Source organism: Apis mellifera, linkage group LG13 (genome assembly GCF_003254395.2).
Source record: "Apis mellifera strain DH4 linkage group LG13, Amel_HAv3.1, whole genome shotgun sequence".
Classification (NCBI taxonomy): Eukaryota; Metazoa; Arthropoda; class Insecta; order Hymenoptera; family Apidae; genus Apis; species Apis mellifera.
The window spans coordinates 11,069,096-11,213,274 of record NC_037650.1 but is presented as its reverse complement, the minus strand read 5'-3'; the positions used below and the strand labels follow the sequence as shown (position 1 = coordinate 11,213,274).

Here is a 144,179-nt window from a genome sequence, read left to right as displayed (position 1 = left end):
AACATTATTGTTATAATAACAGGACTCGATAAAATGTATATTATAAAACATTGTTTTTCATAATCATTAATAAAAATATCAGTGCGTGCGTGGATTTTTTTCGTGGATAAAATCAACCTATTGTTTTTGACGATGTAGGCGGTCTGCAAATCTGTTACTTGCTTCTCTTTTCTTGTTCTTACTTTGCAATTACTTTCATCATATCATATCGCGTCGATCTTTTCTTTAACCATCATAGGGATTGAGAGAAGAAATAATTTTGCATAGACGTATAATTTATACGTTAAATTTAGATAAAGATAAAATGATGCGGTTTCTTTTATTTTAGTGGGAAAATGTGTATTTAATTATACATTTCTGTATTCGAAATGATTCGATCGCATCGAATAAATTCGAAAATTTCGATAATTTTTAACGTCTTTTTCCATTTGAAGCGATTTGTCCAATTTGAAAAGAATCTTTACGAGCGTGTTGACAATTGTGTTAATTTATTTTAATTTCGTTCCTGAAATTTTTACATTCAATTCAGTTTAATGTCTGGAACGCGAAGAAATGGTAAAAAATTGATCAAAGTTAAGGACATTTCGTGTGCACGGAAATCATGAAATATTCATAGCTCGATGTGCGTCAAACGAACGAGGAGAATGTTGCGGAGTTAAACATAGTCATGTTCATTTTAAGGTACGCTTTAAGGTACGTGGAATCAACCTCGTTCGTTTACGATATTGTGTATCAAAAACTATAGTTATTAATTTTGCAGATATTTACATATCGATTATTTTATCGTGTGAAAACTACTGTTTAATTAGATTATTTGATGAGAATGAAAGAAAATTGTATTCTCTAAATTGTATTCTATTTCCCCTGTTTATTTATATTTAAATTAAAGGAAAGTAATTGAAAGTTTTTAAAGAAATAATGGATATGATGTATTTTGATTTTTAAATCGATATATATCGGCATGCATCTCGCGATATAATTGTAACACTTGATTTGAAATTTATTAATTGTCGTCGAAAATTCTTCGATATTTCAATTCAAAAAATAAAGACTAAAAAAGTACGTGATATTTTATAATGCTTTATAAGCTATTCAAACGAAATAATAATATTTTTCTCTTATATTTTTATTATATAAAGTAGAGAGAGAGCAGAAAAAAGAAAGAAAAAAGAAAAAAAATCAACGGCAAACTGTATGTAACGACTAAAGTGAAATATAAAATGATACGACACGAAGAATAAACGTAACTAAAGTGAGTAAATAAAGTACGTATTTGTATACTTTCATTTACGAAGAATTTTTAAAGAAATTAAAATTAACCAGTGATCATCGATGAACAAGTGTGGAAATTGATTACGAAAGAAAGAGAGAAAAGAAAAATACGAAAGATATTCGAATCACGACGAACGAACGGAAGATATAATGTAAGAACGTTAGTTGGAAATGACCGGTTAACATTTTAAATTCGATTTTTCGCCGGCTGTGAAATTCATACGTTAGATTTAGCGCGGTGTAATCCTCGACACGGTAGCTATGTGCAGGGACCATAAGTCAGAAAATCTTTTTTCGTATGCGCAAAGCGTGTCACGAAGCCCTACGGGCACACAACTTGGCTGGCTACCCCTCTTTCCCTGCCATCCTCTCTCTTTCTATCTATCAGGATGACAGTGTCAGTTGTTATTCCAACCGCATCCCTTCCTAAGAACCGGGAGGATTCAGTCCGACAACTTTGAAATTCCCTCTGCGGTTTAAACGGACACGTTGCCATTAGCCGCCCGCTGTCCTCTTCCACGGAGAATTGTTTTCGGTGGATTCCGGTAAATTGCGTCGAGAAATTTCCCTCTACTCAGCTCAACTTTGCGCTGAGAAATGTGCGTTTTGTTTCGCGCGAGAGAATATTCGTAAGGCAAAGATGGTTCGAGTAAGTTACTCGGAGAAAAACTCCGACAGGAAATAAATTGATAATTTATTCATCGATTAGTAAATTTCGCAATTTTTTTCACCACTTTGCATATCACGTAACATTATAATATATTGGAAAGTATATTTTTGGAAAGGATGGCAATTTTCTCAAGTTAATAGGATGAAAATTTAATCGATAATTATATTTCAATTTGTAATTTTATACATAATCTCTGTTATTCATTGAGAAAATTTTCCATTGCCATAAATGGCAATAAATAAGAATAATTGGTATAAATGTCACGACAATCTTGTTGAAACAAGTAATTTTCTAAGCATATTCTTACAAAATTCTCAAAAAGAAAAGAAAAAAAAATCAAAAGTGGAACAATTTAACAATTTAAATCCCATATTTTCTTTTGCTGCGTGTTATACGTAAAATATCTCCATTAATTAAGAGTGGATTAATTGCTCGTACGTGTCTCTTCGCAAAAGTTTCAGAAACTTGTTTTCCAATTATTTTATATCCAGCGCATTCACAAAAATAAACTTTTCGGATCCGAAATCCGATCAAATAGAACTGAGGAAGAGGAATAAAAGTAACTTCATCCACTTAGATTTCGGTTTATCGGTGTCGGAAACATTTCAATTAGAGAATTATGTAAAATAACGCGAGAGGAAATACGAAATACGAACGGACGAGAGAAGGTAGATTGGATCGAGTGAAGGGTGGAACACGTTGAAAGGACGATGTAAACGATTTTTCAGGGAACTCAGATGCAAGAAGTGAGACAAGAGGGCCAAGCGAGGAGTTATCAAGCAGCGGAATCTTACGCGTAAATATCCTCCTTGTATCGCACCGCACGGTGAATCCGAGAATTGATTTTCCCCGATAAAATGGCAATTTCTCCGAAGGTCGACGTCGGTTGGATCGGCGCCAAGGACGAGCAAGATCGATGAAGAGAAAAGCAAATCGATCTCGAGGACTTATCACACGATTAAGGACATGATATCGAGCCGTTTCGGGCAGGGTCGCAAGGATGTTGAGCCGGAACCGGAAGCGAGTTTGAACAACGTTACGGAAGAATTGAGAAAATCGAGTAGGAGCATCGATGAGGAGGAGGCCAAAAAGAAGGATGGGATTTATGGGAAACCGCGGGCTCAAGATCCTCCTCTTAATATGCAACAATATCCGAAGAATGCTTGTGGTAAGTATTACTTTGCCAATCAATTAAGATTTAGAGGATTTAGCGAAAGAGAAAAGTTAAATTTTTCTTTGACTTAATTAATTTCTTAAATTTATATTAGTTGGCGAGATTATATGGAAGGAAGGAAAAATTTAACTCGTAAAACTGCAAGGAAACAACGAAAAATTAACAAATACGATAAGGTTGATATTTTATATCGAAAAATGGTTTTTAAAGCTAGTTAAACTAGGTCACTTGGATAGTTGGTTGGAAACCAATCGACCATTCGGTTGGAAATTCGGGATCCTTTACTTTGCAGCTAATAGGGTTGTAGAAGGTTTCTTTATCAGTAACGAAATCGGTTCGCGACGTCACACTTTCACGATTCACTTTTTAATGGACTCTACATTTAGCTAGGCTCTAATTTTGTTCCATACGATCTATCTTTCGTCCAAAAATCGACATTTGTCTATCCTGTTAATTATTAATTTTAAAAATTAATTAGAAGGGGAAGGATGAAGAATGAAATAAAATGTATCAGAGGAAGAGAAAAAATTTTCTCCGAAATGGAATAAAAAATTTACAGAATTATAACATCGTGAATTTATAGTGGTTTTTAGAAATTCAACTTTCGATTCAAATATATTATAATGCTTTCCGTCTATTCGTGGAACGGGTAATGCAAGCACTGAATAAAATTCAACGTGAAACGTGTTTTCGTGCGAAGAATTTTCGATAATAGAATTTGATAAAATATTTATATCGTAATAATACGTGTAAACCGAATATATTTTCACGAGAATTATTTTCGTTTAAAATCATTTTTTTAATAGATATTTGATTATCGAATTCATTATTTTTAACAATTATTCTTCTTTAAAATTTTTTTCTAATCATTTTCTAAAAAAGAAAAAATAACTATTACATAACGATATATAAAAATTTTGTTGGAAAATTTATTCGTAGATGCAAATATTGTAAAAGAAAAAAAAATTTATAAACAAATATAAGCAGCATGCACGTTGAAGCAAAAATAATATTCTATTTACTTAATCTAAGTTGGTAATAGCATATTAAAGTACTTTTGTCAAATGGAAATAAAAAAAACAATGCAATGATTCATGTTCGATCAGAATCATTGATTAAATTCTTATTTATCTTAATTAATCGAACGAGAGACAACGTGAAACGTAACAAAAGTAAATAAGTTGTATACAGAATGTTACGAAATAAAATTGTCTGTATATTTTATTTATTCTGCTGTAAATTCTACTGTAAATATTGGAAAAATTTAATCATTAATAAAGCGGAAAAAATAAGTTAAAAATTAGAAATAAATTTTGAAGTGAAAAATAATGTATACGATTAAAAATAATCTAACATCGAAAGAAAGGATATAAAAAATATTAATTTAATTTAATTTATGAAATTTATGAAATTTATGAATTTTTATTATCAGCATTGTAAACATATTTTTATTACAAAAAATTTATCTGCGGAAGATCGTATTTTAGAATAAAATTATCGTATTCGAAATATATTTATATCAATTAGATATTTTATTGTTTATTTTGCTATAAATGCTCAAATTATTTTTTCGTAAAATCTTTTATTATGCGGATATATCGTTTCGACTTTATTATTTTATAGATAATTATTTTCTAAATAATTAAGCGTTTTAAACTTTCCACATAAAGATTACAGTTTAGGAAAACAAATTTATTTATCTCGCAAATTATCGTATCGTACGATGAACTTTCGTAAATGTATATTTAGAAAGAAACATTATATATATAAAACGTGTCGATATTATGCTTATTTAAGCCACCTGTCATCATCTACCATCTACGATGTAAAGACGATAACGTTTACGTAACATTTGAAAATGGTTTAGGTCAGTACGGACACTCGTATAGTTATCTGAACAATCAGCAGAACGTACCGCTTCCTGGACAACTTCAACCAACGTCGCAAATTCAACCCAATTTACCGGGTCAAAGTGCTCAGCTTCACGTGACGCATCACACTCCACCAGGAGGGGTTCAAACGGTTCATCAAACTCAAGTTGCTGGTTTCGGGCAATCGGCGACAGGTGGACAGCAGGTGCAAAACGTTGCTAGGGAATACGTCGTACAGGGACCATCTGGATTGCCGAGTCAGCAATTGCATCAAGCACTTCATCAGAATCCTCAGAACCAGGTAATCTTTGATTTCCTTATAATCCAGTCTTTCGAGTGGTTGTTTTATTTCGCTTACGAATTGAAATTCTTTCTCTATTGATGAATAAGTAGGGCAAATAAGCGTGAAAGTTATTACGATGAAAATTACTTTGACAACCAGCAATTTTCTTCCAATAGACAAGATGTTTATTTCCTTTAAATATGAATCGACGTTGTTACGTGAATATATATATTTTGAAGTTTTATTAAAAAATTATTATAAAAAAATGCGAAATATAAAATAATTTATGATATTACGTTAGAATAGTACAAGAGATACATTTCTGAAAAATCAATCTAGACTTTGAGAAAAAATGAGATGTCTTTATTTTAATATTATAACTCGTGTACTCATTTAGAATAAATTAAAAAATATTATATTTTCCGATGGTCTATTATTTTATTTCAACGATTACTTTTTGTCGGGCAACAGGAACAGCGAATGAGAATTTATTTTATTACTTTGAAATAAAATAAAATAATGCTATAAAAAATATAAAGATATGAAAAAATTGCGTATTTTTAATTAAAAAATTGGAATATGAGAGGAATTTATTGGAAAAATTTTCAACTTTCCTATAACGAATATTTAAAAAGTTTTATCATTCGTTAATTCCTGCATCTAAACAATAAATAAAATGTTTAACATTTTAAGATTTAAATAAATGTTTAACATTGAAAGAAAAACGTTAACTTTCTGATCAAGATTATCGATAATTATTACAATCTTAATGATTAAATTTACATACGATATCGATAATTTTTAATGTATACTATAAATTAAACTCATGAGATAAAATATATATATTACGAATAAATTTTATTTAATAAAACTTCGCTTTAATTGAAATATACTTGGAAACATTTACCAATGATTAAAAACATTAGAAATGAATACGTTTATTGTTATCGTATATACGTTAATTTTTACATTAAAAAATCCAACTTGTCTTTTTATCCGATAAATAATTACACTTTTAAATTTTGAATTTCATTGAAATATTTAAATCCATGAACGACGATAAATTGAACAAAACAACTTATTTTCTCGCTATTATTATCGATCGTTTTTAAATATTTAACGAGATAATAGTTCCTCGTAATAGATTTCGATTTGAATTATTCGCAGAAGCATTTTTAGACGTTCCACCGTCTCGCCGTTTCAAACAAAAATTTCGCGTGAAAAATCTACATCTTTCAGCAAACAAGAGAAATGTTTCCGATAGACACGTCGGATGAATTGGCTGATGACTATTTCCGGCTTGAGCAGCGGAAAAGTTATTTTTTATGTAAAAAAAAAAAAAAAAAAGAGAAAGAAATCTTTTCCTCATATAAATTCCTCGTAAAAAAAGACATATAACGCGACATATACATCCTATTCAAATAGCCAGTGCACGCGATACGTATTCCATATTTATGCCATCTTAAACCGACCACACGCAACACGATGCACCATGCGTATCTTCGAAATTTATTCGCATCTCGAAATAACGCGTCATTTGGTTAAATTTTGCTTTAGAGTATCGACAAATTTTTGATCGGTTTCTTTATTCCCTAACAGTATTCGATACGTACTTATTACCGAGGAAAAAGTTTCTAACTAAATTCTTGACCTTTGCGATACTCGTTGTTGATTCTTACTTCATCCAAATCTAATCGAACAAAATTTTCATTATCTTTTTTTTCTCGCAACTCATCCATAAGTTATCATAACGGTACGTTATTAAGGACAATTAATTAACGTAATTGCAGAAAATCGGCGAATCGCTGCGAATGGCGTTTTTAATTAATATGTAATATAATGAATGGGAATGCAAATTAGAAGCAGCGAATAGTAAAAAAATAAGAATGCAAATATATTGGCGTCTTGCTTCCGTGCTCGAGACGCAAGTAAACTGACAACTAAATTAGTAATGCGCGGATAATAGGTAAAGTTGTTATGGTACGTCGTCGTTACATTCTGAAAGATGTTGTTAGCTTATTACGAGAAATTCTTCGATATAATTATTTATTTGAAAGGTATTGTAATTAGATATCTCGTGGATATTTTTTGATTCAAGATATGCGAACATATACGTGATTATCTATATTTTAAATTAAGATAGATACATTTAAACGCGATAATATATTACATATGTATTATGACGAAGATAATATAAAATTGGTAAAAAGTATATATTCGAAAACGTGTTAATTTCGTAAAAAATTGAAAAAATCGAAAAAACGAGAGCTTTCTTCCAAAAAAAAAAGTTTGATTGATTAATCGACGAATCGTTTCCCGATGTCAGGGTCAGAGCACGCAGATGCAAAAATCTCACGGTCTACCGATTCAACCTCATCAAGTGGGGAATTCGATGCAGCCATCGAATCAAAACTTTCAAAGCGCTCAACAATTGATGCATCAGAATCAGAATCATCATCAGAGCCCTAGATTCGCCCAACAACATGCGCAGAACATGCACCAACGTCAACTGATTCAACAGATGCATCAACAACAATTGGCCGGGCAGCAGAACGCCAACCAGCCAGGAGTCAGGAACGTGCAACAGAGTTATTTCTCGAACAACGTGTCTTATCAGCAGTACCAGCAAGCCCGACAGGCTATGTCAAGATCTCAGATCGATCTACCCAGCACTTCGAGACAAGCTCAAGAACTGAGGCTGCCCGGCCAAGAGGTATACTATCACTACGCTCAAGGTCGGCCTAGGTACGGTGTACCACAAGTATACATGAAGACCGAAAGTAACCAAGAGGCCGAGTTCCAAAGACGAAACTCGACCAAAGGTATCGAGAAAGCTGCTTCCCAACCGCAACTCTGCTACGAGGACGAGAGGGTTAACGATCCCCAATCGAGGAATCCGATAATAGATCCTATCAAGAGTCTGGCGGTTGATCCGTTGGACAAGGAACGGTACGAGATCACGGTGGAGGATCACGGTGGTACAACCGAGTTTGGAAGAAGCGATTCTCAAAGAAAGGACGAGTATCGACCGGAGACAAGCTTCGGTATACGCAGAGACGACGTTGTCAGGTGTTCGAAAAGGGAACAAGAGCAAATAGGAGTGGGTGGGCAAGATGGACAGGAGTCGGAAGGAAGTTCGGTGCAGAAGAGAATCGAGGAGTTGCAGAAACGAGCCGAGGAGAATCATTATAACGGGAAAGTGTCGTCGAAGGAGGGTATGGAAGGGGCGGAAGTGGGCAAAAGTTCGTCCACGACGAAAATTGGAAACGGCGATGGACCAAAGAGAATGGAGAATCAATACGCAAAGGATCTTGTTCCGGCGAAATCCGAGGTAAGAAAAGACGAGCTGGAACATGGAATCGGTCGATTGAAAATCCAAAATCAGGGATCAGGATCGGATTACGATAAAGCCGGCCAGAGTTCCTCGAATGTTGATTCGGGGAGAGGATCGGCCGTTTATTCCAGCGGAAGGCGGCCACCACCGGAAGATCAAACTCATCAACCAGGTTTGTTGTTTGCCAATTTCTTTGCTCGCCGCGATAAATACTTCCGCAATTTCTCTAAACATTCGTTGTCCAAACATTCTCTAAACTTGAAACGACAGTAATATATTTATAGCCACTTTTAGAGAATCGAATCTAAAATCGAATTAAAACAAGTATGAATTTTTATTAAAATAAAAATTTTTCTAGTAAACGAAAAGAAACAATTTGACAATTTTCTATATAAAAATTTTTTATTTTTTTTTATTTTTTAATTTTTTTATTTTTCTTTTTTTTTTTGCGTTTGTTTCGATCTCTAGAAAGATATATTCTCACGAATATATTAATATTGTATACGATTATTCGAAAAATATTTTAATTTACGACAACTTTTCTGTAATATGATAGGTAAAAAATTGGTAATAAAAGATAAATGATCGATTTTTATTCGTATCTCCAGTACAAGACTCAGAATGGGTGGACATTGTGGAATCCGAATTGAGAAGTATTTTAGAGCCGAGAGATGTGCCCGCTATGGCGCATTCCACTCTATCTGAAAGCGTATCATCGGTAACTCCACCCCTGCCGCCGCTTTCACCCCATGAAAGTCCCAGAACACCGAGAAATCGATACTCGGCGAGGTAACGTTACTTCGAACAGATCTCTTCTCGTAACCGATGTCACTTCCGGTCACTGCTCTCTCAGCTTGCTTCCCCTTCTTTACTTCCCCTCTCCGTAGATCGAAACACCAATATCGAATCGATCAAAATGTTGAGCATACACTGTAGATTGTAGATCAAGCTTTTTTTAAAAAGTGTAACAGAGATCGAAACTAGAGCCAATTTTTTTTCCTTCATTTTCTTTAATTAAAAAAAATTTTAGCGATATCTTAGCGATTTAACTCCTTAACGCTTTAAGTAATAAATATATCTATTTAATCGTTTATTTATTCTCATTGTTGAGTTGTCTACATTTATAGTTCATAGAGTTATTCTTTTTCCATTTAATTTTCTCTAAGAATTATGACGATACGAAAATATAATTATTCATCTTTATCATCCTTTTCATTTACAATAAATATTGACGAATATCGAGAAATAATAATGTAACAAAACGTTTTAAAATAACAATTTCTCGAAAAATATTTTTCAAAATAAAAAAAAAAACTTAATATAAGGAGCAATGAATCGTTTTTAATGAAAACCACATTAGATTTAACACATTTCTACTAGCACATTTATTTCTTTCGAACATTTCCATTCTATAAAACGTATACGAAAAAACGTTATACATAAAAATTGTATACTTAAAAATATATTTGAGGAAAAAAATTTGAAACATCGATGTATTGCATGTATCCGTTTTTCATTGAATTCTTTATTTATTATATTTAGTATACGTCATAGAACTTGTTTCGGATAAAATTTAACCATCTTTTTGCGGCTTTCTTCGCGATGCTAACAGTTGCATGTTTGTGGGTCTTTTAGCTTACCATACGGATCGAAACCTAATTACAGCGATTACAGCAAGGCCATGGAGAAGAGAGGATTCTCGAGTAGTTCGAAGCATCGTGGTGCCTCGACTTCCAAGAAAGACGCTGCTAAGAAATTCTCTCATCGTGAGTGATCTCTTCCTTTTTTTTTTGTACACGCGTTGATGATTATTTGTTCCTTGAGATTATAACTTATGTTTATTCAGTTTTCGGTGTCGAAGCTGGCGATTTAACTTCGACCACGACTGGACTTGATTTAGATTCGATGTTGGATAGAAGTGATTCTGATTTAAGCACGAATGACGCGAGAACGATTAGGAAACAATTGGAGGGTTTGGAAAATATGTATAGCGAGGTGAGACGTATTTTTATAAAAAAATTTTGAAATATTGATTTTTTTAACATTTTTCTTTTCATATTGGAATAATATTATATCGTGTGATGCGATATGCAAAAAGAGAAATGTTGATAAAAAAAATATTTTTTTGCATCCAAAGAAAAAAGATTTCATTTTTCATTTATAACGACAATAAATCGATAACTTCTGTTTCTTTTTTATATACATATTACATGTATATCGATTATATTGGATCGATATGTTTATTTTAGATTTTTGAATAACGAATTTATTATTAAACTCGTATCAATATTTTAGCAGTTTCGATCGATGTAATTTTAAATTTAGCTCGTCAATCTTCGTACAAGGCTAAATATAAGAGAAATAATAATTTCATGTACATAGAGATGGTCTTTTCGATCATTTTCGAGAAAACATATCGTTGCAAAATTTTTTCTTAATTTTTAGTTTAATAATTCGATAAATCTTTTTAAATTTTCAATAATATTTAATGGTTATTACGTTAAATAGTCGTTTGATTTTTTTTATTATATCTTTTCGTATCGTTATTTAATATTTTCTTCTTTAATTACATTTTTATCTCTATGATGAATTTTCTAATTTATTTTTTATTTTTTTAAATTATGCGACATTTATCATAAATTTCGTTATCTTTATCGCACGAAATACACATTAGTTGTACCTGATCATTCATATCCTCACGATTAACGTAATATTTTTTCGTTTTGATATTTTTAATATCTGGAGACTCGAATATTGATTTTTATCTCCAAGTCACATTTTTAAATTTGATAGAAACGATGGATAAAAAAAATAAATTGAAATATATCCATCTATATCGTGACATAAAAAGTTATAATATAGTTGGATTATGGATATATCACAGGTACTGAAATTGCTCGGTGGAAGTGTGAAAAAAAGACGTAAAGCCAGAGGCTTAGCCAGTTATGGTTCCGTCTCATCGTTGCCGACATCATCCGTCTCGTCCAGACCACCTGTAACGAGGCACCATGATAAACGTAGATCCCACGCAATTGACGACAGAATGAAGAAAGCCAAAGATATCAAGGTCAGTTAGAGAGATTATTCCATTTCACATCGCTAAAAATTAAATAAAACTGTCCATTTTATAAATTTATTGAATAAAAAAATTATGAGCTGAATTTTTAAACTCTTATGAATATATTAACGTCTTGTATTATTTCAATATTTTTAGAATTTATCCCACATATTATATTATATAACGTGGAATTGATTAAAGATTATATTGGATTGTTACAGAGCATTAACAAACGCTTTCAACGACTAGAATCTCACGTGGTTACACTTGCCAGATCGGTAGCACACCTGAGTTCGGAGATGAGAACGCAACATTTAATGATACAGGTGAGAGAGAGTCTCGTTAATATTTAGGATCAAACGAATAGTTCGATAGTTAGAATAGCTTGGAAATAATGTTAAAAGATCTTTTTTTATTTTTGTAGAGAAAAAGTTTTCTTTCATATTTTATCCAATTTTTTATCAATATTAAATCTATATTTAAACTCGTCCAATTTTTTTCGATTTACGAATCGATATCAAATTATCTTCGAATCAGATCCAGCAACAAAAGAGCGTAAGGAATAGGAAAGAGAGTAAAAATAAGCGGAAAAACGAGTTGGAATATCCGAAACTCACTACTATCAGGTATTCGCAGGAAATGGAGAACATAAGGGGAGAGATTGCTGCACTGAGGACTCAAACGAGTATGGCAATGGTGAGATCGCAGTCTCAACCATTGATCAAGGATTCGGAACTACCAGCTCTCTCCAATCCTTCCAGAGTGAAAAAACTCACCAAGTTCTTCGGCACGGAACCACCGCTCATCAGACTATTCCTCAGGGAACTTGGGTATGAGGTAAGTAATTCAAATCATCGCTTTCTTTTTTCTTTTAATAATTTCCCGATTAGAAAGATTATCGTCGATGTATGCATCATTTCTCTCTCTCTCTCTCTCTCTCTCTCTCTCTCTCTCTCTCTCTCTCTCTCTCTCTCTCTCTTTTTCTCTCTCTCTCTCTTTCTCTAAACTTTTATTTTAAAACAAATATTATACAGATATCAATTGCCATAATCCGTAATTTTTATTTTTATACATATTAAAACATTTATTTATTTATTTAACATTTTTAATTTAATTTTAATATTAATTTTAATATTTTTACATTTATTAAAACATTTATTTTATTTATATAATAACAAAAATAAATTTTATTTTTATTTTACAATATAAAACGATATTTTTAAAAATTTTTTAAACAATGAACATTGTTTGATTTTTATTATTGTCATTTATTTAATTAATTTTTTAATTGTAATCATTTAACAAAATTAAAATAATATCCGATCAATCAGATTATTGTAAACGTAAGGAAAATATTCGATTTTTATATTTATTTCATAGAACGAAAGAAATATTTAAATATATATGTTACGTTTATTCATTTATATACTAAATAAATAATTTTTACTTAAAACTAGAAATATGCGAATGCTTTCGAGAAAGAAAAAGTCGGAATGGTGGAGCTTCCTTATCTAAGCGAGGAAAGATTGCAAAAAATGGGAGTTCCTCTGGGACCGAGACTGAGGATTTTACAAGAAGCGAGGATATCGGTGTGCAAAGATCCAATTTATGTTGTGTAAGTCTTGTGGAATCCCTTGTTCACCTGAAAAGCTACAGAACGAAGAGATATTAAGAAAAAAAAACAAAAAAACAAAAAAAAATCGTTTTCATTTCATTCTTTTAAGGGATTTTAAATAGTCAAAAGTGTATCGTTCTTTCAATTCACCTCAATGAAAGATGATTATCTCGGATGAAGTCCTAGACAATGAACAGATATTAAAAAAATTAGTATTTTTTACAAAATAATAGAAAGATAATACTGATAATAAGGATTAAAGAGCTAATTGCGTTCTATTTCGTGTGTATTAATGCGATTAATTATTACTTTGAGATAGAGATTATGGTTTTGCACGTTAAAATGCGTATAAGTGTGTCATCTATAAAACTATCTATATTTTTAATCATACAACTGAAAATTAAGAATTTTTAGTTACATGTATCATTGATCTCGAAAATATTTAATTCTGACGATACACAATTTACTTGTTACTTAATTTTTTTTAACAACAATTTGATTTATATTTTAATTATATATTATAACAATAACAATTTATTACATCGATAAAAATTTAGGAAGTAAAATAAAGGAATAAAAATTTCTTCGTTACATTTACTTTACGTTTATTAATTATACTAAAAATAATTAATTTTTTTAAGAATACAAATCTTTTATTTCTCTACATGTTCAAAACCATAACCTCTAATATATCACAAAAGATATAACTGATCTTGTGTTTAATGCGTTTAATTTGTTTAATTCGTTGAAAAAAACGTTCGTGAGAAATGCGTTAATCCTCAAATAGTATTGTTAGATCTATAAATATCTTACGATCTAAATATAATATTTGATTATATTATATATTCAAAGTTTAAACGATAAAATTTATTTTTGTCGAGATGTAATTAAATACTTTATAATTAAATTATGGATATTGTACCTATATGTACATTTATGATTTATTTAATGGTGCAAAATTGTACAAAATACAAATAATATACAAAAATATAGAAAAATACTCGTTACAATAATTAAATTTCTGTTTAAGTATCATTTATTTAGTTGTGCGTTCATCGAAGTATAATTCGCATAAACAGTTTATCTATTATCGATACTACAATACTAATTGAAGGTTAGCGTTTTAGATAATATGTAGATAAAATAAGGGATAGGACAATTATATACAACAATTAAATAATAACAATTATTTAATTCTTATAGATTCGTTTAACTTTGCTTCTATAATTTATTATCATAAATTATTAGTAAACCGAATACTCATCATCGGTATACATATAAAACGTATTTTACATATATACATACAAATGATAACTGCCTCATTTAATTAATTTTAAATTTTATACATATATATACATATATTTTTTAAGATCTATTATGAATATTATAACAAAATAGAAGAAATGATACATCGAATAACATTAATCAAAATATAAATATCTTTTACGGTATTGTTGTTGATTTTAAGAAACCGTTTATATATTTATACAAAGGAAGTAATCGTTGATTTTGATTGTTTATGCGATTAAACGAACGACCAATTATAACGAGTATAATTTCTTATCTTGTACAATTACAATTAATCGATCATTTTGGAATATTATAAATAATACGTATTTTGTACACGTTTTAATCAAAAGAGAAACATTTTATGAATGTTTTAAAAATATCTTATCAAAAAAATTATTGTATAAAAAATGTTTTAATTGTATATGTATTTTTACTTACTGGTTCATAGAAATATTTGAACACTTGGTATAGAAAAATTATATGAATATAATATGTGTTATATAAAAATATTTAAAATAAAATAAGTATACATATATTGGGATTATTTAAAATCAATATGTATACTGAAAAAATCCAAAAGTATATGTAAAAGTTATAAAATTTATTATAAGTGAATATTTCTCAATTGATTTCAATGTAATTCAATATCCAATTTATGTAAAAATTGTAAATTTATTAATTTGTAAACTTGTGTACTTTTTGTTATAAACAATGTATGTTTATTGTTTTAGAAAAGAAGAATTTTATCATTTTTAATATTGGTGAGACAAAAGTTATAGGAAATTTTACATCTGATTTAAAAATAATATATTCAAATAAATCATTATCAAAATTAATCAAAATCTTTATCAAAATTTTCTAGAGAATTTTTAATTAGAAAAATATTTTCGTTTACGCAACTTGTCTATAAATTTGTTATTTTAAATTTTTATTTTTAAATTTTTAAATTTATATTTTAAATATTTATTTCTTATCTAATCTTTTTTCATTCTTATATTGCTTCTTTATACAGAAAAGAATACGCACATTCATATCATGGAAATGATTAGTATGATTGAAATTTATGGAAAAATCAACGAAAATTGATACGAAGCAAGAAAAATTTACGTAGAGTATTTTCCATCATTAAATACCAAATGTAAAAATACTTCAATAGATGGTAAAAAGATCATTTTCGTTCCTTTTCATTCTCTTTCATATCTTTTATTAAACTTTATTTCATCAAAATCATTCATATAAATTCAATCGTTAATATTCTATTGTATCAAATTTGATTCCTTGATCTATTCGTCCAGTAAATTATTAATGAATTTGCGTATAAAGAAACGAAATAAAAATGAAAAAAAATCAGAAAGAATATTTTTGATGATGGGAACGTGATTTTTATGTATTTCTTTTTAAAATATTTTATTAAATTTTATTTTTTCCTAAATGAAGTTTATAAATGAATTTAAGTTTAAACGCATTAACATTATAATTAAAATGATTCATTAATTTATATAGTATTCGAAATAAAATTGTTATTAATTGCCGTAAATTTAATCAAGCAAATACAAATTTAATAACTCGTTAATGAAATCATTTTGAATATATGTACATATAAATTATGATGTGTTATTTAACAACTTTTAATATACATATTGTATTTATAAAAACTTTCCGAGTGTTCTAAGTGTTCGAATTTTTCGATTCAATCATAGATTCTTTTTGATATAATTACAAACAAATGATATACAATAATAATGTATAACGAATATTTTCTTAATGAGAATCTAAATTTTATTATTAAAAATTAAATCATCCAGTATTATATTATATTATAATATTCTATTTTTGGACAAAGGCAACGATGAATTTTCAAATTTCATTATAATAATATAATTAATGACAATAATATTAAAAAAGTAATTATACGCATAAGACATATTTTTATGTTAAAATTTGTAGCATTTTTTCGAATATCTCATACGAAACAATTTTAAATTGTCCATAAAAACTCGATATATAAAATGGACAAATATACTTCAAATGTATCGAGACATTATATTCTATCTGAATAGATTGTTAGGTTTTTTCTCCGGTTCCAATCGATGGAACAGATCGATTCTATCGTCTCGATCGAGAATAAGCTCAAGCAGTTAACGCGAATGCGCAGATTGAGAATTGGAAGCAAAAATGAATTTTTGCCAAAGAGACGTGGAAACGTCGTCGACCGAGTGGCGTGTCGAATATTGTCATTTCGAGGAAGCGGAAGAAATTTTCTGCCAAGTGTGCTGTTGTTTTCGTTTAAGACAATTCAACGAATATTATTTTCGTTCTAACAATTTAAGACGCGAGAGAATTTACATAAACACGAATTACAAGCAAATTTTGGTAAATTAATAATATGAAATCAGCTTTAGTTTGTTTAAATCAACTTTTTTATTTCACGAAGAAAGTTTAAAAAAAAACGGAAAGAAAAATGAAATAGAATTGTAACGAATTGCCGTTTGACTTTGAATGGAAAATCACCGACACGAATGCCTGTGTCCCACTTCGATAATATCGATTCGTTGAATAGAAAACAGAGTTTGCCCAAAAAGCGGGTCTCTCGTTCGCGAGTCTTTGCCAATTTTACAAAAGACACGGCTCCTTGTCTCCACTTATGAGCAATCTTTCTTCTTTATGCTTTGTTAAAAAATTTAAAAAAAAAAGAGAAAGAAATAATTCGTTCATTCAAAATAATTACAATTTCAAATGTTATTAGAACGAAATTAAAATTCAAATTCTATAATAATCTATCGAAAGGAAAGAAAAGAGGTAAATTTTTGGAATTTTCGTTTTCATTGTTTATTTATCAGTTTATTAAACTGGATTTATCGCGTGAAATAATTGGGAAAACAAACAGTTTCGATTACAGTCGAACAAGCACACGTAACGTTGATACCAAAGAATCGATACCCGCTCCTTTGCAATGACGATTGCTACAACGATTTCAATTATTACCAATGATGTGTTGATTACGTAAAAGAACGACACACCGCTTCGGTTCTCAATTAATATCGATTCTTGTTATCGAATTCACGTGAGACATAATCCAATGTTAACTGTAAATTCGACGTTAATTTAATTAATATGCCAATATTCGATGATTCTCGATAAATATTTGTTATTAAGCATCATTATATATCGCACTTCTTTTACAAATTTTTATCATGTCCTAATAATATCGTCCAGACGTGATTCCAGTTATATTTCGTAGCTGGTTTTAACATTATTTGTATTTTTGGTTTCATTATTATCTATATTAAATCTTGTACAGTTAATTATTTGTAGGAATGTTTCGATAATAATATCATTGATATCATTATTTTAATATTCGTATTATTATAAGTATATTATTATCTTGTTAAATCTTGTATTTAATAAATAAGTGAAAAGAAATAAGTGGAGATTTGATGGATATCAATTTTTCGTAACGAATACTTTAAATATTGAATAAAATGGTTTGGTGAAAGATTTGTGATGATTATGAAAATTTAAAATGACAATTTAAAATTCACTATTAAAAATCAAAAGAATTATAAAAATTGTAGGAATTACAAATATTTTGAATTTTATTAATATTAGTTTTATTACCATTATATATTTCATGTTATTTTTTTTATTTTAATTTAAGATTTAAATCTAATTTTTACATTATTTTTTATTGCTAATCATTTTCTAAACATACTTTATTACCTATATCGACATTTGATCGTACGAATAGATAAAATTTTTTTAATCTATTTTGTTCGTAATATTTGTAATTTGTTTCGCAATACTTTTATTTCTTTTAATTATTATTATTTCTTTATTTTTGGAAAAGTTGTAATAGTATAATTATTTGCGCAAAGATAAATAAAGAGAAAATAAGTAAATAAAATATTATTAAAATTCTAAAAAAAACAAATATAATGTAATTCTTAAGATCAGAAATTTATTTTATCGTTTTGTCAGAAATCAATGATATATTTAAAAATTTTAATATATTTGAAAAATTTTGCAATTGTCATGGTTCTTCCAAATCGGTGACATTCGATTAAAATTTGGAACAAATCCACTTCTTGCGTTAGTGTATAAATAATAATATAGAAAAAATAAATAAAAATAATGAAAAATAATTAAATTTATTAAAAGTAAGTAAAAATTAAATTCTTAATTCTTTGGTTTAAAACTTTATCTCGATTCGATCGAAGAAATAACACGAAAAGCTGTTGCGATTTACGAAAAGATTTTCTAAACTACACGCCGTCTAGTTCCTCGTGAATCAACCGTTTCTTTCAATTGAATAATCGCGTGTTAACTGTTATAACTCACAGTGTACAGACCATCACTAAGTGATCTGCTATTATGGACCCAGACCATAGACTGGCCTCTAATCGACGCTGTGAATAATAATTATTTCGCTTCCGATCATCCATCGCCTAATTTAATTATGATCTTAACTATTCTGTTTCTTTTTTAATTACGGTTGATTACTCGTTAAAATTAAACGACGATCTTGCGATTATAATAATAATAATAATTCATTTCATTCGTTCGATGATAATTTTCAAATATTTTTTCATATTATTTTATTAACTAATGAGATTAATTAAATGAGAAGAAATTTGTATTTAATTTACGTGAAAAATATGAAAAATAAGATAATCAATTGCGGTAATGTGTTTTAAAATTGGTAGACAGTAAGATTTTATAGCAAAAAAAAAAAAAAAAAGAAAATGGAAAAAAAGCGATAACGTTAGAAGAAAGAAAACTTATTACAAATTTGTACGATAAATGGAAAAAATGTTAAAAAACTTTAAAAAAATAATCCATAAAGTGAATGTCTACGAAAGATAAATGAAAATGTGTGTAACAAATTGATAATTTATATAAAATAGAGCAGAATCCGAAGATAAGCGACGATCGATTTGAAAAATGATCGTTAATGATTGTTTGTTTTTAAGTTTGCTCAAGATTAGACATATCCTACGTACATTTGGACAAAAATATTCATCTTGAAACTACAATCTCAAGATTTTACTAATTTGGTGAAAGTAAAATTTTTTTTTATTTTAACGATGTTAAAATTAGATGCTTAAAAGTTTAAATTATTAATTATATCGATTTCTTTCTACGTAGAAGCATAATATAATGTTAAATAATATCGATGAACTATTATGCAACATTATGCAAAGTTGAAAAGCGATTATAATAGAGCATAGATCGTAGTTTAAGAAACACTGGCCTGATTCTGTATAAATCGTTACAAAGTTGCGTCATATTTTTGGCACGAGAAAATTAAAATGATGAAATTAGGTGAAACTTTGTTCAAAGTAAGTAACCAAAGCGAAACTTGAGAAGAACTTTTAATGGACAGAGAGTTAAATAGCTTTATGATCTTCGCGTCATTCATTGTATTGATAGAAAGATATTTTTAAACAAATTTGTTACATTTCTATGTAATAAAACTTTAAGTTTGTATTTAATATATTACGTATACATAAAGTATTTGATTTGAGAATATAAAGACAAAATAAAATTTCCTTGTTAAATAATATTTTATAAATTAAAATATATTGTAAAAGAAAAAAAAATGAAAACGTTAATTTTATTTTAAGCGATCGTATTGTTCCATTCTTTCTATCTCTTGATCAAATTCAATAAGAATCATAAGTACACGTGGTCTCTAACAAGCGAAATTAAATCGAAAGGATCGACTGAACGAGACATATTTGAAATTTCGGCAGAATCGACAATGTCCAGACTGTGTTCCGGCATGGCCAGCCCACTTTTATCAGGAAATGCACAATTTAACAATTGTGTCCAATTATTTTTCCCGAGGCCTCGGTCTTTGATTGGCCATCTTGGAGATCGCATAGCGGCAGCCCTTTGCCCATCCACCTAGTGATCCGTTCATTTTTTGTTTCTATCTGATGATTCAAACGTGTCTCTTCTCGTTATCGTGCTATATTCTGCCCTTCTTACTGTTTAAAATACTCTTTTTTTTAATCCTTTATCGTATATCACACATATGATCACGATAAAGGTAATTATGCAGAGTATAATCTTCGAAACTAATTCCTTGAGACGTTCTGACGCAATTGACTCGATGATCCAACTTGGAAAGAGGTCAAGTATCAAGAAAATGAAAAATTTTAAGTTTTATAATCAAACTCGATGATTTCATATAATTTTAATCTTTGTAAATTTATAATGAATATTGATCGCGTTTTTAAGAATTTTTTTTTTTTTCGTAATTCTATAACTAAATCATTTCTCACATATCTTTACTTCGAGAGTTAAACATGTTTTCTTCGTGAATGATAACTATTTAAAAAAATAAAATAGTTTCGTTGCTTTCTAATCAATTTCATTAGCTTTGACTATATAATGAGATACAAAAATAATCATTAATTTCTAAGTAAGATAAACATATCTGTGTATCTTTTTATTACGTATTATCAAAAAAAAAAAATTAAAAAAATCAAGTGTAAAACAATGGTTTAAACAAGACCATGATAAAAATAATAGTTTTATTATTTTTAGTTATCGGTACATATATGTATGTATTTCTTATTGATAAGAGTATTCGATATGGTTTGCGAAAAATAAACAAGAAGAAGAAACAAACGATTTGGCATCCAATGAAAACAAGAAATCAATTTTTGATCGACCGAGATATGATTTTCTGTTCGAACGATCGTATCATCTTAAATATTTTCCAAATTGTGAATAAAAGTGATCTTGAAAATAGCTCGATATTTATAAGTGTCTTCCATTGTAGGTGTTGAAATATTTTGGTGCGTTTTACCGATTGCGGAAATAGCGATAGCCAGTGTGAATCAACGGAAGAAGAGTGTAGCGTGATAACAACGTGGAGCTGCCCTCCGTACAGTTTACTCGTGGCTCAAGACACAATTTCAATTGACCTATGGCCCCACTCTCAGTCCTCTCCCCTCGTCCATCGTACGCGTTCTGTTCATAGGCCAACATAAGCGTCTTTTCCTTCACTTCGCAACGACAGTCCATCGAAGATGAATCGAAACGGTATGTTCCTCTTCGCCTTCTTTCTCTTCGTTCTGTCCACCGTCTACGCTGAATTAGTACCTTGGAGGCAGTGCCCTTATCCTGATCGTGAGTATTGGATTTTTCCATTTATTTGATTGACGTTTAAGTGGCAATGATCGATGAGTTCGATGAATGAAAAATCAATCGATAATGAAAAGAAAAATTTTTTACTTGTGTGTAGTGTAAGACATTAGGTGTGTCGATTTATCTCAAATTTATGTTCGTTATATCGTGCAATAAACTGTTCATTAGTGTTTTGAATTTGGCTATTTCTTGCATTTAATGAAAAAGGATAAATAATAAAACATCAAACAAATCGATATTTCGTTTTATTATTTATCGTTAACGAAAAGTAATTATTTTTACTTTTGATATTTTTGTGAAAATCGAAGCTTCAAAACTCCAAAAAAATTACCAAAAATTGAAATAAAAATTTATTAATTCGATAATTATTAATTATTATGTGATAAAATATATTTTTTTGATTTGTTTCTTTAATGATAATTTTATTAGTAATTTTTTTTATTTTCCTATAGTTGTTACAAGTGAATCTCTTCCTCTCTTATTGCTACAAGTTCTATCATGGCAACAGTACTATCATACTGAAAAAAAAAAATGTGATGATACAAATGTTTTTAAGATACAATTTGTTTTTAATCTTAAGACATATATCATCGAAATAATTTCGATCCAATTTTGATTCTCTCTTTTTTTTTATATATATTTAAAATTAATGTCACATGTTAGAGACTTGGTTATTTTTTTCAATTAATTCGATTAATTTCTTTGATAAATTTAAACAAATCGTAAATCGTTTCTCATTATGGATAATCTTTAAAAAAAAAATGTAAAAATGTCAACTGATGCTTATCTTTCAAATTATAAGTAATTTAATTCAAATAAGGTAAGACAAGATGGAGAGATAATGAAATGAATCAGCTGATCGGCCAACAGTATCGTTGTCGCGATTGGTATTTATCTACTCTTTCAATGAAAAATTCAAAGAGATATATTCATATCATTTTATGCATATGATTTACTCTATTAAATATGAACGCAATATAATACGTGGTATGTAAAGAAAAAACAAATTTTAGCTATAGTTTATTTTACATTAATATATTTATACATATATTTACATAACTATTAATACAAATTATTATATCAGCAAATACTTCCACTCAAAATAACAGTTGTAACAGTTGTCTAAAAATGATTTTTTTTGAATATATATTAAATGAAAATTTAATAAAAAATATTAAAAGAAAATTTAAGAAAATTCTAAATAAATTTTTTAAATTATTCTTCGTATTTTTTTAAAAAAAACTATTTCTTATTTTGAAGAAATAAAAAAACATATGTTTTGCGAAAAAAATAGCAAAAAAATTTCACTATTTAATAGAGCGCAAATCAATTTAATGCCATTAATGACTATGATCTAGATAATAGTAATGTTTATATAAATTGTATATATCAGATAAAAATTCGTATCATTTTGTTCCGAAAGAAAATTTGTAATTTTTTTTTTTCTGAAACAATATGAATAATACATTGTAATTTTCTATCCTGTTTTTTTAATAATTTAAGAATAGTCTTAATATTATTAATTTAAAAAAATTAGTTAAATATATTAGTTACGTGTTGACGAACTTATTTTCAATCTTAATAAATTAAGGTAAAAAAAAGGAGATTGAGAACCTTAATTGTATAAGTTCAATAAATGGAAAATGAAATTATACTATAGTTTTATTTAAATAATTTGTACATGTATAATATATTAAATATGTATAATTTAAAATCAATGGTCTTATTGAAATCAAAAAATATAAAAACATACGAAAAAAAATTGTTCTTTTTTTTAAAATATTAATTTTGAAATTTTTAGAAAATTTTAATTTGTGCTATTATTATAATTCTCAACTCCTTAAATATATAAAAAAATATAATAATTACATGCATAATATTATTTATACATTATTTTTAATCGAATGTAAGTCTTTTTTATCTTTTTCTGTATGATAAATAATTTTAAGTATAATCATAATCAAAATAAAAATAGTTAAAAAATTTAAAATTTTGTTTAATAAAATTTACTTTTGCATTTTAATCTAATATTTTGATACAAGATTTTATTCTTTTTTTACAGCCAATACCCAGACAAATTGTACTATTCATGAAGTATACATAGATCCTTGCAAAGAAATCACAGAGGGGAAGCCATGTAAAATAAAAAGAGGAGTTATTGGGAATATGACATTCCATTATACGCCTGGTAAATATATTATTTATTATAATATAGAAAGAAAAATTTTTAAAAATGATTCATAGTTAAGTTTATATTATACAAAGTTTTAAAAAATTTATATCGGAATGAAAAATAATAATAATATGAACTAATGAAATAGTCTATTTTTAATTTTTCAGCCTTCTCCTCAGACAAAGTACAAGGACGAATATTTTGGGCGAGTCAGGTAATGGATATTCCATTTTTGGGAATGAATCCTGATGCTTGCTTGTCAACTTCCTGTCCAATTGAAGCAGGATCAAGAAATACATATCACGTGGAAATACCAATTTTAAAGAAATATCCTGTAGTAAGTATTAGAAATAATTTGTACTTTATAAGATGATATAATATTTTTTTAATCATTTCTTAAACCAATTCATTTATTCTGAATTTAGATAGGAAAAATTCACAAGTTTTCATTGTAGATAAATTTAAAGAATTTTAATCATTATTATTAATAAATTATAACGAGTATTATTTATAACATTTTCCTTTTTTATTTATAAATATTTTTCTTTCTTTCTTTTCTTTCAGGGACAATTTGAAATTCAATATATTGTTATTTAATCTTCAATTCGTGTCAATGATTTACTTGTTTCTGACAATTCTCGAATATTTAAAAAATATTGATGGTCGTTAAAGGCTTCGAAAGTAATAGATTCTATTTTTAACTATGTTGTATTAAAATTTTAATTGTATCTGTTTTATTCAATCAATATTAAATTATTGAAATATCAAAATTATAAATTTAATTTACATGCTTTTCTTTTATAGCATTCAATTATAATAATTTTTTTATTTTATAACAAAATAAAATTCTAAATATAATTAATACAATTAAAAATATTACTTAGAGTTAGATTAACCATTTTTAATTAAAAATATAATTAATGAAATAAATTAGAAATATAATATAAATAAAAGAATAATTAACAATATATTAATTATAATTAATTTCTATATTAAAATAATATATTCATAAATATTTTTATATTAGATTAAAATGAATATCAATTAAAATATATTTTTTGTTTCAGCGAACTTATGATCTTAAGTGGAAAATCTGGAACGATGAAGAGCAAGAATGTTGTTTTATGTTTCAAATTAAAATAACAAAATGACAAAATTAACAAAAATAACAAAATATCAAGTATATGTGATTCATCGTACCATCACGCTCAATTAATTAATATTTCCGATTCGTTAATTTAATAAAATAAATGGATAATTATCAACAAAATGAATTTCTTTGTTATATTCCTCTTTTTTATTCAACTTTTTAGTTTCTTTTTATATTGGAAAATTACATTAAAATATATTATTATTAATAAATAATTTTTCGTATTCATATATTAGTTTTTTGATAAATAAAATTTTGAAATTTTTTCATCAGATTTTATATATAATATTCTAGAAAAATAATTATATTGGTCTAAATAATATTTATTACATGACACGTATCATTATGAAGACTTAAAAGACTTTGTCAAAAAATGATAATATTTTTTTTTAAATAATACTTATATATATATATATATATATATATAAAAGAACTTCATATATAGAATATATATAGAAGAACTTTAAAAAAAAATCGCTACGGATAGGATTCGAACCTATGCGGGAAAAACCCATTGGATTTCGAGTCCAACTCCTTAACCACTCGGACACCGCAGCTTATGCAACTTATTGTGAATTCTCTATTATTAAGTCACTTTAATATTAAAATGACAATAATATTAAATAAAATAAAATATATTTCGATTTCTTATTCATACTATACAATTCTATACAAAAATATACGACATAAATAAATATAAGGATTCAAATGGTACTCTATACATATGATATATTTTTTATAAAATTATTAAATTTAATATGTAATAATATTGTAAAATATTGTTTAAATTGGCAAATTATAAAATTAATAATATATTAGTAGAATTATTGAAAATTGTAACAAATTAAACATTTTGCATTTTAAAATATTTATTTAAAATCTACAGATATCTACCTATACCATTATCGATATGATAGTTGGCAACGTGATTTTATTTATTATATACAATATTGAACAGAGAAAGATATATGCGTGATATAAAAAAAATAAATTGCAACTAATGTAAAATATTCACTTTTAAAGATTTTATTTATAAATAAATTTTAATATATATATATTTTTTTTATTATATTTTATTCTATATAATTTTTCTATAAAATTTTTTATTTATTTTTCTTTTCTTTTAATATTTAATATTTAATATTAACATTTAATATTTAATTTTATAATAATATAATAATAATCTTAATTTCTTTTATCATGTTTTTATTCAATTTAGATATATTCTTCGTTAATTTCAGATTTTTTTATTTGCTTTTTTTTTGTTTTGATCAATATTTATTTTAAATATTTAATTTTATATTTCACTTTTTCTAATTTGAATGATTTTTATATTAAATTAATTATGATTAATATATATTCTTATTATATCTTATTTTTGAATTCATCCATATATTAGATAAAATGTCAAAAGAAATATATTATAAGATTTTGAAAGAAATATGCTAAAAATATATTAGAACTAGAAAATATATTAGAAATTATATATATATATATTTTATAATAATGAATCATTATATATGATATAATAATCATATTATGTTATATATTTTGTTATATTTTATTAATATTATATATATATATATATATATATATATATATATATATATATATATATATTATATTATATTATTTAAAATTTATATATTTAAATATAATATATTATTCATATTTAAATATATATATTATAAAAATTTACAATTAAATTTATAATGTACTTTAAGTTTCGCGCGGTTGAAAAATAAGAAATCGCTCGCGTACCAGCCAATTAAAAAACAGTTAAGTTCTAACGGCGAAATGAATCAGTGCGCATAGCATCAGTTTACAGTTGAAAACCGTAGTGACGGGATATATTTTGCCGGTAAAATACGTAATTACATATAATTTTTATTAATAGGATATTGTATAATAATTATTAAGTTCAATTTTTAAGATTATTAAGCCTTGTTTAATTAATACATGTTTATGTAATCATTATAATACCAAAATTGAATATCTTTGACAGATAATCGTTTGATTGAAGTTTCGAAGGCGAGATGGCTTTGAAAGCGTATACAATATGATAATTAAAAGTTAATTCAACGATTTTTATACAAATAAGGTATGTTTTATTTTATAAAAATTATTGTAAATCTCTTTTTGATGTTTTATTCGCACAAAAATAGAAGTAATTATATCAATATAATCAATTCATATACATATAGTATTCTTATGCTTTTTATGTATGCTATTTTTTACATTATTTATCTATACATTCAATTCATATAATATTATTTTTACATTTGTTTACATTTGAAATCTCAAATTTTCTCGGGAACATTTACATTCGTAGCACGTTTGACATATACATACTTGTCGAATTGTTGATATCCCCTTCCCAATTTGTAATATAATATATCGAATCGCGACGCGAAATGTCATTTCGTTCTCGTAACTCGTGACGATTAGACGCTTTATTAAGTATCTATTCTATAATACATATTTGACAATTATTCTTTGTATTCTTTACACTATTATTTTATTAATTTTATTAATATATATTTCTTCAATTATTAAATATTAATATCATTGATAATTGTTTAAAGAATAATTTATTTTACTTTTTTATTCATTAATTAGACTTATTAGAGTTATCATTAACTTGTATGAAAAACTTTTAAAATAGGATTTGAATTTGGTTATTATTTTATTTTATTTTATTACAATTAGTTTAATCTCATACCTTTTATATATTTATTATGTTTTAAAGATTTGATTTCTTTTATGCGCAGATAAATAGCTGATTTTTCGGATTACTTTAAGCGGGAAAAAGATTTTCAATGGACGCCATGATGATCTTTTATAAAGAAGAGGTAAAATTTAAATTTTTATCGATGAAAACATATGTAAGTATTTTTATTCTTTTTTTACTAAATTATTCAGTTATCTATATACATATATTATAAATATATAATTCATAAATAATTTTTGTAAAAATATTTTTCTTAATAAATGTTCTATTAAAAAAAGAAAGAAAATATAAAAGCATATTTTATTTTTTTTTTTTTTTTTGCACATTCCTTTGTACACTAATATAATTTCATTTTTAGATTATGTGACTGCGCGCAATGCAGTCGATAGAGTCAGTGTTTGCTTCGCAATAATATTTTTTATTTTTTTTAGAGCATCATAAAAACCAAATAAAATTATAGTAAACAATTAATTATAGTAAACACATGAAATTAAAGTCAGTGCTTATTTTGTGCGGTCACATGATATAATAGTTTTTTATTTTTATTTTTATTTTTTTATTTTTTTTTTTACATTAATATTCGTTTTAATAAAGTAGAGTCAGTGCTTCTTTCAAGAAAATAAAGCCAATCATGCGAACAGGTAATTATTGTTTTATTAATTTTCTATTATTTAAATTTTTCTATCGAAAAATAGGATAATTACAGAATTTCAATTTTTACATTTCAAGTTTTTATTTAAAAATTTTTATTTTTATTGTTTTCATATCTAATTAGAATCATATCTAATTTATCATATTTATAATATGATATGATTTAAAATATTCGTTTTTTGTTGCAGATATTTGTTAGTCTTTAGCGATAATTTCCCATTAGTAACAACAATGCATCTTCTTAAATTCTTCGCATCTAATGGTGAGTCATATGTATTTTTGATTCCTCTGGTCATTCCTCATTCATGTCGTAAAATGAAAGATTCGAATCGACACGAGTGATTGATTGTATACGTAGAATTTTACAATGACCGCGGGTATTTCTATGGCTTCTCATTTTTTGGATTTTTTCTGGATTCAAAGAATGGGAAGTTATTGTTATTATTCTGTCACTGTGCTCGTTTTAGTATGATGTAATATTTATTGTATTATCATCTGGCCAATTACATACTGGTCCATCGAATGCAGTCATTATGGGCATTACGATTTTTTATTAGTGTTGCGATTAATTAATAACAGGTTGAATTAGTGTTGCGTTAAATGAGAATCGTGTTTGCTTTATATAGTGTTGCGTTATAAAAAAAATCGCGATTGCTTTTAATTATTTTGATTGTGAATTAATCTATTTTTTATTTTTTTATTTTTTAAATTTGAATTTATCTTATACTTTATACATTATCGTAATTTATGATATCGGAATATTTGAAGTAGTTTTTCGTTTATTTAGAATAATAGCAAATTTTGTATTAAATTCATTATATTTGAAAAATAATATTGCGTTTATATAATTACCCATAATACTTTCATATGGACTTTGGAAGTATATTTCTGCTCTTCGATTATTTAGAGCAGTTAAAAGAGCTACTCAAAAATGGTTGTATGATTTGTGATATAACTACAATTTTTCCGGTATTAATATTATGTATAATAAAATATATGTGCATAAATTAGATTTTCGTAAATGATTGAAGTATCATCTTATTGTGAATGTATGTCTTCTATCTTTTTTTTTATCGATCAAGAATTGATTTGTAAATATAATAAAATACTCTTTGTGTTTTCTTGGAAAATTTAATATGTTAATGTTGCGAAAACTAAAAAAGATGTTCCACAGATGTCCCAGGTTTGTTCGGGTTTATATTGAGCGGATTATTTTGATAATTCTTCTGGCTATCTTTTTGTCTGTTTTTTTTCTTTTCAGTACTCTTTATTAAGAGCATTTGTTATTTAAGATATTGTTAAAAAATATATTTCTTCTTATCGATGAATGTCTTTTAAATTATTTTCAAATTATTTAATGTTTTAATAATTTAATGTTTTTTCAGCTATTAATGTTTCTTCTCTTTGATATAAATTATTTTTTTAATTACTAATCCAACAATTGAGTTTGTTACAGATACAATTTTGAAGAAAATAAATAGAAGAGAAGAAGTATACTATCAAATATTATAAAATATTAGAAATAATTATTCGTTATTGGCAAACTATATTGTATAGTTTGTTTCACATATTCTTCATCTTTCAACGAAATAGAACAGAAGGAATATCTGATTCTTGAGATAAATTTTTCGATTCTTATATGTAAAATCTTATAAGTAAAATCAAAAGAAATATTTAATTTTCCGATAGATAGGATTTATAAATGATATATTTAATACCTTTTTCTTCTTATTGAAAAGTATTTTCGTCTTTCTTTATGTTGGATTTTAATATTTTCTGAAATAATATTTCTATTTTTTAACGTGATAATAAATTGTTTGCCATTTTTCAATTTTCTCATTTTAAAACAATAAAATCTTTCGTAGTTAAGTGAATAGTTATCATTGATATATTCTTATTTGCATTTTCTTTGACTACATATAATTCATGTATTATATTCTAAACAATTGAAAATTGTCGTTATTATGAATATAAAATAGGAAATTCTGTAAAAATAATATTTTTCGGTAGGGAATATTAAACGAAATATTAAATTTTTATGTAAATTAAGATATAAAAAAAAACATTTAGAATAGATTTTTAGAATGTTTAAAATGTTTTCTATATAAGTTTGTTTCAGACAGCAAAAAATTACATCAGAAAAATAGAAAAATATCGATCGAATAAAATTTATTTAGAATTTAGAATTAAGTCCATGCATAATTAAATAGATATATAATAATGGATGAAAGAATGTAGATAAGTAGATAATTAATAGGCAAAGTAATATGATATTTTATTGAAAGTTTATATTCTTTTCTTTTTTTTTTTCTTACTATTTTTTAACTATCAATTATTTTTCATTTTCAATGATGGAAATGTAAAATATCAATAGACAATCTCTTAACTCAGATTTTATTTTCAGATTCAGTCTTCTGCGCCGTTTCTTTTGTTGCTTATGCTACGCAATTAAAAATTTTAATGTTTTGCAAACATCTACAACAAAAGGAGAATTTTTGTGAAAAATAAATAAATTTTCTCAGAAAAGAATAATATATAATCGTATCACTGTAGTATAAATGCTACAATTATATATTTTGTAAAAGAAATAATATAAGCTAATAAGCTGCGAATATGATTATATTTAAATATTTTATTAAGATAATGGATAAAATTCTCTAATTTAATTCTTTATATTTTTAAAATTTGAAAGTATAAATAAACACATAACTTTTTTGCAGTTTTGACTATATACTTACATTGTTGCACGCTAGATGGCGTATAAAACACTCTGATCTTTCTCAGGTTGGTATTTCAGAATATATGATGAAGATAGATGTCACGTCTATTATACTTTTGCTTATAAAGCTATTATGTTATCTATGAACGGTAATGGTAACTATTTTTAATATAGGACATGAAATATAAATTATTTGATTTTCATTATTATTTTAATTTTCCAGCAAATTTATTATTTTTATGTAATTCAATATTTAGTTTTATGTTATATTTCTGTTTCTATGATTCAGTTTCATTGAATTTGTATAAAATGTGATCATCTATAAAGATTTTCTTGATTTGCAGTAAAGTTTTTCAGTTTTTTAATTAAGTTTTTTGATTTTTTTTTTTTTTTTTTGAGTTTAATGAAATAAATTTTTATATCTTATTTAAAGATTGAATCGATTAATATCGGTATCGAATTGGAGGCAACATGTGGTTCGATTCATATGAAAGATACAAGACACTTTCGCTACATCTACTTTCTTAAGAACTCGTTTAATCAAATAAAATCTAATAAAAAATAGAAACATGATTAGAATATTAATATACGATAACAACGTATGAACGTGCGATAATAATTGTACGTGTAAAAGATATCTTGCTTAAACTACATGAGAAAATATTGCGTAAAATGAGAAATTCGAAATAGATTGGTACGATTATTATTTATAAATTAATGGTTTGGTTACTATTAAAATAATAAATGAAAAAACAAATACACAGTTATATTAACAGGGAAGAAAGAATGAAATAAGTAAATTCTCTTTTTTTTATTGACAACAAATAATTATTTTTGAAAAAATATATTTTTATATATTCTCTTCAATTAATATTTTTTTTTATTAATTTTTTTAATCGACTAATAATTTTATAAGCAATTTTTTCTTTAATTTTCAAAATATTGTTATAAATGAATTTGCTTCCCTTTTGATACAATATTATTTCAATTATCAGTATTATTATTTATTTTAGTTATTTACAGAAATCAAATGATTAACAATTGAAAGAATCTATCAGGTGTTTATATTGATTAAGAACACAGTGTTCTCGAAAAATTGAAAAATCTTCGCAAATAATTTACCAATCATTTGGCTTTCTATTAATTTTAACGAAAGTCTCGCGGCAAAATTTCCATTCCTGCTGAAGAAGTCATTTTTCAATCAGTTTGTTATATAAATATATACTTTTGACGGCACATGCAAAAAACATTTATTCAAGTTTATAAAGTTTATTTCGATTCCATTCTATAAATCTATTTATTTCAGTTTTTTTTTTATTATCAATCAATTTGCGATTCAGTGGAAGTGATACAAATTCTTGTCATTGTCAAAATTTTTGAAAAACATAATTAAATCTTTCGTTTTATCAATTTTTTTATAATATTATATTATAATTTACATTGATTAATTCTTAATTAATCAATCGAATATTAATTCTATTTATAATCTGTATCACTACTATATGTATATATTTCAGAAATTTTAATGTATTAGTCTGAATAGTTATTAATAAATAATAATTATATTTATCAATATTTACTTTTTTAATGAAATAATATGAATAATATAGCGAAATAGTCAAATTTTTTACAATTCATGTAACTATATAAATTAATATCAATTTTAACTTTCACATAGAAATAACACGAGTTCAAATTGACTCAACTTTGCCAGCTGACAGTGAATACAGATGTCGTATAATATTCAAGTAACATATTTTTATTCCTCGATCATTTATTTCCATAAAAAATTTTATTTTTAATTTGCAAGTATGAAACTCATATTGTTTATAATTCGTATAATATTTAATAATTATCATGTATAAATATTTTTCCGATTTTTTTCATATTTAACGTAACGCAAGAAAAAATTATAAAGGATAATTTAAAACACAAGATAAATCGATAAAGATGTTTTATAAATATAGAAATGGGGAAAATTCAGACAGTCGTGGAAAATTTAAAAAGATAGAAAAATATGGGAAATAAAAATATTTGATATTTTTTTAACGTTGGAAAGAATGACGCATGCGATCGGTTCCCGGATCGGCAAGCTACGTCACTGACTTGTATAGTTCACACCTGTTGCCCTGAATAGAACACGCGAGTGATACGTCACTGGCCGTAAACTGGTGGCACGGCTCACCTGTTGGCCTGAACAGTGCTTGGCTGGGTTGTTGAGCGTGCGGTTCCTTTCGCCCGCCACTGCTTCGCGATCACTTGGTTATCGTGTCTCCGCGCTCTTTGGATGCGTGTTTCCACGATACCTTCCCGTAAATCGGTATCGAATCGACTTCACGGTGTCGTTCGAGATCGATTAAATTTCGCTTTGCGTTTGAAAAAAAATTCGCCAACCAACCACTTTTCTCGATGGATAAAATAAGGGTGAGAACGTGAATCGTGAGTGAGAATCGACGACGCCCACAAAACGGAAACCGCGTCACCTGTAGAAGGGAGGAAAGCGAAAAGGGAAGAAGGACAACACCACTTTCTACGGATTCTTGAACGCCGTGAATTCGCGTCCAGCCGGATTGTATGCAAATATCCGAGGAAATATCCGTATCTTGCCTCTGTCTCTCTGACCCCACTAGCCTCCGCTCCCGGCTATCGTGTCGTTATTTACGCTGCTGACTAACCTACCCGTGGAAGAAGTCCACTCCGACCGATCGTGCATACCGCACGATCGTTTCGCAGACAGGTAATGCATTTTCTCTCTCTCTCTCTCTCTCTCTCTCTCTCTCTCTCTCTCTCTCTCTCTCTCTCTCTCTCTCTCTCTTCTACTGAAATGTTCATCGTGAGTTGGTATTTTTTTTTTATTAGTTTTGAATTGGATTTGTGTTAGTTAAGATTAAGAAAATTTCTAACGAATTTAGAATAAGAGAAATTCAAATATATTTTTATAAAATTATGTTTATTTGATACTATATAATATTTATTTCGTTTTCTATTTCGTTTTTCATTTTCTTTATTTATTAATAAAATATATCGTAATGTCTATATAAATATTATATTCGTGTTTTTATAAAAAAAAATTAAAAATTTGTGTGAATTTATAAACATGAATGGAGTATAAAGTAAATCTAACAAAGGAATTATCGTAGTTATAATGACGATAACACGATGAAGATACGTGATTGATACGGAATGTATACGAAAATTTACACGATACGTTTTAACCTTGGGATAAACTTGGATCAAATTTAAATTGGATTTCGAGGAAGATAAGATGTCTTAAATGTCAAAATATCATGTTATACATTTTAATAACAATGAATTTTATTGAAATTTCTCTTCAGAATCTAAATAAAATTAATAGAAAATTGGATTTCATTTATTTCGAGTAATAAATATTTTCGTTATTTTTATCAGTACGATAAAACATGATAAATTAAATTCAACAGGATAAACATTGTGACTTGTGATATTATTTAGAATACAATTTTTCTTTTTTTGATTTTTTTTTTAATTAGTATATTTTTATCGTTAATATAGTAGCAGTTCTATTAATTTATCGAAGAAATAAATTGAAACGTATGTGTGATAACTTAATTTTTAAAATAAGATTAAAATAAACGAAGAATTTTCAATATAATTTTTCTAATATTTCTAATACTTTATTTGTAGCATTCGTGGTGAAATATCCTGTACGCGTAATAACGAATTTTGCATTACAAAATAGGTCGATCGTGTGTGTTTACTATAGGTATTTAACATAATCTTGTTTTGAAACAATGTCTTGAAATGAATAGTTAATGCCATTAATAATTAATAATTATAAGTTATAACGCTTTTGAAATTCTCTTTTCAAAATATCATTCTAGTTTTATTTCTATTATTTTTCCAGATTATTAAAAGATAAAATTATTCAAATTATTCAAATTACAATACTTATTTTATACTTATTTACTCTATGTATTATACTTACTATACATGTATGTATATTTATTCGAAATAGAAATGAAATTTTCATCAATATCTTTAAAATACTAAATAAAAGATTGACATAAAATTGAATGTTATTAAACATACAATTATCTAATCGATAAATCTGATAGCGAGTAACTTCTCAAAAATGCGTAATAATGTTGAAATTGTTTATCGTGTAAAATTATATTTATATTATAGAACCTTAGATAAGGATCTATTGTAATCACGTACGACATCGATATCTACTTGAAAGAAAGTCGAATTACTTCGTCTCGATACAATGATATGATTAACAGAAAACATAACGCGTTGCGCGATTTCCCTCTCCATCGTGTGCGAAATTTTGTTTCGTCAGTAAGTGATCGGTGAAAGCACTTCCCACACCTTCGAAACGGATTACCATATTCAACTTTTCTTTAAAAATCGTTTCGAATGTAAAAATAATGTTTGATGGAATGCTATTCGTTCCACATATATCCGATCCCATAAAATCTGTACAAATTGATTAGAAATGACAATCCAAAAGTAATCGAAATTCATAAAAATCTCTTTTTTTTTTTTCGAACCAATAGCTATTGTAAAAAAAATATATTTTGCTTGATGTTCATCTACTTGATATTCGAAATAATATCCGTTAACTATAAAATACAATGTATTGTTCAATAATTAACAATCATTTGATTATTTATCAAATTAACTGTTTTTTGAGTAATAAAATAAGTTAACATATAGATTATATGTTATATGAATAATACATAATAAATATATTTGATTAACTGTTCTTAAGCAATAAAACAATTTAATAACGTGGATTATATGAATAATATGTATAAATATATCGGATTAACTGTTTTTAAGCGATAAAACAAGTTAATAACATGAATTATGTTACGCGAATAATATATATATATTGATCTATTTGTTCGTTTTGCGGAATTTTTATACTGTAACGAATGAGTTTTTAAAACGAACCGCTTCGTTACGAGATATCTTATAAGATACATTTATAATTGTTGTTGTCTATTAAGCGGAATAATTATTTTTACGAATAAAAGTTTCTTTTTTTTTTCATTTTTTGCATTTTTTTTTTTTACGATATATGAAAAAATAACAAGAATTTTTGGTATTCTTATTCTTATATAGAAAGAAAAAAAAAAAAGAAAGAAAGATTAATTGCGCAACGAATCGAACGGTCTATTTTCGTTAATATGGTTAATAATATGGTTTCACCAAGGTTGGCAAAATGTACAATAAGTAAACGTACGTACAGAAAGTAAGTAGAAGTTAAGGGCGAGAGTGTGGACGGCGAACCGTAAAGAAGATATCGCCGTGAGATTTTTCAATCGGCACCGTTATTGCGTCCTGCTTTTTTTTCGCGCTATCAACGAGCCGTCGATGAGAGATCCACTCTTCGTGTCACGACTTCGTGTAGTTAAACAATACCAAGAGAAATTACGGTGGTGAATGTCGTGAGAAACCCGGCACGCCGTTGGCCCATTGTCACAATTCAGACCTCGTAATTGGCAAAGCGGTACGCTTCAAATCTTGTTCTCTTTATTTTCCTCTAAATCTTCCCTCGTAGAAATTTCGTATCTCGTTTGTTCTTCGCCGAACAGAAAGAAATAATTTTTTAAAAATTTATAAAACTTCCACTTTTTCAATATGTACGTTATTTCATATATATATATATATATATGATATAAAATTTTAAAAATTTTGAATTAAAAGATAACGTACGAATTATTTTTCAAATAATTGCAATGCTGATATTGTTCTCCTATCTTTGGTAAATGGAATATAATAATAAGGCACGGTGTGTTTTCGTGACGGGGAATACGTTGTTTGCGATTAGTTGCGATAAGTGTCAAGGTTGTTGGAATAGTGAATCGCAAGATAGTCGTTTAGGTCGTGGATATAACGTGGAAAATTGTCATAATTTTGGAAGGATAATATCGGCATCAAGTTTATTGTTGAGAACCTTCACAGTTTAATCGTGGCGATACGTAATAGAATTGCAAATTAAGTTTTTAAAGATATATTCTGCTTGGATGTTGGACTCATTGATGACACATATGCTCGCTTAATAAAAGTATTCGAACATTTTTATTTTATGTGCTACGATTGAAACACGCGTATTTTTAACGTCTTAATTTTAATTCTATTGAAAAAGAAAAATTATTCTCATAAGAAATATAATATAGAATTATATTTGTTTTATATAATAAAATAGATAAACGATAAACTGAAAAATTCATTTTATTATGAAAAACGAAATAATGATAGAGAAAAAGTAAAATTGATATACATACATATCTCTCGATTGAAATTCGTGTGGTATATCGATAAAAGAAAAATGATGCGTTATTTAATTATTAAAAAAAAAGAAAAAAGAAAGAAAGAAAAGTCCCGATTTAAAAATGGTTTTAAAATATTGTTCTAAAATATAAATAAACCGAAAATCGTGTATTACGTGGTTAGAAAGTAGATAAGTTTCAACAGAGCTGGCGCATTAATTCTCTCGTCGACACGTGAATGCACAGCTTGCATAGTATTGCAGTTTACTGACCTTGGTGCACACTATCGCGTGTTCCTCGATAAACGAATCGGTAAATCGATGAACTTTAGGCAAACGTTTGAAACGTTTGTCTCGAAAACAGCGAAGAAAACATTTTAACGATCGGAAATAATTGTAAATCAAAATACATATTGGAAAAGGTTTGTTAATTGTATGCTCGGAACATGCAAATGCATAGTTTGCATCGCGTTGCAGTTGAGTGACCTCCAAGTCCAGTATATGCATGTAGCAATGGTGGCAAAGTAGAAATCTGCTAACGCGAAATTCACTCGATTTGGAATTTCAATTATTCCACGAAATTATATCAATGGCGATAATAATGTTTTATTTATATGCCGTATACGATATATTCTTGTTTCAGATAATTAATTATAAGAATATTAATCTTAAAAGAGAAGTTATTAGAGGATGAGAAAAATGGTGAAAAAATTGTAACGTTATAGCGATTTTTAGACGATTATTCGGTTTTATTATATTCGATTCATAAAATAATTTATTGATAACAAAAAAGGTACATAGAAGATACGTAGAAGATATTTAAAATTTGAAAAGTTACATATCTTTTTATAATAATTTAAAATTATTATTTCCACCGTTCGTAGAAAAAGGAACGATTTGTCTCGCTTCGCTATGTTTCTATTCAATACGTTGCGTATACAAAACGCGTTTCTTGTTTATGGAGCTCTTAGTTGAACGCAATGTGGGATGATGCTATTATGCAAATTTCGGTACTATATCCTTCGTGCTAATGACACAGTAGCAAGAGACGGAGAGTTAACGTTGAATAAAATTTATGCAAGTATAGTCGTCATCGATTTTCCAACTTCTAATCACGCGCCAACGTCGCGCGTTTCCCTCTACGCGTGTTGAATCTTAGACACACTGATAACGGTCTACGCGCATACCAAATCGATTTTTTGCATTGACGTCGATCCCACATACTGTTTTTAATTGTATATCTCGAACGAGTAATTTTGATTCTTCAATTATAATAAATAATTTTTAATTTTAATTCGCGAGGAGATTTGGAATAAATTCTTTGCACCAATCTTTTCTCAATCTTTTCAATTAGCGATACATTTTAAAACTACGATAATTAGATTTTCAGATACACTATAATTTTTAAGATGAAAAATTTTATTTTTAACAATATTTTATTTATTATAATAATGTGTTTTGATGAGAAAAAGTTCTTTTAAATCTTGTTGAGCACTTGTTTGAGCACAAAAGCATAGAAAGTCGATATCTTTAAAAAAGATCGATACTATTAGTGTATCCGTGTACAATTACAAAAGCCCGTCATGAAAGTACTTGAGAAGAATACTTGAGAAAATGAGCTGCGTATTCCACTGAGAAGATGGGATAAGATCGCTTGAAATTAGACACGAAATGACATCAAGATTTACACAACTACTGTTTGGTCGTACCTTTCTTGCACTTCCGTCCATTTTTGATCTTACGAAATTAATATTTACGTTGAATCTTTCAACTTGAAATATTGTAATCTTTTTAACGTTGTGCGTAACACGAACCGTAACTTATTTCGAGGATAAATTTAATCAAAAAAACATATCTTTTAACAGAAATGAGAAAAAATCGTAGATTTTGTTCTTTGAATTGGTATTAAGTATACAGATATATTGCCATATATAATTTCATTAATTAAAATAAAATTAAAATTTGTATTTAACGTGTAAGATTAAAGTTGAATTTTTACAAGTTTTTTATTCCATTCTATTTGAATATTTTATTCTATTCTTCTTAAATATTTGCTTAAATACTTGCTTAAAAATTTTCAACAGATTTCTTCAAGTAAATATTCAAATAATCTAAATTTTGTAAAAAAAAAAAAAAAACTATGAAAGAAGAATTTGAAAAAGAATTTGAAAGTTATATTGAACATGTTCAACAGTTATTGAAAATATTCGATTATTCGATTTGTGGGCGGAACCATTTGATATTAAAATTATATCATTTTCAGATAGCATAGTACAATCTGCTTAAAGTTCAACAGATCTAGTTCTATGAATATATATTTGTTTCTATAAAGATTTATTTTTAGTACTCGCTCTGTGTTTTATTTTAAACTACTCTCAAGGTCTTTTTTTTTTTTGAGAGCATGCGATATAATGCGTGTTGAAGCGTTACTAGTTATGATAATTTTAAACGATAGTCTAAGATTAAATAATAAGAAATAGTAAATATACATTTTTTTTTTTTAGAAATATGATTTTAATTATTATATTATTATATTATATTACTCACCTGTAAGGAGTAATTTATAATTTATTATAAGAAATAAGAAATATTAAATTTAATTATCATATCATTGCATAATTTCATTGGCAAATTTATCGTAATAATGATAGGAAATATAATATAAGTAAATACTAATGTTAAAATATTTTTCTTTAAATTTAGATCCTAAATTCTTATTGAATTTTGCTATTTAATTGTAAAATGAAAATTTTTGAATATTTTGTTAATTATTGCTATTTTGTTATAATTAGAATTATTGCTATTTTGTTATAATTAGAATTATATAGAATCATCTTATAAATACTTAATCATGTGACTGTAGATATTTTATTGCATTTATATGTGTAGTTGTTTATGTGCGCTCTATAAATAAATTATTTTTTAACTTTAAATGTTATTACAATCTTTGTATGAAACATCGAATCGAATAATTGCAAATTTTTTTCAATACATTTCTTTCATTGAACAACGTATCGGATATAAATATGCCTATTCATTAAAATTATGTTTAGAAAAATTATTTGCAAGAGCAAATAAAACGCTTAAACGCTTAGTTCTTAAATTATCTTGTAATTTTTCTACTTTTAGAATAATCTGGTTTTAAAGTAAACGCGAGACCAGGAAGAAGGACGATGCCCATCTCTATAATATTCTAACGCAACTGTCTAGCGTTACATAAACTGTTCCAAATTAATTAAGATGCTTCATTAAGTCTAATGAATATACAGGCCGTGTGTTGCCGTAGCGAGAAACTTCTCCGAGAAAACTATGATTTTATCACGGGAAACATACTGCATATCCAAGTGAAATTTACCATAATATAATACATAATAATAATAATAATAATAAATACATAAGAAAGAAAGTAAAACTAACTAATTTTCTGATTTTTACCGATCAAATAAAGAATAAAATTTAGAAAAAAAAATAATAATTATATTATTTGAGATTATTTCCACTAGAAATTTATTTTGAGATTCAACAAAATTATTAAATTAAAATTATCAAATTATATCTTTAATTAAAATTACTAATAAAAATGTGCCTATGCTGATTTTCTATTATATTTAATTATATTTATTATGAAATTATGAATTTGTACAAATATTGGTAATTTAAAATATTCAATTATCATATGTATAAACAAATTTAAACTTATATGTTTATATAATTATTATATTATTATAATTGTATAGATTATATGAAGTATATCTGATTTACACTACGAATCAAATATTTTTATCTTGGCCAAATTCGACACAGATATAATTTCTAATATTCATTTCTTTCCACTCAAGTTTTATTTCTTGCCAAGCTTGCCAAGCTTTCGGCAATTTATATTTATCGCAATATGTATGGTAGAAATTAAAGATTTTTCTCACTCTCATCAACGAACTTGATCTACTTTCAGCAAGTAATCAATTCTGGTAAAAGCAAGAATTATGTTTAACAAGACTGGCGAGTTTCATTCGAGCTCGAGCCACGTTCTATCAATGCGCAACGGGAATCATTCATATATCGTGACATCAATTTGCGTGAATGCAAATCCAGTTTATCATTAACATAATCTGATGTCCACGAGAGATTGCCATTCCTTCTTGTCTGGCTTACATAAGAAAGAAAGTAATGAGAAGTATGCACCGTGAGGCAATCGAGGGACGAGAATAAGTAACAAAGGGATGAAAGAATGTAATGGTGAATCATTTCCAACGATGTTATAAAAATATTACTACGATATAAAATGTTGATCCATATTCGTGAAATAAAAGCACGCGATATTCTACTCTTTCATGGATTTTTTCTCTTTTGTGTTATCTTTATATTTTCCATTATTTTGAAACCACAAATTATTCGCACGATACGTAATGCCTCCCTTTGAACGAAACAATTTTGTTGTAAAACATTTTGTCAGTAACTTTAATCGTTCGCGAGATATTAAATTAAGATGAAACATTTTATGTGAAATAGATCATGGTCAGATTCTTTCGAACAAGAAGTAGGTCAGGATAATTCAAACTTTATAGGATAGAAATGAGATTAATAGAGGATGGATAGCGAATGAAATTTTCTCCGTTTTAGATAACTTAATTCATAGTACGTATATTTTCAAAAATGATTTATTTGAAAAAGAAATTTTATGTAAAAAGATGTAATTTTTTATTTATTTTATGCTATAAATTGATAAAAATTAATTAATTTATAAAATGAATAATCTCAAATTAAAATTTGAGAAATTTTCATCAATGAGTTTCTCTACACAAGAAAAATTATAAATGGAAGAATATCCCTCATTCAACTCACAAATAAACATTTGCGATACTATCGCCACTATTATACCGGCCTTCCAATATTAATTCATTAAACGCGATACTAAGAAGCGTGTTTCACAAAGCGGATTTATTTCACAAGCGTTACAGAAATTTTTGTCGAGCATGCTTCCCAGGAATACATCACTGATGGAATCATACACCGATGGTGAATCTTAACGCTGACTTGATATCGAGGTTGTTTACGAATGGCGAACCAATTATCCGCGTCACGTTTAATACGCGTATATGGTAGAGAACGTGAGAAGAAAGAGAGAGAGAGAGAGAAAGAGAAAGAAAGAAAGAAAGAAAGAAATATACTCGTATCTGTTCACAAGGCGGTATCGTAAAATAAGCTTCGTGGGGGCCAGCCTTATGCACCAATAAGGCAACATTCTGACCAGGTCAATGCTTACTGGTTTTGTATTTCAACTCGTTCCCGCGTCTCTCGCTATTTCAGCGATCACCGCTTCGGGCGAAATGATTATGTCTATACATTAATATATATTTATGTATTATAGAAGGATTCTCTCAAGTATAGGTCTCTTTCGATATATCCTGATTCTCCGATCATCTTTCCGAGAATATTATCCCTATCGTTTGCCACCTTTTGAAACGATCATTTCAATTCTTACTACAAATAGCGATGGGATCGAATTCGATATATTCATATACGTACAAATCTAAATGAAAAGATATTAAAAGATTTATTTCGTAATAAAATTCGAATACTATTAAAATAAAATATGCAAAATATTTGTGGGACTCTTTGAAAGATTGTTGTGATTTTCAATAAAAATTTTCACTTTTTCGTTACGGTTATATAACTTTAATGTGCAACTATATATCAAATTTAATCATGCATTAAGAATATAATTTTGTTTTAAAATACCCATCTTTTCTTTTATAATTGCAATAAGAAAAAATCTGGTCGCATGAATTATTTTTTACATGAACGTACATGTATTTAGATGTATAAAATGAATCGTATTATAAGAAATTTAAAAATTTGCCAATAAATGATATTTTAGATAATCGTATTAATAATTACAGGAATAAATTATTATATAAAAAAATATAATATCTGGAATATTATTATTTTTATGTAAAAATAAATCATAAATTCTATTTGTATGAACGGTATCCATTTGAAAATATAATGAGAAATATTGTAGCCAAAATTCTGCAGTATTTTATAGAATATTTAAATTAAAATTCGTCTCCATAAAATGTAGAGGCAATTAACGAGATTGCAAAAATTATTAATTCTAAAATTTGAGAATAAATTGATTTGGAATCCTGTGTTTAATGTTTAATATTCTGATATATCTATTTAATCCAAGTCTAGATTATCCGATAGATTATTTAAACTACATGTCCCGGTCTCCATTAAACCGGTTAATCAAGGTTGTATCGAATCGAGAAGTGAAGAAAACTTAGGATGTTTGAACACGATTAATAATTGATTTTATTCATACTTAGAAAGGAATATATAAATTGGACATATCTGATTACTTTTTTTTCATTTTAAAAAAAAGTATAATATTATTCGAATAACTTTGATGAATTTATATCGTATAGTGCAAATTATTATTTCTAAATCTTCTAATTAAATGAAATATAAATAAATAATTTTTAAGAAAAAATGATTTATAATTATAATATGCAATATAACACATTAAGTTTTACTTTCGAAATCTGATAATTTTTTAAATTCATAGCAAAAATTATATAATTTTAACTTTTATATGAATTTAATTAATAAAAAATATTATAATAAATAATAATATTACAATAAATATAAAATGAAAAGTAAAGACAATTTTCTAATTATGATGAATCGAATTGATAAATTATGTTTATTGTATCTAAATTCATAATAAAATTTAATACATTCTTCTTTTTTTTTTTTTATATAGAATATAAACGAAGATGCAACACGTCCTAGTTTCTGAAATAACATTAGCTATGTTCGCGATCACGTAGCACCATTCGTTTTCATTAATCAAGGCTTTTTATTCTTTTTTACTGATTGAATGATAAAATTAAAGAATTGAACAACGAAGAAAAAAAGGAAAAAAACTTTAACTTTTTTTCTTATACATCGTATCGTATGCAAATATATTAAGAAGAAAGAATAAAAAAGTATATAATATAATAAATAAAATAAATGCGATATTTCACCATATTATATAATGATTAATATATTAAGCAGGAAGGAAATTGAATTGAATGCAGAGGCAAACAAAGATTCTTATTGAAAACCGCAATGAAAATAAACAATTTAGCGGCCAATTTTCAAAGTAAAGGTATCATCGAGCGAAATCATGCGAATCATGACGCGATTAATATCTTTGCAACTTTGTAATATTATTCTTCTTTTTTTTTTATATATATACTTTGCTTGATATTTTTATTATTCCGCAGTTTTATTATTCCAATATTTCGATATCCTATATGTTAAATCAATTTAAAGTTATATTATATTATTACAACATATAGGATATATTATATATTCTTATCAGATTAAAAATTATTATTAGAAATTCATTTACACATGTACATAATTCACATAATTGAAGAATTCATATATTGGAAGAGTAATGTCGGTAATTAATAAAAGTAATAATTCTTTTTCAAGATATTTATTGAACGAAGATATAATATTTTTTTGAAATTTATGGAAAATAATTATCTATAAAATCTTTTTCTAAAAGAATCTTTTCTAATAGTTTAATTACGTAATAATTATGTATAAAAATTGCGATTTATAATAATTATATTTATTTCTTTTTCCAGACACGGAGTCCTCAACGAAGGAGCAACATCAGTATGAAAAGAAAAATTCGGACACAACGATGCACGTAAACGGGCATACGACACACAACGCGAAACAAGAAATGAGTAAGTTTTTTTTTTTTTATTATATATTTGTACATATATACATTTCTGTTCATAAATATTAGAACATTTGTTTGTATGATATAAAGTATAATGATCGAGCGGAAATTATAAAAAAAAAAAAGAATAATAAAAAATAAGTTTAAATATAATATTATTTCACCTAGTTGTGTAGTCATCGTGTAGTAACTCGGTACGGTTCTATGAACAGAAATTACAGTTATGGCAATTTATCGTGGACTAATTTTCTAACTTGATTTTATCAAAAAATGAAGAGTCAAAAAAAAAAATATTATTTTTTCTTTTTGATTTATAACTACAATAAATATATAATTTAAAATATTGATTATTCCATTGAACAATGATAATTGTTTAAAACTAAAACTATTGATTTCTAATATATATCTTCATATCTATACATATATTAGACAAATAATATATAATTAAATATAATTATATTTTTATTTGGATAAAAACAACGCGTAATGGTATTAATTACAAACAATGTTGAAAATTAGAAAAATTAGAAAGATAAAAAATAGAAAATATTCTATATTATATATTTTTATTTCTTGAACGTGAAATTCGCAATTTCGATATGATAGAGTAGATATGGGATAATAGAGAAAATGTGGGATCGTAATTTGACAATTGGAAGTACTAGAGAGACGCTTCGTCGCAGAATCAGTCGAATGTGCGTCGTAAAATAGGAGGAAAATAGACATTGTATGGTGGCCGATGTCACTTGTTATGTAAGTCATTCAAGGCTTGATGACGTTATGCGAAGGTGTGCCATCCTCATCCTGTTCTTTCGTTATTATCGATCCACTGTTTCGCTTATTTGGTCAAATAACTAATTCTTGGATAGAATTTTACGAAATTTTGTCAACATTTATCCATTTGAACATTCGAACGTTTCAATACCTGGTTATATGAACACCTATAACAATGATACTCATTTTCGATTATAAACTTTTAATTATTTAATTTTATTAATATATTACCGATACAATAAATATCCATATTAGATGTTATAAAACTTCCTAGTATTTAATTAACAAAAATCTAATTACAAAAAAAAGTACATAAAATATAAATAATTTTTGTTAAATATAGTAAAAATATAAAATCCTTGAATTCAAGACCAATGTTATAATATTTTGCAAAAATATGTAATTTTTTGTACATAGAACATTCGCTTGGCGAAGATTTAAATGAGGATTCGCTTGGTTCGATTTTTATTTTCTAGACTGCATTCGCTGGAATAGTGCCGAAGGATGATATAACACGAATAATTTTAATGGAACAACTTCCTCGATATAGGACAAGATGATTTCGATGAATAGTGTTAGGGTGTGTTCGATATCCAGGATGCGATTTGTTCGTTAGGGACGAATAGCATAAATCTAAAGAATAAATCGAACACATCTAATCTAATCTCCGGAAATGTATTCGATCGTGTATCATGTGAATCTTGATTTATTGGATAATTATCGTGTCGAAGGAAAGGGAAACTTAAAAACAATTATTAAAATAAATGTGTAAAAATATGTAATGTGTAATGAAAAAAAAATATTTTTTATCAAATTTATAATTGATCATGGTATGATATAAAAATTATAATCATATAAATATTATTTATAGAATAATTATAAAAATCATTGTGTATATTTTTATTATATGTTCTCTTTAAGAAAAGTGGAATGATAAATAATTGCAATTGTGAAGTAATAGATATAGTCTAGAAAATAAATATAATAAAGAAAAATTAAATTAAATAATTGATAATGGAAGATTGTACTAATGGAAGGAAATTGGTTCTATTTATCTATTAGACTGTTAAAAAAAAGAAATAAAAAAATATTAGATTTATGAACACAATATGCATCTTTAATTTAAATTCTTTGATGAAATTTAGGGAAAAGTCACATTGAATAGATTTCATCGTAAGCTTGAAAAATTTTTTCGAAAATAAAAAAGAAGAAAAATATTTTGAATTTTTAATTGTACTATAATATAAGTTAATGGTTAAGATTTGCTTAAAAAAAAAAAGAAGTATCGTGCATTTATCGTGCGAAAAAAATAAAAATAAAGCAAATCGGTGAACGCAGAAAGAATAATCGGTATATGTATACGTACAGGATATATCGTGTGCTTATCGTGACCCCAGTCAATGGTTCGCGTAGCGTAGTCGAGTCATCTGGATCATCTGGAGTATCTAGAACGTATTGATCGCGGCTAAGCAGCTGTACTCTCGGGCTGGCAGTAACGTTGGGGCGGCCGTACGGAAAACACACGTGTTACACGGTCTCGCGATGAAAACGTCGGTGTCGTGAAAACTACTTTCGAGGGAAAGTGCAAAGCCCTTTCGCTTTGACCCGATCCAACCCGATTCTTTCCACGTTCAATGTGCGCGTGTCTACGTTGAAACGCGATTTTTATTTTTTCCCCGAATATCGAACAAGTAGGAATATGCCACGTTATAAGTTTAGTCGGCGATTAATCGCGATTAATCGTAAATAATCGAATACAAAGTGAATGAGTTTATGCGCCGGCCACGTATTTTTTTTTTTTCACATCGTGTACGCGGGATTTCTTCTCCAAGTTCTGCTATTTGTCAAAGTGCGCGTTGATGTTACACGTGAGGGGAGAATTTTAGCGAAGATGAGGATCAGGATGAGGTGGAGAATATTTTTTTTTGAATTTTTAATCATCCTTTAAGCGCTTATGTCGCACATATGTGTACATATGTGTACATATATTATGATTAAAATTATTGCACAATAAAAATAGTGATACGAAAGTTTATATATATAATAATAAAATGATAGTTAATCATAATAATAATAGTAATAATAATAATATTAATAATAATATAATATGAATTCATATCGTAAAACGATCCAATAAAAAATTCCGTGTCATTTATGCGATACACGTTCAAAGATTAAACCATAAAAGATTGTTTAAATGTTTCTTGTTCTTCTTTCTTTTTTTTTTTTTTTTGGTGCGATATTAGGATAACTCGTGTAAAGACATGTCAATTTTATGAATAAAAATAGAATTGAAACGATATTTGATCGTGAATAATTTCATAATTAACAAAAATTTAGTTTATATTGTGATTTCAATGTCGATCTTAAATATCCATTTTAATGTTTGTCCAAATTTTGAAAACGTTTGACAACAAATAATTTCTTGTTTTGGAAACAATGAGTGATTCTATTTGCGTTGTAATTATTTATTGTTTGTTCTATCGATCAATTTCGAATGATATGATGAGTTAGAAATTAAAATGTGTAAAATTTTAACACGTGAAATATACTATAAAATATTTTATCGTTGATGAAATTAATATAATAATTAATTCTTAATAATTTTTTATTTATTTCAAAGTAATAAATATTGCTTTCTTCTATAATAATAATCTTTGAATACAAAATAAATTATACATTATAGAATAATACGTTTCGTTAAGAAAGTTTAATATTTAATTATTTATATTCAATTTTACAATTGATTTAACTACAATTATGACTTCTTCATCTCTATATTTTTACATAATAACAAAAGTTGTTAATTAAATTACATTTTTTTTCGCCAGTGATTAATTTATTGTTATTTCTTACCGATTATTGATTCAAAACAATATTTTAAATCATATAGATGTTTTAAAAAAAGAAAAAAAAAGAAAAAAAGTTACAATCTGTTCTATATTTATTTTTGCAATAAAATCATATCGTCTATAAATATTTTTTTGAACGAAAAATATCAAATATAACTAAACTTTTAAATATTTAATGCAACTTACTATAGTCATTTAATATTTTATTGTAACTCCTTCAATGCTTATCTCCTCAAAAAGAAGGAACGTTAAATGTTTTTTCATATCTCTGAAAGATATGTAGATTTATATAATGCCGATATTCTATTTATATGTCTGGTAACGAAAATATACGTTTCGTTAAGAAATTATTAATCTATCATAACGGGAATAATACTCATACTTGATGCTTTTCTTATATTAATTAAAATTAATCTAAATTATATCAAGGGCAAAATTTTTGTTTGCGATAAATATTGTATAAATATTGCAATATAATTAATATATTTTGAAAGATATGGCTAATAATTAGCAGTATCTTTTAGCGTATTAAATAATATTAATATATTTATATAACTATAAAATTATTAATAATATTCTTGAAAAGTGAAGTGAAATTATTGAAAAAAATTGGCGTGTTACAACATTTGCAATATTTTATTCATTTCTTTTAATAACAGAATAAAAAAAGAAAACCATATATAATAAATATAATAAATATCATAAATATCAAATAATTATTAATACTTTTCTCAATTTAATTAAACTACATTATTTATACAGTATCTTTGAAATATTGAACGATATACATGGAAATAGTATTAAAATATTTTATATTGTTCTACATTATTAATAATTATGAGAAATCCAATTTTTTTTCTCGTTATTTTAAATATCACTTTTGTGATAAATTATATAAAATTCGTATAGAAACAATCCTATCGATTAGAATTTTTTTTTTTCTATTATTTTTTGATCTTTCATTTTCTGGGTAGATTACGTAAATCCTACTATAAAGAACTAATCAATTCGAATGTATTTTTCCGTTTCTCTTTATATTTAGTTATCCATTATCGAAGATCGTTTTTGAAATCGCACAAGTCATGCATTCTAAACGATGTTTTAACGATTCACGTTTCGTAATTAAAAATAATCGATTATTTTTATATTTTTGCATTATAATATCTATTATCGCATTATAATATTACAACATGATAATATAAATATTTTATTTTATTACGTTATTGATAATTTAATGGAAAGATCTTATAATCATAATATAAAATAAAGATTTTGTTATGAATCGTTATGAATTATCGTAGAGAAAAGAAAAGAAGAGAAAGAGAGAAAGAGTTTTATCGAAAATTTATATTTAATAGAGACTATAACTTGAAAATCCAATTATTCAAATATTAAAATACAGTATTAAAAAAAAAAAATATTCATACAAAAGATGGAATAATATATAAATAAAATTATTAAAGTTAGATACATGTACATATAATAAAAGGAAAAAATATCGAGAAGTTAGCGTTTCGAGCACGAAATGGTTGATGAGAATTGCGTGTTGTACGAATTGTTCGCGATTCGTAACGGGTTTGCGCACGTTTCACTTTCAATGAATATTCGCGTTTTAGAGACGATGTCAACCTCCTCCCCAACTTGAATTGCTCGATTCGCGTCGCGTTCGCTCTCTCAACTCACTTTCCGTCGCATTAATTGCACCCCATTAATTAACAATAATTGATCCAAACTGTTGATCGCGATTTTCAACATTCGACTCGCGGTTATTATTATAATTATTATTCGATCCGTGGCGTGTCATGCCGTGCAAATAATTTCGTGTTTCACGGTTCGTTCGTCGATTGGCATCGGTTCGTGAAATTCTCGTAATAGGTAATAATCGAAATAAGAGAGTGTAACATTGACCCCTGAATTCGAACGTATCAATCAATAATTTATCTAATCTATTTTAAAAGATTACGAAAACTTTTCTTCTATCGCATATATAAATGAATGGATAAATATGAAAAACTATAATTATTAACATTATCTCAATAATCTTAATAATATCTTTTTTATCAAGGTAAATGGAACACTTTGCTGCTACCAATTTGTGCTCAAATTATGGGAAGTGGGTTATTAAATAATTGTATGTTACAAAATGATTTGCATATAATCGGACTAAATGTGTAGGTACGTTGTAAACTCCGTGAGACGATTCCCTTGTATATTCTTTCTTAATAATATTGTCACGACAACAAAACAAACACCTTTTCTTAATGTATCCGTAACTATTTTTTCTTTTTTATTTCTTTCGAAATATAATAAACTCGGAAAATAAAAAATATAGAAAAATAAAAAAATAATAGAAATTTGTAGTTGTAGTGTACTATAATAAATAAGGAATCGAAAATAATATCGAAATATAATCGGATTTTACATATAATACGTATAATAAATTAACTTTATTATACAAATTTTATCTTATTAATTTTATATAAAAATATTATTAACTAAATAATTTTTTTTTTTGAAATGCTGGAACCTCGTTTCAGCATTAATTAATTTTAAACGCGATCCTTTAAGATTTAAATTAATAAGTTGATTTTAAGTCTCATTTGTTAATTTATTCGATTCAAGATTCTTTTTTCTCATATTTCAAGGTTGCATTTATTCAATTAACAATTATTAATAATCATATTTGCAATTCATAAGAATGAATTATATTAATATAATCGGTTAAATAATAAGATTTTTCTTTTATTTCTATGATGAGAAAATATCTACATATATATCTAAAATTTATACGAGCATAAATATTGTTATCTAATATAGTAACAACGTATCCCATGATTCTAATGAATATATATGTTGCAAATCTATTACTTGACACGATCGTTACAATCTTTTTTGACGTGATTAATATTCGATACAATTTTGAATGGTGACTATTTATTTTTTTCTATATTTTCAATTTTTTTATTTATGATCTTATTACTTGATCTTATTGCCATGTCATATTTTTATATGCAAAAAAGAAAAGCTCGAATATTGAAAGTAATCGTTTAAATAGAAATTTATCTTTTTTTCTAAAAGATTTAAAAAATTCAAATATCATTATCTCGAAGATTTATTTATGAGAGAAAAAAAATTATAATCTGAAATGAAAATAATGAAGTAGTCACGATAGATGTGAATCATCTCGTATGCTGAATTGTTCGATCAAGAGATAAACGATGATAAATCGATCAATCGAAATATATGAAACGGTGGGAGGAGATAAAGGTTGTAAAAAGATCAATTGGTTCAATGCATAATGAATTCATAAAAGACTGTTGGAAATATGAAAAAAAAAAAAACTAGTATCCATCATTGGGAAAATGATTAAAATCGTCAATTAATTTTTCGTCTATGATAATCGACGATGTGTTTATTAATTGTTTATCCGTCCGATGAAGCACTGGTGTGGTTGTTTCGCGTTTCGAAAGAAAAGTGACTCGGTGGAGAGGACGTGTACGCGAGACAGCACATTGGCTCTGTTTGCGCTTGTTAATCAGTTCAATTGAATAACGTATTAATACGTCGGGGTCACCGTAAGGGGTTAATCGCAATGTCCACGCCGGACACGATGGACACCATCGATGAAGCGGAGCAGGCGTGGCGTGAGTATTATATAGAACGACAAAATTTACAACGTTTTGTTATTTATTATTTGTTTATTATTTATCGTGTATCAAGTTGTACACGTTTCATTGAAAAAATATATTACATACTCGATGTTCAATTACAAATTATAAACCAATGTTATATGTATAGAAATAAAAAAGCAGAGAGTTTCAATAGATCATTTTTTAATAATAAATCATTTAATAATATCTGCATCAATTTTTTTTGTTATAATATTTTTTTACAAATGAAAATAACAGAAAAAAATTAATAGTTATTTATTTTCTTACATATTCGAGCAGATATAATGGTTAAATCGCAAAGTATTGAAGCGAAAAGTTTAAAATGATCACGATTAGCTGCTATCGCGCAGAATTGCACAAAGCTAATAAACGAGAAGATACAGTGGTGTTTGTAGCGAAATATATTTATGGAAAGCGAAAAATATTGTATAAAATTGGCGAAGTGATAACGATTGTCCTCCGATGTTCGATCCAATGAACGAGAATTCCCTTTTACAGACGAGATGTTGGAGTGCGAGACCGGATCCCTGTTGGGCCGAGTCGCGGATCTCGAGAGGCAATCCTTGGCGCAAAGGGACGAGATAGTTTGTCTTCGCGCTACTCTCGCGGACGCGTTAAGGCGGATCGCACTGTTGGAAGGACGCGAAAAAAGGGAGGATGAGAGGAATGAGAGGAGAAACGAAAGGATGGTATCTTCGCCCTTAAGGAACGGACACGTATCGCTTAGGAGTAAGTACAAGTTGGAATCACGATCCTTGCTGATTATTTTGCATACCTAAAATCGCGAGTTATTAACATATCCAACTTGCCTTTTATCGGCAAGCAAATTCTTATCGAAAATGTGACAACGTATTTTTATTACAATGTTTTCGGAAATTAAAGAAGCTAGGGGAAAAAAAATCTTGACAGAAGGATGATGGCGACAAGTTTCAGAAAATATATGAATAATATTATAATTATCGTGCAAAAGTTTCGAGAATAAAAACTGAGCTCTCGATGGATTATAATGGAATAAATAAAATTTCCTTTGATCGATATCTTCTGCTTTGCTTTATAAATGATATCTGTTCGTGACCCGTATTTGAAATAACGAAAGCTCGAGGCGTGGCAAATCGTACAAAGTTGAATACGTCAATCAGACGGAATAATTAGTATTTGATCTTTTATTACATTCGCGTGGAACAGGGTTGAGCCATTATTGATTCTCGATACGACGCGACGGAACAAAAGTAGAAAAACCAATAAAGATGAACGCATTATAGTCTAGAACGTATAGAATTATCGTATAAGATATTTGAATTGTATAAATATTAAATATCGGATAAATTTTAGAAATGATAGAAGGAAAAATTAAATTATTTCTTTGTAGGAAAATAATGGAAATTGTTTGAAATTGATCCTCGCCAATTTGGTTGCAACAATTACGAAGCTTGAAACGAAGCGTGGAGCAGAAGAAAAATATTATTATAAATTTTCAAAACGCAAGTTTGGATGGAAATCGTTGCAAAAGCTATGGTGGCATGTCGCGAATCGCAAATAGGTGGAGAAGCCTGACGAGGCTGAGCCCATTTGAAACAAAGTTCATCGGGTTTACCTGTTAACACGCCACACTGCTTAGGGTCACGTTCCGTTTCGTTTCGTTCGCGATTCGCGAGGCAATTTCATCGGGCAATTGCAGTTCTATCTATTCCGAGATATACTATTCCAGTTTCTGCCAACCAGAACGTACACTTTTGAAACGAACGTTTATAACATCGGTATCTAAAAGAAAGGTTTGAAACGGTATCGCGAATAGTTCACGGTTAGTTCAGTTTATTTCGATGATGATGCATCGGTGAAAAATGCATGAATCGGTCTTAATCGATAACCGTACAGATCTTACTCGATCTTTTTTCTTTCTCATTGTTTAAACGTCTTAAGAGCAGATTTATATATATATATATATATAAATAATTGGAACGAGATCTGTGATAAATTAAAAATTAAAAATACCATAAATATTAATCTTATTAAAATTGTACGTTATTAGGTAATCAAAATTCAACACCAGCGAAAGACGTACGTTTACGTCAAACTGGTTGCTTGAGGAATTCATCTTCCTCGGGATCTTCTCAAGACGTTCGAGATTCGATTTCCAGTCCACGGAGGCCAGTCAGTTACACTCATTCCTCTCAACTTCCTCAAAGGTATATCGTTTTTTTCTCTACCAACGATCGCGTTTTTTTGAATTAATTTATTTTTAATATACTTATAATATATATTACTATTATCGAAACTGGTTAATATTATAACAGTCGATCGTTTTTTTCTCTATCTTTTTCATTTAAAAAAAAAAAAAATTAACGATTAATTAACTTTCAGAAGGTCAGTTCATTATCAATCGACGGGTTCTTTACATTCGGACAGTCCCAGTAGTAGTAGTGTTTCCCCGGTGCCATCGCCAAGTCCTAGAGCCACACCACTGCCAGTAGCCAGGTACTCGAATTAAATTAATTCACTTACTATATTTTCCTCCTTTTTTTATTTTAACAAAAAATCGAGTAAAATAAATAATTTTTCTTTTACATAGAGAGTAGATAAATGCGATGGAAAATGATACTTTCTCTACGTTTATAAGGAATAAATTGAAAATGCTCTTCCATGAGATTGAAACTTAAATGTATCATTTTTCTTTTTTAGATATGCATGCTAACGAATATAATATAATTAACACGTCTGTACTTAGAACTCGTAATTTTCGCTTGTGCTCGTGCTCGTGTGTTTGTAATTGAATTATGATTTAGACTTAATATTATATCGGAGATCAATTTTGTATTTTAGATATAATATGAATTGAGAAATCTTATTCTCTAGTATTATATATTTGATTATAGTAAAATCTACATAGTTAAATGATATATTTTTATTATTACTTGTTATATTATTGCATCATGTTATTTCTTAATAATTTCTTTATACTTACAGCATGAGAATTAAAAAAGGAATTAGTACACAAGATAGGAATAAAATTTTATATATTAATTAATGAAATTTCTATTTAAATTATTAATTAGCGTAAAACATTGTTGATAAACATCATTGTTAAAAATAATAAAAAATTTTGACGTTCGAATTATATTTATCTGCTAGGAATTTTCAATTAATTTGTACGTATAAATTTTATTCCAATATTTAAAAGAAATAAATTCAAAGTATATTTAATATAGTATATTTAAATAGAATAATATGTAATAGAAAGTCATGAAATCATATATGTATGACATCTTTATCGTATCGTGAAAACGTGAATTTCGCGTGAAGATTGTAAAATGTCACGCGTGACGGCAGGGAGAAGGGAGGAAAAAATGTCGTTTAACGCGACAAATCGAATCCCGTGGACGATGCGACAGATCCGCAAGCGAAGGTAATTGTGTTTTCCCGTCACGCATTAATCCTGTTATTCGATAGATCACCGACAGCAAGATCAAACGGGCCACCCCAAAGCAGCTTAAGAAGGGCGAAACGGTGGTCGTCCACAGGGGATTTTACGCATTCCCCGCAAAATCAGGGAAGCAATTCGCAACTCGTGGGTGGCAGGTAAGCGATATTAACGAGCGAATGCACATTTGCTTGCTTTCCTCTTATTTACGGAGGACTCGACTCGATTTTAACCCTCGTCCAAGCGCACCTTTCTTTTTTCGCTTCCTTGAACGTTTTACTACTACGTTGCGTGACGGTCGTACACGTTTTTTTTTTTTTTTTAATCCTTCGATGAATGAAAGCGAATACCGGAGCGCGAATAAAAATAGGAAACACCTTCTCGTCAAGTTCGTGGAATTATTAGAGTGCAATGTTCTCTGAAAGCGAGTTGAAATCGGTCACGGTGACCGATTATTAGAGTCTTGGAGAGACTTTGTTCCTTTTTTGCTTTTAAAACTAACGATTTGTTCTCAATCTTGCAGCTATGAAAGTTTAGTTTTTTTTTTTTTTTTAATTTCGATGGTAAAAATATATCGATCGAAATGGAATCTTTACAAACTTACAAACGAATGAAGACACGTAGTATTTATACACGGGTTCTCCGAAAGTTTTACTTCTGGATGGATGGAAATTCATTATTATTTAAATTAGTAATTTTAACTCCAACGGTAAGGTTGGAGTTAAGAGAAAGAGGCGTCTAGCGAGCAACATTGACGGAGCAACGGACTATCGATTATGTCTCGCGACGTGAATTCGCTTCACAGCTCATTAATCGTGGAAAGCGTATAACCATCTCCCGTTTGTTTTCCATTCGTCCGAGCTTCCCTTTGGTGCTAACTGAATCGAGAGAATCGGTTACCGGAAGTGGATAATTCTTCTCATCGCACCGCGGGCGAGAAGCGCAAATGGTCCATGGAAAAAAAGAAAGAAAAAAAAAACGGCACGTACGGCTCGTCACTTTGTTTATTTCATCCTTTTTTACGTGTTCTTTATTTATTTATTTATTTATTTTTCACTTTTTCTCTAACTCCTCTCACTCCGTTCAGCACCGCATGGTTTTCGTTTGCATTTTCGTTCATTATAGATTGTCAGCCTCCACCAAGTCTCTGTTCAACCTCTTCAAGCCTCCGGCGCTGAACAACGTGAAACATGGGTAAATAAAGATATATTTTTGCATTTTACATAGAAAATCTTTAACCTTTTCGCGAAAGCAATGTATGCATATTATTTTTTTTTATTAATTTTTTAACAATTTTTTTAAATATAGATATAAATTAATCATTAATAAATATTGTCTAATCTTAGAGAACTCGAGACGATAGAGATAGCATTAATACCGGTAGAATCTGAGTTTTATGTATAGAGAAATCTAAATCTTGTTTTATTTGTAACGGAAATGAAATTCGAAAAACATAAGGTTAAAAAACATACATATCCAGCCAATCGTGAAAAGGTTAAGAGAAACGAATACGACACGTGCATCGGTTGTGATTGTGTCGGCCACGTGCACGTTACACGTGTACAATTGCCTTATAAGATGCATCTTTTTAAACTTCTTTCAGGTGAGTGATAACAAATACGAATAGTTTTTCGTTCGTTTGTTTATTCGTTCGTTCTCTTTAATCTTTTATAGATTAAAAAAAATAAAAATAATAATAATTTGTCGATCGCGTGGAAATTAATTATGTAAAATAAAAAGGATCTTGTTATCACGGTAAACTTGAATCATTTTTACACGAATATTAGAACTTTTCTTTAAACGATAATACGTTTGAAATACGTTTTGTTAAACATTAAAATATATATATATATATATTAGATTGCAACGTGTCGATGTCATATTGCACAAAGTTTATACGATTGATACTCGCGATTTACGAACGCGTATCCAATCGATCCAAATAACGAACGAGATACTACCGTACTTCGTAGCAAGTTATAAAGCTTACGTTACTACGATAGAACTCGTATAGCATGCCATTAATTACTATGATAAAACGTTCGACCTCGAACGTGAATAGGAACGAGATTTCCTAGCGATGAGCCTACCTTCGTCAAATGGAATCGGGGTAAAAAGCGTGAATTATACATTATGTATTCGCTCGAGAACCGTGAATGGATGTATCCTAATTAAAAAAATTCTAATTTTAAATGGTACACGCCTAGTTGGAACGTATTAACCCGAGCATGGCTTTCTTTTTCGCTCGTGAAAGGAAAACCTTGTTTGGAACGCGGCTCACCTTCCTATCTCTCCTCGATCAGCCTTCCGTAACCTACTTACGATCTTTCGAGTAACGTTTTCGAGCTTTTATTATCCTTATTTTTTTTCCTCCATTTTTTTTCTTTTTTTGATTATTATTAACATATTGATTAATTCATTAGACTGCGGATTTTTTTACGCTCAAAATATTCTATATTTCAACGAATATATATATAGATAAATATATGCGTATAATGTTTACTTATAGTACACGTACAGACGAGAATTCGCAGTCTAACGGGTACTTTTTACTCGAAACTATCTCTTTTCTGTTCTTCGAATGAGTAAATGTTTAATAACAATCTTGCATATGTATTGCATATTATAGCATGTTTGTTATTTCTGTATTGTTATCTTTTTTATAGAGAATTTTTCGAAATTTAATTCACGATTAAAATTCACTCGATAATTTATTTTTAATAATGGAAAAGGAAAGGTAGAGTTAAAAGTTTGAATAGATAAATTTGAAGGGAAAATTATATAGAAAAAGTGATGTATATATATTTTTAACTAAACGAGATTATTATTACGGGATATAACGACAATGAATTTTATTCAAAATGACAGTACTTTGAAAATAACATGGAAATTTAATTATCATATAACGGTGCTACGTTCTTTTAATCGTAAGTGCAAACAAACTTTAGAATATGTTTGTTTAAAAATATTTGCAAGAAGATTTCGCAGTCGAATCAATCGTAATTTCTACAGGGGTTAAAGATCGACGACATAATCATAAATTCCGTTAAATGGCAGAGGAACGAACAAGCGCAAACCGGTATTCGTACCGCGAATCCACGCGTTAAAGTCACCATGTACCAAATGGACGAAGGATAATCTACAAAAAGTAGCGTAAAAAAGGGAGTGTAGAAGAAAAAGGATACATTTTCATTCTGAATAAATTCGATACGATAATTAAGAAAAATGTTATAAATTTTGTAAAAATTATTCATAAAATTATTCTAAAAATAATCCGAATAATTATGAATTTATATTGATCCTATATTAATCGTCAAATCAATCTCGATACGTAATCTCGATATTTTCCGGCAAACTTGAATCATTCGCAAAATAACTATGCGATAAATATTCGAGGATAATTCTGTTCGAGCACTTTCTAAGAAAGGTTCCAAGGCGACAGGTATGAAAGTCACGTGAATAACAACGGTCGTTCATCGCACAAAAGAGCTATGCCATTGCATTCTCGAAGAAAGTGAATCGCGATTTCTGTCGTTATACAACCGTGAATTCCCAGTTTCCTGGTACAAGCTGTTTACCAGCGGATCTTATAGACAGCCGGTAAAAAATTGGCGAACAAACAAAGTTCCTCTTCACGCTTTACCGATTCATTTTCATCGTTTCCGTTTTCGCTTGGTATTTAAATACGCTTCGATACTCTTTAACTTTTTAGTTATAAAAGTTATTTGCATGCAAAGAGTTGGATTGTGTAATTTTTGACGGCATGGTAGTGTCATTATTTGCGTCGTTTTGGTTATAAAATTTGGTATAAAATAGATAAAAGTTTGATGGAATAAAAATTCGAAGATAAATTTTATTCGGTTCAAAAAATTTATCATCGAGAGTGAATAATATTTCAACTTGTACAAATATTCGCGTTACGTATATTTTACGTAAATTTTTATTAAAAATTTTTCAGATCGATCGAATTTCTTTGTAAGATACAGATATTATATAATGGACAGATACTTTCGCGATTGACTGTACATATATCGGTTGGATGAAATGTTCGCTCCAGCCGGCATTCATTCAATATCCGAGTAATTCACGGTCGCCATTAACGCAAAAACGTATCCTAAATCGAGAGAAGAAATAAAACGGTCTACCGTTTTTCTTTTCACGGAATGGGCAATTTCGGGTTTTTTCAAGCGAGTCGTAAATCGCGTCTCGAACGGCAGACAGTCCTTGATCGTAATCGCGGATGAGGAGAGTTGGGACGGGAAAACGGAAAGGAAGGCAGGAATGACGTAACGTGGTAACGCGCAAAACTATGCCTGGTCGGGTAATAAAAGCGAACGCGCGCAACGAGTGACTCATTCTTTCGCGGTTTCGAGAGTAGATCGTCACGGAAAGTTCTGCAATCTATCAATCGGTTTACCATTTAAACACGGTAGGTGTAACATCATTCTCCAAAGTAAAATAAATCGATAAGACGATAGTTCGGCCTTGATCTGATAATTAAAAAGTATAGATAAAGTGATCATCGCGTGGTAAATAACGCGCAAATTGCAAGTGACGGGTAAAAAGATGAAAGTATTTGATCAATGGTAGTGTTTTTATAGAGAAAACGTGATTCCCAATCTGTTATTTGCAACTCGTAAGAAAATCGTTGCTGTCTTTTTTGACTTAATATTCCACGAAGTGAATATTGTTAAAATCATTGAACGGAGATTAAGTTTCAAGATTTTCCGCATATGTGTTAAGAATTGATGAAAAGACGCATAAATTTCGCTCGTAGAGATAAAAAGATCGGTGTTTGAAGAAGGAATGAGAAAAAAGGATATCTATTCGCAGCACGAGAGACATGCAGTACAACGAGGAGGAGAATACCGTCCGTATGTACCTGCGGGGACGACCCGTTGTCCTCTACGTTCCGACGCCTTTGACGGAGTCGTACGACCTTCACAAAGTCAGCACACCGCCCCAGAGCAAATTGAAACTCGACTGGGTGTACGGTTACCGAGGCAGGGATTGTCGAAGCAATTTGCATCTCCTGCCCACCGGTGAAATCGTTTATTTCGTCGCAGCTGTGGTAGTATTGTACAACATGGAGGAGCACAGCCAGAGGCATTACCTGGGTCATACGGACGATATCAAATGGTGAGTTAATTGCGACTTAATAACGATATGCTAAAAAAAGTTTGCTACTGAAAATTTTATTTTTTTTTTCTTTTAAATACCACGTTTAAAAAGTTGAAGTGCATTTTTTTTGTAGAAAATTAATACTATAAAATTTGTATTATTATAAAAAAAAGTATTAAGCTATTTTCTTTTTTTTTTTTTTACTATATTGATTGAATATATTTCAGCATAGCCATTCATCCGAACAAAATGGTAGTCGCCACTGGTCAAGTATGTGGGACTGATAGGCGAGATGCCATGGTAAGAACGCGATTAAATTAGAATTAATCGGAAGGTGGATGAAAATAACATTTTCGATTTTGTAATTTATTATTGGTATTAAAATAATAATTGTTATTGATATTAAAATAATGGAGCGCTTATAATTACAATTAGACACGAATCTAAGATTCATTATGTCATACGATATATTTCGTTTCATTCAATTAAATTCAAAGCATGGAAATGAACAAGATCGATAAATATATTTCGAAAATATAACAAATTTTACATGATATTTTTATTTTTATCTATTTTCTAATTTTTGTCGAAATTATTACTTTTCATTCGCCTCTCTGATAAATACTTGTAACATATCTACGTGTATATCTTAGGATTTAATCGTAAAATTTTTCTCAGCCACATATAAGGATATGGAATTCAGTCAGTTTGGCAACTCTTTGCGTGATTGGTAACGGCGAATTCGATGGTTCGATTTGTTGCCTCTCGTTCTCGAAGGCAGACGGTGGAAATTACTTGTGTGCGATCGACGAGACCTCTGATCACAATATCTCGATCTGGGATTGGCAGAAAGGAGAACGAGGTACCAAGATAACTGAAACAAAGGTATGTTCCAATTCGCATGATACAATTGTCGCAATTAATTAGTTTTAGTTTAAACCTATAGATTATAGGAAACGTATAGCTATTATTTCTCATTCTTTCATTCTTATCATTCGCTATAAATTCCGAACTTAAATATTACTCTGCATAAAGCAATTGTTAAAAATTTATTATGATTGTAAAAAGTTGAAAATAGTAGATATATATTTTTTCGTATCAAAAATTTAAAAATTTTTAATATATATATATAAATAGATAAAAAAATAATTGTTTTCTATACCTGTTTTGAATTTCTTGCAATTTTATTATATTCAAATTAGCTATTCTTCATATTTTAAAGAATTGTATTTATATAAAATTGAAATTTTATATTATAGTATATATTAGTATAATATTAATATTATATTATTGTATATCGATATATTAGATAATATCGTCATTTCTAATAAGAGATAAATACACTTGTCAAAATCGACATATTGTGCGGTATCGATTCATTTCTAAGAATATTATATATTAGCGGAATTACAAATGTGCGAGAAAGAATAAAAAAATATATAGTTTCGGTTACAAAGAAACACACACACGGATGATTCGTGAGTGTGCGAAACCGGAACCGGTCCATTCAATGAACGACGATGGTCAATTGCAGTGCTCGGTGGACACGGTGGTATGCGCGGAGTGGCATCCGTTGGAACGGAACCAGATCGTATCCTGTGGGAAAGGACACCTGTCTTTTTGGTCCCTCGATAATGGTGGTATGCTGTACAAGCGGATGGGGATTTTCGAGAGCAGAGAAAAACCAAGATACGTCACCTGTGTGGCGTTCAATCAAAACGGTGATGTTCTTACCGGTGATAGCAACGGTAACATCATTGTTTGGGGCAGAGGTAAAATAAAAAGAAGAATCGTATTAGTGAAATTAGGATTTCGATTTTTTTCCTTCCAATTCTCACGTGTCGAATATCTGTAAAAGTTAAACTTTAATACATTATACAATAATTTTTAAATTTATCCGAGTCGTTGTTATTTGTTTTGTTTGACGTCATTTCAACATTTGAAACATTTGAATTAATATCGTATTCGAGATTATTATTAAAGAATAATATTTGTAATTAAAATATTTTATTTACAGGAACAAACACAATTTCTAAAATAGTGAGGAACGTTCACGAAGGATCGATATTTTCAATTTGTGTTCTGAAAGATGGTTTTATCGTCACCGGTGGTGGCAAAGATGGCAAAATTTTGTATTTCGACGAATCTTTAAATTTAACAGGAGAAGAAGCACAAGTAAGCAGAATCAATCAGAATATGATGTTCAAAATAATGATAATAAATAATAATAAATAATTCCTTTTTTTAATAACGATCGATCATAATAGTGTTCATCATGTATATAATTATAAAGATCTAAATAATCATCTAAATATTTTTCTTGGAAATGTTCGTTCCAAGAATAAAAGAAAAATGATTATTCGTCTATTTAGAAATTGATCAGTGATGGGATGTGAAGACGAAACGTTGAAATGTGTGGCAAGAATGAAGATAATAATTGATTAAAAATTATCTTTTTCTTTTTTTTTACGCCAATTTAAAAAATGAAAGTTATACGTATAGAAATAAATGAAAAAACATTTTTCTAATAATAATACGTTTTATATTTAACAGATCGAAGATCATTTCGGTGGAATTCGAACACTCGCGGAAGGTAGGAGTTCACAATTGCTGATAGGAACAACGAGGAATTGCATTTTAGTCGGTGATGTAGGAATGGGATTCAATCCAGCAATGTTAGGTCACGCTGAAGAGGTTTGGGGGCTCGCTGCTCATCCAACTCTACCTCAATTTGCAACAGCAGGTCACGACAGATTATTACAAATGTGGGATAGTCTCAGTCACACTGTTGTTTGGAGTAAAGATATTGGGGTTAGTATAAATTATTATAATATAAATTTATTTTTTAATATAGTGTGTAGTAAATGAATAATGCGAATATTTAATATACTCAGATTACACTTTAATTGAGAAATATTTTGAAACGAGTAATGATTCGAAATAACATCAAATCAATTGAATCGTAATCATATACTTTAATGGCTATTTAATACTTTATAAAGTAGTACGTTTTATTTTATAGTTCAAATGTGTGGAAAATAACGTGAAATTACAATTCCATGTAGTAATGAAACAAAATCTTCATTCATTTAGGAACAAGCACAGAGCATAGGGTTTTCACCAGATGGTAATGTTATGGTAGTCGGATGCACTTCCGGAAAATGGTTAGCAATCGATAGTGAAACGCGAGAATTATACACTCATCATAGTGATGGTTCAGAACCTATTCAGGTAAATTAATTCAGATAAAAATAATTTTTTATGCATTTTTTTAAATAAATGTTATATATTAATAAATATTTCTCTCTTTCTCTTTTTCTATATATATTATAAAAATTATATATTGATTAAAAAAAATACTTATAAAATAATATAATATAAAACTAAATTTAAAAAGTTATAAGAATCTTTATTCCATTGATGAAATTGACTTTATAATTTAATTTCAGGTAGTTCGATTTTCACCAGATGGTACTTTATTAGCATTGGGTTCCAGAGATAACTATATTTATATTTATCAAGTTAATGAAGATGCGATTAAATATAGTCGAGTTGGACGATGTATGGTAAGATTATTTTTATTATAAATTTTTAAAATTAATAATAATTGATTCAAAAGAAATATTGTAAAATTTTATCATGTAAAAATTAAAAATTAATACGTATATATATATATATATATATATATACGATAAATTTTTTTTTAAATATATAATCTTAATTCAATATATAATATAAATATATTTTTTATTTTATTAAATTTACTTTATGTAATATCTTTTAATAGTTATTTATTGTTAAATATATGATTATTATATAATCATATATAAGTAATTTCTTTGAGAAATTATTTACATTATTGTTTATATTCTTATATATATTTACGATTATTGATATTTGAAAAAAAATATAAAATTACAGAGATACTAATCAATATTGAATGTCTATTGATAATTAAAATTGGATGCTGTACAAATTGCTTTTATGCATCATAAAATTTGATCTATAGTCGTATCATTTGTATATTTTCATTTCATGATATTCTTCCATGTTTTATATGTTGAGATAATATTATTACATACATATATACATACATATATTTATTTTCATTAATGAGCATGCAGTAATATAAATATACATATGTATATCGATGTTAAGTAATTAGAAAATAATTTATTTTATTCTTTTAAAAGAATATATATTTATGGAAGGATTTTTTATTTTTTTAAATGTGTATGTATAGTAAATTAATTTAGAATCATGTCCAACCATTGTAAATGTTTCATTATTCGTTATTCGTTTGTTTAAGAGAAAGATATTTCATTTATGAACAAATATATATGCAATATATAAATATATTTTCATTGATTACAATATTATATTATTGAAACAGAATATGTTTAAAATTTTCAGAATTCAGAATAGTAAAAATTTACAAACGATTAGAATCACAAATATTACATATATTATTTCTTGATTTCTAGCCAAAGCGGATACGCAGACGTGGTGTAAGACATGTTTTTAGTTGATCAAAAATGAAATAGAGACATTACATTATAAATTATTGAAAATTTTATAAAAAATAATTTAACTTTATATCTATATAATCGATAAAAATAGGAATTTAAAATATATAAAATATTTCTTATAATAATAACTATAACGATGTAATTTTTTTGCATTTAATAGATTTCTCAATGAATTTTTATGACAGATTTTTACATTTGTTATTACATTCGTAAATGCAATTCTTTAGAATAAATTATATATTAATATTATAACAAATTTTTTAAATTTTCGATAAAAAGCATTAAATATCAATTTTTATTATTTTATTTTTATCTATTTTTTAATATATTTTCAATAATTTTTTCAATAATTTGTAAAAAAGAAAATTATTATGAAGAAGACAAAATAATTACAATAATAAAAATTAATAATTTTAGAATAATTACAAAGAATTATATTTTTTTAACGTATTTTTGATTTTTTTATTATATTAAATATGCAATCAATGAAATTATTTTATATTATATGTAAAATTGATGATTTCTTTTCTATATTCTGATATATGTATTTAAAATTATTATGAAAAATTTTTAAAATTTATCATCAACGCGACGAATGTAATGTCTTTATGAGTGATGCAATATTATCATAGCTATTCATAGTCACATATGAGCAGACATTTCTGTTTAAAAATTGCTTACCGCGAGCACGCACGGTAGTCATTGTTTGCACCAATTGTTGACACTCTTTCCATAGTAATGGCTTGTAAACTGGGCCAACTCTATTTAGTTGCTTTCAAGGGAGCCATTGACATAATTTTTTTTTATTTGCGAGACATTTAGAAGATAGAAGCGAGGAATACTTTTTTCTATGTTTTTTTAAACGATGAAAATTTGTTTCAGGGACATTCCAGTTTTATAACTCATTTGGACTGGTCAGCAGATGGTCAATATTTACGTAGCAATAGCGGCGATTATGAGGTATTATATTGTAAGTAAAGAGTTCCATATTCTTACAATGTTTTTTGTCATATCATGTGCTGTCCAAGAAGTTTAACCTAATAGGAGATTGTAGATAAAACATTAGATAAAAAATAGATGAAATTTTATTTTATTTTTTTGATTTTTTTATTACTGGAAAAGATGTCATTGATATCCTATTTCATTTTACTTTTATCTATATTAAATTATTTTGACGAATTTAATAATTTTTAAATATTTTTTTTAATTAAAATTTTGCGTGAAAAATTTCTTTTAATATTAATAATAATAAATTGATTCAAAAGATACGTAAGAAAAGCATATAAATAAAATTTTATGTAATATTTTAGGGAATCCCGGAGTCTGTCGTCAGATTCCACAATCATCGATAATGAGGGACATGAAATGGGCAAGTCATACCTGTGTAATATCGTTCGAAACGATTGGAATATGGCCCGAAGGTGCCGATGGTACAGACGTAAATAATTGCACGCGAAGCAGTGATTCGAAATTGCTCGCAACCGGAGATGATTTCGGAAAAGTAAAGTTATTCTCTTATCCTGCTTGTCAACCAAAGGTAATGTTGTAAATTAACGTTATTAGAAATTTAAAATAAAATTATCAAGAATAACAAATAACAAAACACTTACACTGCATTCGAGTTTTCGAAAAAATGAAATTTAAAAATTTATAAAAAATATAACATGAATATGATTAATTCTTATTGATTGAATACGATTAAGTGATAAGTATAAAAAATATATAATTCTATATTTTTTGTTTATTTTTTTATTCACACAGTGCTCACAGTATTTTATAAAAAATAAATACTTGCATTTCATAAGATTGAAAAGATAATCATAATTTTACAATTATATTTCTGCGAAAAAAATAAAATACGTATGAATTATTGTAAATATATGATATCTAACAAATAATTTCTCTATTCCAGTCTTTATGTCACGCATACGGTGGTCATTCAAGTCACGTTACGAACGTTTCGTTCCTTCAAGACGACACTCGACTAATTTCCACAGGGGGAGGTGATACAAGCGTTCTTCAATGGATCGTAAACTATTAACTCTATTATATAATTATATAACTGAAAAACAAAATGAAAGATACAGAAGCGATAAAACATGAAACGGATGCTCTTCTGAATTTAGCGGTACATACGATTCGTTAAAAGGAAATATGCGATTCTTATTTAAATCAAGGCAAGAATCGATAACGAATAAACTAATTATTTAGAAGAGAAATCTCGATTGAACGAGAAAATACTAAATGCGGTTAATGAAATATTAGCTAAATTTTACCATTTAAGTGTCCTTTACGAATTAAAATGACTGAATGTCATGTAATTTCTTAGATGTAGAATGATCTTCGTAATTTTTGCTTCAAAAACAGAAAATTAAAAAAAAAGAAGAAGAAGAGAAAATGAGAAAAATTTAGCGAAATCTTGTATCCACGATGTGGCGACAGATAAACTTATACAACTTACTTTAACAGCTAATAATAACGTAACGAAGTATCTTTTACATATTTCGCAACTATTTTTCAAACGTCCAAACGCTGAATCTATATATTTCTGTGTTCTTTATCTAATTAATCACCGACGAAACGCACTGTGCTGTTTTTCACGTAAAAAAAAAAAAAAAAAAAATAAATAAATAAAAATAAGCTGCACAGCTTTAGAGAAATATTTACTTTCGTATATAATTAATATCGTAATATAAAAAATTAGATTACGATTGCATCGATTGCTCGTATCTATAGAAAGATAAATGTCATCTGTGTAGTGTAATTATGTAAGTATCTTCTGTTTTTTTTTCTTTCTCCTCTAATTTTCAATTCACCCTCACAGATTAAATTTTCTTCGTGAATAGATTATGTTCAATTTTGATTAAAAATATGTACATTTTGTTCCACTATAAATTAATCGAAATTGGATAAAAATATATTGGATAAAATATTCGTACGAGCCTTTAAAACTGTGTTTGAAATCATAAAAACGAAAATAAATGTAGAGCATGTAATTTGAAATAGTGAAAGAAATTTAAAGAGATAATTAATAAATTGGAATGAACGATGTTACATATCAACGGAATATTTTAGGATTAATTGCAAAACCAATTGAAATTATATTTTATTTTATCAGGAAATTATAATGTGTTTATATTTGATAATTGAATATTTATAAATTATTAATATTTTCAAGAAATATAATATTTCTACAACGCAAATTTAATACTTCTGATGTAATACTTTTGAAAATATGCATAAGAATACGTCGATGAAGAACGAAGGCTAAAATACACTTTGCTCCTGATTTCTTATCAAGTTACTTAATAAATTTTCAATTTAATCTGATCTTTTCTCATGTATCACTTACATATAGCTGTAAATTTGTTTTCACTTAGGGCTATATAATAAATATACAAATTTTCTTTTATATTTTATATTAGAATTATTATTCCTTTTATTTATTGTTCGCAATGTGGTTCAGATTTGAATTCGTTAACACATTCATTATTTTTTATTACTCTTTTCTCTTTTATCATCTTTTTCTCTTCTCTGTTTAACGTAAAACAAATTTTCAAATAGATCTCAATTTAATAATTGATCTGTGAAATAATTTCTTTTTCTCCTCGTGTGAATAAAATTGTTCCAATTTTTCCAATTTTAAATCATAATTTTTCACTTTTACAGAGTATTATTGTACTCGTGGAATATCTTTGGAAAGTCATTTTTACATCTAGAGGCTAAAGAAATACAAAAGTTTGTACATAAAAATATCGACTGCAATTATAAAATATGAACGAATAATGAAAAATTAACTTCTCAATAGAAAAAGAAAATTATGAAATATCTTTTATATTCACCAAACTTGCAATTATGAAAATGTGATTGAACGACATAAAAATTATTAGAGAAACTAAAGATTACGTATATTTCATGCAGAAAATGTCATTTTTCGCTTACGCTGTAATCTACGAAAAGAAATGATACTGATATGATACTGATGAATATTATATGTTCCGAATAAATTTGAAGATATATGATAGACAAGATAAAATATTATTTTGAATAATAATAATAGCAAATAAAAACGAGAGATTGTACTTTATTTTAGATTATAAATTTAATTTTAAAAATAAATATTTTATTTATTGAAAAAAACTTTTAAAATAGAAAAAATATTTTATATGAAAGATTTTTAAATTGAAGTATATAAAATTTCAAATGAAAATATTTTATTTATTTAAATTCGTTTTCCTTATAATTATAAAAAATTGTTGCATTAATTCATTCGGTAATTACTCTTATTACAATCATTAATATTAATTATAATTTTATTTATTATTTATTATATTTTATAGAAATAGAATAATACTTTTGCGCGATTCATTTTGTTCGATCATATTTTCCAAGATTAAGGTGAAAAAGTGGACGGACGTTATAAGTTGAGAGCCGTTTCGCCTTGATTTCGCAAGTTTCCCCGATTTAAAATGAAATTTAAACGCAGAACGAGTCTCAAGTCTCGATCTGTATGTATATACATTTATTACTACAACTGCTCATGCATTAATTCATAAAATATTTTTCAGTCAACTCGATACGAGATTACGTGACTCATAGTCATCTATGATTAGAATAATACGATAATCGATGAACTTAGCTCGGTTTATTGTTAATCTGTGCTTTTCTAATTGATAGAAAGAAAACGAATTTAATGTAAATTGTTTCTTGAAATCGTTACGAGTCTAAGATTTGGCATTCGATAATTGATTAATTTAGTAATAACGAATGATTTAAACGAATGGTCAACTTATATGTATATTTTACGTGAAAATTAAATAAATGTATGAAATATTATTATAAATGTTGAATAATTATATTAACATGATTATATCGTCTCGATTAATTTTTTTTAATAAATTTAGAAACAAAAAAAGATTTATAAATTTAAAATGATCTCTTGGAAATTCATTGAATAATATATAAATACAAAATGATTGTTGATTAACTTCTGATCTGTTAAATTTGATAAATATTTGATATGTATTTTTTACATTTTTTTTTTAATACTATTATTAGTAATTAAAGTAATTAATCAATTGTTCTTCTTTGTTTTTTTCAGAATAATAAAAAATACGGAATAAATGAAAGATTCGTTTAATTGCAAAATACTTGACGTTAAACGTCATTCATATCACATTTGATTGACATTATAAGAGAATAAATTTCTTTATATTGAATAATATAATCAATACGAGTCGCATCTGTAATTTTTTTCAACTAATTATCCATAACTCATAATAAATATATTTCGATAATCGAGTAAGAATTTAATATTTTTACTTGATTTTTTTTTATTTTGTTTTGTTTAATTTGTATTCGATTTAATCATTTTATTTGTTTAAATTTCTTTAGATTTTCTTGGTACAATTTTCACTTATTTTATTTACTCAACTATTCTCGTTTAATTACATATTAACTTTGATATTTTATTGAAATTTATCATTTAAAAAGCGAAATTATTCATATCGTTTTGCAATTTCGAATCGTTGAAAGAAAAACTGCGAAAAATAGTGAAAATCGAGTTGTTTATGCCTCGCACCGGTAAATCTGACGCAAGTAATTTTTATAAAAAGGAACCTACATTCAGTTGAAACGTGTTTAGGTACTAAAGTAACTGGACCATGAAGGAACAAGACATTTCCCATATGTGATTTTTCCCTCATTATTATTCCAACTAAAAATTTTTCTCGTCAAAAAATCGTTAACAGTGGTCAGTTCGAACCACGTAAAGGTAAATCAAATTTATTATTTGCGATAAATTATATTTTTTTTTAAGTAAAATTGTAAACAAGAACGTTAAAACAATCACTATATTGTTATTATTTAGTTAGTCTATTAATAATTCAGTTTATCTTTGAGGAAATCAATGAAGTTATCAAGAAAATTAATTTTTTATGATACAAGACTCACGTTCACAGCGTGGACGTGGTATCAAACGAGTATTCTCGAGGAGAATACAAATTAATGACGAAGCGCAAGAGGTTATGTTATACGCGATACACTATACGTTTTCCTCTGCCTCTGTCGAAAACTTGACGCATAAAAGAATGAATTGAGCATTATGTAATTTTTTCATGACAGCGTGAAATATGTCACGATTTATGACAGTAATTCTTGTGTCAGCGTTTATCAATATAGCGTAAAATCCCGTTTATATCAGGCAACTTTTGATCGATCGATCGATTAAACTCGAATAAATTCGCTGCTGCGAACTTATTCTTTAAAAAAACCAAAAATTTTCATTATATTAAGGTTTATTGATAAATAGATTATTACTTCATTTAACATTTCGAATTTTATTACAATGAATTCTAGTTAAATTTCATCTTATTTGATTCTATAAGATTCATATTTTATTATAAATATTATAAACAAATATTTATAGGAAAGATATACTTAACGTTGACTCGATACAGAGTCGTATATTATTTCCTGGTAATTTCAAACATTAATAAAAAAGAAAAAAGATCAAATCATATATTTTTACTAATAAAATATTTCAGTTTTAGCTTACTTCAAATTTTCATCTGGTCCGTACAACGTTTCATGGAAAGGTTGAGACGTGGTTGAGTGGATTCAATTAAAGATACGCGATCTTATACGCGTGGACGCAGAATAATAAATCTGGAAAAGACGAGGAAGCAGGCAACGCCCTCGGGAAAAAGGATGGAAAAGGATGGAAGGGTGGAGGGGTGGCCTGATCGGAGACGACAACCACGCAGGGATGGAACCGAGCGGAGCGAACCGAGGGAGGATCGAGGGAGATCAAAATCGAAGAAAAAGAAGGGAGACACACTGTTGGCTTCAAATCAAGGACCAGACGAACCGGTCTACCCATCCGTGAGATGCGTCTAATTTTTTTCCCCGTTCTTCTACCTTTCTCTCTTTTTTTTTTTCTTTTTCCATTTCTTTTCCTCTCTTTCTCTCTCTGCCTCTGCCTTTCTCTTTCTTTTTACTATACAGGGTGTTTCTAAGACAGGTGGTATAAACAGGAAGAGAGTGATTTTATATACGATAAAGAATAATAAAGAACGTAAGAATAAACATAAGTTACGTTCAAGATTTTGAATAAATCAAGTATTGAATTCTCGAGAGATTATTCTGTACATGTAAAAGTAAATAAAAAGCGTCGATCAAATTTTATATTTTCGTTTTTTAAGAAACTCGAAATTCAACGTACACATATATATTTAGATATAAGATCAAGAAATAATAAGAATAATTATTTAAAAATCATCTGATCGATTTCGATAATCTTGAAATATGTTATGTGTCAATGGATCTTCAGTTTTCGAGATATTGGAAAAATATTTTTTATTCCGTTTGTCATATATAAAATGTTAACGTGTTCACGATGTTTTGAAAGATAGAAGATTGAAGTACATAGAAATGTCGGTTAAAGCTTATTTATTAAATTACAAGTAATTGAAGTTTGAGTTACACAATAACTCTTATATCACCCACTCTCCAACATTCGTAGGTATACGTTAGCCTGAAGGCTTCCTTTACGTGTCCTTTTCTTTCATAGCATCTTACTTTTTCGTCAACGCTTCTTTTCATCTTACAAACATGCCCGCAGGTGCCTGGTTGGGGACTGTCCAGAAATCTTGCCCGTGAGCCCTGATTTCCTACCGACTACCTTGTCCACTTTCTCTTTCTCTCTCCCTCTCCCTCCCTCTCTCTCTCTCACTCCCTCTCTTTTTCTCTCTCTCTCTCTCTTTTTTTCTCATCACGCAATCCTTTCGATCCGGCTATGGCAAAGGAGGTGTTAACTGGAAGGAATAATTCCGCATGTAAGTGTCGCTACTATCGAACAGAGGGAGCCTGTGAATTGGCGTGGAAAGAATAACAAGGATTTTAATGTAGGAAGTATTCAAGTAAGTATCGTTGAACGCCATCTTTTTGTTAACGTTTTAATCGTTAAACGAAATACAGAATAATGAATTCTCTTTTATAGAAATTATTTGTTATATACGTGGAATTTGGATTGTGCGATTAAAATTAATTATTTAACATTTGACATTTTTAATTTTTTATAGTGCAAAAAAAAAAAAACATAAGAAATCTCCAAGTAAGGATATTTCGAGATTTCTAACAAAATATATTTCTGAATATTTTGAATATTAAGTTAATTTATATTTTTATTCAAATTTTATTTCTTCTTTTCTTCTCTCTTTTCGAATAGATTATGAAATTTTATTTAAATTAGTTAAAATTAGTTTATTGCTATTAGCAAATTTTGGTAAACTTTAATTCTTTTTTACGAAATATTCTCTTGATTGATGCTAAAATATTAATTATATTGTGTAAATTTAAACTATTAAAAGATCATCCATTATATATCTTTTTCATCTTATATTAATATTTAATATTAAATATAATAATATTATATAATTAAATAAATTATTATTATTATTATTAATATAATTAAATAATATTATTTTAAATAATAATATTATTTAATATTAAATAAGATTTAATTATGATTGAAAGATTGAAATAAATATTCATAATAAGTATTATTCGAGATGAAGAAGTTCTTTCTTATTTCGCTAAGCAAAAAGAAAAGAAAAGAATTAAATAAATAAATAAATAAAATGCGGCACAATTAATTTATTCGACAAATTTCACGAGAGAGAAAAAAAGCTAAGAAAGCTCGAAATGATCCTTAATTGGCAATTAAGACAGATGATTTGGCGTTTCTGAACGTGATACGAGAATGTCTAAGTTATTTTAATCGTGTTAGCTGCTGTCAAGCATCGATTGACGTTGATGTTTAGTCAATCTTTGCTAATCTTTACCGTCAATAGACAGTTTTAACGCGGATAATTAATTTATTGAAATTTTTTTATACATTGTATTTATAGAAATTTATATTCGAAAGGCGACTTCAATCAAAAACGTTAATGTCAATCGATGTAAAACAATATAACAATATAATTGATCGTTTATATAGTCAGTACTTTGAAACATAATTGCACGTTCAAAACATTTTGACACATTCTGTACTCGTATTCTTAGATATTTTTTCTCCTATATTGCATCAAAGCAATGAAATGTGATCAATAAAAATTGAAACACACGAGACTCGGCGAGAGGAAAGTTAGAGTCTAGCTTTGTAACAATGAGTTTCTAGAATTTGTAGATTTTTGATAAGCATATTCCGTGGAATCGTGCGTCCCTAATCGCGGAATATATAACTGAGGAAATAGCACGTTGTACGCAAGAAGCGAGAAGAAAGTTCAAGGTGATCGAACGTTATTCAGGATCGGCGACCCTTCCAATCGTCGTTGAGGATTCGTTTAGAAAGAAAAACGTTCGGTAGGAGGAAATCACACGGTTGTACCGGGAATACGTAGAGAATATTTAAGAAGGTGCATTGCTGCACGGTTCCACGATTCGAATGCAAAGCCGGATCGTAAAAGGCGCATCGAATGGCTCTTAACGTTTTCTCTACGGAGGATTTCGATTTTGTCACTGTTTCTCAAACGCGATTTCGTCTCGTCGCGATTTGACATTTCCTTCGATGATTTCGAAAAACCTTTTTTTTTTATCTTAGATTTTTTTCCAACAGTTGGAAAAAACGATATTAAACGATATTTGAACGATATATAAGATTTTATGAATAAACTTTCTTCCAAGTACTTAGCAATCTGAAGATGTATCGTTGAAGTAGAGATTTTGTTATTTTTAAATTTTGTTTCGTCGTTCCATAAATAATAATAAAATTTGTCGAACGGATTGGAATAAAATTTAACAATAACAATAACAATATTATATATCAGAAATTTTGTTCGAGGAAATATTCCCAATATATTTCCAATTAATATCGAATAAATTGGTATAACGAATTATCGAACGTGCTGAATCAAAGACACGTCATAAAGTAACACCGCTATAAATTCGAAGATCTCGAAGAAACACGACCGTTCCGAACGTAAACGAATTATCGTGCAGAAGCGTAACGAGAGGGACATCACACACAAACGCGCGCGCGCGCGTACACCTTTCCCTGGAGAGATAATTTGCATGCGACCGACCGATGAATAATTTTGCTGAATGCGAGTGAAAATCGCTTCGAGGGGATCGATTGCCCGAACACACGCGAAACACAAGTATCTCTTCTAATACGGAGAATCTTTAGAAGCGAAATTACGAACCAAAACGAAATCCTATTTGAAATCAGTGAGGTTTCATCATCGAGATACACGGTAGAGATAATTTCTCCGATGAGATGGCGAGACGCGATATGCCAAGATTTCTTAATTTTAAAAATCTATATGAAAAATCACACGAATCTTCCCTGTAATTATTAACGTTTAAATATTTACAGATAATAATAGGCATTGCTCCAATCGTCGAAACTGAGATATAATTATTATTCCTCTCCAACGTCATTATCATCACTATCACTTTTTTTCATTATACATTATACAATGATGGTTTATCATTCTTAATCGGTTGAATATCTTTTTTTTTTCTACGCGTGCAAGAAGAAAAAGTTAGCAAGCTTTGAACAATTTACGTACGAAAATGTAGCGGCACGCGAGATGGCCCCATTAATTTATTAACGCGAAACCATATGGCCAAGCGCGGTGGATGCACGAGGGGAGATCTATGGCAATTTAAAGACCCGTATTTTCGTAGCGGACACGAGCTCACTGCTCTGACGTAACACCATTGTTTAGGTAGGGAAGCGGGTGGACGAGCAATTTACAAATCAGTTCGAATGGAATTGGAGGATATGCGGGCATCGGGGGAAACTAAATGAATTCTGAATCGTTCGAAACGATTATTTTGTCGCGTGTCCCACATCCGATCGTTGATCGGCTTTCGATTAAATTTCCTTCTCGATTATTCCCTTCCCACGCTATTCCTCGTTCCTTGTGCGTTCGTGTTGCTTAGCGTTACAACCGATCGAACGACTGAACTTTGTAAAGACGATATTCGATTGGTGGCGTCTCTGTCTCTGCGTCCATCGTTATATACAGAAGGAAAGGGAAAAATCTGAGACAAGGCGAGATAAGATAACGCGAAGAATCCGATCTTATTCGCGAAAGGGAATAAAAGAAGCGGAGGAAGAGGAGAGAAGAAAGAAAGAAGAGGTTGATCGGTGAAATTCTGCGGTAGCGAATTCTTGCTTGATTCCCGGTCGAAAATGTCGGACGAAATAAAGCGAAATAAAGAAAGAGAGAGAGAGAGAGGGAAAAAAAAGGAAAGATGATGGCCGACGATGGAGAAGACCACGAGGGAAGAAGAAGTAAGAGTCGTAAAACAGGTTCTCCTGAACCCCCTCGGCCCTCCTTTTCTTCTTCTTTTTTAACCGTAGCTTCGATCTTTCGCGTTAAACGTCTCGATGTTTTAAGGAGCGACGACAATAACTTAACCGATCAAAAATCAGCAACAGATTTCGGTTGCAATCTATCTATCTATCTATCTAGAAGATGATCGAACGATTCTTGTTCGAAACTAACCACGCTGCAACAACGAAGTCCTATTTTATTTCAATTTCGAAAAGGAATATATATACCGGTATATGACAACGTTATTTTTCTATTATTCTTCTTACTGTTTTAATATAGAACTGATTGCAAGTTACAAATTATCGATAAAATAAAATCTCGGTGCAATATAAGCGATACAAATATCTATCTGCGATATTTGTCGAGCTATTTAATGATTTATTCAATGCGTATAACATTGATATTATAATATTCAAAGAATCGATTTAAAAAAATACGCGAAAATAATTAATTCGAAATAAGATTACTAATTAACTCTTCATCTACGAGAATTATTTTTTCTAAAACTTGTTTCCTATAAATTCACAATACCTATTATAGTCCGTGCCTGTCTTTCGAAAGACCCCTAATTCCAAGTATTCCATCTTTGAAAGATTTTACGATTTCCAGGAGTACTCGATGTCTCCCTCTTTGAACTCTGCGAATCTCTCTGTCCTAAACGTCAGACATAGTCCGCTTCTTCGTCTTGACGCGTGGTTCGTTTATACCCGATGACACTTCTCTTTTTCGTCTTCTAAATGTCACCACATTTTTTTTTTCACTCTGACAGCTTAATTACACACGCACGGACAATTTCGTCTCGCTTCTTCTCCAAATCTGAAAGCGATTTACCCTCCGGTAAAGCAAACGTTTCAAAAATAACGAACATCGCACGTTATTTCAATTTTACGAATCTCCTTATTTTATGCAAGCTCCTCTGTCACAGCGTTGCGTAATGATCTCAACACTATTCCCACGTCGTCGCTTTCTTTTTTTGCATCCGCGTCGATTACTTCGATGCTTCGATCCTCCGCCTGCTCCTCCTTCTTTTTTTCTTTCTTTCTTTCTTCCTCCCCCCCCTAATGGCCGCGTTAAAATGATCGAGGGAGGCGAAACATGTATTTACAATAACGGGCACAACTTCCTCGTTTTAGAGGCTCTCCTTCTCAAATTGAAGGTTTCGATGTCGAAGGCTCGGATCCGATCGCTGTCAAGATAATCTCGGCCGTGTCGCCTCTATCTCTCGCCGTTATTTTCGATGATTAACGCGCGAAATTCGAAAACCCCCTTTTTTTGTCATCGAGGGGTGAAAAAGGATTACGTGTCTTCAACGCGATTAATATCCGAAAGAATCGTAGGAAAGATGTGAAAGGGGGAAGAATGTGTTTGCGTTGTGTCGTAATAATAGCGTGTTTTACCGATTTTTTTTATACACGGCATCGGTAATTGCGAAGGAAGTTGAAGCAGCGAAATACTCGTGTAGCAATTATCCGTGTTTATTATGCGTATCGGGCGCAGGAGTAGCGTGACCTTGGCGCAAGGCCATCTCGACGATGATACTTTGAACGCGAAAAATATAAGAGATGATCTCGTTGCATATCGTCCCGCGGTGGAATAACGAGTTTGCCGGTGAAATAATTAAAATCGAGCGCGGTTTTTATTATTCGTACGCAAGGTTGGATACGCGTACGCCACCGTAAAAAGTATAATGGAAGCCTTGAATTCTCAAAGAGACGCGTAACTAATGAGGCTAGGCTCGAACGAGACGAAAGAACGATACGTTATATGTTAATAGTCCATTGACTCATCGACGTGAGCGGGGATCGAAGGCAAAGTAAATTAATAAAAGTCGTCCATTAATGGATCGTGTCATCGATCACAAAGTGGATCGATGCGAAAAAAAACTTTACGACCAGAAGGGAACTTGAACAACGGATTGATGCGTCCGAGCCGTATTATACGGAGGGAGTAAACAAGAGTTCTTCCACATCTATCTAGTTACGAAAATTCTCGATGTATGCGCAAACGTAATCGCGCAACGATTTTATTAATTATTCGTTGGACAGATATAAGAATATTTGACGTAAGAAATATTTGATAAATCTCGAACAGATTGTATATAAGATGAAATATATTTGTATATACGTGTATACGTCATATTTGCATTCGAGTACTCGTTTATCTTCCACATCATTTCCTAGTGTTTTTCGAACTCGAAACGTAATTGCAATATATTTGCAACTTGCGTTTCGAACCTGCTCCGTTTTTTTCAAGCAAAAGAAAAGAAAGAAAATGTCTTATCTATTCACTCTCAATTTCACTCGTCAACAATCCTATCTTCCAACACTTGTTCGTTTCACGCTCTAACTCGTCTCGAGCTGTCCTCTTTATCTTCCGTTAAATTACAAAACGTATAAAAAATTGGCCGTAACATCTATTACACCTCGATAAAATTAAAGTGTTTACGTCGCAATTTACTCGCCGGTGGAATGGAAAAATATACGAGCAAACTTGTATTCCCGGGACACTTGGGGCATATCCGTGAGGCTTCCTTCACACGATTTCCTAACTTTCGATTGAATGAAAGGATCCTAATAAAGGTAAATGAAGAAAAATTATTGTTTTCAAAGTTATAAGCAATTTTTTATCGCTTGGGACAATATTTTATATTCCCACCCACGTAACGTATTAAGCGTGCGATAAAACAAAGAGGGAATACGTGGAATACTTTCTCTGTAAAATATTAATTTTAAACATATATTTCTTTCGATTTTTCTTCTTTGTTTAAAAAAAAAGAAAAAGTTTTAATGTCTTTTTTACAGGGGAAAGAATAATCGATCTTTCCTACGTCCAATTAATTTAAGTATCGCTTTTATGCTATCTGTTTGAGAAAGTTTAAGCTTTATTTATAAAGAAAATTAATCAAACTAAATAACATTCGAAAATGAAACGAAATGTTCGTAAATAAAGAATAAAGTAGATATTAATAGGATAAATTGTTAACATTATTGAATTTATTAAAAAATAAAGAAGATGTATGGTTACACTTAGGAATTTGTGATTCTTTATACGCGATATTGTTGTTATGGATATGGAAGAAAAGAAATTTGAAATTTGGATGAAACGACACGTTGGCGAACGAGATTCGCACGGCGCGCGGTGATATTTCGATTTGGGCGAAACCGATGATTTCGTTTGCGGTCGAATGCGATCGATCGGTCTGCGATGCTACTTCTAATCGCTTTTGTCCATGATTACGCGATCGTTCCGTGTGAACAGAGCCTAACGCAGCTCCAACAATAAATAGCGTAGGGCCTCGGATTTTTCTCTTATTGTAGACCTGCTAACAGCTTGCTTTTCCCTAGCGAGACCGGTTCTTTTAATGGGCCCTCGTTAATTATTGTGTCGTTCGTTGTTCGAACGTTCTAAACAAACTTAATCCTCGAACAGAGCATGGCCTGTTCGCGTTCTAACTCATTTCGCCTCATTGTGCGCGATTTGAAAAATCCTTTGCCCGATAAACCTGTTAAATTTAATTAAATCGATTTATCCGTTATACATTATTTTAAAACAAGTCTCGTTATTCTATATCGTTCCATCTCTCCATACCTGAAATATAGTTTCGAAGAAAGTATGGAATACACGTTTCCATATACGTGTAATATAACTCGAACTAATTTAAATATTAAATTATTTATTACGTTCAGATTTAAAACCTCGTGCACGTGTATTCTATTTTTCGATACATTTTTTTTTTTTGCTGTGTAGTAAAAAGAGATTAGAAAACGCGTTGATATATAGGTTATTCGATCGAGAGTTATATCGAATCTTTTTACGTTATCGTTATCGTTTTACGAATTCGCGCGTGTAAATATTACGCGGATATATATGATTACGCAACGAAGGATTTTGCAAAACTATAAAACGCATAAATATTGTGGAAATGCGTGGACGACGATTTATTACGTGGAACGTAAGAGGACGAAAATAAAGCAGAAATAGCTACGTTGTTGGCCACGTAAGGTATTCATAGAAGTTGGAGAAAGGAGCGATTCTTTGATCTGGCGAGTGCAATGAAACGTCGATATCACGGAAGAGCGAGGGGAATAATGAAAGTCGTTGCATTCGCGATTGCGCCGGTCATGATGCACAGGCGACACGATTGAAATACCACGGCGTATGCTTTCCGCCATCGTGCATTACAAAGAGGTCTTCCATGGAAAAGAAGGGGTCGCCATGACGGATTTTCCATGACGAGCTCGGTGGGGTCAAAGGCCCAGGAACCTTATACCGCATACCTTGTACAAGCGAATACCGATAGAACTAGCTTTACCTATGTCCTATCCTTTTTTTTTTTTCTTCATGCTGTGAAACTGCGAAACATCGACGCGTGAAATCTGACTTACGGTGAAACTCTTGGAAGAAATTGGAAAAAGATTTTAAAGATTTCGAACGCATGTTCCGCGAATGTATTAACATTTTGTATACATTGCGTGAATTTGGACGTTTCGAGTGGAATTTGGAAAATAATTTCTTCGTTGTTAGAAAAAAGAAGAAGAAAAGACAATTTATCTCGATATTGGAACGGGTTCTTTCGAAAATATATGAGATTTATCGGGATTCCTGCAATTATTTTTTTACTTTTTTAGTTTTTTAATTTCTGAAGAAACTGTTATTCGATTCGTCGAGATTCTGGAGAATTCTCAAGAAATCCAAAATTTTCGCGACCGGATCCACGATCCAGTATCCCGCAAAAATGTTATTCTCGAGACTAAATATCGGGAAGAGACCGATATTTTCGGATACGTCGCATACTTTTAGCTTTTTTTTTATTAAATCTTTGCAAAAAGATAAATAAAAAACATCAGGATAATACAGGATCAATTTTGTTTTTATACTAGAATTTTGAATACGATAATCGATGCAGCTTTTTGTATCATATGCAAAAATATAATATTTCATGTATTAATTGATAGATGCAATAATATTATTGCAATAAATAAATCATGATATATTGATCATGATAAAGGAAAAGTATATACGTTAAAATTTCGGACGTAACTTTGTATTACTTTCTATGCACTCTATTAAAGAGATTAATTAAATCAAGAAAGAAATTGTAATTCTTTTATAAATAAATATATGCAAAAAGTACCATTTTTATGTAAATTGGCGTAATATATCTTCTCATAACTATTCTTCGCATGTTTTGTAAATGTTCTTTCATGTTCAACGAAATGAATTATTTATGATTGGACGTTACACTCGTCGAAGCAGAGAATTATTCTTCTCGTCCAAGTCGAAACTTTTAATTATGCTTATTAAAAATAAAATAATTTTTCTTTTATAAAATAATTTACTTCTAATTGTAATGATTTTTGAAAAAAGATAATTTTATTTTTTAGAATATATACGGATTTATTCTTTTGTTCATTATTTGTTTCTCAAAATTAATTATGCGAATCAAAACGATTTTAATTAGAAAGATCGGATAATATTTTTTAATTGAAAGTTAAAAAATTGGATCGTAATTTTTAATTGAACGAAGTGAAGAAGCGTTGGAAAAATTATTTTCTCGTAAAAATAAGATAATTTTTACATCTTTTTTTCTTATATCGAATTAAATAACTTGTTGATCGTGAAAATATTTTCGCATTTTTCGAAACGTGTTTAAAATATCGTTTAAATTCGTTTCCTTCTTGAATTTCTTAAATTGTATCTATTTCCAATATAATTATTTCAAATAGAACTTTGATTATAAAACATTTTGTCAGATAGGTTATAAAAAAATATCTTGAAAAACAATTTTCTATCGTGTTGAATTGTTCAATATAAAACGAAAGACCGATGAATATTCGCCTATTCAAAAATTTTCTTATTCAAACAATAGTCGTGCCTTCTTGTTAATGTTCACATTAAAAATTCTCTATTAAATATTCATATTACACTATAATTTTTTTAAAATATCACTTTTACGCCGCATTTTACGCCATGTTAATTTAATAATAAGAAGAAAGGAAGCAAACGTAAACAACTGATGATGGACTAAGTTTCTGGTAGAATTGGCATATATTTACTGTTTGGTATAAAGTAATGTAAATTACACTTTGTGGCAAGTTTCCAAGTCACTTCTTGTGTAACCATGTATACCATGAATCGTAAATAACATCGAGGAAACAATATACTTCTCTGTTACAAAATCTCAAGTTTATGAATCTCAATGTTATCGAGATTAATCTTTCTCTTTCTTTTGCATTTTTTACTGGGAAAATTTTACTGTTCGATCATTCGATGAAATATCGATGATCGTGATGTAATATTTAATAGATAAAACCAAATAAATAAATAAGAAAAATTATATTCATTATAAAATATAATGTATTAAATAATAAAGATAACATTATGGAGAATTATCAATTTTTTTTTATTAATTAAAATTATTAAACTTTAAATTTAGAAATTTTATTTTGAAAAAAATTCAAACGATATATCGTTTCAGCAATAAGGTTTCTATATTTTTTAAATTAATCATTCATCATACAATTAAGTCATACGTGAAACTGTTTTCGAAGAAACATTATCGTACATCGTAAGAATATTTTATCGCGAAATATTTTAAATGGCTAATTATAAAAATTAAAGTACGTCTGTAATTTTGAAACTGCATGAAAATAATAAATCTTAACAGAATAACGAGTCGTTACTTGCCCACCGACAGTTTCATAGCTTTGCTTAATGTAATAGTGACCCGTGGTGGACTTTGTAAGTAGCCAGTTGTTACTCGGCAATTTTCAATAGCAGGCGCTTGTCATTAAACATCAGCGTCACTCTTGACCACTTAAGGCCATCATGCTTAAAACGAATCGACCAATAGCGACCCGTAAATATTACCATCCTAGTAAATCAATGTGCAGCATCTATAAAAAATATCTCATCTTTTATCTAACTCCGATCTCGGAATTATATTATTATAAATCGTATCTATGAGAGAAAAGATGCGATCGATATGTTCATTCGTGAATAATTTGACCATTTGCTAATTTTAAACGTTTTAAAATATTTTTATGTTAATGTTAACTCATTAAGAACCTCGTATTAATGCAACATTATTATTTGCAATTCTTTATTCTCGGGTAATTTATTTAATTTAATTCTGGCTTTGAACTTTGTAGTTATATAACATTGTTATTTCCAATTCTCAAGTATTTTATTTGATTTAATCCTATCTTTGAACTTCATAGTTGTATGTTAATGTAACATTGTTATTTGCAATTCTTTTATCCTCCAGTAAAATTTACTTAATTAAATTCTGTTTTTAAAATATACTTATGGAAAACAAAACTCAAAAATTAGAATATTTCCTTTACCGTTCCTTTTTTCAATTGCAAATTTCAAATCGTACCATCGATTGAAATCTTGTATTATCTTGTATTAATTTTTCAAATTTTACAATTATAATTTATACCAATTTAAATACTCTCTACGAATACTTTTGTCTCAAACTGTACTTTATTTCTGTAAACTTTTGACCTATTTTACGGGGGAAAAAAAAAAAAAAAGTTCGATTAAAATGTTATTTATGAATGAAATACGTTAGGAAAAAAATTGGCACGTAATAACCGTGATTTACCTATATAATAATACCTGCATAAATATAAAGTCGTTAACGATTTCTTCGCTGAAACGAAAGTATGATTATTTGATTATTCGTTATATACGAAGCATCATGCAACAGGAGAATAGAAAGTAATTCTATCATTTCGATAAATGAAAATGTAATTTAAGAGTTTACTCATCCCAGTAATTTTTATATAAAATTTATATTCATCCTCTCTAAAAGTAACGTTTAAAAGAGATAACGCGGCAAAAAGATTATGAACTTTTATTACGTGAAATTACCATTTGGATGTACAGTTATATAGAGTCCGTTTCTTCACTTTCACTGAATTATCGATGAAAATTCACAGTATCTATTAACGTTCAAATTTAAATCGTGTGCGCACGAACGTGATCGAGCTTCTTCTTCGCTTTCATCCTGTAATACACTTTCATACGTTAACCACACCGCGCTGGTGAAAACATGTGATTACAACTTTTGACCACAAAAATCGAAATTTTCTTCTTCTATTTAACATTTCAAACAATGACGTTATAATTTTCATATAACGTTTCAATATTTCGTTCGAAAATCGATTATATGAAATAATATCGTTTATTTTTAATTAAAAATTAATTTTGTTTTAGACAACGTAAATACGATTATGTGTTAAACATTTGTAATGCGATTCGTATAAAAGTGAATTAGAATTATTTATAAATATGGAAAATTGCTAGAAAGTCTAAATGTAAATTATTATATTTTAATATATTATTTTTACATATTTCAATTTAATAATCATATGCGAATAGTAAGTTATTTTTGTTTGATTTGTTTCACACGGTAAAACGAAAGTAGTTTATATAAAAATTAATATCTTATTTTTACATTTTATGTAAAATAATAATTAACAGATATACCCGACATATCAAAGCGATTTAAACATCGAGATATATATATGTACTCATCCATATGAATATGTAAATGTGTATAATATTGCAGTTAACGATAAGAGATGTATGCAAATATGAAAACAAATAGTACTTCGTGCAAATAATCATATTTTCTTAAGATTTTTACTGAAAATTTTCGCTTCCGAGTACAATTTATGGGAACAGAATTCTCGTTGGAATTAAACACGTTTTATTCGTAGAAATGCAATACTATTAATTTACGAGGAATTAAGGAAGTAATTTGCATATCTATATTATAAAATAACGACAAATTATTTACTTACGTACGAATAACATTTCGTTTATTTTTTTTTTATTCAATTTTATCAAACTTTTGAATAAATATATTAGGTGAGATTAAGATAGATATAAATGACGGATATAAATATTAGGTAGGAAATTTAGTTTGCTTTTAAGGATACGAAAGTATTCAAATAAATTCAAATCATTTTTTATATTATGATAGCAATGATTTTAATGAAAATTTTAAAAAAGAAGATATATAGAAGATGTATTATATACTAATCTATAAATTTAGACAAGAGTTAGGATCTATATATAAACGATTTATAAAAAATTGAAAAAATCTCTTTGAACAAAATTACTATATAGATTTTTATTTCAACTTTAAAAATTTGGATAATGATAAATGATACGAAACTCGATGTTACGATAATTTTCAGATGTCGACAAAAAAAGAAAAAATATTTGTACAATGTCTCCGATAAAATTATGGAATTTAAATGAAAATAATTCATTTTACATGATACATTAGCTTTCAAGCTACGTTTATTTTACATATAAGAAATAGAAAAGATGACGTTCTAATAATAAAGAAATTTGAATTAAAAATTACACCACTAAAGAAGCATTTTTTATTAGAATTACTACTTACCTATAGTAATACAATCCTTACTGAAAAGATATCTATCTATGGGTATCGGATACATTGCTACTCCATTAATACCAGCAAGTGATGAAATGACACGAATCAAGATACGCTACTGTTTGCGGTATAACGCTTTTCCTCGATAAAGGGTTATCACGAGTGTTTACTGTTCCATCCGATCTCCGTACTATAAACGACCAATTATTTATAAATATATATCAATGACTGATAAGAACCGATCAATCCTCTTATTTACTTTCGTAGAAAAATACCACCGATTGAGAAAATATTATTGGTTCAACGAATGATTATCTTCGTAAACAAGTGAGAGAAATGAATTAAAAATTTTATTGAAATTTTATTATGATAAGGATGATATTGTGATCGAGTACCGTTGTAAAAATGTAAAAGAGTAAAAATAAAAGAAAATTATAATTAAGTTAAATGATTTCAACATAAATGTATGAAATGTAAAAATGTAAATATACGATATCGTTTCAAAAATATTAATAAAAATTCTAGACATCATAAAATATATCTTAAGTGATTATATGTGATATTAATTCAAATTTCAGTTATTATTGCGTCTGTTTCTTTTTTAAAAAGAAATACCGACGTATCGAGGATCGATAATCTTTTTATTTAAAAACAAATGTCACGATACTCGACTTGAGACTTTGACACCATCACGAGAGAAGAAGACATGAAGAGAAGATGATTAAGAGAAAATAGTATAGAGATATATCGTGCTTGCTTTCTTCTCAACGTAAATTTTCAGCGTAGCCTTCATTCGAGAAAAAAAAAATATCAATTATCATTTATGACGTATCCTCATGCAAATTGAAAAGAAGAAGAAGAAGAAGAAGAAGAAGAAGAAGGGAAAAGAAGCGAAACTTTCGCTATCAGTGTGTAACCATAATTTGTAGTCGGTACAAGTCGCATTCTCAACGTGAACTATACTGAATGGATTCCTCTCTTTCGCCTTTGCACGGTTTCGACGACAACCGTCTGTATCCGCCACTGAACACGCAGGATGTCTCGTTTAAGAATATAAATGTGGGTATCTTACCTTTTACGAGAAAAAAAAAAACAAAAAAAAGTGTTCTCGCTATTTTAAGTCGTGTACAAACTGCACCGCATCGTATTTCTTCTTTATTCTCTTTTTTAAACTAATGATATTGACAAAAACATACAACATATATACACTTTCATGATGATTAAAATTTTAATTCAATTTGTTTAAGGAGGTATGGAATAATAATTTTCATTTCTTTATATTCTTTAATTATATCATTAGAGCAGGATTTATTTTTGATAAATCGATTCTAAAGAAATAAATATAAAAACAAATATAAAAATTGATTATATACAAATGTTGATCGTGACTTATTTTATTATTAAATTTTAAATTTAATTTGAATTTTATCTTCGTCACATTGCTTGATCATTCGATGCATCTCGCCATGTTTAACGGAAAATTAAATTGCTAGTAACTTAATAGATAATAGACTTCGATCGAGATTTTTGTATACTAGTTTTTTAATTTATTTTAATCCTTAGGGTTTTCGAAAAAAGTATTCATGAATATTTCATACGTTAATATATTCACATTTATTTATATATATACTTGAATATAAATTACTATCGATATGTAATATATAATACTTCGATATGATGATTTTTTGTCGATACAATTTAAAATAATAACAATATTAAAATAGTATCGGTATTAGATCTCTGGTTACAATACAGCAATGGCTACCTTGCATCTTCCCCCACCAAGCGTTTACGTAGGTCAGGTTCTATTCTCGATTCATGTATGTAACTAGAAAAGTTTCTTTCCACTAACTTGCATCGAGTTCGTAGAAGTAAAGTTTTTATCATCGACTGTACTCAAATACTCGTCCCGAAGATTGTACATGTACAATGATGTGTGAGTAACGTACTCACACATGAGACTTAATTTGTGCTCCGATGATGCCTCTAAGTATACGTATACATATAAGTAACTATACACGACGTATATGCAGACAAAAAAATAAGAGATACAATACGTGTGAATGAGCGAAGCGTCACCTTGAAAAATAGTAAGTGTCGAAAGAACTACTTATGTATCGTATAATATGTAACGAATATATAGCCGCATTTACATACAGAATATATACACGGATAGTTGGATAGATGGCGTTCGTGACTAAATCCAAGATCGCAGTGATCTGTCTATTTAAGCGAATACGAAATTACTGTGATTTTTTAGCAAGTTTTTTTATGAAAAAGTTTGTTATATGTTATATGGAATATCTAGAAAAATCGATACAAATTACAGAATCTATACTACGTAAAATTTTCTACGTAAAAAAAGATCTAGAGAATTTTGAGTCATTAAGTATTAATTAATTTAATAATAAAGAGAACTAATATGAAAATTTTATAATGAAAATTTTCGTGTTCCTGATAATAAAAATTAAGAAAAAATTAAAATAAATTCAAATTCAAAAATTTTAATTTCGATACGTTAAATTTTTAGTATTAATAATGCAAAAACATATATATATATATATATATATATATATATATATATATATATATTCTTTTCAAACTTATTTAAAAATTATCACATTATTAATGTTAAACTATTACGCTATTGAAATGTTATATTATTTATGTTTGAGCAAAGTTTAACTAAGTCCTTAACACATTTTATTTAAAATAATGAGTCATACCTCGAGTAATTTTTTATTTTTATCTTAAAAACTTGTTGTGCGGTCATGTTAAAGTTACTTTTTATTTTCAAAGTTAAATTTGTTTCAAAAAATATAATTTTTTTATTATAAATATTTGTATAATTTTAAAAAAATTTTCTTCAATAAAAATATCTTTTTTTTAAACTCAAGTAAAAAGAGAATTTCTTTTTTAAAAAAAAAGCATCAATTTTGAATCATTTTTGAATCATATTAGATCAAAATAAATCTCGCGAAATAAGAAAAATAATCATTTTCATTGTAAATCGCTGTTAAAATGAAATGATGCGAAAAAAAAATATTTATGCAAAACAAAATTGGATATAATTATAGAAATATTTTATTCAAATAAATCCCCTTATGTAATCTTAACCAACAACGAAAAGTGACGAGAACATCTTTGACTTATGGTATTCAGGCCGCCGATGTTCTTGATTAAATATTTACACGACGAGAAAAATTTCTCGACTTGCTTACCATTTCGTAATAGAGGACAATCGCGTAACAATCGCAAATAATGAGTACACATTTGTATATGCGCTCGCGAGCGCGAGGTCACGTATCCGCCAATACATGTAACTACGAATTTCTAATACTTACTTGTAATAATGCTTACTTATCTGCTCACTTATCTAGACGAAGCGCAAATATACAATTGGAACTTTCATTCCTATAAAATATACGCTTCCATGAGTTTAATAATTCTTAATGATCGTTAAATATATGAATATAGAAGAAATGCAACAAAAGTAATGCTTTTGGCTAATAGAAATATAATAGAATATATGTATTATTACAAGCTTCTATATATTCATGTATATATATTACTACATTAGCGAAGACATAATTTTTATTTCTGTAAAATAATTTATAAATTAATTAGATAATTAAAAAAAATGAAAGAGATCTACTTCCTTCTTAAGCGTTGTAATATATGAATTTCATTATGGATATTTCAGATATATCTTTGCACGCTTAAATTTTTCATAAATGCATAAATATCCATATAGATGTATTAATAATATTAATAAAATGACAATTGAATGGAATATTTCTTTTCAGGATAATTCAATTTAATTGAAATAAATTTTTATTCAAATAATTATCTATATAAAATTTTTATTTTGTTATGTATTTTTTTTTTTTCATTTTAAATAATTTTACTTAAAATAACAATGAACTTAAAAAGTAAATCATATAATTATTATAAAATATTTTTAAAATAAATTACTTGAAAATAAATTGAAAAATAAAAGTATATTCTGATAAATTATATTAATATAAATTTTTTATATTTTTCGCATTATTGAATTTCGCATTTTATCATTCAGTTGGATGTTTTTTTTACAATTTTGCGTCTATTAATAATTTCAACTATAGAAGTCGATAGAATTCGAGGAAGAGACGGTTTATATGTCTGCTGACGTGAATTTTGTAAAACGAATACGTTGATGCTATATCATTTCCGATTTGATATAACATAATCTTGTTATTAAAGAATTTATAATATTATTCAAACGAATAACAAAATATATTCAATAATTTCATTATTTATTTAAAATTGAATATGAAAGAATAAAATTTTAAAATGTCTAATATTTAATCCATTTTTTTAATTCATTAAACGGTCAATTTGATTTTCTATAATAAAATTAACTACATCTAATACTAGAAAAAAACGTATCGTTTTCTTTTTATATATACCTCATACAAATTACTTGATATAAAATAAATATCAATTGTAGCAAAAATAAAAAAGTTTTTAATTTAATACGATCGAAAGATATTAGAGAATAAAAGAGTGTAACAATTTTAATTTTTATATCTCATTTATCAAAAAACTATATTAAAATTGAAGAAGAAAAAAAGGAAAAATTTTTTTTTAAATTAAATTTTCTCAATCTCTGCCGGAGAATAAAAATAAGCTTTTTATATTTGACCCGATTTATCGTAGCACCCGTGTCATTATCGAAAAGATCATTATCGAGATTTGTGATCTGGATGAGAGAAATCCAGATATTCGAGATTACGACGGAGGGATGTACAAAAAGGATGTTATGTATTCAGAAAGGCAGCCAAGCCCGTAGGAAGTCTGGTACGTGACGACGATGTCAACTTGAGGCAAAGAAACGAGAAATGATAATAAAAAGCTAGAGTGAAATAGGAGGCGGTAAAGAGGGCGCATAAACGATCGTTTCGGACCTCTGGCTTCTCGAATATGCAATGCCTATTGTTATTACATTTGTAATCGACATATCTGGTTAACAAAGGTAACATTCTCCTTTATCGATGAATGATTTATCATTTTGAATTATATTATTTTTCTTGTTTTACAAATAAAATATTCGCAATAATGTCTCGATATTTGAAATTATAAAAAAATATTTCAGTTGTAAATTTTATTAAAATTTTACTCTATACGAGGACATTTAATATTTAGAAAGAAAGAAAAAATTTTGAAAAATGTGTGATCCATGGTACACAATACCACCAGTCCTAAAATATTCGATATATCGCTGTTCAAATATTTTTAAATACATGAGAAGATACGAAGGAAAATCGTGATAACAACGTAAAACGAACATAATCCATTAATTTTTTAACTTTATTATCACACGTAACGGATGAAAATGTTTAACCGATCGTAAAACCGTGTAGAAAGCAACACGACATCGTAATAAACGATCTACTTAACGATCCTTAATCGTAATTATAAAATATTCCCTGACAGAAAGGGACAAAATACAACGTTGTTGTTGATACACGGAGATGCGTGAACAATGTTTCTACACGCGGAATATAAATCAAACGCGAAGAATGTGTAAAAAGTTCGTATAGCTCGAGCGTCGAAAAGGAAGAAGCGAAAAAAGGGAGAAGAAAATGTAGCCGTGAATGCACCACGCCATACCGTCTCCTGCATATATAATTTCCATTGTCGTTACACGTGTTCGTGGCGTGGTTTACGCCTCGGGATCTCTCTCTTTTCCTCTCGTCTTCTTTGCTGCACGTTCAATAGAGGTAGGAGGAGGATGACGAACCGTTAAAAAATACCTAGAACTTGGACCTTGTGCTCCAGGATGGGTTTAATCAATGTGGAACGAAGCCCATGCGTCACTGTGATGCATCGTGTCGGAGAAAAGGATGTTTGACGTGGATAACGAAGAAAGATTTGTCGTGGAAAAATTCGAGGAACGATTTGAGGGTGAAAAAAGAATCGATGCTGCAGTTATTTTTAACACATCTTGGAAATAATTAGTCTGGAAAGAGAAGTAAAGATGAAGAGTTTTTATAGAAGAAAAATATATATAGATTAAAATAAAGTTATAATAGAATAAGGATTTAAAAATAAGTCAAAGTAAATATTGAACCGATACAGATTGTAAAGAAATAAAATTATATTATATAGTGTTATAAAATTATATTAAATCTATATCACGTAACGAATACTAATAAAAAATTTATTGTACTTTTGTGAATGCAATAGCATCCAAATACGATATGATATTTACGTTTCGTTTAATTTTTAAAATAACAAGATGGAAATTCGTTCAATTGACTCGAGCGAAGAAAGAAAATTTTCAAATGGTCGAGATCTCTCGTAAGATCAGCGCCTTATGCGGCTGACTGTACGTAAATTTGTATCAATTGCCGGTACAGCTGCTTCAATTTATTGTGGGATTAGAAACAATGAGTGGGGTCAAATGGTCCCTTCTTGTCATAATGTACCAACCCTCGTTGGCGTCTGTTATGACGTCACTCGCACGACCGAAATTATCAGCCGTCCATTTGCTTTTCGACCGCCTGCCCAATCATGATTTCTCTCGATTGAATCAAGAGAAAATTATTCTGTCCACTCGTACGCGAGCTCTCAAGTTTTTATTCGTTCGTTAATAGGGGACTCTAGGATTTTGCTCTGGGACACCCATTTCGATTAATTGTTTCTATATCAGATTAATATAAAAAAAATTAATATCTGCCCATAATGAGCATAAACCATAGTTCGATTAATTAAATTGATCTCAAAAACGATATTTTATCCAAAATTGATCAGATTTTTCGATAGTGAAGAATATTAAATCTTAAACTTTTTATATAGCAATATTTATAATTTATATTAGATCCATATCATAAATTTTTTTTTATTTTCAAAAATGTTTGAGATGACATTTTGTATCTTTTATTTATTCTTTTCCTTTTTTTTCTACAAAAAAATTTCAAATTTTTATTTTTCTACAGAATGTTAATATATATTTCTTTGAGAAAATTAATTCTAAAAGCAGAAGACAAATAGAAAAGTTGGTAAGAAAAAATATCAGTTCAATCTTATTAAATTATAGTCATAATTTAATTTTACGTTGGATGAAGCGAGACGAACATAGAATGACTTGGTGCGCCGCACCGTGGCGCGGAAATGTAACAAAGGTAAAGCTATCTCACTCTAGCTGTCTCCGTCTTACTTTACCTAATGCAAAATTCAATTATCATTATTATATTATCATTATTATATTATAAATTAATTTTCAACATAATCACAATTTATTTCATTGCAAAAAAAAATATTACTTATAAATGTAATTATTACAACTAATATATAATAAAAATATCAGATTATTTTAAATATTCAAAATATAATTGTGATTTGTTTCATTACAGAAAATATTAAAATGTAATTATAAGACGACACAAATGGATAAAAGATCTTAATTCGCGAATAAATATTGTACATTTTTATAAAAATTTAATTATAATATATATATATACGCTTACAGAGTAAAGAAATCAATAATAGTTGATATTAAAATCGCGCTATCGCGAGTCGAAAAGTCGCGGAACGAATTACATTTCAAAATGTGTTTTTATCAGGCCGATGGAAATCAAAAATGAAAATGGAAACATAATAACAATCATTAATCGATCATTAACGAAGTCATGAAGATATTCGTGTAAATTAATCGGTTTATAGAAATGAAAACAACTAACCAATCCCGACAATAATATCGTGGCTCTTACTTTTATTCATAATAAATTTCATGTAATCTTGGCAAATAAAAGAATTTCGGTATTGAGGTTTTCATTGCATCGATATTTCCTTTTATCAACGATGAATGGTTGTATTATTAAATGCATAAGAGAATCTTTGTCGTGTTTACGTGCTGTCAATGAATAAAGGAAATTACTTTAATTTGTAAGGAAAATATGTACAGTATCGTTCAAAAGTTTGATAATTATTAGATGAGAAATTGGATCAAATATTCGAATATTTTAATAATAATAATTATATTATGATATGTGTAATTATATTATGATAAATTGAAATTTTTATAATATATTTTAAATCGTAAATAATAGAAATTATTAAAATCAAAATTGGATTCTAAATATTATTTTTCTTTCTTTTTTTTCTTTTAATCTAACTTTTTCAATTTTAAAACGACTTTTAAGATGAGGTCAGATAAAATTGATCAATTTCCTATCCAGATTTCAGAATTTGATATAATAACGAACAGTCGAATCGATTTGTTCTCACGAATGTAAAAATTTGATAATAGTATTCATACTAGCGATTCCTAGGTCTGTGTACAGACATCATAGTGTGTACCGTTCGATAAGAGGAATTGACGCCAGCGAGGGATGATAACAACGATCAATTTTTTTCCACGATTCGGTTAAAAGTTATCGGTCAGGCTAACGCGTCTAACCCCTTTCTTTTATATCATCCCACATTGTGGGATTTATCATAAAAGTCTGTTTTCGTTTGATTGTTGTGGGAGCTATGTACGCTAGAATTACACGCGATTCTTTATTATTATATTTTTTATAATACAATGGCGCATGAGTAATAAATTCATAATATTATTTTCTTCGATTTCAATTTTTATCTCTTTTTTCTTTTTCTTTTTTTAAAGATAAAAAAAAAAGCTTTAAAACGAAGCACAAGTGAATAGTTTCGAATTGTGAAACGTAGTTGATACTTAACGTGTTCGAAAATGGAGATATTTTGAATATATCAAGATCATTTTTTTTTTTTTTCTTTTATCATTTCTATTTTATTTAGATTTTTTCTTACGACGATATTTTCTACGAAAGAATATAAAAAAATATAAAATAAAAAGATACTTTCCATATTCATTCATCTTATATATTCATTTATGTATATGTATATCTAATTTAATTAATTCTACTAATTAATATATTGCGTATAATTTCCTTTCTAGTTCTTTATATGTAGAATTAAAATGTAGATTTATATAACAGAAAAATACAACGAATATAAAATTTTTTCTCTATCTTTCTCTATTTAGATCGAAAATTGATCGGATAATAATTATAATTGTAAATTTTTCGAAATTCAGTATTTCTTAAAAATATCTTAATATAATTTTTTCTAAAGAATAAAAATATACATCGATCGATATACAAAAATAACAAAAATAGTTTTATTTAAAAATAAACAAATATGCTTTCATTTTTAAACCGCACACGTGCATTAGAATAATTCTTCAAAATTATTCAAATATTCTTTTCTTTCCAAAAAATTCTTTTATAAATAATGAAAATCCGATCACCAATAAACAATTAAAGAAAAAAAAAAACAATAAAGTAATTTTGACATTTCATTTTATCAAATCTTATATTATTTTATGCTATCGTTTTTCTTCTCTTTCGTCATTCCGTTCGAAGAAGTATCGAGTAAGATTATCCGTATCTTCCTTTTCTCGAGACACGAACGAGACACAAACATTTCACTTGGACGAAGGCTGATTGATCGATCGATCCGAGAAGATATATACAATAAATGGTATCATTTATTGAGCGCATATAATTATAAACCACGAGGATAGCCGGCATTATTTATACATATATGTACCACGTTATCAACGTTGGTTACGTTCGTGTTATTTAAATTAATTTCGCGATAACCTCGAAAAAACAAGGATAACCCTTTCGAGGATAAGATGGCCAACTCGGGAAAGGAAGAATTACAATGGCATCTTTTACGAATCGTCGGATGCAATCGTCGGATTGAACGAATATATACGAGGTACATTGCCAATTTTCTCGAGAATATAATTAATTAAGGAAAAAAATCGAAGAACTTGAACCAACGATGATTTCATTGTTCGACGAAAAAAACTAGCATACACAACATTGGAAACATAGGATTTAGTTTGAAATTGAGGTTGGACGTAATAGATATTACCGATTGAATAAAAAATAAAAAGGGGGCATTTCGTAGCGTTCCTCTGGTGTGTTTGAGACAACGCGATACTATCGACCACCAATGGATTCGTCCGAATAGATATACCGACGTACGAAATTCAGTTAAAGCCGGGGAAAATTGCGAGCGAGCCGTATGCGGCCCCTTCGAAATGCAAAGTTATTCCGCATACACATTCCCACAATTTCTTTCGTAAGGGGTTCAACGTCCTCTTGCCGCCCCGATTTAATTGGCATCGCCGATCGCCGCCGGAAGTTTGAATTTCAAATGCGTTTCTCGCTCAAGAATAACGCGGCCAACGAAAACGATTTGACGCGGTACCGTTAAACTTTTCCTTTTTTCATTAATTTCGAAAAATAGATTGATCCAGTATCGAAACACCCTTTGTCCTCTTCTCGTTTGTAAATACACTTTCTCATCGATTTTCACGTTTTACGCTACGCTCCGACTTTTATAATCCTCTTCTTATAATACTTCTGTAACACCTCTTCGTTCATATTACGTGTATATATATATTATATTCGTGGAACATTTTTGGAGAATCGATTTTTAAACGCGAAACGTATTGGTATACAAAAATATTGGTTCAGTCTTATTCATTAAGTTATAAACAATTTACGTAACGAGACACAAATAGAGTGAGATAGCTCTATCTCTGTCATACCATCATCTTGTAATAGAAATATAAATATCGATAATTGATAAATTTAATTTTCTTTTCTTTAATTTTAAATCTTTTTTTTTTTTTAAATTAAAACAGTGACGTGAATGATGACCGTACAAAAAATAAAAATATTTTTAATTTGAAAAATCAATTCGATTAATATAATCAGTATAATCATTCGTTGATTGATAATCGAAACGATGCAATGCAATTATTGAAATGCCAGCCAATTTTTTAATTGCGAATAGAAACTCGACATAGGTAGAAATGTCGAATCGTAAGAATCGTGGGAAAAAGGTCGATCGTAATGCAAACGAAACCACGGGGTCATCTTTTTCCTTGCAAACTTCCCACTTCGATCTCACGATCTTACATAGAAATTAATGAAACACTCGATCAAACGCGTCTTTCATTCTTTCGATAAATATATGTATGTAGTGTGTTAAATATCGTCAATTTAATATTCGATTTTAATAATAATAATAATATTTTATAAAGAAATCGTTTATACGTATTTCAGATCGGCACTTTATAATTTTCGATTAATAACACATTTTAAAATTTATCGTTTAGTTTTTCGCAACTTTAACTATTGATGTAACAATTTTTATTTAGTTCAAATGAAAATATATTTTGATATTTATATTTATTTTATATTTAATATAACATTTTAAACTTAATAACAATTTTTCATTTCTCAAATTTATAATTTCATATTAATGAAAATTATATATTGAATATTTTCGTGTATAATAAATAAAAAATTGTAATACAATTTAATCAATTGAGAACCGTTTTGATACATCGTAAATTGATCAAATTGATATATCATTACTTTAAATAATACGATCTCCTAATAAACTTGACTAAGAAAACAAATCAGAAAACAAACAGAAAAATAAAAAATTCCTTCAGTGTAAAATAACAATGTAAAATAAGAGCACAGATCATATACCAAACAAATTTAGCATTCTTTAAAGAAAATACACGCGCGTCTTCAAATAAATTAAAAAAAATAATGTACAGTTAAATATAATAATATAATAAAATAATATATATTAATAATTTCGTTAAATATAATTTTAAAATATAAATAATTTTAAATATAATTTTTATCGATATGTAAAATAATGCTCATAAATAATATCAGCATAAAACATTCGTGCTTTCTAACAAGAAAATGATCGAGAAAGGGACAAAGGTATAACATATAACCATGGGTTGGAAATTCAAATGTTGGATCCTTATCATTGACTCCCGGAGACATTGATTCGTGGCGCGCGAGTCTCTCTGTCGAGATGAGATTATCTTTCGTCAAACGGGAAATGTCACAATCTTTGCTCTAACTTGTGCTTACGCGCTCCGCGATTAAATTTAACGGAGTTTATAAACTCCTTCGTTATCTTGCCAATTTCGACTAACAAGACGAGATGTACGATCAAGAAGATCTTGGAACACGTTGACGGAATATGTATATCTTAAAATATTTTCTTAGAGAATAATATTTTGACAGGTAAATAAAAATTATAATTTTGGTATTTACGTATGATCTTTTTTTTTTACGTCCAATTCTCAATTATTTTCTAGACGCACAACAAGAAAAATACTCAAAAAATAAATGATCATTATCGATATACTTTATTTGCATTAATATTGCCAATTTCGATTAACAAGACGAGATGTACGATCGAGAAGATCTTGGAATATGTATATCTTAAAATATTTTCTTAGAGAATAATATTTTGACAGGTAAATAAAAATTATAATTTTGGTATTTACGTACGATTCTTTTTTTTTACGTCCAATTTTCAATTATTTTCTAGACGCACAGCAAGGAAAATACTCAAAAAATAAATGATCGTTATCGATATACTTTATTTGCATTAATATTTCTAACGTTAGTCCAACGATATAACACGAGCGAACAGAACGAATTTAACAAATCGAGAGACCTTATCGGGCAATGATAAGATACACGCAACAGAAATAAATGTTGAAAAATTTCCGTTTCGACTTGATGATGGATGAAACGAAAGCGATGGGTGCACAGTTGGACGGTGAATCGATCGCGAACAAGCTTGAAGCACGATCAGTGAGTGGGTCGATTTCGTCTAACTAACGTTCCCAAAGCTCCTCGGGACATCCGTTCTTATCGTCGATACCGTAACTAAAGCGGCAGAACGGGGCGCCATATTGGGAGACCGAGAGAACGCCTTCTACCCCTTTCCTCTGATAGCAGAACAAAGGAAATACGCATACATGGTAACGATAGTAAAGTGACTTTCAGTTGGGACCAAATTGACCGACTCCGTTGACGGATTAATTATCTTCTTTTAAAAATTACGTACAGATATATCGATCGTATATTTTCACGTCAAAATTTAAAATTTTTCAAGAAACGGAATCGATGGCTCGTTCCAATGGCTGAATCTATTTTACGCGAGGAGGCAAAATATTTATTGACAAATACCCATCGAGGATGATAAATGGCGCGAAAAGCGATCGAGGCATTCGATCGACGTTAAGCTAATATAACGAAGTAACGGTGAGCGCGAGTCGACGAACAAAGAAGAAGGCGAGCAAGACGTGAAATTGGGAACCACTGTCGAAGATAACCAATGGTCCAGAGTGGCGCACACGCGTGCTCATACACGCACGTATACATCCTTGCACGTGTACACGCGCACAGACGGCGCTTGTATGAGATCTGTGTAGTTCCAAGAAGCGTACAGTCGTCGGAAAAAGTGACGGGTTCTTCAATGTCTGGGACTGGGAACCGCGGGGGTGGGAGGGCGAGGAAGAGAAGTTGATGGAAATGTACGCATTACCAGTCGAGCATATTCATGAAAGTTTCTTGACATCGACGCCGTTGCAGGCGAATGACCAAACAGAACCCAGGAGGTCCTCGATTGTGCAAAGAAAAATGTACGTATTGTCCGCCTGATCGAGCATCGCGTCTTGAACTAACCTGAGTTGTGAGTTGGATACGTTTTGATTAGAAATGGCAACATGTATATTGATGCTTGGAAAATGGAATGCAGCGATATGAGAATTCTTCGAGCGTTTATATTTTATACAAAATATATAATAAACAAAATGAAATGTTTCGAAAATATCGATAGAAAATTGATATTTCTATTATTGATTATTTCGAAATATGATATTTTATATATATAAAGAAATAAATACATATATATAATAGATAATTTTTAAGCGACAGTTTCATTGAAATCAAATATTGCGTGATTTTTAATTTTTAGAATGAATTTTTTTTTTAATATACGATCTTTTGAAATATTTTATTATTTTATAATTAAATTTTTACGCATTATAATAATAGATGCTATATTATGAGAATCAATTATACAAAACTATCTACGTTTATCGTAAATAGTGTTATACATGATCCAAATATTTATTACTTTGCAATATCGTTACAGATCCAATTGAAAAAAGGAAACGATGATGAAAAAAAAAAGAAAATATTAAATAAATTCTCGAAATTTATGACGATTTTAAAAAATATCGTACAATAGAAAATAGAAAAGAGGTTGAAAAAATGAAAGATCGTGTTATACGCAATCTTGGGCCTTAATGGATAAGACGTCTCCGTGTTATCTAGGTTGTAACCCCTTATCTACTGCACACGGTTCGCTCTACGGGGCGATCGACTCTCGAAACACGGACAAACCGTGGTCGATGCCGCGACTCGACTGTTCGAATGGTTCTCCCTCTTTTTACTTTATTTCCGTATCCGTTAGCATGAAAGAAGGATATTCATGAATGTTTTTTTACCCAGGCCAGTCCGACATGAACGTAAAGGGATGGTGAGCGAAGAAACAACGGACCGTTTGTGCATTTTCTGGTGACGTTCACCAACCAACCGGTCGACGCGTCGTCTCGAAGGGCGTCACGTCACCTTTTATTCCCGTATATTTACCCTTTGATAAAGTTTGAATCTTTAGAGTTTGATCGTAGAAATAAAAAAAAAGAAAAAAAGGAAAGAAAAAGAAAAAATAAGCAATAAATGTTATAGAAAAATACGCATTTTAATTCGTAATAACGAATTAAAAATTGTTTGACGTAAATTATTTTCTTCTTTATTTTTTATCGTGTCTAATCATATCTTTATTCAAGAAAAATATTGAATCGCGCATCTTTTATATTATCTTTGTTTAATTAAAGATTCAAGACACAACATAAATGTAACATGTGAAAAGCAACTGTTGTTTTTAACAACAACATGCATCCCGATAAGTAATCCATTTTTAAATATAAAACTGCGTTGTTGAATCAACTTATCGAATCTTTATTTATTTAACAAATGAAAAATTGCTATTGCAATTTATAGCTTATCTTATATTTTTTTTTACTTAATAATTATTTTACAATTATTATTTCGTTTAGAGTTTTCATCGACATCGTGCATTCGTTCTTTGCATATCTGTTTACATTCTATAGTAAATATTTCCATAATAGTAATAATTTAGGTCTAAAATCTTTTCTCATTCAATAGGGAGACGACCTCTTCGTTCGAAATGTAATTCGATGATGTAACTCTTTTGATGTCATCATATTCGTGTAATTTTCGTCGTGTAATTCGTGTAATTCGTAATGAAAATAAATAAATACAATATAATTAAAATAATTTTCAATCGATAATAATAATATCGTGAATCTATATTTATTTATCTTATCTCACTCATATCTTTTTGTATTCTTTTGTCATTCTTTTTCATTCATATCGTTTATTCTCATTCGATCTTTTTTTCCTTGTCAAAACAATTTCTTTTTTTTTCTGACAGGGAATAAAAGTGTAGGCAAACTCTCATTCCGTCAATTATCGAAGTCGAACCATGTCGCGAAATTATCGCTTCGTTGATTAACAATCGCATACCGTTTCTATAACTGACAAAGACTATTTCTAAATTGGTACCGTTCAATATTCTATTCAGATAGATTGTTTATTTAGGTTTCTTTTGTTTCTTTTTTTTTTTAATTGATTTTTCAAAATTGCCCCACGAATTATGTATTAACACTCTCTATAAATTATATTAACATCCCTATATAAATAATTCGATTAAAATCGTACATCTATTTTTAAAATTTGATCAAGAAATAAACGTGAAGAAAGAAAGAAAGAAAGAAAGAATGTACTTGGTGAAATCACGCACATTCGCGTGCAAGTAAAAAATAAATGCGATAAAAGGCGCGAAATTTGATCGAAAAGGGTATAATCGTCGATTAAATAATCGTGATTAATTTCTTTACACAAATATGCCGGTTATCGTTACTTTTTTTCGTATAAAATTATCGATGCTCGTTCGGCAACAGTGTGAACACGATATCGTTGAATTTCTTCGGCATCGAATTCGCGTGTCGCACGTTGCACTTTCGCGTCATGTAGCCTGACATCTTCGCGTAAACAAGATTCGGTTTATGCAAACGGAAACCAACACTCAGCAGAAATGAAAGCGACAATCGATAAATCTTTTCCGTTTTGTATCCTTTGAAAATGCAAATGTTTCGCGGAAAGCATATTTTCATATTATTATTATAGCGTCCACGCTTTTATCATTTTATTTCCACGGTGAAAATTCGCTTCGATCGAATACAGAATCAGATTTAAAATATGATTTCAATTTGATCGTACAAATAATATAATGAAATTTATAAAATATATTTAATTACTTTTTCATTTATTTTATAAATATTAATGATTCAGATCAACGAACTTCTATCAATGAATATCAAAAAAGGACGGTAAAGCGACACTACAAATTTTTAAGGGGGTAAAAAAAACTTGAAAATAGAAAAAGTGAAGTCAAAATAAATTCTGAATTCTGCGCGAAGAATTGGAAAAAATTGGGCAACGCGTACGAAAGGTATATAAGGCAACGATTTCGAAATGATGACCACTGAACGGATTGCTCTCTCCTTCTTTGTTCGTCAATGACGGCCGCTCAGTCCACCACGTGGTGTTGGATCACGTGTGTGTATGCAACGTAATGTACGCGCGTGCACACCACGCACGTGATGCACGTTTCGTACTTACTTATACGTGCACGCAGGTATATATCGGTTGCGAACGCCTCGACCAGCAAAACGGATTCTCCTTTGTTCGCCAATGAACGTGCGACCACGTGACCACAGGGTCAGTCTGCCCTCTGGTCCACTTCATCTTAATTGCGTGGATAGGGAGGTTCTTAACCTTGCCACTGGAAATTGCTTTCTTCTCCTTTCCAAGCTTTTCTATCCGTACACGCCATATAAATGTTAATTTTACTAATTTCAATAACGATTAATTTTTTCACAGACTCGATTTGCACAATTTTCCTATCTTATTTGAAAAGAAACGCTCGTTTAATAATTTCTATTACGATCATATTTAATGGAACGTACGTAAAATAATTATTGTACATTATATGAATCGTTTAAATTTATTTTTCTCGTAGATAATGAAAGTGGGCGATATTTACGCAATAAGTGATTCACGGTTGTTTCCCCGTTTCTCGGATGGGTTTTTGCCCGAGAAGAGAATACCGACAAATCGTTATTCTGCTAAAATTACACGGACCACGGCGGGGTGTAACCGCAACGGGAGTTTAAGCTTGTATGTAGCAGGAACAACCGCGGCCAACGGATCGATTCTGGATGTAACTCGTTACGATTCGCCCGTAAATAACATCGTAACCAGGGAACGTGGATGTCTCGCTGTTCTTCTTCGCAACCGATTGAAATGTAATCGGACGAAAATAGCCATCTTTTTGATCGTAATGAAAAACCAGGAACTGGGAAACGTTTGACGGAATTTTTAAAATAATAACAGAGAATTTTTAGATTGAACGATAAATTTTTTATAATTAATAATGATATATTTTTATGATTATAGTTAATAATGATTATATTTAATGATTATAGTTAATAATGATTTTCTTTGCAGTGGACAAAAGATATAAAATAAGAGATTGTAATTTCTTTTACAAAATAAGTTTATTACAAATAATATCTTACATAAATTCGTGATTAGAGTACAATTTCTTCGCTTGTTGTCTTTTGAATCAAATTTTTTTAACAAGAATATATAATAATTCTACAATAATTAATTTAATCGTATCGAATGAAAATCGTGTAAAAAGGAATGGCCATGTGAAAATGATGGAATGTTAATTAACTAGACAACGAAGGACAAGTTATTATATTTCTTATTTTCCACACGAATGGCAAACAGCCACTTAGCAAAGCAGAGTCAATCGGAAAGAAAATTGGCAGATAGTTGGTAAAACACACGTCACCTTGAGAACAATACGGACGATGAGACCAGCGTTAAACGACAGCGTTATCGAGAGATAGGAGGATGCGAAGTGATCTTCGTTATAATCCGCTGTCCACGAGACAAGCGGCATTAATTAAGCACAGAACGCAATTACAATAAGTGTGCCATTGCGATGTTACAAGGCAGCCCGATGCGAGAGAATTGCAAAACACGTCGTTTCCTTTCCCTTATATTACGAATCTATGTTTTATTATGCAAAATTTTTAAGAAATTTTCAAAATAATTTTTCTTTAAGAAAGAAAGTTTGTTTTTTTCTTTTTTTTATGAAGAACGGGGAAACTATTGATTACGATTTCAATATTACTTCGATATGACAACTAAAATACCGTTCTCTTTAATTAATATGTTCTTATGTGTATTTAAGAAGTATAAGATTTGTAAGACTTGTAAGAAAAATTAATAAACATAAATTTTACTTTTCAAATTTAAATAATTATTAATATATTTCATTCATAGATTCATAAAAAGTGGAACATTTTTGAAAAGTCTAGAGGTTTTAAAACAATCATATCGAATCATATTTTCAATAAAATATTTTCTTAACTTATATCGTATAGCTGTACAATAAATAAAAGAATCAAGATCAGTTTAATATGTGAAACGATTTAGAAAATAAAAAAATAGTTAATACGATTAATTTAAATTTATAATAAAAAATTGTATTATAATTATTATGATTATCATTGTGGAATATTTTTAAATTTTTTCGCATTGCAGTAGTGTATCTTCGCTTAGCAATCATTTCAAGGACGGAGAAAAAAGTAGACATTGGAGAAAGTAGAGAGAATCGATATGATTGCATCTGAAAGGAAAAAAATGAACGTTAATGCTCACAACAACGGCAAACCTGTGATTAGCACTACTCATGTGTGGCACATTCTTCAGCTACCGGTTAATTATCTTTCATTGTAACTCGCTCAATTTTTTTAAAACCGGTTCGAGTTGCCTCACTTCTCTGCCCACGATGCAAATTATCAACTCGAATAATATACATTTTCTTAAGTTACTTTATATCCTCGTTGGTATTATGACTTCGATATTAAAATATTTTTCTTTTTTTTTTTTTTTTTTTTTTTTCGTTAATACGATCTTTCATTTCCTCGATGGATAATAAGACAGCCTGTCATTTCGTATGACATTGGTCATATGTAACGGGTCACTTTGTATTGTTAATAATGTTTTTTTATCGAAAATTTACGAGCTTTTATAATTTTATATGCGAGATCAGATCGATTTAAATAAAATATATAATCATAATAATAAAAAAATAATAATGAATTAAATTTAAATGAACGAAGAACGAAGTGAAATAATTTTTTTCGATTCTATTCTATTATAGTCTACTTAAATTTCAAATAAATGACAATTTTGGAACTGTATTAATTATATTAATAATATATTCTATTTCTATATATATTTTTTTTATTTAAAAAACTTTTAAATAAACTTTCGTTTATTTTAAATTCGAAAGTTTCAGAAAAATTTAACTGTCAGGTTGTATAGTAGATAATAAAATATTTCTGAATATTCTCGGATTTATTTATCTTGAAAGCATTGGAATAACGAATAAAATTAAGTCAAAGATTTTTGTTGAAATATCAACTCTTATTTCGAATACTATAAAATATGAATGTTCGAAAACTAGTATAGATTGCATATTTATAAGTCTGTACAAGCTGGAAGTTATAAAAGTTAATAAGAAATGAAGTGTTATTTTAATATATTTTTTATAACCAAACCAAAATCCTTCTTTTAATAAGATACCTTTTTTGAATAAGAATATATATCGTTTATCAACAAAAAAAAAATAAATAAATAAATAAATAAATTTTCATAAATTTTTGTAAAATAATCTCGATAAATATGACCTTAAAATTATTTTTATTTATGTTAATCTTCGTAATCATTCAAAGGATGACGTTATCTTTTATCCCACTCTATCTAAAGATAAATCATTCAAGAAATATCTAGAATTAGCATCGGTTGCGAAATTGATGGAATAATATTTACCGTGAAAAAGAAAAGTCTTGGAATACGCGTAGAAAGCAACTCTTCTACTCGTGAAGAATATATAGTAATAATAAGAACAAACTAACGATTACGAAAATTAAATAAAGGAGATTTTTCTTGATTTCTTACGAGGCTACGATGTTAAAATTATCCAATGTAGCCAATATACGTAAAATACAATTGTGAAGTCGCAAAGTTAACGGAGAATACGATATTGTAAAAAATAAATTTAAATAGAAAAAAAAAGAATGTAAATGGAATAAAGATGTATCATTCATAGCAATGATATTATTTTTTTAACGAGACATGTAAATAAACGAAGAATAAATTATTTTAATACGATTGATAATAATAACAATAAAATGTAATCACGTGTTTGCAATAAAATGGAATAATTTAACGAGATAAAAATTGAAAATCGATGATTCAAATTCTTGAAAAATATCGAAAAATATCTATTATCTTTTTTATCGTCATAGAAGATTCGCATCACCTGATTATAAAAATACGAAGTATATTACGAGTATAAAATAGAGATGGCAAATTTAAATCTTTCGTATTTAACATATAAATCGAATTTTTTATCATTTCGATAAAGTAAGAAACGGCTATGCCATGCTACAACCGAATTATTATGCTCGCATAAATTTAGGGTTAGTCTGGCTTTTTCGGGTTTAAAGAATTAAACGCCACGTTTCTCGTCGAGTTTACATGGCCGTCCGCTTTTTTTAAACCTCGATCCAAAACTATAATATCCGATATTTGGATTTCTAGCAGCGCTACAAAAAATCTCCATCTAACAATCCCCTTCCACGATCTCGTCTGGCTTTTCTGGAATAATAACAACCAATTTCCAGGTACACCTATGATATTATCAAACGAGTACGAGTTACCTTTAAAGAAATAATCTTGGATTATCAAAACACACAAACGTGGATATGCAAAAATATCGGTTGGAATTTTAATTTAATTTTATATTAGATATACCGAGATAAATATAGAATATCAAATATCAATTCTTGTACAAAGTTTTTGGATATTAAATTCTTATAAAGTTTCTACTCGAAAACTTCGATAAAAAAAAAGATTGTAACTTTTATTTGCATAATTTATCGTAAAACATTACAAGAAAATTAAAATCTTAAATTTAGAATGAAAGAAGATATAAGATATAAAGTATAGAAAAGTTATAGACTGCGATAAAAAGATGAAATTTTTTACTAATTGGCAACATTCTAGCATAGTGATATAGCATAGATTCGATTAAGTATCGAAGAAGTGAGAAAACTAGTAGTGGATATATAGGGAAATAATAACGCGCAACAAGGTGATTTGAAGTTAAAGTAATCAGGAGTTGAGGAAACAAGTATGCGTGATCGAGGCCATCAAAATACGTGATGCGATAAGTATAACGTACAGAATACTTTTAATAACTCGTATATTTTTTAAACAATGATTATAACGTATATAGTAATTAATATATAGTTTGGTTGCGATAGAATTTTAAAAATTGCTTAATTATTATCTATACTATTGACTTTTTTTTTCATGTTATTTACGCAAAATATAAAATAATATTTTTCAACTAGAAATTTCCGCAAAATTAAAGAGAAATAAACAATATAATTACGATAATTATTTCGATAATTAGCTTATGAAAGTATAAATTGAATATACTTGATTCGATAAAAAAAGAAATTATTAAATCATTTTCAATTTAAAATTAACGCATAATTATTTCAAAATGTATTGAAGTTGAAATTATTCCCTCGGCCGAGAAGAGAAATGAACTTGTATCATTCCGATTGTTAATAACATGAAATTTATTTTTAACGTAGAAAAAAAAAAGAAGAAAAAGAGGGAGAAATTAGATCGAGACCATTAAAAAGTCATGAAACGTCGAATCAAAATTCCATGACCCGTGACCACGAAACCCTTTTAATTCGATGTTTTTATACATCGATAAAACTTAACATGATAATAATAACAGCTTTTGCAACGACACAAGCGTTTAAAACAGTTGTAGAAAGAGAGAGAGAGAGAGAGAGAGAGAGAAAAAAACTGAAATCGCCTGAAATTGCACGAACAAAAAAGATTAAAACGAGATCAAATTAATTTGGCGAATAATGTACTAATTAAAAGGTTCCTGTATATATATATGTATATATATATATATATGTATATATATACAACCGAGACCTATCGTCTCCGTTCCATAAGTTAGCACGAAGTAGAATAAGGTAATCCCTGGTATCCTATCAAGCTCTCCGAGTAATTACAGTAATTATAACATCATGGAAAAGCGAAGAAACGAGACCCATATGTGTATACCGTGTATACGTGGTTACACGGTGAAAGAGTAAGGTGGCCTCGAACGAGCACGACGAGCGTTAACGGTTGAGAACACTGTTCGGTCAGGGAGAAGTCACGAAACGCAAAAGGAAGGCGAGAGGTAAGGTAAAAGAGTTTTGTTTGGGTAGAAGAGGAAAAAAAGGAAACGGGTTCGGAAGCCACGCAGACCCGGCCAACCTCCTCCTGTTCTTTGTTGAATTTTCGTCCACGAGTTTGTGCAGCAATTACCAGATGCGGCGCGTTTCATCGAAAAATGATCATCGCTCTCTGAGATAGCTGTCGATCACGATTCCGAACGTGATATTCTCTCCTTTTCGAATCGGGGAAAAAAAAAAAAAAAAAAGAAATTAGAAACCCGAGTCGAGATTTCATCACTCGAGAATCGTCTCGAGTATCTATCTCCGATTTTTGTTTCGAAATTTCTTTGAAAAATACAAATTTCGAGGAGAGGGAGAGGAAGACGTGCGAGAAGACGTGGAACAGCCATGATCGAAAGGAAGGAAAATCCGGTGGATCGTTATTTTTGCCACTCCGTCTTACCTCTCTGTTCGGTTGACAGGTTCTGCTTTCCGCTTTTTGCTTTCTGACCTGCTAAAACAAATCCCCCCAGACCTCTATCCGGGGTCGCACTCTTATCCGAGTCCGGACCTATCTTTGTCCAAGACTCGACGATACCCCACCGTGTTGTCTTAGCCTCTCCCGCCATTCCAATCGACTACGGAGCCTGCATTTGCATTTGAAAATATATGGCGTGTTGCGTTCCACCAACCCGGAGGCGAATATGCAATGTTACGTGCGAATTCTAGTTTGCAGCAAAGATCTATTACAGCGGAGTATACTTGAGATTTATCGTATAGTAGTGGAACATCGCTTATCTCCACCTTAACAGGATAAACGGTTTGTATTATTGAAGAGAGAAAGAGAGAGAGAGAGAGAGATTTGTAACGATTTTAAACCAGTTAAAAAAGTTACTTGTAAAATTATTATTTTGACTTGACGTTAAAAAAAATTCTTGTTGGATTTTTAAAATTTCCATCCTGGCCTCGATTAACATCAAAGTGTCATAGATTTTATTAATTTTGTAATTGATTTATTGATTTATTTGTTATTTTATTAATCAAAAATGTCGTTCATCCTTGAATACAAGAACGGATTTATATTTTTATTTCGCACAAAATGCTTCAAAATAGAAGCAATCACTCCCTTTTTAGATGTCTGCATCTAATTCATTTTTTTTTTTTAGCTTACGTGCAACAATTCAACAACTGTCAAAAATGAATCTATCGAATTTGTACTCGTATACTCTTTTTCATCTTATTATTATCGATATTGTTGTTAACGAGTGATTTTTTTAGACGTTATAAATATGAAACGCGGTGTCAAAAGAAACGGAAGATCGATGAGCGCAATTGACAAGTTAATTGACGCGCATAAAAGAAGCGAAGAGCAAAAAACAAGAATTTTGTCGTAAAATTTTAATGGAACTCTCGGTTGTATCTTTATAGAACTTTTACTTTCCCATAAACGTGTTCAAGACAACTTAGTTTAAGCTAGATACGTACGTAAGCGCATATGTCTATTATGTTCACTTGGCATATTCATCGAGAGATTGTTATTGGATACCAGGTGCATTAGACTTGAATGAATACATTCGCATCTCGCTTCGACGGATGATAGAAATAATAGCGAATCATCTCTTATCAACTTTAATTTTCTTTTCTCCTTTTTTTTTAAAGCCATGGAAATTTTCAATTATCTTTATTCTTTTTAAATCGATGTAAAATTGTATAATTTTCTTCATTTCATTGTATATGATAGAAAAATCATAATTGGCTCGAGATCGATGTTAAGAAATTTTAAATGTTAAATGTTAAAATGAGAAAAATTTTAGTGAGCCATCTTTTATCATATTTTATATTTTTCTAATACGAGCAAATAAACAAATTCAAGCAAAGTAAAATTAAACGACAACAAATTAAACGAGTAAGCATCTATTTAGTCTGGAAATATAGATTAAAATGAAGCGAATAGAAAATATAATATTTTTGTTTCATCTTTGATTAATCTTACAAATGCAATAATACATAATGCATAAAAAAAATGTGTCGAATAAAATTTACCATACACGTGGATATTGTTATGTCTTACTATTACATTGTTCGTCATGCATACGCGAAAGAAGATTATATAAATTTTAATTGTACGCATTCACGGAATTAATGCAGCATTAATACTGCATGAGGTAGTCGAAATTGTAAACGAAAACGAAGATTTCCCCTTTGGTAAAGATATTCGAGTCACGTATTAATGGCCGTTCACGAATCATTCATCGATCGATCGTTTTCGATAGTTTTTTCTTCGTGGAAACGTATTATTCAAACCTTTCATTAGTCTAATCATTTCGATGATAATATATCGTTGGGATAAAATTATATATTAAATAGGATGAAAATAGCAAATGATATATCAATTACCAATAATAATTGCTTTATAATTGTATTTTATTGCAATAAAATATAAGGTAACGAGCAATATAGGAAAAATAAAGGAAACATGCACAAAGGAAGACATTCATAGGTTTTAATATAATAAGAAGATTTAAAAATTAAATAGATATTAGGTGAGTAAAAAGTACAAGAAATGAAAATTTAAAAGATAAATATCGATGTAAATATTGAAACAAAGAATTTCGCTATTTCAGATTTCGAAGAGAAAAGAATCTTTCGCGTTCCAGAAAATTTTTCAATTACAAGTAAACAAATTAAAAATAAACAAATCAGAAAAAAAACAAACTATGAATAACAGCCAATTTAAAATCTAGACTGAAATATTATTAATAAAATACAACGATGAACGGATCCAATTAAATTTATAAATAGTCGATAATAAGAAGAATTTGTATACAATGTGTTCCACAAAGGTTCATGCGATTTAAATCACGTAGTTAAGGAGGAGTCTTGGAGGCAGAAGTTGTTTATAAATGAGACAACAGAGATCCGTCTTCGTAACATTAATCTACAAATCCTCAATGACAACAATGACGATACACGATTTAACGTCTGAGGAACAATGGGAGAAGAATAAATAATTTTTCGATAAATCGAACAAAACAAAGAGGAGAATAGAATAGAAGTTTTCTATACTAATTTCTGTGATGCAGGAAGTAGCAGTTATTCGACGAGTAGATTGAAAAACGTCGTTGTGTCGTTATGTCGTCTGTGTCGACTTGCGATAAATTCGATTCCATGCTTCTCTATGACGAACGTTCCCGTAGAATATAATCGATGAGAAGAATATTGCGTTACGCAACAAGCGAGGCATGCTCGAGCGGGCCGTTCTTCTTTGCTTCCAACGAAGCCGGAACGTTATGAAACCCGTAAAAGCGCAAAATCTCATCTTATTGCCCTAACTTATTCTTTAAAGTATACGTTCGCCGTGGCCACGCGATAAGTGCGCTCCACTCCTCCCGATGCAGGAGCCACGTCTCGAGAACCCAGAAGAAAATCATTTCTCAAGCTTTTCTTTTCTTCCTTCTTCTTCTCCTTCTTCTTCTTCTTTTATTTTTCTTTTCTTTTTTGACTGCGTGCAGCGTGCTCCGCACTTGTGTTCCTCAGCATGGGGTCGGTAAAAATGTAAGAGCCTCTACTGCACACTCTCTGCGTCTCGTGTAGATTGCATTTCTCAGTGAAATACGCTTTCAAGTATCAAAGATCTGTCTGGTTATTAATGATTCTTAATCGTGGAATACTTTGAGCTGATAATCATCGTTATTCGTTATAATTTAAGATATTGTATTATGATAATTAAGATTTTGAATACATCGTTCGATACGAGGTAATAAAATTAGAATAAAACGAGAGAAGAAGTTGAAAGATGGATACACGAGATGCGTGACAAATTTGATCGAGAATTTAATTTTGAGAGGAAATAAAATAATTGATCTTGAAATTTCAGATATCTAATCATGTGCCAAGATTCTCTCACTGTTCACACGCTGAGAATTCGAAACAATGTAAGTATAATAAAAGTATATTTTTTTATTCATCCGAGTGACGAGTAATTTAGAAGATTGGACGGAAAGATTAAAATGGTATAGCGCGTATTATAGTCACGTTAATCCTTTACAATGGGATCATATGTCTGAATGGATCCCAATGGTGACGGAAAAAATGATGACAATCCAACAGTCTTGATAAAAGTTAGGTTGGATTGTATTGTGCTGTCAGTTTCGTAAGATTTAAAAGGAATAATTGTACTATAAATATTTTAACGGAGAAAGGAATAGGAAGATATTTCACAATCGTTCGCTTACTATCGATTCGTTTGACAATATTTTTTAACATAATTACGTATCGACGTTTTTATTTTTTTATTACCATATTTTTTCTCTTCTTTTAAATATTATTATCATAATATTTTTTTTTAATCGTTTCTTTACATCTTCATCTTACCATTATTACCATTATTCTTGTGTTTTTAATCACTGAAAGAAATAACTGTTTATTTTCCATTGTTCAATTAACGATTAATCTCTTAATCATATTTCTGTTAATACGATTTTGACTGTATAAAATTATTAATTTAAGGAATTAACACGATGTGCTTTAAACGCTACGTATATCGTGCAATATACATTATTCAATTTGCATCGATGCGAAGACTTTTGTAAATAATCCGTCTGCCATTTTATTACAGGCACTGACAATAGGTCAAAATTGAACGTACATACTCGAAAACGTATCACTTTTCACCGTGTTCCCGAAGAACGACGCGAGGATAAAAAGAAGAACAAGAGCTTCCCTTGAAATTATAAACTGGAACGGGATTGCGAGATGTTTGCTTAGCTTGCTATCTCGTGCCAAGGATAAAACTGGAATTCCTTCCTATTTCTTCTTTTTTAATTCGTTACAAACGATACAAGAAGCGGTATTACAGGCTTTGCAGATGTAACTCCTGCGTCAAAAATAATTCGCTGCCGTTTACAGGATTAAAATAATTAATTAACTAACAACAGATCCTAAATAATTACGTGATTAAAATTATTTTGTCAAAAGTTCACGATCGACAAACGACTTGATATTTTACTTTAGCCAACGATACAACGATTCAGTTCAAAATAATAATTTGATAATAATTTGAATTTGATGAAGCTGATGAGGATTAGGATGAATGAAAAATAAGATTATCTTTAAACGTACATTTTCAGCATATTGCAACGTACAGTCTCGAGAGACAGGATTACGTAAAAGCAAATCCATTTCAATTTCAACCGATTTACCGATCAGGAGATTACCGATCGAATCAGCTTTCTAGATTGGCAGATTCGATCTGAAATTGAAGCGACGCGCAAACATTTCAAGATTAACTGAAATCTAAAAATACGATTTTTTATCGTAATAATAATAATAATAATAATCTAAAATCATAATGTTACCTTTTTTTTTTTTTTCTATAAATATTTATCGAAAGAAACAAGCATAAAATCGATCTATGAATATTACTTTTTCTACTTGAATCTTTTAATCACGTATCCTTGCGAAAAAAAAAAAAAAAAAAAGAAAAAAAAAACAATCGTGAGATTAAAGAAACGGAATTTCCCTCGTGGTATTCGCAAAGATCATTAGTACTGTGTAAGGAGAATAGCGGAAGTGCGAGAGAAGAAGGCAAGGAAAGGATGAGAAAGAATAGACGAATTCTAGTCGATTGTTCCCGTTGAATGGGGCACCTTGCTTGCTCTTGCACCGGTCTCCTCTCCTTGTGGCTGCAGGTGAGCTCGAAATTTCGACGACAATGAACCGGAATAACGACTTTCCAAAGGGTCTGTACAATACCTACAATAGGGAATACCTTCTAAAACGTCCCGTCATTGTCAATTTTCCATAAGGACAATCGAGCCTTTCGTGAAAAGATAATAATCCGACGACCACGAGTCTCGTGTTGCCCTCGTATTTTAAGAGAGTGACATTTGATTTCATCAATTTTTCTCCCCCTCCTCTCCCTCTTCTATCCTAGAAGGACAAGTGAATATTTGTCTTTACTGATACTTATTTTTTTTTTAATTTATCCATGGATTAAATCATAGCAAAATTTAATATTTCTTCGCTCTTTCCAGACATTTTGAAATATTTTCATTGATTGGAAATTTAAAAAAAAAAAAGGAAGAAAAAGAATATTTTAAGAAAATATCTGGAAATAATTTTATAAAGGAATTATAAAACGAGTTGAAGGTAATGTGATACAACACGAATATTTAACATTTCGAAATATTCACGGTGTTTCGCGTGAATCAGTTATTATTGAATAGATTATGGCCATTTTTGTTTCAGTTTAATAAACCATTCATCGATTCTTCGTCACATTTTTTCCCCCCATCTTTTTTCTTTGTTATCATAATGTTTCTCGTTAAAATATACACGAAAATTTCACGTGCAACGTAAGATCAACGTGTAATTGCGAACATTGCTAAGTTTTTATAACATATCCTCGAAATAAGATTTTTTTTCACCGATTCAAGAAAAGAAATCGAACGTTTAAAGATTTATTGCGTATATCGACAATAGGCATAATTTGTCAAATCGCAGAAATTAACGATCGTCCAAATGAATAAAAAGAAAATGAAAAAAAGGGGGGGAGGGGAAAAAAAGGATGGATGGATCGAAAGAGAAAGCTCGTATTTGAATAAGCCGAACTTCATTTTATGAAAAAAGGAAAAGAAAGAAATACGGTGTCGCAATACGGTACGTTCGAAGCCGAGTTCCATACGTTAAACGAAGAATGATGGCGAATCGTGGCGATCGTGAAGCGAAATGGCAAAGGTTGGCATTAAGTACTTTGGTCGATCGAAAAAAAAAAAAAAAAGAAAAGAAAAAAAAGAAGGATGGAAGAATATAGGATTTGAAATAATTGAACGTTGCCGATAAATTAAAATAGTCATCGTATCTAAAGAGATAATCTTAATTCCATTCATTTACACGAGATGTACGCTTTTGCCAAGTCACCTTAGGGATGTAGAAGAATGCATTTCGACAATAGGCAAGAAACCATGGATCATATTTGGCGCATGCTGGTCGATCGCAGCAATAATCGACGTACACGAAAATGATAGAATGAAAAAGATGGCGCATCCATAATCTTCCGCCTTCTGCTCGAAACTCATTAAAGATATACACGTACCTGTCCATGTTTATGCAGCCATGTAACAAGGAACGAGAACAACGTTCCTATATGTATTTCTACGTCGTTTTACGTGGCCAATGGACAAAATACAACTTTTCAATTTTCTACAGAAATATATTATTATACGATATTCTTTATCTTGTTTCAATCTTTTGTCATCTTTAACGGATTTGTACATATATTAATTATGTATGAAATACAAAAAATAGAAATAGAGATATTTTTCAAAAAAAAGAACTGAATCTCTACAATATCTTAATAATATACCGGAGGAACACGTTTTTTTGAAGAATCGATTATGGAAATGAAAAGAAATTTGAAGTTTGCGTTAGACGAAGCGAGAGGGAGATAGAGCGAGACAAGTTAATCTCCGTCGCGCCACGCAGCGGCGAGATCGCATTTATGATTATGGAAAAATTTAAATTTTACGAAAACGGATACACACCGCATCGCCATCGCCATCATCATCTCGATTAAGCGACTTCGAGTGTAAAAGCAAGGACGTCGAAACGGTCAATCGGGTGAGTATACTTATACTTACGTGGTCGATTGTACACTTAAATGCACGGATTTACGGGTGTTGAACACCGAACACCGGAAATCCTTGACTAGTGTTGACGCGTGCATCGAGATGATTGCACTAAATACAAGCATAATTGTATTGTTACGCGTATCCATGTGAAGTATAAACTGTTTAATATGCGTATACTTGGAGCAAGGTTGAATCATTTTGTACGAATTTTGATCGAAACGGTAGTTTTATATCGAATTATTTTTCAATCGTGTTACGTAGGTGGACGTATAGATATAGCGGAAACAATAATTTTTATCTTGTACAACTCGATGTTGAGCAGGGATTTAATATTTTAATTCGATTTAAAATCTGGTTAAAGGAAATAAAATAATTTCGCCTTATTTTTGCACATTTTTCTTGTATCGTTTCTTAGTTTTTATATAGATATTTAGTATTACTTTTAATATTAATTAATATTAATTTTGCTGTATTATTCATGAACACACATACTTTTGTTTAACACGATAATATATATTTATCAATCAAGGTTATAAACAATCACCACTGATTGTCATTGATAGTTAAGATCATTTAAAAATGACGAATGATGATTGCGATCGTATAATTAGCCTTCAAGGCTATTCAAAAGCCATAAGATCATCGAGATCGTGTAATTGGTATCCAAAGTCATTCGAAAATCATAGGCATCATCGTGACATTAAGATTTATAATCATTTGAGAAATTATGATGCATGTTTTTTTTAATATTCATGGCCATCTTGACTATCAAAACTATTCAAAGGTTATGTGAGCTATCGAAAACGTGTTCATTAACAATCTTACGTATATTACAATAAATATCATCGAAAATAGTCATCAAAGTTGTGTTATTACGCGTTAAAATATTTAATGGGATATATAAATATTAAAAATAATCAAACTCGTATCGCTAATAGCCAAAGCAAAGACAATTTTATCATCGAAATTTTTTAAAATACGTACAAATAACTCTGTGGATGATGATTGATTAATAATTTTGAACAATTTAAAAGACTCTGGTTTGAGGATTGTTGGAAAAATTGTTCAAAGATGATCTTGCAAAAGAATACGTGCATAGTCAGCACACGTTTATATATATATATATATATAAGAGGTGGAGGATATGATAAGAAATTATCATTCGGAGGCACGAACGACGAGCCCACACAACTATTCAGATTTCTTTATCATCCCTTAACTCGATACACGCTTGTCACGAACACCGACACGGATGAGAAATTTTTAAATATAATACGAAGAATAAAATAATAACATGCGAATCCAGTAGAGTGATTACATTATATTATTCAAACGAAAAACATTGGTGTATATGTATGATATATGCTTCGTTTACCTCCGTATTATTACGTACATTTATGAATACATTACGTGTGTAACTTGCGCGAAAAATTAAATTATATTTAATTTTTCGTTATAAATTATTAATACGTTCAATCGTAATTTTACTTTGTAAATTAATCTCGATACAAGGTTACGCGATAATCGATAGAATAATATTTTATTTCTATGTGAAAATTCATTTGTTCGAACGAAGATCGTTCTTTACGATCTTATTTAATTTCTCGATTAAGAGGATTCTTCGTCAATGGTCGTTCGAATTTATGGGAAATATTGTTTGCGTAAAATATAGGTACAGGAGCGTAAGAAAAATGGAGTTGAAAAGCGGATCGAGGCCGAGTTATAGATGTTGGTGGCGGTGGCGGTTGCGGCCGTGGGCATCGTTTTTGCGCGGGAAAGGTATTTTCGTTCGGCGGATCCGCTTTGTTGGTCCGCGCGTTAAAATATCTTTGTACGTTAGAAAGTGTTTGCGGCCGGGAGATATTTTAGGAGGCGAAAACGTTTCCACGGTGAGGTGAGGTCAACGGTGTCGCAGCGTAAAGAAGGAAACTACGAGTGATAAAAAGGTCGTAATGCGTGTTAAGTGCGGAATTTCTGATACGATAATAAACAACCGACAACGAAATTCGCAATCGTTCTCTGTGTGCACACCGCTTGACGGATGCGATGTAAAGTGAAAATAATTACCGGCTACGGATTGAAAATAAAATACCGAGATGAAATAAAAGCATTTCTCCGTTTCTCTGCAAACTATGCACATATGAGTAAGTAAAGGGAGGGATTACCTTTATAAATTTTTTTCAAATTTCTTCCCGATTTTTCTTCCAAAAAATGATCTTGATCTTTTCTCTTCTCTTTGTTGTTAATACAAGTTAATCTTAATATGCTTATCCTCAATAAATGATAATAAAGTAGCGCAAGAATATAACTTGTTCTTATTCATAGATGATGAGAATGATTACGTGCAAGTGACAGCAGACTCATTCATGTACAGTCTGTGTATATGAAAATAAAAAAAAAAATGGTAAGAAACCAGGATTTATCTATGTTAATAAAAAAACACGGGAAGAACAATTTTACTCGCGTTGCTTTTACTTTTATTTTTATTCTTTTTGGACAAGGTGAAGAAATCAATGGAAATAGTAAATAATGGACCAGATGTGAAGAACGAGTGTGGAGAGGCTGGCAGCGCGGATGAGTAAACGCGAACAACACGTGGACTAAGAACGAGATCCGTGATAAATGGAAATGCTAGGATAGAATTCAAGGATAACGCCATAAATCTCACTTTCTCAATTTTTTCGCAACTTCGCGTTTTCTTTCTCCGTTATTTATTTGTTATATCGAGGGAGAAAAGTACGTACAAGTGAATTGTAAGGGAAGACGAGATTTCGATTTCTTTATCTTGGAATATGCGAAAATCTTGTACACAGCTGTCCTCGACCGAGTCTTCGAAATGATCGAAAACAAGCCGCACACAGCACAGATGTGCGATCGCAAACTGAAATGCACGTGGAAAAATAAAGTATGACTCATACTCGATATTCAAACGTGGATCGTGCAAAACGAATAATGCCACGTACGAAAACTTTTACCACGTTCAGATTTCAACCAAATACTTTGTAAATAATCACTTGCGTCAATCTGCTCGAGATTTTAGATTACACGCTATTAGCGTGGTAAATCAAAAAGATGTTGTTGTTGTTGTGGAAGATAAATTTAAAGCTAACTTTATATGAGACAAAAAGCAGAAAGAAGATAAATCCGTTTGTAACAACTTTAAGCAAATTAAACCAAATTTTTGTTTTAAGTGCATCACTTGACGTACGAGTCTCATAACTCGAAAAAGTGTCAAAAGATTGGATCTTTCTCTTGCAAGCTTTTTATGATTGTTATGCCCATCGAGTATATTATATCGTTAAAAAAAAATAGAGAAAAATAGTAATAAATTGCAAATAATAAATTATTCGATTCAAACTTATTCTGGTATACCGCAAAAATTATTATATTTCATTTTCGTATTAAAATTTTCTTTTTTACCTATAATATATTTTTATCCAATATGATTAAACATATTGAGAAAAATCAAAATTATCGAAATAATTAGATATGATTCTATAATAAATATATACATTATATAATAATATTGTAATGTTATAAATTATTGTATCACTAACGTATAATTATTATAATATCCAAAAATAATTTCAATTAAAAAATTATTGCATATCTAATTCCGATTTTTTTCTGTCCCAATATATATTAAAATCTTCATAAATATGTAAATTAATATCGTTAATGATGATAATTTAGAATAAATATAGCCTATAAAATTAAATTTTATTATAAAATGTCAAAGCTTGTTTAATCCTTTAATCTTTTAAAAGAAAAAGCACATTTTCGATTCGCTCGATTACTGAAATTTTCTTCAATTTAGAGTTCTGAATGAAACTTACTATTAAAATAATATATATTCACTATAGTATAAATATTTACTTGATATTTTACTCGAAATTTATTCGCCTTCATCGAAGATAAGAATATTATTTTATTCGCAACGTTACTTCAATTATTATCCTTTTCATTCCGTTAAACCATATACCATTTTATCCTGAACATATACAAAAATTAATTCATGAAATTTTTTTTCCAGTATCTCAATCTTCTTCGTTATTACTATAAATATTATAGCGTAATATATAGAAGCGTAACGGAAATAAATTGTTTCGTATATTTTTAAAAGCAATCGCGTTATCTTTGTATAAAATAAGATTCAAAGAATCGAATTTTAGTTCCGTGCAAAATATGTGACGCAGGATCCTAAAAATATTGAATTTTCGAGGCAGGCGCATGAACATCCCGTTGTCATACGTTGCGTTTAAAAGCAATAACGTAATTCGGTGAAGAAAAATTACGCAAAAGAGGATACGCTTTGGAGAAGGAAAAGGTTCTTGGTAAATTTAAACAGATGTCCCGAGGAAACGATTTTCTTCTTGTAAATACATATGTGTTTTGAAGATGATTTTTTTGTGATTCTTTCCAACGAGAGATAACGCATCTCACGTAAAACGTAACATTTCAAAGGGCGAGGGTCTTTATCGAAGAGGCGCCATTATCGCGACTCAAATGTTTGCCGTAGATGATACACAACTTTTCAGCCGGTTTGGATACGTGTGTACACTTTACTCTAAAAATTCCTTTCGCTAGTACAACTACCATGCTACTGCCGATAATATTTGTCCGTGTCCACATGCGATTACTTTCTTCACGAGCGCAACGCGAATTTCTTTACGATTTTTCGGTTAAACGTATTATTTTCTACAGCGTTTACAAAAATTTTTCACCGTTATCACGTTATCGTGCAAATAAGTTATCTAGTGCACTATCTAGTCTAACTAATGTCAAATATTATATCTACCATTACACGTATTTCCTTTCGAGTCACCCTATACGTACGGGTCATAATTCGTACAATTTCGAATTTTTCTCTCGATCGACGCGAGATTCCACGCGTGAATCTCGGAGATACGAATTAATTCGACGTATGCATCATTAAGGTAGTTAATTAATGGAGGATTCTCGGCGTGGAGAGGGCGACAGGTTTGTAGAGTTGGCAACGTCGCGATCCGTTAAAATGTAAACAACTCAGTGTGGTACAGGCTGGAAGAAAAGTTTAAAGGTTGCCGGACGAGATAGTCGAGCGTAAAACCTTGGACCGATGCCGAGCTATCTTGAATTAAATTTTTATCGGAAAAAAGATATACTTACTTACTCGTACTCCGAAACGAGACGATCCTTGAGAATTTCTACTCGATCATCGATTCTATTCATCGTTTATCGATCGAATTTTTTTTATCCGTTGACGTTAAATTTGGCATTTAATACAGATGAATTTGGCTATGATGGAAAAACCTGATTTTTCGTTCGATTTAATTTAATTCTTCTTCTCGAATTAATTTTACATTCGATGTTTCTTTATCTTTTTCCTTTTCTTTTTAATCCGATAAAATAAATCTATGAATCTAGATAACATTGCGAATAAAATTGGCTAATCTAGAATAGAGATTATTTATATATTTTTCGATCAAATTTATTTGACTTGACAATTTTTAACGAATTATCGAATTATCGAACAATTTATCACGCTCAATAATCAATCGACTAATAATAAACTTCTCCAACGATTTATTTGCTTTAACAACATTATTTCGTGCTATGGAAATATTATAAATTATGAAAGTTGCAGGTTCTCTTATCTCTATGGAGAAACGTTAAAAAACGTTCTTCTAATTTGATTAATCTGGGAAAATCATCCGCGTAAAAAATTGGGAAATTAGGGGCGGGGAAGAAGAAAAAAAAGAAAAAGAAAAAAGAGGAAAAGGAAAAAAACGAAAGAAAGTGAACGTCGCAGGGGGGATCGTGTCGAAGAGAGACGAGGCTCGAGGATCGGAGAGAATGCTTGGTTCGCAAAGTCACATGGACGGCCGCCATGTTTTTGTACAGTAAATTCGTATGTTTATCTCGGAAATTCATGAGCGTGCGAGAGAGAAAGGAGTACAATAATAAGGGGTTTTTGGACAGGCTTGGCGAGAGGAGAGGAGGGGGAGGAAGGGAAGAAAGGCCGGGACGAGATCGTTGGAGGTTGTGCGCCGGGCCCCAGGGGGGAGAGGATGAAGGGTGGAGAAAGAGAGTGGACGAGCAGGTCCTTAGATCCCTTGAAAAATGAATCTCCCACAGGTTCAGGGCCATCCCTGCTCCGATCGTCGATCCCAAAAAGGATCCCTAACCTGCGTCAAAATTCGATCGGGCCGAATTTTCATCTTTGTAAATGGATACTTTGACCGATACCGATCTACCAAATATGACGTGTATCTCTCTCTCTTGACGCTGTTAGCTTCGTCGACAATGAAAACCGATCTCTCGGAACCGGCCACGTCAACCGGCCATGTCGCTCTTAATTCAGATTCGATAACAAACATACGAGTTGTTTAACACGTATAACAATCGTCTTCCAGTTTTTTCGTATAATCATCTTCAACAAGATTGAAAAATTATTCTTGCCTCGTTTGTTCTTCCGTATTCGTTTATTTCAATATAATATAATGTGTGTATATAATAAATACAAGTTGCACACAAATAATTCTTATACATAGAAGATTATCGTCAATTATTTGACTATTATAGAAATAAATCGTACAATTAACGATTTTACGCTTGGATAGCGTTAATAATTATTAGGATATATTTTGTATCGTTTCAAGATGTTATTAACTAGAGAATATTAAAGAATTATAGAACGAAAGAAATTTTATATTCGACGATTTTCAAAATGAAAAGTTGAAGTGTTGTAAATCGCTTTAAGAAAATTTTTAACAAATTAATTTTCTTATATCGTATATTGGTTATCTCGGTGGAATAATTTTCTAAAATGATATTTAGTAAACTTGAACTTTTAACTTGAATACATATTATTAAGTATGTTAAAAATATTTTTTATTTTATATGTACGTGATACAATAAAATTTTATTATTTTTATTTATCGAAGAAAATTTGTATTTTTATTAATTTTTATCATTTCTTAGCAAAAATATTTTATATGTTTTAAATTAAAATTATATATATTTATAATTTTCTACATTATATGTTATATTATTTCTTTATATTTTTGTTATATCATTAATGTAACGTATACGTATATAAATATACGTATAATCAAAGAACTTTCTCTATTGGATCAAACTCTGTATATATCTAATCTAATCTCATTTCCCTTCAAACTTTCTACAATATTATTTACAGAACTTTTAAAATTTAAACTAAAACACTGTATATCATATTAGAATTCTCATTTCCTTACGTAACGATATATGATTAAAATTTTGTTTCTCTAGCAAAACTTTCTACGCGATAAGTCTTGAGAAATTCAGAATTTCTTATCGGAGAAGAAGAATATTTCTATAAAAAGAAAAATAAGCTTGAAAACGATTCCTACGTATTTCAACGCAAAATAACTGACTCATTCAAAAACAGATATTATATAAATACCAAGTAATCGAAATACAAGACAGAAAATATACGCGGTGTGGATGAAATCGCTGGCTCGGCATCTTTGCGTGAAAATTAAACTTTGCAACAAAATTGCGCGCGAATCGAACAGCGAATCGAGTAACGTTATCAACGTTTTGAAGATGCTGGATACGAGCGAAGAAACGAGTTTTTCGTGACACACATACCTACCCGTGTGATGTAACGTAATTGCAACGATGAAGCAATTCCGTAAAAGCTACGAGCCAGTTTTCGAATTCCACGACACAATCTTCCATTCATACCGTATTTTCTCAAACAATTCCTACGCTTCTCTAATCATACAACGCCGATCGTGAGAAACCGATTGGTTATTCCACGCAATTAAGTTTTTTTTTTTTCTTCTTCTTCTTTTTCAATGTGAACAAAATATACCCCTATAAATAGTGTATCTCATATTTTGAATTATTAATGTTAATTTTTGCATGATATTAGTCTTTTCTTTTTTTCTAATATTAATTATAAATTATGATTGAAATTTCAGATTCCTTTATATCCTTCGATGAACAGGATAACAGGTTCTTTTTAATTATTGTTATTAAATACATGCAAACACAACTAGTGGCATGCGAAAATTAACACATCTCGAGATGATTTATCGAGATAACGTAATTAAACAGATTAATATATCGGTTTAATGTATTGATGCGACGTCTTGGAGGATCGATTTCAAAGTTTGTGTTTGACACAAATGTCAAGTCAAGACAAGTATAAAAATATCGGTTTAATCTCATTAACATTAAGTTATTAGCAATTAAAGTTTGCGTTAGATCAAGTAAGACGGAGTAAGATTGTTCCATCTTTATCGTCTCACTCTTCCAATCGATATTTTTCTATATTAACTTTTACGTTTATTTTCATTCTCTAAAATTAATTCTTCCAAAGCGTCTCACGAATATATTAACGCTCTTTTTATATATCGTATATCCAATTACTCTCATCGTTCTAATTAAATTTCAATCAAAGATAATTTATTAATTTATTTATTATTATTTATTTTTCTTTTCTACGTGTAAACATGATATTTTCTATCTTTCCAATCTCGATGACTAATTTTCAGAACGTCGATACGCAGGACGTATTAAAACACGTCGAGAGAGAGAGAGAGAAAGAGAGGAAGTTCGGCCATTTCCTGTGCAATTAACCGCAATTCAATCAAAAAACGAAGAAATCGGTAAATCAGCGTGGAAAAGCATCGATGGTAATTGGCTGGTTCGTTCACGCTGACCGATTCTTACAAAACATTGGTCGCAATTAAACGCGTCGACTCGATCAGGAAAGTCCATTATCGTCCACGACACTTCACTCTCTCAACATGACACAACAAGAAAGTAAAAGACAGAAAGAGGAGCGAGCGTGGCTACGTTTGTTTCTCTGGTTCAGCTTGGAAAACGCAAACTCATTCCTACTACCCACTCCCCGAGTATGGAGTAGAAAGACATTTCGTCTACAACGATACAATTAGTAACCTAGGTCAATGAAAGAGAGAAGGATACCAGTTCGTTAAAACGCGCGCAAAAAGGGGGACTCGACTTTCTTTTTTTCAACTATCCACCATTTTTGACACTCCTTCCCTCGATAACCTGAATTTTCGTCAATGTCCGACTCGATAAAACGACTCTTAAAACTCTTGCGCAACTATGATAGATATATATATGTACGTATAGATTGATCGATAGAGAAGTTCTTCAGATTTAATTTAATAAAGGAAATTTTTACTTTCGTGCAATGATTAGATAAAATCAAAACTATGAAATCAAATATCGATTCATTCGTTAATTCATTAAATGCGATTAAGTATCCTTCGAATGAAAAATTTAACGGTCAATCGATGGTCAAACGCGTTTCAATCGCTATGATCGATACGATCGATCGGTCTAATCATTGGTTTAGCAGCGCTCGTTTCGATCTCGGCTCACTTCCACCCAGACTGAACCTAATCTGAAGCGAGATATTCTAGGCAGAACCGTTCTGTATTCCATTACAATCTAGAATCACGAAATTCTTCTGTTACGAAGAAGAAGAAAGGAGTAAAAGGAAGGAGCGAGCCGACTCGAACCGATTCCACGAAATCTCACGGATATTAACCTTATCGAATGGTGGATCGAATGGTGACTACAAGACTAACGCAAGATTGCACGATTAGCTCGAACGAACGATGGCATTATGCGTCCCATATCTGCGAAATTATGAACTGCTCACGTTATGTTTACCTGTTCGGCTTCCTTCTCGTGAGCTAATAACATTTCTTGCGGTTACGTACTGCAACTGGTTTCTAAACCTATGATTACTGACCTAGACCAACGAAATCGGTGGGAGGAGGAGGAGAGAGAGAGAGAGAGAGTAGCCGGTTAGGTGATACGCTTGCATGAATTTCGCCTTTGCTTAACGACACCGCTTACGTTTACCGTGCAATCGTAAACGCGGGCTCGTTATCGTAAATGTGTTGTGCCAGCTTTTGCCAACTGGTACGCGAGAACGTGTACCCACAGATAATGCCGTTTCTCGATCACAATTCACAGAATGTATGTGTATACGACTGGTATTAATATTTGAATATAATGATGCGACACGTGTTGTTGAATTTATATATATTCTGATACATTAAGAAATGTTCGTTGTGTTAAACATTTTGAAAACGTATATAGAATAGTTAATGTCTATCGATAATTATACCGTACATAACTTTTGCTTTCACTCCTCTTCAGTTCTCTTCCCTAACAGTTGGAATAGTTGAGTTTTTATTTAGACGAAACGATGACAGCTGTTTCGGGATGACGGATGAATAATTGCCGAGATGGTGTGGTTTAGAGTTTAACCGAACTCTTTGAGGAAGTTTTTCAACGCTGGCGAGTGGCCAATGGACGTTTCTTATTTAGAAATAGAGGAAAAGAATTTTTAAGGGACAGGACAATTTAATATTTGCTTGGAACGAAACAAATTGTTACGTATGCCATACGATGTTTTTTTTTAAATTGAGAAAATTAAAGTATTATTTTTATTTTGCAAATAATGAAAACCGTTTCGATTGTTAGGAACATTAAAGAAAAGAGGAAAACAACGGAATGATATGATGTAGCAGAGATAAAAGTCGTCGTCTACTTGTTTTATCTAACTTTTTTATCCGACTTCGATTGCTTATAAATCAATAAATAACTATCGATCGAAGAATCCCGAATATATAGGTTACATAACGTTGTAGATTGGAGTGAATAGTGGAAAACTTATAATAAATACTTTTGAAATTATCGCAGATCGTTCAGAAATGTAATTAAATAGAAAGATTATTCCTGAAATGCTGAAGATAATGAATTTAATCTATTTTTAATCTCGAATCTTTTGTAATTGATATCTAAGATTTTTATTTACGACTTTTTTGAATAAGATTTTTTAATACATAACATTAAACATAAAAAGATACAAGATATAAAAGTTAAATTTTCAATTCAAAATTAAGAATAACTTTGAAAATCTTTTTTACATAATATAACATGAGCATTTTCCAGAGTCGTCTTATTTTTAAACAAAAAAAAAAAAAAAAAAATCTATAAGTACCACATTTCCACTCAGGCATCTAAATATCATATTACACAAATCTCTTACATCGCACTACAAAAATTCTCAAATTCCAAACCTGGCCACTGAGAACGAAAAAAGAACTCTCAGAATGCTCGAAAATTCTAATTTCTACTCGTTCCACGAACAAAACCAAAGACCGATCATTCATCCGATTCGATCCTCGAATTTTGGTCAACGATTAACATCGCGCCTCGAGCATCACGCTTAAACACGACTGACAACCGAGCAAATACACGTTTACGATACATTAATACACGTTAATCGCGACTGTATAGGTGTATAACGTTCGTCACATCGGATAATATCCAATTTCGTGCTCGACAATTACGTTTCTGGTTTCCCTCGAGTCCCTTGAAAACATAATTTTCGAATTATGTATATGTATATATATATATATATATATTCCGTTCTTCTATCGTTAATCTTATTGCAGAGAAATTGATACAACTCCAATCACACGAATCTTATTGTACATACTATACGTGTATATATATATATATATATTTATATACTCGTATATAGCGAAACCTTGTTGCTCGGATATCTGTCCGACTGGACAGCAAGCCGAGTAAGAGGGAAATCGGTGGAGCAAAATGGAAGGGAAAAGAAGAGACGGTCGAAGGTTGTGGTCGAGAGCGAGAAAGTGAGATTCGAGGAAGATGGAAGGAAGAAGAAGAAAACGGGCTGGAAGAGGAGTCGGAGAGTTGGAGAAAGAGGGGGAGTCGAATCGGGTTGGATGAACGGAGACGGAGAATCGGAAGGAGCGAGAGAGCGGGATAAAAGGATGGGGGGATCGGGAGCGAGAGAAGGAAGGAAGAGACAGGGTCGAGGAGGGGCGGTTGGACGGAGCGAGACGGAGCGAGAATTGTAAATCATGGGGCGAGGGAAAAGGAGAGGGCGAAGGAGCGATCGTGGTGGAAAGGAGACGGAGAAGTTGCGAAGGCTGCGGTGAGCGACTCCGGCAGTCGGAACGGGAGAGGAAGGGAGAAAGGGAAGGAAAGTCACGTTGGGTTCCTTTGAAAGGACAGAGAAGCGTTCAAGGGCGTGATAAGGAGACGCGGATTGGTCGAGTGCGTGAAAAGAAGAGGGAACTAGGGTTATGGAAGCCTCGAAGGGAGAATGATGGAACGAGAGAGGGAACGTTGGGAGAACGAGATGTTTTAAGGTGGAAAAGAAGCGAGAGAGAGAGAGGGGAGATGCAATGGGTAAGGGGAGAGAAAGAGAGGGAGGAGGAGCGAGTGAATAAGGGAGGAAATAAGAGAGGACGGGAGAGAATGAAAAGAGCGCGTCTAAGAGAATAAGAAAGGGAAGGAGAGAGGGGAAGAAGAACGTCGAAAACGATGGAGGAGGAAGGAGACTAATTGAAGGAGTGGAGGAAAGCCGATGGTACGAGAGAGAGAGAGAAGGTTAAAAGTCCGGGAGAAGGTTCGACGACGAAAGACGAAGAGGGAAAGTGGCTTCGAGCCGTGAGACATCTTGGGGAAGATTTTTTATCCCTTCAAGGTCAGACCTTCAACATGGCCGCTGCTGGACCACAGCTCTTCAGCTTGTCGAAGTAACACATATCGGAGACGATCGGACGATGAAACGTCCGTGGCCATTCACCAATTACCCTTCGTGAATTTTCGACCACCACTCCATTTATCCCGAGGGAATAAATAATGTTACGTGACGATAGGTGATAAAAAGTTATACATTCCTATCAATTTCGAAAATATGTACGTAATGAATCCACTGTAGATCCATAAAGAATATTATAAACAGTATACGTATGTGTCTAGAAAATAAGAAAAATAAAAGAAAAAATTAACGAACAGTTAATTAGCTCGGTCACATAAACAAGGTTATGTTTTCTTCTAAGGGAAAATTCGAAGAATAATAATAATTAGGAAATTTTGAAATAGATTTGAGAAAAGATCTGGAGGGCAGCAAGTGGAAGAAGGGGGGTTCCCGTTATCGGTTACACGCAGCGGCGAAAAAAAAAAGTGGCGCTCGGCCCATGAATACATGGACGTTTCCTCGTATTTCACGAAATATCGAAACGACGCCGATTCGTCGTCACCGGTTCTCGTTTTCTCCATCGTGCGTCCATGTTCCCCGATCCTCGTCGTATTTCTTGGCGCGTGCACGCGGCCTCTTACTCTTCCCACCGCGGGAAAAGAAATGACGGCGATAGGTACTTGATAAAATTTCTCTTCCGGCACCGAGTACAAGCGCTCGGTTAAAGGCCGGGCCACGCTCGTATATGCCACGTTTTCGCGATCGCATTACGTTTTTTTCGCGCGATTCAATTCGCCGTCACAGCGACTGCTACGCCCCCTTTGAAAAAAAATATTCCCAAACACTTTCGAGTATTGTTCGTGCGTACACGGTTCGCGAATTAACGGTAGTTTATGCCGCTACCTGAATCCAAAGAAAAACGGGGGACCACCATCGAGCGTGAAACTTTATCGAAATGGAACGAATATTTATACCATACGATTGCTTTCGTTCCGTTCGGATTGAACCAATTAAACGCGAAACAATCAATTTATACCCGAATCTTGAGAAAAGCAGTCTTTTTTCCTCTTTTTTCAGATTTTATCGAAACATAAATTTTACGAATTTTTCTCCTCGATTTTTATTCGAATATGATCGAAAGAAACGATATTTTGATTCGAAAAAATGGCTTAGCGAGATTAAATAATGAATGAAATAATGAATGAAACAGAAGTGAAATATTATTCGATCGGTAAAAATAAAGCATCTTTTTACTAGATAATCGTTACATTAGAATATTTAGATAATTTTGAGATTAATAAAATATTCAATTTTAATTTTTCAATGAATTGGAAATATATATATACATATATGTTGTGTGTTACGAAAATACGTTATTTAAAAAATTACAAATAAAATTACAAGCTAAATGACGCGGTATATTATATAGTTTATGGGTACCGGATGCATTCACTTTACGTCGAGAAAATGACCAATTTTAAGCTCTACGGGAGTTCAAGGTGACATCAGTCACTACTTATCTCGATGTTATCTTGCCATAATTTGAGCCTCGATTTTGGAAAAAAGAATGGATAAGGGTCGATCCATTTGTTCAACGATAACGTCATCTTTCCCTCGATATATATCTCCGTTTCTAATGTTCGTGATTTTCAAAAAAAAAAAAAGAAAAAAGAAAATCCGTACTCAATAAATTTCTTCTTCGTTCACATTTTCTGTCATTACTATTATCGAGTTTAATCGAGAATTATAATTTTTATTAATACACGTGTACAGAAAAAATTATGCAACGATAATTTATACACGTACGAATATAAATCTTTGTATATCATCGATAAATACTCGTAAAAAAAACGTTATAGCGATAGAACTTAATAACTGTATAGAAAGACGCATTGGACGTATTTCATTACGTTTTTACGATTTCATAAAATTTTTAACATATGTATAAATCGCTAATTATTATTTAATTACATTCGTTATTGATTGTACTTCTCCCTTATACTCTATATTTCTATAATAAAAAATCGTCTTATTTAACTATTTAATCATAATAATGGTCACGTAACCTTAAAAGATTAGGAATAATCTTCGTACGAAAATTCTGTACAAGGATATCCCTCTATCAAAGAGGGTCTTCGATTACGAATCTTATATAGCGCGACGGAGGAACGAGATATCCGTACAATAAGGCGAATCTTGTTGTTATCGAGTTCCCAAGAAGGGGAGGGAAAAAGAGGAAGACCGAGAAGAAGAAGAAGAAGTGAAGGATCCGGATAGCGAGCAGCGCCTGGATGTTATCTTCCACGCCGTGGCGGAAGCAAAATGGCCGAAGTCAGGTAGCGCGGTTTTATGATTTAACCCACTTCCACGAAGGTCGAAATTAGAAACTCCTACGATCGGTCCCCGGCTTTCGTTCGTTCTTGTTGTGCGATGATCGAGCGAGAGAATTCGTGACGGAGAAAGTGCACGATCGACGAAGAGAAAGGAGCAGTACGGAACGGAAAGAAAGGAAGGAGGAAAGGGGTATCGGAGGTGAAGGAAAGATGAATTTGTTCGGTCTATCGTAAGAAACCGTGGTGAAGGGGTGTCGAATGGGTGGCGAGACGGGAGGAGTAGAGGGGAGAGAATAATTGTTGCGCGCGAGCAGGATCGAAGAAGAGCTCGTAGAAGCGGAGACATCGACGGCCGAAAAGGAGGACCGGTTCCTTCCTCGCCTGATCTTCCACCATAATCTCCGATCCGAGGGACGTAATTTCGAATTTTGTAAAAAAAGTATCTCCTAACGGGTCTTTTTACCTGATTCCCCCCCCAAGCTATGATCCCTCCGAGAAGGAAACGTAAATCTGAACTTTTTAACCGGGATACCAGTTTCCCTTATATCTTCGTTTTCAAAATTATACTTCTATTATATTTCTTTTTGTTATTTATTTAACATCGATTTTGAGAATTTTTTCACAGGGATTCGACGGATAGTGTTGTTAAAATATAGGTGGAACTATGGAATTCAACGGGAGAGATTCGTTTCATAATTTTCCACGATCTATCGATCGATTTGAAATATGCTATTTGGCCGTATGACTAAGAGTAGAGCAAGAAAAAAATATTGAGTAGGATGGAAGATAGAGCTGATCGATTTTACGCGTAACGGAAATTGATATGATTAGGAACGATAATTATTTTTTTTAAATATTTTGCTTCGATTTTTCTGGCGGGAAAGAAGTTTGTTTTTAAATCTAGTATAAGAATCAACGGATAAAAACATTGATTATCATCTATAATATTTAATTAACTCTATACTCAATGAAGTTATGTACTTAAGATTATATTGCTGTTTACAATCTCTTCTATTTTGTAGAAGTAGGTTAAATCTAATCGTCTAAAGAATCTTATTGATTTTTAAATGAAAATAATTGTGATTAATAGAATTAATAAATATCGATTCATCGTTCATGATTCGCATTTAATAAAACTTTTAATAGATTTTATAATAGAAAATTTTTCAAATTCTGAATATACCGTTCAAATTATATTATTATTATAATTTATATATTATCGCGAGATTTGATCATTATCTAACCGCCCTGTTAACGAGAATAATGAAAATAAATTATGGATTTTTAATCGTTCCAAGAAGACAATAAATCCTATTTGTTATCTTGCATTAACGATCTATTGTTCGTTCGTGTACCTTTTCATTTCAATTAATTGTTTTTAAATGGAGCTACATTGATCCAGCAATATCAACAGCTAAATAAGCCGTACGACATTTAACGAGGGTTAATACATTTAACTCTACGTAACGTAAAAAGTTGAGCACAGCTGCTTCGAACAATACGTGTATTTCAATTATTCATTTTCTCCTTCTTTTGCCACCAAAAACTTCCAAGTAAAAGTCAAGTTCCTCTGAAATTCTTTAATTAAATTAATGAAATAGTTTTACTACGTACGATAATAATAATAATAATAATAGTATGCCTGAGAATTGCTTGACATATAATAAAATAAAAAAAAAAAGAAAAATATTTGAAAATGATTAGATCGACACAAGGATTTAAAAAAGGATGAACGAATTTATTACTTAACCGAATTTTTAATTTAATTTATCTTTATCGAGATAATCGATCGATTAGCTTAGCGTTGCAGAAAGCGTATTGCAACGAGAAGATTGATTTCTGACCTTTGTTTACGCTATCGTACTATAATCGATATGGTGGAAATATAATTCCATAGCTGGTATCGAGAGCACCTCGAGCTGCTGAAATCAGCATAAATGGCCGCCGCTTATCTTCTGTCTATATTTACGTATTTTTTTTTTTTTATCTTATCCCGACTAATATTTCTCTTCGAGGATGATTGATAACGCTTGCCACGGTCGGCCATCGAAAGTAGAAGTGCGATGGATCCGAGTTCGAGCCAAGATGAAACCGAGGTTTCGCTTGAATCGGCCTGCCATTGGCCGACAACGTTACAAATATTCCTTTGTTTGATGCTCGATAAACTCGAGCTAAATGGGATAAAAAAACGCGTGGAAATCTTTTTCCCCCATTTTGCCTGAATATTTTTCGTTTCGATTTTCACCATAAATAAATAATCATGGAGAAGTGAGCCAATAGGATACAGGTAATTCAGATATTTTGGAGATGAAAAATTTAAAAATTGAGCAAATTAAGTCGAATTATCGAGTATTTAATATTAATATTAATATTAATAATAATATTAATAATAATAATAATATCCATTTTTAATTACTAATCCATTATTTAAGAAACTTAAAAGATATTTGTTACATCCTTCTATTATTTTATATTCCTCTGAGAAAAATAATAACTAATATTTTATTCCATGCATGGTATGTAATTCTTTAACTATAAATGGAGGTCAATTATAATGCACGTTAATCAATACTTCCGGTCAACAGGAATCGATAATCTTCTATTTTTTTCTTCGAAAAACACGTTTAAATAAAATTTCCTCTCTCTATATATATATTTTCTAGAAAGGAATTAAAAAAAAAAATGTTCGATTATTTATTAACATTTTTATTGCTTCATCGTAAAATCACACATTGAGACTTAAAACGTTCATCATCAATTAAAATAGAGATTCATTCCGAGAACAAGTGTAAAATTACAGTTTCTTGTTGGAAAATGAATAGCCAAGGAAGAGGAATAACATTATTTGAAAAAAAAAAAAAAAAGAAGAAAAAGTTTAACACAACGAAAATTTGTTATATCGATGAAAGTCAAAAGATTGCATTCATATATACCTGCAATCCGAACGGAATCGTTTCTCAAATTTCACGATTTCCACGATCGAGGGACACACGATCCCACCCCTACGATTCATCATCCCCTGGCCCGTCCCTATCCTAGCCCCGTGGCATTCATATAATTCATAATGCAGGTCGCTTTTACCCCCGGGATAAATAAATACACGCGCACGTTTGTATAGCGGAGGAACAGGTCGTGAACACAGGTGTTTCCAAGGGTCCAGAAAGGCCACGAATGGATGTTATATACGCGTCATCGTCGATGCGTGTGCGTCTTGAAAATGGGACTTTTCGAGTCTCGAACCCTCTACGCGACCTTCCCTTTTTAAGGGTCCGACAATCATGAACAGAGGCTCGATATACACGTATGCATCGTTCTATCTCCTTTCTCGTCTATGTTCCTCCTTCTTCTTCTCCTTCTTCTTCGTCTTCGTCTTCTTCTTCTGCGCCGCACCCCCATCCAGTCGAATTGAATCCGCCGAGGACGAAAACCACAGGTGCTGCCTCCTATAAAATTCTGGTAAGGTTCAGACGCAATGGCGTGGGCATTTTCGAAGAAAATCAATTTTCTGTTCGATATTATGGAAAAATATGGGATTTTTATTTTTATTTCCTTGTGATTTTTCGCTGATTGCGTAAAAAGAAAGAGAAATACAATACTTTTGATAAATTTTTAGATCATTTGGTATATTATTCTACATATAAAGGATTATATTATAAAGATTTAAAAAACACACACAGAAATAGATGAAAATCTTGAGAAATTAAGCAACGAAGAAATCCGTAACAATTTTTATCAAGGTCGATCAGGTATCTCTTCTCAGATATCGAGATCAACAACTATTTTATCATCGAAGAAGTTGCAACATCCTCCAGTCCTTCATAAGAGATTCCATCCATCGAAAGTGGTCCTCGAATTTACATACCGATATGGGCGAGAGGCTGACGAGGAAAGGAAAATTACCATGGCGTGTCAATCACGATTCCACGCCCATGCCTGAACGTCTCGTAACGCAGGGATGCGACGCACATGTACACCAAACCGTTTGGAAAACTATTGACCGACCGACCATCCTAACATTTGCATCTCTGTCAAGGGGGAAAGAAAAAGAAGGAGAGAGAAGAAAAAAAAAAGAAATAAATCGAATAAAAGTAGAAGAAAACGTAGGATACGATCGATAAGAAAGATCGATCGAAGGAGGAGAGATCGATGTAAAAAGAGACGAGGTAAAGATTTGGCTTGGATCGATGTGGCGGGTTTCAAAAGATTCCAAGGCTAGCACGTGTTTCCCACGATCACTATCCACGAGCGACCGTTGAAGGAGCTGCAACGTGTACGGGGGTGAGCAGGTCTGTTTTCACATGTGGCTCGCGAAAAAAAAAAAGGACCATTATGGGGTCACGAGTCGACTCGTATTTACGCGTCCCTCCAATTAGAGATATTTGTCCCGTTGATCGGTCAGATTTTCCTCAGCTGTATCAAACGTGGACACCAGTTAAACGTTGAATAGAAAAAAAGGATGCACAAATGCGTTCGAATTTGTCCATTCTTGATGATCCATGATCAAGCAAAAAAAAAAGTTTTTAAAGTTGATTTGTTTTATTATTACGAACATCTAATCCTTCGAAAAAATTGTTTACTCTTTTTGCACATCGAAATGAGATACATCAAGGTACATCAAAGATGGATGTAAAAGTTTATATATTATTTAGAGTTGTTTAGAGCGAGAAAAAATTCGGAAATCGTTTTCGATTTTTTCATTAGAGAAATGAGAAATTTAGGATTGAAAAAGTAATCAATTATAGAATGAACGGTGTTGGGATGCTGCTTTCTTGTTCGTTACGTACGATGATTCACGGACGATGATCGTTAGTCGCAATCGAGATAATGGCACGTTCACGATAAAGATCTCGTTAGAGGAGTTGCGAAATTACCGGGCAAAGTGGTTCAAGATCGCGTATGCCGGTTAGATCTTTTCTTAAAATTTAACGTGAAAAAAATTGTTGATTGAACGTTAGTAGAATTTTTCAAAAAAGATCGAGTTAAAAAATAAACGATTTACACTTGAACTTACATTTACGATTGAACATCGTAATACGAGTATTAATTATTGTATCTCTGAAGGATTAATCTTTCGTATCGGATTTAGTTTGCTGAATAGGTATACATTGAAAAAGGACACTTGATCCCATCGCTAATAACTCGTATCGATTCTCGTTGAAATTGAATTACTCGATCGAGGCAACTCGCTCGATTCTCGCTGATTCCCTTCTTCTGTTTCTTTTGGAAGATCGATCAAGATTTATTCGTATTTTTGATGATTTTAAAGATAAATCTTTCCGATATCTCATTATCCTAAGTGTTTCAAACGATACAAGAAGAAAAAAAGTATGATTCGAGTCTCGATCCATTTTTTAAATTAAACAGGAAGATAAACATAATTTTGTTCCAATTTTTGATAACGATTTTATTTATTCCATACACTGGATCCAAGTATGAACGATAATATGCACGTAATATATAGTGTTAAAAACGTTGAAGTAACAGATTTCATAAAAATATATAAGAAAACTGGAAGGTAAGTAACTTATTATTCGCGTAATTTACAAAAAAGCATCCGATGCTTGTCAATGAACAATCCGTAAAACGGATGGCGATTTCCTCTCTCGCCCCTTCTTCTCGTAAATTGTATCGAGAGGCGTGACGAACCGAATATTTCTTCCGCAATTTCCTCCCATCGAGCAATCGGAAGACCGCCATGTCTTCGACTAATGAAACCAAGCTTACGCAACGGATTACAATTTACGAGCACAACGTATTAATTACCAACGTGATTTCTTACGATAGCCGGTAGCAGATTTCCTCGGGCGATTCTACATTTTCTTTCAAAGTACTAACCTTCTTCTTCTTCTTCTTTTTCTTCTTCTTCGAGTTCTCAGTATATTACTAGTTATTTTCTTTTCGAGAAGAAAATTCTCTGGATAGATTCATAATTAGAGGGGAAATCGATACTTCAATGATAGCAGGATGGTTAATTTGTCGAATAAGAGATTACGTTTAATGTAAATTTTAATGTTGTTTTATTCGTATGTAAATTGCATGGTAATATGGATCGATATCGTTAATTTAATTTATAATCTGTATTTAATTCTTCGAGTCTCTCTTGAAATTAAACGGAGCTCTGATAGCTTCGTGTGATAAAAATTCGATAATATTTATTTAGAAGAGAAAGAATATTTTTTTTCTTGAATGTAGCGTCACCGAGGTCGCCATCTTCTTATCCCCCTTATTCCACATTTCTTTTAACCCAAATACGGTTACGAGGCGCATAAATAGAATCGTATATATATCGGTCGACGTTTTGTTTTTCTACTTCAAATTCGACATATGCGCTGTATTTGACTTTTTAAGCAGCGAAAGTCCGGCTGGTGATTCTCTGACCCCCGATCGAAAAGGTGCTTTCAAGAGTGTCGCCACGCCGATACAGTCGCCATGAATAATTTTATTGTAATCCGATGCCTGGCCGCCAGTGGCGTAACGCGACGTATAGTTTCGACGCAGCCTTTAAACTCGTGTAATTTCACCGTGGCGAGCATTTTCGAAATGGCGGACCGAATAAATCGAGTCAGCGAATTAAATTGCGGCGGAAGCTCTTTCGTCGTTTTTTCTAGGGGTGATTAAAATATTTCCAGCTCGAAATTAGAATAGAAAATTCTTTTCTAATTTCTTCGTGATACCTCGTTAAATATCTTTCTTAAATATCTTCAAATTGATTGAAAAATTTATTTATATCGGTTAAGAAATCTGCTCTATCCACTAAAATCCATTAGTTATATCGATTTATCGATCCTATGATTCATTATTTTGTAAAACTTGGAAAAGGGAAATTTATCCTCAGAACGCTTCAAAACCAAAATCAAAAATTAAAAGGAAAGTGACGAGTCTTGAAAAGCTTCGTTTCTCGACGTTTCTTGCTCGAATTGCCATAAATAGATATGCTATGAAAAGAAATAATCGGTAAAGTATCGGGAGCAGAGACACCGCAGGCGAAGAGAACGTTAAAAGCATCGTTTGTCAACGACGATTCGCGCAATGGGAGCTAGAAATGAAACGATTTGAAAAAAAAAAAAAAGAAAAAGAAAAGAAACGAGCGATAGGTGATCTGGCAGGAAGGAGGGGCTGAGAGAGACAAGGAAGAAAAAAAAAAGAGGTCGATTGGAAGGGCCTTCTCGTGTGCGTCGCGTAAGAACAAAAACCCTCATTTTACAATGGTCTTGTTCAGAGTCTATGCCCAAGAACGCATGCGTGAGTGGACATCACTGAGAGGATCGAGCCTGGCATGCACCGTCAACCATAACATTTAACAGTCACCGGCATAAAGGACCTAACCTTCCTCAAGGATTCCATATGGTACTCTCACTTCCAACTTTGAGCAAGTACTTGGATGTATTTGGTATTAAGTGCTACCGTGCTATACGTGAACATTTTAGGAACATTTTGACGTTGAGATTTATGAAACGTGTTATCCAATCACGTTCTCATCCTACGCGCTGCCATTACGTTTCTTTTTATTTCTTTATCGGTTTCAAATATTGTAATCTGTAAAGAATGTTTATATTTGGAGAAAAAGTGACGAAAACTGATAGGAATTAAACACAGGAGTAATAAAAATTAGATGTATTGAGTTGGCAACTAAGTAATTGCCGATTTTTTTTAGAAAATCAAAGACAATTTTTTCATGGAACTAAATAACTTTATTCTGTAATGTGTTGCCCATTTTGATCAATGACCTTTTGCCATCTTTCAGGCAGCATCATAATCCCACGTTCATAAAACTTGTGGTTTTTATTAACAAAAAACTGAATCAGGTACGATTTAATATCATCATCGTTATTGAAATTTTTACCATTCAAGGAGTTTTGTAAAGATCGAAACAAAAAGTAATCGGATGGTGCAAGGTCAGGACTATATGGTGGATGTGGCAAAACATCCCAACTAAGCTCCAATAATTTTTGCCGAGTGACCAAAGATGTGTGTGGCCTTGCATTGTCATGATGGAATACAACACCTTTTCGATTTGTCAATTCGGGCCGCTTTTCTTCAACTGCATTGTTTAATTTCGTTAGTTGTTCAATATAGACAACAGAATTGATCGTTCGGTTGGGTGGTAAGAGTTCAAAATAGACAATTCCTTTGTAATCCCACCAAACTGATAACAAAATCTTCTTTTGACGAATACCAGCTTTTGATGTTGTTTGAGCTGGTTCACGTGGCCTACTCCACCATCTTTTCCGCTTGATATTGTTGTAAACAACCCATTTTTCATCGCCAGTTATCAGTCGTTTTAAAAATGAATCATTTTCATTACGTTTCTTTAGCAAATCGCAGCTGTTAATGCGTTGCGTTAAATGCTTTTCTTTCAGTTCGTGAGGAACCCATGTATCGAGTTTTTGAACATAGCCAAGTTGTTTTAAGTGGTTTTCAATGCATGTATGTGATACATGAAGCTTTTCTGCAATCTCACGAGTTGTACTGTGACGATCCGAATCGATTATTACTTTGATTAGATCGTCATCAACTTCAACTGAAATCCGCAATTACTTAGTTGCCAACCCAATATTTTATACGAGAATGAAAATCGAACACGCGTGTTGATTTTCTTAAAGAAAGAAAATTTAAATAAAAATCTTAAATTTTGTTCGAATAGACGTGTCAAGTTTTTCATTGCACGAAAAAAAGAAAAAAGGAAAACAAACACATTTCACACAAGCCTCCAATTACACAAAAGGATACGAGTTCATAACAGAACAAATGCCTGTTGTTGCCATTATCCGCGAGACCTTTAATCCACCTCTGCGGCACGTAGCAGAAACTAATACACATAATAGCGTAATAGCGTCACGACAAAGGTGCAAACGCGGATATAAAATTCGCGCGATGCGACGAAAGACGCGAGGTTTAAAAACGCGCGCGCTAGATTCGATAAAATCGTAAAAAGGAAGAACGATTTGCGTTAAGAGGTATTTCGTTATTTCGACGTGAATCATTAAAACGACGCGATTAGCACGAGTTCAATGTTGAAGCTTTCTGTCTGATCGGATATTTTGTTTTTTTTTCTCCTTTTTTTTCGAAAGAGAATAACGTTAATTTCCAATTGGAATCGATATAGGGAATAATATAACAGATAGCAATGGAATATCAAACAAATTTCGTTATTGTAAACTTTATAGGATCTTATATTTAAAATTTTACGATTATTTTACAACGATTTATCGTTGTAACTTAATGGAAACGAAATGAAACGCCACAATTCTAAAATTGTCCATACTCAAATGTTCCACGTTGTTGCACATAACTGATGAGAAACGTGTGTACGAAGAAGTAATGCTTCAATCTAGAATAAAAGAATTCAGATAACCATTTCCCTTGGTCACATAACGCTTCATTATTCGAATAGATAAAGGGTTTGATTTAATTTATATATAGTATGTAAGTTATATTATTTCACTGTGTCTGGTTTGTCAATAATGAATGGTTCGAACGAAAAATTATGATTGTACATCACGTAAGAAAATGACGTGTACAAGGTAAGAAGATGATAAACTGATCGTTCTTTATCTAACCTCTTATTTCTACCTTAATATCCACAGAAAAGACGGGTTTGTAATATTAAAAAATAATATGGAAATGGAAATCGAAATGGTTCGAATAGCTAACTAACTCTTATCCTAACGTTTATCTCGATTTTTGAAGGCAGAACACGTGGAATTATCGGTTTTTTTCATGGCGTCGTTCCTGGTATTTGAAAGGAGCGGAGCGGGTAGAGAGGGTGGCTGGCGTGCACTTGGTCAAACAACGAGGCCTCTATATAGGCCCACCCGTTTATTGGCGCTTCTAATTCAGGAGCGGAAGTGGCCGAAAAGCAACGGTGAAAACAGAGCTCCAGGATTAAAATAGGCCGCCATAACTGTTCGGCTTAAATGCTTTGTATTAATAATTAACACGTTCCGCTGGCAAGCTGCGCCGCTACCATCGCCTCCTCCTCTATTCTATACGCTCTCCTTTTTTTCATCCACGCATCTCTATCCTTTTATTTCGAGAAAATTCCAAAATCGTATATATTGAATTTACCTGAGTTTTATATCGTTATTTATAGAATCTCTGACAATTATTTTTTCGAAAGATATCTTTACAATATTTTATAGTCGATTTGAATTGGATTTTCGAATCTATACGACGAGATTCCTAAATTTCAAGTTATATTTTATTTTATTTAAAATTATTTCCATAAAATTATTATCCTTTCATAGATATTTTTCAAGGCGTTCAAGGCGTTCCAACCGCAAGTGAAAAAAAATATTAATAATTTCGTTTAATTCATACACATTAGTCGATAACAAATGTTTCCCAGCTACCAATTCTTTTGTTCGATCGGTGACGTTACTTTCATTAACTCAAACTTGATTCACGATGTTAACATCGTGGTTCGTAAGCGGTATAATTTTCATAGCCGCGGTTAATTCTCATTGTTCGGGTTCCCTAAGCGTTTGCATTTTCTCAAAGAAATCATCGTGATTTACAGGAAGTTTATGCCGTGCATTTATATCTTCTCGGTGGAACCATCGGTAATTCACACCGCTAGAAAACGTGGCCGATGAAGGAAAAATTACATTGCGATAATAAAATAAAATGGATTGAAACTAAGGAACGAAACACGTGGATTCTTATTAAGAAGTTTCTGTTTATCGTTTACTTACTCTTCCTATTGTTGAATAGATAGCGTATATTTTTGTTGTAACTATAGAAGATAACAGAAGAAATACAAATTTCAATGTGCCGATTAGTACGTAAAGTTAAAAAATTTCCTACGTCTTTTTTTATTACATTTCGTTACTTAATTTAAAATTTTCTCGATACGTCACATATTTTAAATCCTTCAAAAAAATTCTCATAACGATTTCTTTAAGTAAATAATTTTTTGCCAACTGTTAGATAACTTTTCATTTTATTTCCAAATTATTAAATATCGTTATTTTATCTTACAGGAATATTAATTATAAGAATTATTTATATACGTGTATAAAAAAATACATCGCGCGATGCTTGTGAGTTATTATTGTTTAAATAGATACGCATAATCAGGCAGATACTTCTGGGAATTTAATTTAGATCGGATTGATATCATTGAGAAAAAGAAGTGAGAATTGCGAGAATCGTTAAATTTATTTTATTCCATTCGCTAATTTCTCATGTATTTATATACATGTTCAAGGATACGATTTATAATTTATCAGAAAGTTGCAGAATTTTAAAATGGCAAAGAGTGATTTGTACTAGAGGATGTATCTATCAATCGTAGCAGAGGATATAAAGAAAACGAAACGTGTCATATGTTCAATTGAATAGTCGTTACTTTGAATTATTTCTGTCAGTGAGAATGATATTTTATTGTACCTCGTTGATCTCGTAAAAATATACAATATCATGTTGTTAAGTTTATAATTTTTTATTATTAGTTATCTAGAGTAGCAATAGTAATAAAATAAATAAAGATTATTTATAATTAAAAATATTTATTTATAATTAAAAAAGATTATTTTTTTTAAGAGTATTTTTAAATCGATTAAAGAATATCTGTGTGATTTTTAGAAATTTTTCAATAGAAAATCATACGAGATATTATAAGAAAAAATATTTTTGAACTTTATTCTATTACAAATAAGAGATAGAAATAAATTTTTTGATAACTAATTTTTTTATTAATTCTGCGATATGCAGTTATTGATACGTAATTGTAATATGGTGTAACTGTAGGAAATATATAGAATAGAATATAATCTGAAATACCGCAAGATTGATAAAAAATTTTATTTATCGACTTTTTATCATTTGAAAATCATTCGATTTATATTATTATTTACCACTTCTTTCCATCATACTTTATACGTAAATATATTTTTTTCACTTTCCAATCTAACATGATACCATTATTTAAAATTCATGCTACGTAAGGCGTAATTTATCGCGCGGCATGATATACGTATATGTGTAAACGAAGTTTAACATTATAGAGATAGTTTTGCAATGATAAATGTCGTCAATATGAAAAATATCCGTGGAAAATTTCATGAAAAGACCGCAGAGTTTCGTGATGATAGTGAAAAAAACGGAAAAAGATATTTTCTTTAATTATAATATAATTTGTGTAATACAGGTTTACGTCAAAATACCAATACTTATTATACATATAAAAATGTGAAAAAGATTAGTTTTATTCTTATCACGTAGATTGATAACAAATCGATACATTCCATAGATTTTTCATTGAATCAAGTCATCCGTCTGATACAATTATCGTTATTTTTATCAAAGTTACTAGTTGAATTATTATTAATATCGTTAATAAAACGTTTTAATTTTAAACTAAATTGTAACGTTTGAACGATTAATTTTTCTTTTTTTTTATTAATTTTTATTAATAACAATTTATTAAGAACTTTGATTCAGTATTTTAATAATGATTAATTATTTATCGAGAATGTTATCTGGAAGATTTGTACTTGTAAAATTTTATTTTATCAAATTCTTATCGTTATGTAATATATAGTAACTTGTGCTTATGACTTAAATTTCAAAATATTAACGTAATTATAATTCTATTTGAGTCACGTCTATTAAATTTTATTAAACGATATAAATAAATAAAAAATTGAAAAATTGTATCGTAAAATATTACATGGAATGTAGAAGTTACGAAAAGTAGAACGTTTAAATATTTTTAGTTTATTTTTAATAAAAATATCGTATTGTTCAATGGGTTATACTTGATAAAGGAAAAATATTTTTCTCAAGCTCATTTGTTTTAAATTGTTTTAAGAAATTTCAAGATCACCGATATTTGTTTAAGTGGTATCGTGTATTTTTAACTTGACAGCGTTGTAGTTGATGTCAACACGAATTTATCGACCTGTTGACCTTGAAATGATTTTCGACTCACTTCGGTAAAAGTCTTATCAATTGGTACATTATCTTTCTGAAAGAATTATTTTAAA

At 29.8% G+C, this 144,179-nt stretch overlaps 3 protein-coding genes, 3 long non-coding RNA genes and 1 other non-coding gene across 22 annotated transcripts in view; 6 read left to right on the top strand and 1 right to left on the bottom strand.

Annotated features, from left to right (window-relative positions):
- LOC100578220 overlaps nt 1-21,569 on the top strand; it is a 58,290-nt gene extending 36,721 nt beyond the window's left edge. For 3 of the 7 annotated variants that reach the window (XM_026444775.1, XM_006568073.3, XM_016915856.2), the window contains 12 exons: nt 2,671-2,738; nt 2,818-3,110; nt 4,984-5,288; nt 7,597-8,776; nt 9,213-9,393; nt 10,240-10,370; nt 10,451-10,599; nt 11,489-11,671; nt 11,884-11,988; nt 12,299-12,499; nt 13,120-13,277; nt 21,358-21,569. In XM_026444775.1, the coding sequence (XP_026300560.1) occupies nt 2,671-2,738; nt 2,818-3,110; nt 4,984-5,288; nt 7,597-8,776; nt 9,213-9,393; nt 10,240-10,370; nt 10,451-10,599; nt 11,489-11,671; nt 11,884-11,988; nt 12,299-12,499; nt 13,120-13,277; nt 21,358-21,364 (2,961 nt within the window). In that variant the 3' untranslated portion in view covers nt 21,365-21,569. Of the gene's footprint in view, nt 1-2,670; nt 2,739-2,817; nt 3,111-4,983; nt 5,289-7,596; nt 8,777-9,212; nt 9,394-10,239; nt 10,371-10,450; nt 10,600-11,488; nt 11,672-11,883; nt 11,989-12,288; nt 12,500-13,119; nt 13,806-21,357 lie in introns of those variants that run through there. The other 4 variants (XM_016915859.2, XM_016915858.2, XM_016915857.2 and 1 more) reach the window with 4 other exon arrangements.
- LOC409187 (MD-2-related lipid-recognition protein) lies at nt 21,549-25,168 on the top strand. The gene is made up of 4 exons (XM_392711.7): nt 21,549-21,707; nt 23,788-23,913; nt 24,066-24,235; nt 24,966-25,168. Exons 1-4 carry the CDS (start codon nt 21,608-21,610, stop codon nt 25,047-25,049), a joined length of 480 nt encoding a protein of 159 aa, XP_392711.4. The 5' UTR covers nt 21,549-21,607; the 3' UTR covers nt 25,050-25,168.
- A 355-nt stretch (nt 25,169-25,523) lies between these two features.
- On the bottom strand, nt 25,524-25,605 carry TRNAS-CGA. The gene has a single exon. It is a non-coding gene; the product is annotated as a tRNA-Ser (tRNA).
- Nucleotides 25,606-33,341: 7,736 nt separating this feature from the next.
- Nucleotides 33,342-68,934, top strand: LOC410078 (echinoderm microtubule-associated protein-like 2). Of its 10 annotated transcripts, none has more exons than XM_026444771.1 (19): nt 33,342-33,886; nt 45,055-45,159; nt 52,951-53,181; nt 54,482-54,638; nt 54,814-54,927; nt 55,900-56,028; nt 56,996-57,064; nt 60,704-61,009; nt 61,219-61,291; nt 61,670-61,876; nt 62,526-62,763; nt 63,009-63,166; nt 63,545-63,802; nt 64,085-64,222; nt 64,441-64,557; nt 65,476-65,499; nt 66,403-66,490; nt 66,831-67,057; nt 67,433-68,934. In XM_026444771.1, exons 2-19 carry the CDS (start codon nt 45,114-45,116, stop codon nt 67,559-67,561), a joined length of 2,709 nt encoding a protein of 902 aa, XP_026300556.1. In that variant the 5' UTR covers nt 33,342-33,886; nt 45,055-45,113; the 3' UTR covers nt 67,562-68,934. The 10 variants fall into 10 exon arrangements, with proteins under 10 accessions (XP_026300556.1, XP_026300558.1, XP_006568138.2 ...); XM_006568075.3 differs by lacking the exons at nt 33,342-33,886; nt 45,055-45,159 and adding exons at nt 47,382-47,837; nt 51,954-52,425; XM_026444770.1 differs by lacking the exons at nt 33,342-33,886; nt 45,055-45,159 and adding exons at nt 47,415-47,837; nt 52,222-52,425.
- A 2,001-nt stretch (nt 68,935-70,935) lies between these two features.
- LOC102654950 lies at nt 70,936-105,326 on the top strand. Its single transcript, XR_411089.3, has 3 exons — nt 70,936-71,293; nt 72,066-73,439; nt 104,964-105,326. It is a non-coding gene; the product is annotated as an uncharacterized LOC102654950 (long non-coding RNA).
- On the top strand, nt 98,063-101,541 carry LOC102654929. Its single transcript, XR_003305976.1, has 3 exons — nt 98,063-98,420; nt 98,731-99,832; nt 100,348-101,541. It is a non-coding gene; the product is annotated as an uncharacterized LOC102654929 (long non-coding RNA).
- An 11,470-nt stretch (nt 105,327-116,796) lies between the features above and the next one.
- On the top strand, nt 116,797-119,681 carry LOC113219188. The gene is made up of 3 exons (XR_003305940.1): nt 116,797-118,457; nt 118,639-118,717; nt 118,815-119,681. It is a non-coding gene; the product is annotated as an uncharacterized LOC113219188 (long non-coding RNA).
- Nucleotides 119,682-144,179: the final 24,498 nt, after the last annotated feature.

Bases quoted from the DNA above. Each gene is read 5' to 3' on its own strand.
- LOC409187 (XM_392711.7), top strand. From the start codon at position 21,608: ATGAATCGAAACGGTATGTTCCTCTTCGCCTTCTTTCTCTTCGTTCTG. The intron at 23,914-24,065 runs GTAAATATATTA...TTAATTTTTCAG, and splicing joins GACATTCCATTATACGCCTG to CCTTCTCCTCAGACAAAGTA. The intron at 24,236-24,965 runs GTAAGTATTAGA...TTTTTGTTTCAG, and splicing joins TTTTAAAGAAATATCCTGTA to CGAACTTATGATCTTAAGTG.
- LOC410078 (XM_006568075.3), top strand. From the start codon at position 52,374: ATGTCCACGCCGGACACGATGGACACCATCGATGAAGCGGAGCAGGCG. The intron at 63,167-63,544 runs GTAAGCAGAATC...TATATTTAACAG, and splicing joins TAACAGGAGAAGAAGCACAA to ATCGAAGATCATTTCGGTGG. The intron at 64,223-64,440 runs GTAAATTAATTC...ATTTAATTTCAG, and splicing joins ATGGTTCAGAACCTATTCAG to GTAGTTCGATTTTCACCAGA.